Genomic DNA, 125,892 nt, shown 5'->3' with positions numbered 1-125,892 from the left:
AGGAGCCTATGGTTCTTGCCAGCACCAGAGAAGAAATGCTTAGGAGGCTTCATGGCAGAGACAGACAGAAGGTAAGGACAGAGGCTAGGTAAGGCCAAGGGGCTCATTTCGTCTGTTTAAACAGTTTCACCCCAGCAGGCAGACCAGAAAAAGTCTTTTCACTAAGAAGTAGATTGTTTTGGAGAGTAGGAGGAAATTAATGTAAGCTCTACTCATGCCATATATACGGCAGTGATTTTAGTTTTAATTCTCATGTTTATATCTTGTGGAATCCTGGAATACAGTTTATGGAGTAGTTCTTTAAATTCTCAGCTGGAGGCTAACACACCACCAAACTGCAAACCACAAGTTTCCACAGGATGCAGCCACAGCAGTTAACCCAGAATGACAATGCTGGAAGCATAGTATGAAAGGGTCTTATGTTAGGACCATCCCAGTCCCAGAGAATTCAGGGCCAAAACCTGCCACCAAAAGAATAGTATCCATGTGATACTATTAAACATGAAACATTCAGCATCAATTGCAAACTATTTAGAGCCTGACATCAAAATGGGAAGAAATGAGTTTAACAAAGCAGATCAGCACACATACTCTTTTCAAGACAGTCCTCTTACTCTGAGATTGCTCTGCGTAGCTTCTACGATCAGATGGAAGTTGGTGACACCTCCCCAAATTGCCACTTGATAGAAAATTGCCAAAGCAGGAGAGGAACCATAGTGCTATAAATACACAATGCAAAAATTCCCTCAGGCAGCAGATTCCCTAATGTCTGATGGCAGCAGGTAAAAGAGGAGCATGCCCAGGGACACACAGAGGCAATGGTGTTTGTGGGAGAGTGGGATCATGGTGCCTCCCAGCATCTGCTGCCTGAGGCAATTGCCTTTTCTTCCCGAACAGTGGAGCTTGAACTGACTGCAGGAAGGTTTGGAACATACTTTCTCTGAAAATAACTGCCTTAACATTTTTAACAAATCAGAAGATGGAGCTGATCAAATTTGGTAAGACTTCTCAGTTTGAGATATTAGATACCTCCCCACAGCCCAAAAACCCACCCCGCTCAAAATACCTGTTACCACACCAGAGACAAAGTGAACAAAATGGTCAGGAAACATATTGACTGCTATTTCTCCAGCTTGGAAAATTGCCAACTCCAGCCAGGTTCACCCTTCCACACAAGGGCACCGGCTCTGTTTCATGCCCTTCCCAACAAAGACCTCTCGCACAGGTCAGATAGGTGCTGCCAGCTGTCAAAACCATCAAAAGCTCTCTGAAGCAAAGGCATGATCATACTGACAAGTAGGTCACAACAGCCCCCCACCCCCTACTGAGAACCGGGCCATCTCTACATAGCTTTGCCATTTTACTCCCAATTAGCCAGAGCACTCAAGCATCCCCAGCAAATATTCAGACCAGGGAGTTTCCTCTGAAAACACTCGGTTGCAGGCAGCACTCTGCCCCATGGGGATGCCCACCCTCAACAGGCCCGTCAGAAGGGCTGCCTGACAACCCTTTCAAGGGAGTTGCCAGCTTTTAAGAGATGCAGGGAAAACCTTGAAAGGTTGTTCAGTTCCAGTAGAGGAATTTTGGAACAGCACACTTCCCTCTGCTGGTTGATCCTTGCAAAAAAACAAAAAAAAAAAGCACATGATGAATTATTGGTCCTGGAGGATATGCAGGTAAAAACACTGAGCAGGAGCACTGTGAAAATTGACTGCTTAAAACGTTTCCTGCTTCAAAGCTTTGTTGTGCAGAGGGCTGGTGTTTCGGTGGACAATGAATGATGCAATGTTGTTGTTGCTTTGTAATTCATTCACATGCCATTTTTCTCCATTTTTGGGACACAAGGCAGTTAAAAATAGCTCAAACCAGCACAGTTTAAAAATGTACTAAAATGTTAAGCAAGTTGACAATTAACAAACTCATATGAAATATAGATGTATTTCTTCATATCAGAATGGATGGGGAGCCTTCAGGTCTCCAGATGTTTTGAACTTAACCCCCCCCCCCCCCCGAAATCCCAGCCAGCATAGACAAGAGAGTTTATTCCTCTCATGATCCCAGTTTTGCTACTTCTTTATATGTGTGCATTTACATTCATATGTCTGTGGATATGCTCCTGTACGCAAGTGTATGGCCACTGACTATGATTTGCTAATTGTGGTCTGTTGGAAAGAAGATCCTAGATTGTGTGGGCTGATATAGAATGATAGAGTTGGAAGAAACCTCATGGGCCATGCAGTCCAACCCCCTCCAAGAAGCAGGAAAATCGCCTTCAAAGCACCCCGACAGAGGGCCATCTGGACTCTGTTTAAAAACTTACAAAGAGGAAATGTGTTCACACTGCAAGATAGCATCCAATGCTTGATACAGCAGCACATCATAGCTGGCATTTCAAAAGGCAACAAGAAATTCGCCAGTGAAAATAAAATTAATGAACTTACCATAAAGTATAATGGGTTCTGTATAGACAGTGTTGTGTAGTACTTTGAGTGCTGGGCTATGATCTTGAATCTCTGCTCATTCACTAAACTCACTTGTAAAAGGTAATACCAAACCTCTTCTGAACAAATCTTGCCAAGAAAACCCAGTGACAGGGTCACCATAAGTCAGAAACAACTTCAAGGCACACAAGTTCTATTTAAATATTGAAAAATGTAAGGCTGTCGTCCTACTCAGTAATTAAGAGATCATATTTACAGTCTGGCAACTGTTGAAAATTAATATTTATGATTATTAATGAAACATAGTCCTCACACCCACCTTGGCCTGGCAGTACCTAGTTTCTGAGGCATGCAGATGAGGACCTTTGGAAATGCTATTTGCAGTGTCCTCCCAGATGCAGAACACACTGAAGCAAGCTTTTGCGGTAAGGTTTCTCCAGTTGCCTGTTTTTAATGCATCTGTGACCAAGAGAGCACTGCAGTCATCATTTTACAGAATCAGAGTTGGAAGAGACTACAAGGGCCACCCAGTCCAACCTGCTGCCATGCAGGAACACCCAAACAAAACACTCCTGATAGATGGCCATCAAGCCTTTGTTTAAATACTCCAAAGAAGAAGACTTCACTGTTCAGTTGAATTGCTCTTATCATCAAGAAGTTCTTCTCAGCAGCTCAGTCTTCAGTGACTCAAAAACTCTTTTGGCTGAAAAAGTAAATTTGATGTGCACATTATCAGAAATAATAACAAGAGTTCCATCATTCTAGGTAACTCTTGAGTATGCAGAACCCAACATCAAGTGAGGCAATGCAAGCATAATTCTAACGTTTCACTGCACCATGCGACAGGAACTAACTAAACTTAGGACACCAATTTTTTTTGCAAAATATAATATTAAAATATAAAATGAGATAAAAATATTGAAAGTTGTTGTGGTGTTTTTTAAAAGGTTGAATAGTTGTAGAAATATTTGCTTATTTTATGAGCACAAAAGTAACATACACCGAAGAAGGCAGCAGCACAAAAAAACAGACAAAAACATTCAGCAACTATTTTCAACTCTTTAAATGAGTATATTTCTTCACCTGTAGTTCTTTCTTGTAAGTGTTGTATTACACCTCTAGTTCTTAGTCTTGCAAGATTTTAATTGTTCTTGTTGTGTGTCCTCAAGTTGTTTCTCACTTGAAAGTGACCTTAAGGAGAAAAGGACCTTAAATTTGTTCAAAGGGGTTTTGCTTTTTCCTTCCTTCGACTTGGCCAATATCACCCAGTGGGTTTCCATGCTTGAATGGGATTTGAATCCTGGTCTCCAAAGTCCTAGTCCAATGCTCAAACCACTAAATTACGCTGGATCAATATTTTAATTACCATACCATTTATCAAGTGTGTTCTCCTCCTTATATGATATAAATGTAACCATCAGGTTTTCAATTAGAGGCACCACAACATTTCCTATTGCTTTTGTTTAATGGGTAGAGTAAGTCGCACAGCCAATAAAACAAGAACATCTGTGTACATTAGCCTTAGCAGTCAGCATTGGCTAAAGGATGCATTTGGAAGTAATTTAAAACAACTGCTAACTGGAGCCCCTGTTGCATCTGAGGCAGACAGGGCCGCTCCGTTCAGAACAGAAGCACCTTTCAAGCTCCTTTCATTGCCACCCGCGCTCTGTCAGACATGCAGCAGGCACATGCAAAGCTTCTTAAAGACCTTATTGAATATGCCACTGGCTTATCTATCCGAGTGCAATTTACTGTGAGATGCCAGATTTCTCCAAGGGCCTCAAACAGAAATCTCTCTGCCCTGCTTGGACTGATTGATTGATTTAATTTATATCCCAGAATGGGATTGCAATCAGGGGGGCTTTTCTGTTGCTAGTAACTTGACCTGAATTTAAAGCATCATTACTGTTCAATCTAGTAACAAATTCAAGGACTGCATTTTTATTAGACTCCTAAGAAGTCAGAAGCAGGAATACCTTAGAATTGTACCGGAGGGTCTAACAAAAGCCCAGAGACAACATATTTTGGGGCATGGGTAAGGGTAAGTGAAATCACAGACACCAAGTTCCATGGACACAGGGGCCATACTGTATCAGTGTATATTGTAATTAGGCACCAGTGTAGTACAGTGGGCCCTCTAGATCAGTAGTTCTCAACCTGTGAGTCCCCAGGTGTTTTGGCCTACAACTCCCAGAACTCCCACCCAATTGACAAGCTGTTAGGATTTCTTGGAGTTGAAGACCAAAACATCTGGGGACCCACAGGTTGAGAACCTCTGCTCTACATCCACAGGCTCTATTATTTCAGCTGACTGCAGATTGCCATACCTTACATTATTAACAAGGACATACTGATGCATGCACATTCACGCCGATGCTACTCAATAAAATGAAGTATGATTCATTTTTTATATCCATGCAGGGCCTTAGAAGGAACCCCCATGGATAGAATCATAGAATCACAGAGCTGGAAAAGACCTCGCGGGCCATCCAGTCCAACCCCTCTGCCAAGAAGCAGGAAAATCACATACACTGTCAGACAAAGATTCTCAGAGACCAGGATGTAAATCCACTCTGTTTTATAGTAAAGGTGCCCCGGAGGCACAGTGGGTTAAATAGCTGAGCTGCTGAACTTGCTGATTAAACGATCGCAGGTTCGAATCTGGGGAGTGGAATGAGCTCCTGCTTTTAGCCCCAGTTTCTGCCAACCTAGCAGTTCAAAAACATGCAAATGTGAGTAGCTCAATAGGTACTGCTCCAGCGGGAAGATAATGGCACTCCATGCAGTCATGCCGGCCACATGACCTTGGAGGTATCTATGGACAATGCCAGCTCTTCGGCTTAGAAATGGAGATGAGCACCAACCCCCAGTATCGGACACAACTAGACTTAATGTCAAGGGAAAACCTACCCTACCTTTATAGAAAAAGTACTTTTAGCTATGTACTAATTGGATCATTAAGTCAGAAAATATTTCTGTTATCAATCTAGTATGGCATAATGGTTTGGATGTTGGAATAAGACTCAGACCAACCAGTCTAAATCACAGCTCAGCTACAGAAACCCACTGGATGACCTTGGGCCAGTTACATTCTCAGCCTCAGAGAAAGGCAATAGTCATTCCCACTGAACAAATCTTGCCAAGAAAACCCTACAATAGCTTTCCCTTAGTCACAAGGTAGAAATTATTCGAAATAACACAATCACAACAACAAACATATTACATAGATGTGTGTGTGTGTGTATGTATGTATGTGTGTGTGTGTATGTATGTGTGTGTGTGTGTGTGTGTGTGTGTGTGTGTATATCAATGCTCTATCTATCTATCTATATCCCACTCTTCTACGCATTGGGAAGGAAGGGTAAATAGACACCAAAAAAATCCATAACTTGTTATGTATTTTGAGGGGGTTTTTTGTCAGGAGCGACTTGAGATAACTGCAAGTCACTTCTAGTGTGAGAGAATTGGCCGTCTGCAAGGACATTGCCCAGGGGATGGGAGGCTTCTCTCATGTCTCTCATGAGAAGCTGTAGCTGACAGATGGGAGCTCACCCAGCTCCCCAGATTCAAACCGCCGACCCTTCAGTCAGCAGTCCTGCTGGCACAAGGGTTTAACCCATTATGCCACTGGGGGCACCTTCCATAACTTGTTGAAGTTTGAGGTTTTTATTTTTCTGATGTAATAGCAGGTGAGGGCTTAAAAGCATGAAAAGAGGAGAAACATTTTCCCCTTTCCTGAAACATCACACACAAACCTATACAGCATTTACAAGGTTGCTGCTCATCTCCTTGGGAGCCTAAGATAGACTATAAAATTACGTTGCTGATCTCAATTGCATACTCTTTCCCAGAGTTATGGTCAAAACTCAAGGCAGAGCAATGAAACCAAACAGATTTTAACAAGTCTTTAAAAACCCATTTAAAGCTGTTTGTGGAGGAACAGCTCAGTTTCCTCATTCCCCCAGAACACACACACACACACTTACTTCCAAAGACTCATACGATAGCTCATGTTAGTTATAACATGAGCTAGCAGAACATAAAAAGAACATTCCTTCTCTCCCAGGTCTCATAAAAGCTATTTTTCCACAGATGTTAACAATGTTGGAATATCAATACCACCAATGTTTAAATCTTTCTGGACTCCCATTCTATACATAATCAAAGATGTTAGGATCATCCTATATCATCTCAGCATTTGTTCACATCCCTTCACTTATGATCATACCGACCTCTTCCTATCCATTCTTTTTAATCTTGGCTTTCCTACCCTGCCCCAATCCATCTTCTTTATGGAGATATAGTTCTATTTCCTTTTGTAGGGCTGCTGCTCTTTTTTTCCACACTTATGATTTTTCTAATTAATCACACATTTTTCAAGACCCACAGATTTTTTGATTTGTAACAAACCAACAACACTGTGGAAGTCTTCTAGTTTTCTAGCAGGAACACTGGGGGCTACTTTATACTGGATCAGATCATTTATCTATCTAGCTCAGTATTTCACCCCAAAAGCTGGGTTGCTGTGAGTTTTCTGGGTGGCATGGTCATGTTCCAGAAGCATTTTCTCCTGATGTTTCACACACATCTATGGCAGGCATCCTCAGAGGTTGTGAGGTCTGTTGGAAACTAGGCAAGTGAGGTTTATATATCTGTGGAATAATGTCCAGGGTGGGAGAAAGAACTCTTGTCTGCTTGAGGCGAGTCTGAATGTTGCAATTGGTCACCCTGATTAGCATTTAATGGCCTTGTAGCTTCAAAGCCTGGCTGGTTGCTGCCTGGAGAAATGCTTTGTTGGGAGGTATGAGCAGACCTGATTGATTCTTGTCTGGAATTCCCCTGTATTTTGAGTGTTGCTTTCTATTTATTGTTCTGATTTCAGATTTTTTTAATACTGGTAGCCAGATTTTTTTCATTTTCATGTTTTCCTCCTTTAAGTTGTAATTGTCCACATGTTTGTGGACTTCAATGACTTCTCTGTGTAGTCTGACATGGTAGTTGTAAGAGTAGTCCAGTACAGTCTAAAATCTGGACAGTAAGTAAAGAGCAACACTCAAAAAGCAGGGGAATTCTAGGCAAGAATCAATCAGGGCCAGCTAACACCTCCCAACAAAGGATCCCCTGGTAGCAACCAGCCAGGCTTTGTAGCTGCAAGGCCATTAAATGCTAATCAAGGTGTCCAATTGCTCACCCAGCACTCAAAATCACGACACCACACTGGCTTTCTCAAACATGCATAATTTCTGAAATTAGAAGAGACTGATGTGGTTATGGTGAAGCATTTTCCTGTTCTGTAGTCATATTCCCTCTTTAAGAGGTTTCCTTCTGAAATGAATTGGGCTTGAAATAAAATTATCTTTCTGCTCACCTTGTTTGTGTTGCATTGCCCTACTTTACTTATTGGACTAGCTCCTTGTGCCAAGATGGCAATTCTGGAGACATAGCTATTACCACCCTGTGCCAAGACTAGGTATTAAGTAACAGGTCCTGTGGTGTCTGCAGATATTTTAATTCTACATCCACAATACTGGCTTGAGAACATGAAGGTTAAACATTTTTTTCCTTGTACAGAAATTGTGAAGGGAAACCAGCGGGCAGGGAGAAAACCCACAGCCACTCCAAAACTAAGGTCAAAAGCCACAAAACTGAAAGCAACCTTTCAGCAAAAGGATCTCACACTGTAAACTAATTTTATGATTTGGTGGCTTGTGAATTCGGGCACATTTGGTGGTTGCAATTATGCCTAATCCTCAAGAAACCCGTTGTTCACTCTTGGCAGGCCAGACCTTGATCCCACATGGTTCAAGGCCAAGGGAAAGTGGCTCAATCCAAGCTAAAATGAATTGGAAAGTCTGCCTCAGATGTGCAGAGAAGTAAGAGGAATTGCTTCTTCTGTGTCAGCCAACAAAAACACACTCACTTATATGCACACACCAAGCTTAGGATCCTTAAACTGTATTTCTCTTGTCTGCAGCAAGTTGCAAAACTGAGCCAACTTAATTGGTCAGTTAGTTTTTATTCTGCTTCCAATATCGTCATCGTAAAATAAAAAAATCTGTGAAAAATACTTACTGGGGAAATGTCTACAGAGCCAAAGCAGAAAATGGAAATGGCTGAGCAGAAATGGGAGACACGGAAATCCTTGAAGCCACAAGGGACCACTGATGACATCATTTCTTTTCCATGATTCTCCAAATACTGAGATTTTACTAGGCACCACTGAAACATGACTTTGGTCCAGAAGTAATCATACCTCCTTCCTTCAAAAAGGGGACCACCCAGAACCATACACATATGAGGGGTGTTCATTAAAGATTTCCCCTGACCCAGCTTCTGTGGACTGAGAGGAATGAAACTTGCCAAAGTTATTAGGCGCCACCTACAGACACATACTTCTCCCATCAACACCTTGCTTGAAGAAGTCACCAGGTTACTCCAAAAGCCACATTGCTTACCCTTCAAAATAATTGTTGGAAAGAGGTGAAAGTCCAATGGTGCGAATTTGAGTGAATAAGGAGTGTATGGTAGAATTTCAAAGCCACAGGAGCATGTTTCCATTTGGACAATATGGGAATTGTGAATTGGTGCACTCTCTTGCAGAAGGTGGACACCTTTGGTGAGTATGCCACATCTCTTGGTTTTGATGGCCTCCCACAATTTCCGCAGCAGTGAAACATATTATGCCCCAGTGATCATGGTCCCCTTTGCTAGGTAATCCATCAATACTACTCTGTGCTGGTCCCAAAATACTATGAGCATGACCTTGCTCGCTGCTGTTAGATATCAAGGCATCATGCCACTGAAAAACAGAAGGTGGATGGCCATCTGTCAGGGGTACTTTGTGCTTTTTCTGCATGGCAGGGGATTAGACAAGATGGCCCATGTGGTCTCTTCCAGCTCTATTATTTTATGATTCTATGGGACACAAGGTGTGGGAACATTAATTCAATCTCCACCACATCCTCTTTGCACTGTACCCGCAGACATTCTGGGGAGAAAACACTGAGAACATCTAAAACCGACTCCAAAAGTATGAACATTAACAAGGTGAAGACAGTATTTTAAAAATTGCAGATCGGTTCTTTTAGTGCCATAAAAGCATAATAATGTACACCAGACACCTACATTAACTTCATCTTTTTAAAACACCACGGAATGTTTTATACATCGTTGTACTCATACTTCTAAAAATACTCGCTTTCAATTAAAAACAACACTCACAGCACTGAGCCTCAGGCCTCCTTCCAAAATCACCAGCAAGAACAACAAATCGTAAAGTGAAGGGAAAGATGTTTATAGGTCTCTCAGGCACACCAAACAGAGGTCTTGCAGGGCTAAACAGTAAAGCGTCAGGATTCCTGGTAATAATCCAGTTTGCTGCTCTACGGTTCCTTTCAACACAACACAAATGCTGAGCTGGCAGCAATAAACCTATCTTCCAAACGGTATGGCTTCAAGGCTGCCTATATATTTAAAAAGCCCAAATCCTTCAGGCATTTCCACCACAAGGTACCTTCACTTTAATAGCCTAAAGTTGTTTGTTTTGGAAAAGAAACAAGGTTCCCACCAAACGGGATCTCCAAGTCTCTGTGTTGATGCAGGTATCATTTCTTCCACTTCTGCTTTGGGATTTTTTTCTTAAATCTCTTCTCCTGCTTGGGCCCTGTGGTTGTGCCTTCTGATTTTCTCTTCTTGTCACTGAGGAAGAACAAGACAAATTAATAATTGTATCACTTGGAGGTGGAATATTATCAGAAATGGAACACTTTTAAAACAAAATTCTGCAGAAAGTACCTCCAAGATTTTGTAGCCAAAGAAGCTGAAGTGTGTATCATTTACCAAAGATGGTCATGTGCTACATTATTTCAGAGCCATTGTGGGTATGTGTGTGGGGTGAAAGCTTGGCAATTCAGACAAGGTTTCCTTTCACACCATACAGTTATAGTACTATGATTCCAGTTTAACTGTCATGGTTCCATCCTGACATACACAGCATAAGAAAGGGATAGTCAGCACTCCACATTTAAGGGTTTGATTTTTGCGAATTTGATTATTCAAAGATTTAAAACATTGTTTTTAGAAATCTGTAGGTCCTCCAATGCAACTCTATGATCATTAACTTCTGGCAAAAGGTGATTGGAGTCATGCTGGGGGATCAAGGGATTCCTAGAGATAACACTTCTCTAGGAATCGGTAGGCTCTCCAGTGCAATTCTTCCCGCAGAAGTTGACCATAGAGTCATGCTGGACAACAAAGATTCCTAGAAAGATGTTTTCTTAGATTTTTTTTAAAAAGGTATTTTTATTAATGTTTTTCCTTATTTGTGTGGATCTTGTGCCTCTTACCCAAGTGAATGTGGACTGTATTTACAATTCTCAGTCAGAGTAATCTAGTGCCTCGCCAAACATCGAAACCCTGGGTTCCATAGGATGCAGCAATGGTAGTAAAAGCTGAGTCAAAAAAGTATGACTGTGTAATGTGAAAAGGCCCAAAGAGTCCTCAAGATTTCCATCAGAATATGTTTTTGTAGAATCATAAAATTCAAATTTGCCACAAGATCCATCTAGTCCAAACCCTTGACATGCAGGAAAATACAGTGAAAGCACTTTGAAAAGACGGCTATCCGTTTTTGGCTTATGTCAAGTAGTGAGAGGGGCAAGGATTTATTGTAAAACTGTAAAACTTTGTATTAATTGATGGATAGCACAGTCCCCCACTCTTTTCCACATTTTAATATTCACAGAAGATCCTGGAACCTAACCCCAGTGGATACCAAACATCCACAGTTTTTTCAGTTATTTTATTGTTTTATTTGCCATTTGACTTGTTTATTGCTATTTTATATGGCTTTTCTCTGTTGTAAGCTGCTCCGAGTCCCCTTGGGGGAGGGGGTGGGCCATAAGTAAAGTATATTATTATTATTATTATTATTATTATTATTATTATTATTGTCGAAGGCTTTCATGGCCAGAATCACTGGGTTGTTGTAGCTTTTTTCAGGCTATATGGCCATGTTCTAGAGGCATTATCTCCTGACGTTTCGCCTGCATCTATGGCAAGCATCCTCAGATCTCACTACCTCTGACGATGCTTGCCATAGATGCAGGCGAAACGTCAGGAGAGAATGCTCTAGAACATGGCCATATAGCCCGAAAAAACCTACAACAACCTATTATTATTATTATTATTATTATTATTATTATTATTATTAAGAACTTAGCAGCACTTATATCTCTTCCAGTGGCATATTAGTTGGTCTTTAGTTAACTTCAGGGCTGCTTCCAATTTGGATCCTTCAAAATGGGGTGTATTGGGCAGAGTCTAGGCAAGAACCTTTCGCAAAATGTCTGCAACTGCACTCACCTTTTCAAGCTAACAATGGAGGCATTCTGTCCTGCTTTGGTCAACACTTCATTCCATTCTTCATCATCACCTCGGATGACATACCTGAGCTCAAAGAGAAACCAGTGAGAAACTACACTGCAGCAAAGATGTGAACTAAATAACTAGTAGTTGTAGTAAACACAGAAAGGAAAGGAAAATTCAGTCAAAATTTGGGTGAAAATTATTTTTGATATCTAAAGTTGCACATCTGTACAGGAGCGCCATTACTTGAACACCTGGCCATCGCATCTATCCAAGCTACCATTTGGAGTGACGGATCTGTAAGCACTTCCAGGCCACAAACACGGTCATCCTTGCCCTTTATGCAAAAGATCATGGCACTATGCAGACTTTCATACAGAGTGTTGGATTGTTTTCTAAAAGAGCTGGCAAAGATATTGCAGAGAGGAAAAGGGCAGGATGCAGGGTAAGAACTCACTGTGAAAGGTCAAGGTCTTTCAGCTTCCCAATATCTTGCTTGTGTTTTTCCTGAAATTCTTTTGCTGCTTCTTCCTGTCATCAAAAAGGCAATTTTTATAAGTAACATATGCAAACCAAAATTTAAAAACCCACCGCTTTCAAACCAAACAAATAAATCGATGCCAGCCCAACACTAGTTAACTGTACAAATTTGAAAGGAAATTTGGTTCTCGATGTACTGACTGCAAGAGTCACCCTTTCCATGCCTGCTTCTTCAGCTGACCCTCCCTTTTCTCACAGGTGAGCAGGGCGTATCTCTGATCAGCTTCTGATTGAGATAAGCCATATCTCTTCTCTCAACATTGGGAAATTGCTGTAGGTTTGCCTTCACCCAGTGCTGAGAGCTGGGTAATATGTGGAATCAGAGGCATGCAATTACCAAGTCCTCATTTAAGGATTTCAGGGTTGGCTCCATCACAATTTCTTTTGTTGCTGCCATCTGCTCCTCCACAGCCTTTTCCTGGGTAGCATTGAACAACTAAGGAGGGAAAAAACAGGTAATGAACAATAGAACAGACCAATTTCCTCCCCCAACCATACCAATATCCAGTTTTGTTTACCCAAACTAAAAAAATCACTTGAAGTATTTGTGGCCCTCTCTAGGTTCTCCAGTGCGATTCAATGGTATGGTTCTAGCTCAACTATAGTCAAAATATAGGGTTCGCTAGGAGCCCCCAGTGGCTCAGTGGGTTAAGGCAGTGAGCTGCTAAACTTGCTAACCAAAAGGTTGCAGGTTCAAATCTAGGGAGCGGTGTGAGCTCCCGCTGTTAGCCCCAGCTTCTGCCAACCTAGCAGTTCGAAAACATGCAAATGTGAGTAGATCAATAGATACCGCTGCAGTGGGAAGGTAACAGCGCTCCATGCAGTCATGCCGGCCACATGACCTTGGAGGTGTCTACGGACAACGGCAGCTCTTCAGCTTAGAAATGGAGATAAGCACCAACCCCCAGAGTTAGACATGACTAGACTTAATGTCAGGGGAAAACCTTTATCTTTACCTATTATCTCATAGCACCTTGGAGAACTCCTAAGAACCACCCTTCGCTTAGCCAAAATGCAGCATCGAGGTATTCAAAGCAAACTTAAGTTATATCTCTACAATAAACTTCTGAAAAGAGTTCTGCAAATACACGATCTTGATCTCATACTGTCCTAACCTAAGATTCATCTTTCCAAACATAATCTTGAAATAGCATTTACCTGAACAACCTTGCGGATGGTTCTGTTGAAGAGACCCATCAATTGCCCACTAGGCAACTCTATCTCTCTTTCCAGCTGATCCACAGATTTATGCTGGAGACCAATCCCAAGAAGCAGTGCCTGAGGGGGCAGAAGGGGCATTCAGCACTTTTATGAAACAGTAGAGAACTCTACAGGTTAGGCAAAAAGTATTGACATTTATCACTTTGATTTGGTTAGATCAATTTTTATCCACTCTCCTTTAAAAGGTACACATATAGTATAATAAATGCAGGGGTAAATAATACCAAGAGCCAAATCATTTTTGTTTTAAAAACTTTAAAATATATAATGAAAATGCCTGGTACTAAACTAAAGGCAACTAAGATACAAATGTAACAGAGATATATATGTTAATGAAATACACAAGTTAGAATAAATCATGAATGTAAAGAGAATCAGCTAAAGATCCAAAGTCTGCCTTTTATGTTAGATCAGGTATTGGGAAACTTCAGCCTTCCAGGTGTTTTGGACTCTCACACTTCTGGACTTTGGACTTCAACTCTCACAGAATTGTGGGAACTGAAGTCCAAAACACCTGGAGGTCCGAAGTTTGCCCATGCCTGAATTAGATGGATTCAATAAACAGTAGCAAAACATATGGTACCTACAGACTGTGTGGCAGAAAGAGTCATATCCCCAAGTTGGTTGAGAAAGTACATTTTAGCAATAGTTGGGATCATGTCCATAATCAAGTGATAGTCCACCATGTTCCTTGAATACATCTCCAACCTCTTCAGGTCATATGGGGTAAAAACAGCTTCTAATTCATTACGACTTATTGCTGTCCACACCATCAGTTGTTTGAGACGTTGAGAGAAGAGGAAGAGAAAAACAGCAGTCACACTTCCAGAGCTCGATTTGTCATTCTATCTATGTATTCTATTCATCTGGCTTAGGACTATGCAAGAGAAGAAAAGAATCAAGAGAAATGTGCAAAATAGATACCATGAAGGTACTTTTCACTACCAAATGCCAACGATGTTAACTTGAAACAGAGGCCATTGAATATTCACCTAGGAACTAGTGTATGGTTTCTAACAAAACACATACACATACACAACTAAGTGAAAAAGATATGTCTTCAATTCTCAAAAAAGAACATTTAAAGGATATTACTGGTGCCACACTTTGTTCATTTTGCAAGACAGGGGAGAGAACAAAAACATGCAAAGAGGAAATGGGCAAACTTGGTTCAATGCACTAGAAATGGGTTCTAGTTTATCTACAAGGAAAGTTCGAGAAACATTGGCTTTCCAGGTGTTTTTTATTACAGTCACAATCATCCAGCATACTGCAGTCTGGAGCTGAAATCCAGAATGTCTGAAGGGTCAAACATTTCCCAAACCTGATCTAGAAAAACAAGACTACTATGCATTTTGAACCTACAAATACTTTTTTTTGACAAATACACTTTTCTTAAGCTTTCACTGGGGGCTTCTCACTTTCACAAAATAGTCTACAAGAAGTATAGAAACTCAAACTTACATGGTTGAGACTCTGGCTTGATATTCCTGTTTTGCAAGATATTCAGAGCCAACGAAGGCAAGAAAGTGCTGAACTGATATGACAGGAGAGACAGAAACCTCCTCCGGAAATCTAACAGACAAAGGAAAAGACTGGAGTTACTACTTAAAAGATCATTAGCAACATGCATGCTAGTGCTGGATGGAAGACTACAAGAATTTCATATCCATGTTTTAGGTATAAGAAGGAGCCCCCGGTGACGCAATGGGTTAAACCCTTGTGCTGGACTGCTGACTGAAAGGTTGGCAGTCTGAATCCGGGGAGCAGGGCCAGCTCCTATCTGCCAGCTCCAGCTTCTTATGTGGGGACATGAGAGAAGCCTCCCACAGGATGGTAAAACATCCGGGTGTCCTCTGGGCAATGTCCCTGCAGACAGCCAATTGTCTCACACCTGAAGCGACTTCTAGTTTCTTAAGTCACTCCTGACACACACAAAAATGGGCTAAGAAACTTCCATAGATGCCAACACCCAACATTATGTAACCCAGCGATTCCAGTAGTATCTGAAGCGGCTCATGAGTCCCATCCCTGTGGCATAGTCTCCATTACAGACACCAAGAATCCTGTAACACTTTCATAACAAAAGTTATTGAGAGGTTGAGAATTGGCATAAACTATGAAGGCAGAGTCACAAAATACATTTCAAAAATTCAGAAATATCATAATGCCCTAAATACAGTAGGCCTTCCACTTATAAAGTGGTTAGGAGTATAGGACTCCTGCAATAGTGGAAAAACTATTAATTTAAGAAACACAATATTTTTACCTGAAAACAACTCTCTGGACCAGACATGGGCAGACTTTGGCCCTCCAGGTATTCCTACTGGCTGTTAGAAATTGTGAGAGTTGAAGTCCAAAACTCCTGAAGGGTTGAAGTCTGCCCATGCTTACTCTAGACCCTCGAATGCAACTCTGTGATGAACATCCAGCAGACAATGACCACATAATTATGATGGAAGACCTACAAATGCCTAGAGAAGTGCTCTCTCCACGAATGTCAAGCTCCTCCAATCCAAATCTATGTTCAATGTTTGGTGGAAACTGGTGGTAAAGCCACGCTAGAAAATCTAAAGATTCCTAGAGATGCTATATTGATCAAATCTATGAGTAACGAAATGGCAAATATGCAAGGATGATTGTTGCATAAGACTGTCCTTAACTCTGAAATTGGAGTTTGAGGCATTCCTAATTTATATGAATTCATCATGTTTCCAGATACGGTCAACCATCACCTCTTCTTGAAAAAAATTATAATATCACAAAGGATTACCAACTCACCTGCTCACCCAAAATCGACTACAAAACAGGAGCTTTTTTGTTGAGTTCCAGGGCCAAAGAAGCAGATGGCAAAAAACAGAATGATCAGTCACCACCAGAAGGGACAGAGAGTTTCATCTATGCTGACAATCGTGCCATCACCGCTCAAGCAGAGAGCTTTGAAATGGTTGAAGAGAAGCTCTCCAAAGCTTTAGGTGTTCTTACTGCCTATTACAGGGAAACCCAGCTCATTCCTAATCCATCTAAAACATGGACATGTGCTTTTTATCTTAAGAACACACAGGCATCTCAAGCTCTAAGGATTACCTAGGAACCCCACTGGAGCATTGCAGCACACCAAAATACCTGGCAATTACCTGGACCTTGCTCTGACTTATAAGAAGCACTGCTTAAATATTAAATAAAAAGTGGTTGCTAGAAATAACATCACGCGAAAGTTGACTGGCACAACCTGGGGATCACAACCAGACCCAGTGAAGACATCTGCCCTTGCGCTTTGCTACTCTGCTACTGAATACACATGCCCATTGTGGAATACGTCTCACCACGTTAAAACAGTGGATGTGGCTCTTAATGAGACATGCCACATTATCACAGGATATCTACGCCCCACATCACTGGAGAAATTATAAAGTTTAGCTGGTAACTGACATCTGTCGGGAAGTAGCAGCCAGCAATCAAAGGACCAAGGCATCAACATCTCTATTTGGATATCAGCCAGCAAGCCAACACCTTAAATGAAGGAACATCTTCCTAAGATCTACTTGCAGGAACACCACAGCAAGCAAGAGTCCAAAAGTGGCAGGCCAAAATTTGGAACCTCAATCCATGGCTGATACTGGATGAGAGACTCCCCTCTGGGCACACAGAAGACTGGGCGACTTGGAAAGTGCTGAACTGACTGCAGAGCCAATCATAAGAAATGAGGCTACAAAATGGAATCCACAACATGCAAGCGTGGAAAAGAGCAAACCATCAATAGGAGCATAGTGTCTAGATCTAAGGAAGTAATGCTACCCCTCTATTCTGCTTTGGTTAGACCACATCTGGAATACTGTGTCCAATTCTGGGCACCACAATTCAAGAGAGATATTGACAAGCTGGAATGTGTCCAGAGGAGGGCGACTAAAATGATCAAGGGTCTGGAGAACAAGCCCTACGAGGAGCGGCTTAGGGAACTGGGCATGTTTAGCCTGAAGAAGAGAAGGCTGAGAGGAGATATGATAGCCATGTATAAATATGTGAGAGGAAGCCACAGGGAGGAGGGAGCAAGCTTGTTTTCTGCTTCCTTGGAGACTAGGACGCGGAACAATGGCTTCAAACTACAAGAGAGGAGATTCCATCTGAACATTAGGAAGAACTTCCTGACTGTGAGAGCCGTTCAGCAGTGGAACTCTTTGCCCCGGAGTGTGGTGGAGGCTCCTTCTTTGGAAGCTTTTAAGCAGAGGCTGGATGGCCATTTGTCAGGGGTGGTTTGAATGCAATATTCCTGCTTCTTGGCAGGGGGTTGGACTGGATGGCCCATGAGGTCTCTTCCAACTCTTTGATTCTATGATTCTATGATTCTACTATAGTGCAGTTTGAGCCCCGCCACATGTACAATGGAGGACCTTCTCACAGCAACACCAGAGGCACTCCAAGTGGCCAGCTTCTGGTCAAAGGACATTTAGTATAATGCCAAGTTTTTAACTTTGTTTGTGGTTTTTCTATACAACATAACTGTATTCTCAATTTGTTTCTGTCATGATAAATAAATACCTTTCCAGAAGGCTATCAGCCAGTTTTCCTGCTCTTTCTCTTCCTCTTCATTCAGCAACTTTAACATGATACATGAATGTTCCCCTGTCAGATCATTCTAGAAGTAAAGACATTGGTCATGGTTGTCACACAATGCAGTGCTGCTTCTTAAAATCAGAAAATGTATAATACTATATTTTGACATGTTTAAAATACCCCCTCATTGAAAACAGATCTCCTGATTGAAGCAATTTTCCCACTAGCCAAGCCACTGACACTTACTTGGATATACAGACCTGAAATAGGCTCATAGCGCATCCTGACCTTTCTCTATGTGTGCATGTGTCTTCATGCTACCAGTTGACTTATAGTAACATCATGCATTTCATATAATGCTTTAAAGCAAAATATCCACAGAGGTAATTTTGCCAATTCATTCCTCTGAAATTTAGCCTGCAGCACCTCTGGCATTGGTTGGCAGTTTCCCACTGAAATACCAACCAGGGCTGACCCTGCTAAGCTCCTAATGTCAGACACAATCTAGTGTCACTAGGGCATTTAGACCACTTTATCAGCATGTCTAACCTTGAGATTTCGAGCCACAAAACAAAAATAGAAAAGTGTAATATGAGATTTGAATCTAATTATCTGGAGCAATAAAATACACAGCCAACCTGACTACTGCAGCCTCGGAAAAGATGAGGTCCCAAGGACACCTATTATAAAGCTACACAATCAGAGTTCAATGTATTGTCAAAGGCTTTCACTACTACAATCGGAGTTCATTTTTCAGCAATTCCCTCCCATGCTATATCCATGGAGATGGACATGGTCCCAGAGGCCCTGCCACTGATGAACATAATGCACACCAAGTTACTCAAGTAATTAAATGCACAAATATTCAGTTTTTGTGATAAAATACATAAAACATGGATGTAATTATTCTTCCTGTTTTCTACTTTCCACTGTCAAAAACCTGCTACTACTCCTTCTGCCCAGTTCCGATCAAAATAAATGGAAACCCCAACAACTTAAGTTCTTCTAAGGGGATTACATGGTGAGACTTACGGGAGTCTGCCTCAGATATACAGGTACAAATCCTGCTCGCTTCCAAAATCTGGTAGAAAACAAAAGTAATAAACAACTGTCAATACCAAACTGATAATATGTGTATGGTGGTTTTTTTAAAAAAATGCACAAAGAAGGATGCTCCTTTGAATACTATATATGTAGTAAAGGTAAAGGTTTCCCCTGATATTAAGTCTAGTCAAATCCGACTCTGGGGGGGGGGGGGGGGGTGCTCATCTCCATTTCTAAGCTAAAGAGCCGGCATTGTCTGTAGTCGCCTCCAAGGTCATGTGGCCAGCATGACTGCAGGGAGCATTGTTACCTTCCCGCTGGAGCAGTATCTATTGATCTACTCACATTTGCATGTTTTCAAACTGCTAGGTTGGCAAAAGCTGGGGCTAACAGCAGGTGTTCACCCCGCTCCCCAGATACGAACCACGAACCTTTCGGTCAGCAAGTTCAGCAGCTTAGCGGATTTAAGTCAGCTATAGTTGATTTGAGGAAGTTTAAATCAATTGATTTTAGTATTTGTGTAGATTTATAGTTTATTTTATATTCCAGCATTGAATGTTTGCCATATATATACAGTGTTCCCTCACTCATTGCGAGGTTTCCATTCCAGGACACCCCCCCCCCCCCCCGCAATAAGTGAAAATCTGCAAAGTAGACGCCATATTAATTTCAATATTTATACATTATTTTATATATTATTTTCTTACCCACGCTTCCTTATCCTGCTCCTGGGCCATCCCAAGGGCACCTGCCTGCCTCCCTGGCCTATGCAGACCCCTGCAGAGCTTCCAGAGCCATGCAGGCAGCAGCAGACCAGGGAGGCAGGCCTTCCCGCTGCACCTCACACCACCACACTTCCGGGGTCTGTGGAGACCAGGGAGGCAGGCCTTCCCTGCTGCGCCTCAGGCCGCCGCACTTCTGGGGTCCCTGGCCTCCACAGGACATAAGTATTTTATATTAATATTTTCAAAAACCCGTGAAACAGCAAGTCTGCTAAAAGCAAACCGCGAAGTCGTGAGGGAACACTGTATTGTGCTCTGATCTGAGTCTCCTCTGGGCGGAATATAAATGCTTTAAATAATAATATAACTTGCTGCGCCACTGGGGGCCCCTACATGTAGATACTATAAATGTATCTACATATAAATACTGAAAATCAGGATTGAAACAAAGCTATGCATGACTGAGCCTATGCTGTCCTTTTCATATGCATTTGTGGCCACTCGCTTTTGATTACTGTTTTCAGCACCCCTTCTACAAATATCAATTTGTTTTCCTCTTCATATTCTCCATTGTCATCATAAATTCCAACTATGCAGGCACCACTGGGACAGCATTCAACTTCCCAGGAGATTGCTATTTAGGTAACATTCCCAATGCAATAAATTCAGAAAGGAAGCAGCAGCTCTCAGCACACTACATGATACCATGAGGCTGAAAAGATAATGAATCCACATCATGTCTATGAACTTGTTAAGAGATAAATTGAAACCTCTGCACAATGCAGGCAATTTGTCCCCCCCCCCCCCCCCCCCAACCATGACACTTCTACTTTACACAAACTGGTAATTTTGATCTGGAAAAAAGGGAATATATCAAGGTGTTGCTTCTGCTGCTGCTAAGTGCCTTAAAAACGACTCCAACTTAGAGGTATGTTATCCTAAGAGTTCAGATTTTTTTTGTTTATTTATTTATTTATTGAATTGGTCCAAAGACAGTTTGCTATTGCCATTCTCTTGGGTTAAGAGCATGTGATTTGCCCACGGTCACACAAGTTTCCTCAGTTGAGTGGATGTTCAAACCTTGACCTACCAGTCTCAGTGCAAGGCAGTGATAAACAGACTTTTGGTCTGAACCACAATACATCTGACGTTTTCCAAAACACATTGATTTAATATTGAGTATAAGTGAGGCCAAGTGCATTTTCTGCATAGTTAAAGCAATGGTATTCCCCATAGTCACCTATGGATGTGAGAGCTGGACCATAGGGAAGGCTGAGCGAAGGAAGATAGATGCTTTTGAACTGTTGTGTTGGAGGAAAGTTCTGAGAGTGCCTTGGACTGCAAGAAGACCCAACCAGTCCATACTTCAAGAAATAAAGCCCGACTGCTCATTGGAGGGAAGGATAGGAGAGGCCAAGATGAAGTATTTTGGCCGCATCATGAGAAGAAAGAAAAGCTTAGAGAAGACAATGATGCTGGGGAAAATGGAAGGAAAAAGGAAGAGGGGCCAACCAAGGGCAAGATGAATGGATGGCACCCTTGAAGTGACTGGCTTGACCTTGAAGGAGCTGGGGTTGGTGACGGCCGACAGGGAGCTCTGGCATGGGCTGGTCCATGAAGTCACGAAGAGTCGGAAACGACTGAACAAATGAACAACAAATAAGTGAGGCACCTGTTTTTCTTGGCCTCTCCCAGTACAATAACAAAGCATGGAGGAATGCTTACTTGAGCAGTCTTGGTGTCAAGCCATAAGACACACCAAGGTAGTCCAAATTCTCCGCTTGTCTCTCGCTCAGCTTGAGAAGCAGAGGAGGCAAATCTTTCCGAGGCTTCACCGACTCGTCCAGTAAACTGACAGCCTAGAACCACAATAAGAAGTCAACTTAGCAAGAGTCTTAAGCCTTAACTCATCCGCTGGACAATATTATCGATCTGATGTAATCCGCATGGACTGAATGTCACAAAGCAGGAGAATGCCCGCGTTAAAGAAGTCCCCGTACCTCACTGCTCACAGTAGTTATTTCTCTTGTCTTCTGAGTCATTTTTTCCTCTAGACAAGGGAACTTGCCTTCATAATACATCTGGAGCAAACGCAGAGCTCGGCTGCCGTAACCCATCTGTAGGGGAAAAATTAAACACTTCACACACAGAGTAATATGGAGATTATTAAAAATTGGCTGACCTTAAAATTCCGCATTTTCCCATAAAGATTTGTGTTGGCATCTTAACTACTTTACAGGAACACCTCAGTGTCAATCCACAACCACAGCTTCTTAGTTGGAATGAACAAAATATTTATTTTAATAAAAAATATAAATGCAATGTTTCTTTCTCTGTTGTGTGTCCCATTCCTATTGCTGTCAGTAACTGTGCAGAACAGTGGCCTAAACCCAATGCAACATTGATAGCTATGGTGGACTCCTCCCCCCTCTTTTCTCTAGTTTTCTGCATTACTTGAAAAGCTTTTCCAGTCCACCTGAGTATGTTTCTCTGGATTCAAAAGGGGCTGCAGAGAGAAGGAGGAAGCATTGCATTCACTGTATCTTGGGCTGCATTTGGCTGTAACAAGGCAACAGAACAGCAAAAGTACATTACCCCTTGATAATCAGGATGGACTGCAATGCGAACGACTCTTCCACCAGAGAGGCTACCAAAATCAGGATCCTGGAACTATAAGCACAATATATTTTTAAAAAAGAACAGAGGAAGAAAGCCAATATGACTGAACAAACCTTTTTTGCTTTAAAGAATCCCACAAAATAACACAAAAAATACCCAAGGCACAAGTCAGATGTTGATCTCTTACCTGCTCTGAAATGCTCCATGGAATTAGATCGCCTGAAGCTTTCTTTCCTCTAGACAGACTATTCATAATAGACTGACGGGAGATCTCACCCTCCAAACACACCTATCAACAGAGTGAGATAATAGAGGAAAAATGAGAATGCAAACACCTTAGTAGTGGATTTGTAGCAAAGCACCCAACAGATGAGAGTCATTTATCTAACACAGTGGTTCTCAACTTGTGGGTCGCCGGGTGTTTTGGCCTACAACTCCCAGAAATCCCAGCCAGTTGACAAGCTGTTAGGATTTCTCGGAGTTGAAGGCCAAAACATCTGGGGACCCACAGGTTGAGAACCAATGATCTAACACACCCAGCCAAAGGAGTTTGTCATAGTCTGCATTCCTGTCCTAAAACATTAAAAACAGCCCTCTAAAAGCTTAAAATATAGAAAACTCTTTGAAACAAAGGGAATAAAATGGCAAAGGTTTGTTCATGTCATATTTTATGCAAGTCAAAACATAAATGTAAATTTGCATTACAGTCTGCCCTCCACATTTGCTTGGGTTGGTGGTGCATGACTCTCGTGGAAATGAAGAACTGCTAATAAAAAAAAACCCTAGATATTTCACCATATAATCATACAGGAGAACCTAGATTCCTAGATTAATGTTCTCTCTAGGAATCTCTAGGTCAGAGTTTTACAAACATTTAATATTAGTGACAAATGTTTTATGGATGCATTATTTCGCAACACAGTAGTTCGGTTTCACTAGCAAAAAGTTCTCAACCTGAGGGTCCCCAGATGTTCTGGCCTTCAACCCACAGAAATCCTAACAGCTGGTAAACTGCTCGGGATTTCTGGGAGTTGCAGGCCAAAACACCTGGGGACCAATAAGTTGAGAACCCTGACATATAAGATATACAAACACATATATAAATTGTATTAATGAGATGTATATGGATATAACATTAACTTATGAAAGTACTTTATTTACATTTTTAAAAAATATGACTTATTGCTTATTTCACATAAACTCAGAAATTGCTCGTTACGTTTGCACAACACCTCTACACACTGCAGTCTAAACACTAATATGTTGCAACACACACTTTGGAAAGCTCTGCTCTAGGTTCTCCAGTGTGACTCTATGGTCAGTTTCCAAAGATGTTGACCAAAACAGTGGGGGGGGGGGGGTAGAGATTCCTAGAGAAAATGCTATAATCAAATCCATTAATAATCAAATGCACATCGATTCAAATCCACAAATATAGCAGGGTGACTGTCACTGACTCCTCTGTAATCTAGTTGAGCACTACATTCCCAAATAGAGTATCACAAAAGAATCTTTTCAGTCCTTCATTGGGGCAGGAATATCAAGTCAATCTCCTTCTTGAAGTCAATAAAAAATAAGTTTTATAGTGAAGGGTTTGAAGCCTTTATCATATATTCAGTTTACACTTTCTCTTTTTGGACAATTTCATTTTAAACAATCCAGGCTTTACACCACATCTTACCTGAACAACAGCAAGCACCTCTGGCAAGGAATTCTGCGTAGGTGGAACCGGTGGCAAGAGACAAAAGAGGTGATGGGCCGGAGCATCCGAAAGCATCTGGAGGTCATTGGGGGAATTCTGGAAGGCCACAATTATGTTACAGAATTATTTCACAATTATCACACACATTAACATATTTTATGAATTCATAAATAGACAAGTAATCCCAGTAATACTGTTTTTGGCATGTGTGTATCTGACACACACTTTTTGCCACAGAGACTTTGCTCTTTAAAAGCCAGAGAGCCAAGCAGCAAAATGGTGAGCTTAAGTCCAGAGTTTCTGAAAAATGGGTCTCCTTATCTGAAGCTGCCAAAGGGGTTTCTCCAGATCTCACCACCACCAGAGGTTCTTCTAGTGAGGAGAAAGAAGAGAGCTTTCTGAATAGCAACTCTCAGCCTGTGAAATTCCCTTCCACAGGAGACTAGGTTGGGCTTCTTTTTGCTAGCAAATACCTTTTTATTCAAACGGGCATTTCATGATTAATTGGTTACAGGGAGCCATCTTATGGAGATGTTGTAAACTATGTTTTAATTCCATTGTTATATTTTACATGATTATATACTTTTAAAATGTAATGGAATTTTAATATGATGGCTCGGTAAACATTATGATTATGATTATGATTATTATTATTATTATTAGAAACACAACGAGTCCACAGCAGACACTCTGCTGGCTGTTGAATTGGATCACACGTCAGATACGTCCCAAGTGCCTAGGACTATGTGATGTATCGGCGAATAATGCGTGCAGATCCCAGTAAGGTTATATAAGGTAGTATATAAGGTTATACTACTTATTATTATTATTATTATTAGTAGTAGTAGTAGTAGTATCAGGTTTTAGAACTCATGCTGGGAGAAAGGCGGCATGAAAATAAAATGAATGAATAACCAACCTTATAATGAGATGCCACATACAGAGCCATCAGCCTCTGAAGAAAAGTCTCTGATGCTCTGTGGTAACAGAACAGGGTGTCTCTGTTGACATAATATCTGCATGACATTAGTTAAGGGATAAGCTTTATTCAGAAGAATCTCCCAGTATCAATTTTGATTATAACTACTAAATGTATTTATATCACAATCTGATCAGGTTGCATCAGCAGGCTACATGACAGAAGACCATGTCAAGCATCTTTAACTCTACCTACAGAAATATGAGGAGAGGAGGCCTTGGAATCATAGAGCTGGAAGAGACCTCGTGGGCCATCCAGTCCAACCCCCTGCCAAGAAGCAGGAATATCGCATCCACAGCGATTTCCACCTTTCAGATCTGCCCTATTTTGACTCTCGTGCTGACCCTTCTCGCTGTCAAACAGATAGCCATGTTAGTCTTTCAACATAAAATTGACAGAAGGGGGATGAAAGAATCCAGCTGCATCTTTGACCTAACAGGTTTATTCAAGCATCAGCTTTCAGGAAACTAGCATATATCCAGGAATCACATTGAGAATGCTTTTCATCTGAAAAAAAATAGCAAGCACATCAGGAATTTTTTTTTTTTAGTCTGGTACATGTTGACTTATGACCGTAGACACCTCCAAGATCATGTGGACAGAATGACTGAATGGAGCACCGTTACCTTCCTGCAAAAACAGTATTTATTGATCAACTCACATTTGAATGTTTTTGAACAGCTAGCTTGGCAGAAGCTGGGCCTAACAGCAGGAGCTCACCCCATGCCCTGGATTCGAACCAGCAACCTTTCGGTCAGCAAGTTCAGCAGATCAGCAGTTTAACCTACTGCACCACCAGGTCAACTGTATATAAATTTTGTTTCATGCACAAAATTATTTTTAAAATATAGTGTATAAAATTACCACCAAGCTATGTATATAAGGTATATATGAAATCTAAATGAATTCCATGTTTAGATTTGGTACCTATCACCAAGACATCTCATTATGTGTTACAAGTATTCCAAAATCCACCTTCCACTCCAAAATATGGAGTTCTTCTGGCCCCAGCATTTTGGTTAAGGTAAACTCAGCTGTACTGCTTCTGTAGGTCTAGTTTGTTTTCAAAGACATTATACAATCTACACAATGTGAGTAGAACTAGGAACAAATTTGCTAAATAAATCATCTAAAAGCTCCCACTGCAGACTCTTCCAGGTAAGGGTAGCACAGACAGTATATAGCTTGTGTGTAAACTCTGGTAACAAGGATACAAGTCACAAGATTCAGGCAATGGGCAGCCAGATATAATTCTTGTGATGTTGAGACAATCCAAGCACAGCAAGTCATTCAGCCACTTTTCAACAGGATCTCCTGGGGCATATCTAATGGATTCATGGAGCGAAACCTCATGTAATGTACGGGCTAGGAAGACAAAAAGAAAGATCAAACAAAAGGTCACATGTATCTGTAAGAAAAAGCAGATCTGGGAAGAAATAAGCCTTCTAACTGGATATTCACGCAATAGGTTGTTGTTGTTCATTCGTTCAGTCATTTCCGACTCTTCGTGACCTCATGGACCAGCCCATGCCAGAGCTCCCTGTCGGCCGTCACCATCCCCAGGCCCTTCAATGTCAAGCCAGTCACTTCAAGGATGCCATCCATCCATCTTACCCTTGGTCGGCCCCTCTTCCTTTTTCCCCAGCATAATTGTCTTCTCTAAGCTTTCCTGTCTTCTCATTATGTGGCCAAAATACTTCATCTTTGCCTCTAATAGTCTTCCCTCCAATGAGCAGTCAGGCAATAAGTCAAACTGTCTTAAATATCATGTGTTTTTGGACTAAACACCTGTGCATTTGTCAGCAGGATGTGACTAACCATGTTTCTGTATCACGGCTTTTCATACTATAAAACACATCCATGGATCCACATTACATGGCTAACATTTGGAGATTCCTTCTTGGCTTTACTTGATAATAAACAAGTCCACAACTTCATTAGGCAGGCAAATCCACAAAACAAATACGAAAGTGCACATAAAGTCACATAAAGTTCACATAAAGACGAAAGTCGCCTGTCTGGGCTGAAATATGCCGTATAGAAATAAAGCAAATAAATAAATAAATAAAATTTAAAAGGCTCTTCTTTGATTGCCTTAGCTTATAGACTTGCCCTTCAAGTCCAAGATACCCCACAAAATGAGCAATATGAGCACATTCTCTCTTACTAATTTCCTGCAGTTCTTGGGGGTGAGGAAGAAGCTTCTTTTTTATGTCTGGACAAAAATGTACAGAATGGGTTTCAGCAATCCGATGACATTTTATGTAGTTGAGAGTGACTGCTTAGGGAAAGATACCTGAGGAGAGTTTTGCTGTCGTTGTCACTTTGTTCTCCGCTGTCACATTAGCTTGAGCCTGGGCACTCTGTTGTCTCAGCTGCTGGATCAATTTCAATGATAAGGAACGACCAGTGCCTTCATATCTATTTAAAACAAGAGATAAAAATGGGAAAAAATTAAGTAATGGAAGGAGAAAAATAGAGAAAATTTTGCTTGCTTGTGGAGAATGTATGCAAGGCTGTTACGTGAGGTATCAAAAAAGGCACCTGAACATAGATGGTGAAACTAAATAGCATAATCGCATAACTCTTTCTGTTATAATATATCTCCTGATAAGCATATGCTTCTCCTATATCTTTGTGATACTGATACAGAATTTTAGGCTAACATTTCTAGATTCTTGTTCTCCATCAAGCATTTCCAAATCCTCCTGATCCTGTACATGAAGTCAGCGAGGCAGTAGTCAAGGAGGAGGAATCCATGAAACAGTTCAATGCAAAAAGAAACCTGCCCACTCACTGGAAAAGGTAATTACCCGTATATATTTGAGTATAAGCTAACCCGAATAAAAGCCGAGGGGGGCATTTTCAGCCTAAAAATATGCTGAAAAACTCTGCTGATTTTTTTTTACCACAAAACACTGGAAAAACTTATTGACTCGAGTATAAGCCAAGGGTGGGAAATGCAGAAGCTACTGGTAAATTTCAAAATAAAAACAGATACTAATAAACACAACAACTAATAAAATTATATTAATTGAGGCATCAGTTGGTTAAATGTTTTTGAAAATTTACAAAAAACTGTAATTTAAGATAAGACTGTCCAACTCTGATTCAACCATTATTCTAACCTTCTTCAATGTAAATGTGCTTACGTACCCTTCCAATAATAATAATAAAGGGAGTAAAATAACAAATATAATAAAAATAATATAATGTAAATGTAGTAATAACATTAATAATAGAGTAAAACAATAAATATAAAATAGTAATAGAGTAAAATAATAAATGTAATACAAATATTAATAGAGCAAAATAATGTAATAATAATAATAAATACAGGAAAATAATAAACATAATAATAATAGAGTAAAATAGTACATTTAATAATAAGAAGAAGAAGAAGAAGAAGAAATAGAGTAAAATAATAAATGTAATAATAATGTAATAATAATAAAATAAAATAATGTAAATGTAATATAATAATAAAGTAATAAATGTAACAATAACAACAATAACAATAACAACAACAACAACAGAGTAAAATAATAAATAACCTTAACTCGAGTATAAGCCGAAGGGGGCTTTTTCAGCTTAAAAAAAGGGGCTGAAAAACTAGGCTTGTACTTGAGTATATACTGAAAGTCACCGCATTTATTCATTACATATTAATGTGTGGATATTCATTACTTGATGAACTTTGTGATGTCAAGTTCCCTGCTCTGGCAAGACATGGGGCATACTGCTCATCCCTCCAATATTTACTACTTCTATCATATATTTCATTCTGCCTAATGATTGGGCAGGCCCTGATCAGGTTAATTCCTAAAAACAGCAAGGTGGTTCATGATTTAAGAAAATGACTAGATGCTGAGTGGTCACATCATCAATAGTCAAGAGGTGTAAATGCAGGTGGAATCCAATTTTCAACAAACTCAAACCCTGGAGGTTTGCTCCATTTGATCTACCAAGTGTCATAGGAAGTAGATTCAAGACAAGAAATGTCTGCACAGCCAGCTCAAGAGAAACACTCACCCATTGATTGTAGAAGCCATGAAGACCAGATAAGGACCTAACAGGCTTTTCACAAGAGGGAGGGGTATAGCAGCAGCTTCATCAATCACCACCAATTCTGCCTGTCCCAATTTCACAGCATCAGCAGGGTGGATATACTTGTCAAGAAATAAGGAAAATGGTGTTACAAACGTAGTAAATGGATGTGCCCTCTTGAGAGATAGGCTGACTTGAAAGGAACCACTGAATGTATAGTCCTTAAACAAGTATGCATGCAATTAGGCCCAGTCGCTCCCTTCAATTCTCTTCCAGAGACATCACCTTTCACCACTGACTAAGTAGGACTTAACTGAAAGGTGCTCAAGATGGTGTCTGGTGTTATCAATTTCCCAAATAAAAATCACATAGGCATCAGTGGAGGCAGTGGCAAATAACCCATGCACTTTGTATAGGTGCTTTTTGTGTGTTAATATGTTGGGGGGGGGGGATTAAAATATTCATACTTTCCCACTTTCATAGGGGTCCTGCTCCCTTAATCCCTATGAAAGTTGAGGGTTGCTGTAATGCATTTTAAAAACAAAATAATACAAATAACAGCATTGTCTTAGTATCCATGTAAATTGTTGGAGGAAGCAACTTTCTCAAGCATCCTCTATATGATTTTTGTCTGATTTATAGTCATTTTATGACCTGAAATATATGTCTTATTTGATTAGCACTCTCCTTATCTCTATATACCTAAAGCAGTGGGTGGGGCTACAGGACACATTACTGACTCAGTGAGAGTTTGGAATGTGCAGGTTTAACCAGGGTGACAGATAGGGAATGTCAGTTGAGGAATTACCCTTAGAGAGAAGTGTTGAGTGAACCTCGTGTATAGAAGTCTGTCAGAGTGCAGAAGCTAATGTTAGAAACTTAAAAACTATTTGAAAGTAAACTCTTATTAAAGAGAGCTGTATAAAGCAACATAGTTTATGAAGAAACTGTTAAAGATTGTAAGCTCAACATACAAACTCTCTGAAATATTAGTGAAGTTTTTAACCCCTGACAAGAAATGTGCCTGTATCCTTAAATACACAAAGTTATCAATAAACAAAACTTATTATCTTTGAAAGAAGCCTGCTTGCATCATTGTCTGCATGAAACAAAAACAAAATATCTACATGCCCAGCAATCACCCATTACCAAATAAACTCTGTTACCGCAATTAGGTTGTGATCCTAACAGTTCATGATTTATACCCCGATAGTCAGTGATCCTAACAGGTCATGATCCATTATCTCCAATAATTGTCACATGCTTACATTTCAGTCTTAAGATCCATACAGGAGACAGGTCCCTTTTTTGCTGTTATTGTCAGGTTGTTGTTTTTTTTTTAAGTACTATTATTATTTATTTAGTGGAGTGCATGCAACTGTTTTAGCACTGTGAAATTTTGGAGGGAAGAGATGACAGTATTCTTGGGGCCAGAGGCAGCTTGTGCTTTCCTCCCACCTATTTAAGAGCAGGAGAGTGAAAGTTATTGCTGGAGGCATTAATGGAAGACTAGAATCATTGCTGCACCGAAGCCAATGGAAAGGAAGACACCAACTTTGGTGAAACTAATCCAACTGGGCACAGGCAACATTGTCTGGCTTTTCCAAAGAGGTTGTCATACTCAAAGAATCCCAGGAAGCAACCCTTTCTTCATAGCGTAAGACTGCCATAAAGCAGCTGTACCTGGATAGTCTGTCTATGCTCTCTGAACACATTCACTCTGACGACTGCTTTGCTAAATTCAGGGTTGAGGGACTGAATGATCTCATAATCCAAGTGTTCCTGAAAAGAAACGTAAGACACAATATGAAAACCAATCACAACGGACTCTAGTGTACTGATACATTTAGAAAGGAAAACAAATCCTTTTTCTGATATTTCATCGCTACAGCCTTGTGCTGTATTCAAAGTTTAGGCACTGGACTGAAGTAAAAATGTGAATAAGGGTTTATTGATTTATTTAGGATATTCATACCCTGCTCTTCAGTCACAAAGGCTTTCAGAGTAACTTACAAATTTGCCCTCAGGTTTAGAACTATAAATATTATACAAGTCTACATCTATTTATTTATTTATTTGCTACATTTATATACCACCCCACTCAGCCCGCAGGTGACTCAAGGCATGCACCAGCCTTAACACACAAGGCAGTTTGATCCAAGTCCTTGGATAATTTCTTAAAAGATTGGAAGCCTTTTATGACTTTTATAAAAAAATCAGAAAAACATTAAGACATTCGTGGGATTTGAAAATTAATACAGTAGCAATGATATTATAGTTACATGGTAGAAAGCAAGACTTTAAATACTGTATAATAGTATTATATAATAGACTGTATAATAGACTATGATTTCATTAAGATGTCTTCTGATGAGAAAGTGGATACTCAATTTTAATCGTCATCTCCCCACTCCTCCCTGATTTTTATGTGGAGGAAGGGAAACTAGACGGGGATTTTATATAAGTCATATAAGATGTTTACAATGCATTAAGAGTGCCTATATCTGGATGGAACATTACAGTTGTATTGCAACAAGAACAAGATTTTTAAAAATACGCTTTTCAAGTCCAAAAACCCACTCAAGCAAGGGTGGAATCCAGAGAAATATGATCTGAAGTCTACTCACAAAACAAAGTTTCTTATTTTTTAACTGATGCAGCTATTGACCCGCCCTCTGCCTTCTCGGCTCACAGCTGCTTCTGAGGAGGAGTATGGGACCCATCAGAAAAGTGTGGGATTTGCCCATGCAGGGAAACTGGTGGTGAGGAACCTTGCACAAGCATCACGTGTTCGAACGTATCCCCCTTTACGAGCTAGCTAAAGCTTTAAGATTGCTGGGGAGGCTCTGCTCTTGGTCCTTCCCTCTTCGCAAGTGCGACTAGTGGCAACGAGAGACAAGGCCTTGTGAGTGGTGGACCCTCAGCTGTGGAACTTCCTCCCCAGTAATATTAGACTGGCTCCATCCCTTCTGGTCTTCAGTAAAAAGCTAAAGACCTGGCTCTGTACACAGGCATTCAGGGAGTAGGGTAATACAGAATTCAACCTCAACCTAACAGTCTGAATAATGGCTTTAGGAAAACCAGGAAGTATGGAAACCATGACTCGACACGTTATATGTTTTGAATCTGTTTATTGTAGTTATATGTTTTAACTGTTTTATAATTTAATATGGTTGATGATTGCTATGTGTGTGATGCGGCATTTAATTTTTGACATAGTTTGTAAGCTGCTCTGAGTCTCCTTCAGGGTGAGAAGGGCGGGATATAAATAAAGTAAATAATAAAATAATCTTTTGTAAAAGAAAATCTTGTGTAAAATAATCTAAGAACCTTCTGGATTCAAACCATATTCTGATGGTATTACCTGATATTGGAGAGCATCAAAGCCTTTAAAGACAAATTCAAATAGGGTGTGGAGATTATCCGGACTGGGAGATGTGACAAAAATATTGGAGTAACTGCAAAAAAGGAAGGGAGGGAAGGAGGAAAAAAAATAAACTTTACACTCTTTATATGTACTGAATATTTGTCCATCTTCAAATAGGCCTCAAATTGGTTTCCTAATCTGTAAGACAAACTGGATCTTAAATGTTTAGAACATATGTGTTGTCTTCTGATTTATGGCAACCATAAGGTGAAGCTCTCACAGAGTTTTCTTGGCAATATGTGTTCAAAAGGAATTTGCTTTTGCCTTCTTCTGAGAATATGACTTGCCCAAGATCAGTCAGTCAGTGGGTTTCCATGGCCAAGTAGGGATCCAAATCCTGGTCTACAAAGTCCAACCCTCAAACCACTATCAGATTATTAAAAAATCTGTCAGTTATTAAAATACTATTTTCATTATTTCACATATGTAAACCACAGCAGTCACTTATAGATTTTGGCCAGTTTTTTTTCCATAGAAGCAGAGAAGCTGACATAAGTGAGCATTTAGCCATGGAAAAGACAAGTTTTGGTTTGATATGATACAGTAAGGTTTATGGTGGAACCTTTCCACCGAAAGCACAGTTTCAGGTGTTTAACAAGGATATATATTTTAAAGGTTCAAAATAAAACAATGAATGAGCTTCTTTGTAAACAACTGAACTGTAGCATTCTCGGATGAAAGCTCTTCTCTAGACTCTAAAGCAGGAATGGGTAAGCCCTCCCTCCAGGTGTTTTGGACTTTAACTCTCACAATTCCTAACAGCAGCTGAGGGGGAAAAAAGAAGTGGCCTGAGGCTGTTAGGAATTGTGGAAGCTGAAGTCCAAAACACCTGGAGGAAGGGCCAAAGTTTGACCATGCCTTCTCTAAAAGGATGTGTGCAAAGTATCAAACTTGAAGATAAAAGTCCAGAAAAAAGATCATGTATTTGCATTTTTATAAAATTACCTGGGCAAACCATGATTATTTTTTAAAATCCTGCATCCGCATTCTGCACCATGAAGTTTTAAATCTTGGCCTTAGAGAATGAACAATGGGCCCTTGGTATCTGTTGGGATTTAGTACCATGACCCCCCGTGGATACCAAAATCCCATTATATTCAATGGTGTAGTAAGTAGTGTCTCTTATATAAAACAGAAAAATCATTTGGGATTTTGTAAAAGATTTTCAAACCATGGATGACTGAATCTGTGGATGCAGAATCCATGGATAAAAGGGGCTGACTGTAAATTAATCTCAGTTTTCCACATTTGCTTACTGACTTCTTTTCAGACTCACTTAGAAATTTGAATTCTCCTAAATTTCTTTAGATCTCAATTTTGACACAAATCTATGACTAAAACACCCAGTAGTCACTTACCCAAAGGCCACTGCTCCAGCTATAGCCAATCCCAAGGCAGCTGATTTCCCTCTTCCTCTGGCAGCCGTTAAAGCCACAGTGCTTCTCAGTGTCTTCTCAGAAATGGCTTCAATGAATTTTAGGACAGCTTTTGCCTATTGTGAGAAAGCAGGTAATCAAGATTGGTTATATTTCTTGCACAAGAGTATTAAAAGAGAAAGACTACATGGATATATGGGAGGTGGTGCATCCAGAGCTACACAAATTCAGAAATATGTCTTTGTTTTCCAACAGAACATTATAAAGAGAGAAAGAAATGGGTCAGAAATGGAAGAGAAAGAAATAGGTCAATAGGTCAACTTCTTATTGTCTCTATCTTGTATGGTGTTCAACTGTCTCTAAGATGGTCTCAACAGTTAATTCTGACTGGACTTGAATACAGCTCAGACTGGACGTGCTATTTGTAGACTTTTTGAGCTTCCCTCTCTTTCCTTCCAGTCACGAAAGGCTGACTTCCAAAAACCAGAAGTGCCTGGCCTGAAGGGATTCTTAAAGGGGCAGGGCAACAAAGCTTCAACTGCAAAGAGGCTGTCTAGACTGACCCCCCCCCCCCCCCCCCCCAGAAACTGTACATAAAAAATTAATCCCTCTAACTAAAAAGGGCTTAACTAGGGGAAAACAGCGAGGGTCTTCATGGGCATGTCAGTTCTCATACTATAGATCTAACCCTTCAGGGAGAGCACAATACCTTGCAAAATTAGCCAAATCACAAATCTCATGTTAGGCTTTCTTCTGACAACAAATGCTTGACCAAATGTAACCTCAGTTTATTCATCCTAAACTATTACCAAACCTAGTTCAAGGATTTTCACTCACCCCTTGGTCCTAAGTGGTACACAAATCTCCTCAGGATATTTAAAAATTTATTTATTTGGGGTTCTTTTACCCCGCCCTTCTCACCCCGTAGGGGACCCAGGGCGGCTTACAACAGCAAAGGCACGCTTAGATGCCTGCCACACAAAACAATAATCACAAAACTACAACAAATCACAGTTACCACAATTCATGGATTATCCCAATAAAATCAGTAAAATCAATAAAATCAATAAAAAAAGAAAAGGTTTGAGGTAGAAACAACAGAACCTTGAACAATAACTGATTCAAACCACCATGGATGTTGGAAGAAAGGAAAGATACAAAATAAATGAATAAATTTTGCATGGATTTTCATGGTTTTCAGTCCACTTCATTGCACTCATGGAATTCGTATCCCTGCGCCAATCTTTACTTCAGAAAGGAATACTACCAAATGGGTATCTCATCCCAGGTCAAAAGGAGCACATACCTGATCCAGGGTTTTACAGCTATCAACTAATACTCCGACTGGCTGCGTATCTTGGAGGTTCTCCTTTAGTTCCTTCAATTCCATATCTTGAGGACTCAGATTATCCTCCTATCAGTAAGAAAATGGACTTTACTAAAGATAGCTGCTACCATTAATGCCAAGAGTGAGCATATTTCATTTCAGGTTAATATTAAGGAAAACATAGAAGCAAACATTTGATTGCAGCCTATACTGTTCAGACTTAAAAACAATGCATCATAAGAACCATGCTGTGGATGTATTTTCTCTCACATTGATACAATTCAAAATATCTGTAAGCATATCACATCCATAATGATTCAAACTCTAGGTTATCCAAAATGCATCACCATTTTATGAGTGCAAACAGGACTTTGAACATTTATCAAAAGGGGGAGGATTTCTTTGCTTGTTGCACTTTTGTAGGACCTATAGTATCTCTCTCACACACTGGACTTTTCTCAGATCTGTGCTTACCTTAGACCGAGCTGGAACAGCTGTTATGTTGGCAACATGGCTAGAGATTGGGAGAATATTAAGCTGATCATCAACCACCATGCAGGTCTTGCAAGATGCCAGGGAAAGAATAAACCTGTATGAGGAGAAAGTTGTCATTGTGTTGTTGAAGGCTTTCATGGCCAGAATCATTGGGTTGCTGTGAGATTTCTGGGCTGTATGGCCATGTTCCAGAAGCATGCTCTCCTGATGTTTTTCCCACATCTATGGTATGTATCCTCAGAGGTTGTGAGGTCTCTTAGAAATTAGGCCAGTGAGGTGTGTGTGTGTGTGTGTGTGTGTGTGTGTGTGTGTGTATATATATATATATATATATATATATATATATATGAAGACAAACACTAAAAAAACAAGGGAATTCCAGACAAAAACAATCAGGGCCAGCTAACACCTCCCAACGAAGGATTCCCCCAGGCAGGCAGTAGCCAGGTTTTGAAACTGCAAGGCTATTAAATGCTATTCAATGTGGCCAATTGCAACATTCAAACAGAAAAGAGTTATTTCTCCCACCCTGGACATTATTCTACAGATATAAACCTCACTGCCTAGTTTCCAACAGACCTCACAACCTCTGAGGATGTCTGCCATAGATATGGGTGAAACATCAGGAGAGAATGCTTCTGGAACATGGCCATACAGCCCAGAAAACTCACAGCAACCAATGTTAACATTGTTAAAAGCTGAAAAGTTTTCATCTCACAAATTATTCCTCATCACATAGCTATTCTCTATGCAACACCTTTTAGATCAAGCACCCCAAAAGGAATGTTTTGGTGGGGCATATTGTGGCATTCTCCATAGACAGCCTCTATGTAACCATTCCTTCATGTAGTGCCTTCCAGATGCTTGGAACCAGAGCTCCAATCAACTCCAGGCCTGTTTTGGGACCAGTGGTTTTTAATTTGTTCATTAACAACTGAAGTAAGTGAATGACCAGTTAAAGCCATCAACATACTATATACGCCTCTATCTGTTGTCTTTCACTTTTGAGTTGCATTCCAAAGTAGTAACTTTGACAAGCTCTTTCCAAAATATTATTATGAACATTTGGCAGAGCTTTAATCCACAAAGAAGACACTACTTAAAGTTGTGGGGTTGTAAATTAGCTTTAAAAGCTTTAAGTATAGCCATACTATGCAACTATCTTCTCCAGCCTGCTGCCCGCCAGATGTTTGGGGCTCCAACTGCTGTAAACTCTCACCATTGGCCATGTTAATAAGGGCTGATATATTTGATCCAAACATCCGAACCATCTAACAAGTATAGGTTATAGCCACAATCCCATATTGATAACCATGCTGTGTAGGCTAACTGAACTGGAAGCTTCTCCAATCTTGTTCTAAGCTTTTAGCTTTACAAATATTACTATGATTGCATTTTCAACCTTACAAATACTGTTATACTTGCACGTAAAGGCTAGCTCCTCAATATGACCACCAAAGAGCAACAATTATTCCGCATCCTTTCTAGGCAAGGCTCATTAAACAAACTCCTTATACAGGCATGCTCAAAAAATCCTACAACCCACCTTTCATTAAATCTTCCTACTACATCTTGATGTGCCTCTGTCCGGTATCGAGAGTGTACGTCCTGAGGGGGAAAAGAAGATTTCTTTGTATGAAATTGAATAATTGTCTCTTTTTGTCTCTTGAGAGCATGATTTAAAAACCAAATATATTTTAAGGGACAGTAGATGTCTTGGGGCAAGTAAAATAACACTTCTGAAGATATGCTATATATTTTGTGCATTGGCATGATCTTCGTTCCTAGAAGTTCAAAGAAATAACCAGATATATCAGTCTAACAACTGAGAAAATTAATTTGTCTTTCATGAATACTAGTGGATACATACACTAAAGAGAAGATTCACACAAATGTAGTTTTTAGCTCTTCTCAGGAAGATCATACTTTACAAAAAGGTTATGATTTTCCAAATTGTGTGAATGGCAAAACGTCACGCTTCCAAAAGGCTTTGGAGATTCTGGTTTTCCAAAAGGTTATAATCTCTAAAAAGTCCTGCCTTTTCCAAAAGTTTGTACATACAATATGGAACAGAGAGAAATGCCTTGCACCAGCCCATGTAGTACGACTTATTCTAAATAAAGGTAGATCCTCAGGATCTAAAGACTTTTCACATTGGGAATTTATCATTTTCTAAACAGGAGCACCATTTAGGTTACACTAGCAGATTTATGTTGGAAGTTCTGCATGCTAAAGTGAGTATACATATCAAAGAGCGCATGCATACACTCCCCTTTAGTAATGGAAGCAGAGATCTGTGTCTCCTAGTCATTTTACCATGGTCATGGTGTAGAGCTGCTTCAGGGAATTCATCGTTCTCAGGAGGATCGCAACTATGCCCCCGCCTTCCACAGTTTCCACAGTTCTAGCCAGCAGGTTTGGGGTCAAAGCTTCGAAATCCTAGAAGATTATGAAGGAAGTTATCACTTGCAAATTAGCCACACATTTAATGTACTATTCGCATCAACAAAAATAGAGAGAATATGACCATTTTCTCTGAGCTCTAGCTAACTGACAAGTACTGTATATAATTGAGTATAAGCCGAGTTTTTCAGCACATTTTTAGGCTGAAAAAGCTCCTTGCAGCTTATATTTGGGTCAGTTTATGCTCGAGTATATACTTTTCTTCGTGTCAGGAGCAACTTGAGAAACTGAACATATTATACACACAAACACATACAAATATATATGCATACACACACATTTTATTTATAGCTATTTTTTATTTTAAGATTTACCAATAGCTGCTGCATATCCCACTTGAGGCAATAACTTTTCCCAGTTTTTTTAGGTAAAATTAGGTGTCTCGGCCTATATTCGGGTCAGCTTATATTCGAGTATATACTTTTATTATTCTTAGAATTGGCCAAAGTACAGTTGAATTCACAGCAATCAGGTGTAACAATCTATCTGGTTCAAATAATTATCTCTCTGCTTAATAATCCAGACTACAACACTTTTACCCACACATGCAGCCCTCTTGCTCCAATGCAGGTTTCTACAAGTAAACATTTCATTTTTTGCCTGTCCCTGAAAACTATTACTCCCAGCTTTAACGCAAACTCAAGTGATGATTTAAGACTCTGGCATGTTCCAAAGCTAGGAACCAGAGTTTCCTCGCTCAGATAAATAGAAGTTATTAAGCCAAATTAGGATTACCCAAATATTTCACATACATTTGATAATTATTTCTTCAAATATTTTGAGGGGGAGTAGCAGGATGAAGCACAGAAATGATTTATCATGTGAAATGCTGAATTTATGTGCACAACAACTTTTGCAAGAATACTACAGACTCCGAACATGGAGTTCCTACCTGGAGTACACACATGCCAAATGTATTCCCAAGAATCTTGTGGGTCTCATTGTAGTAACAGTACCGAATGTTTGTGGCTGCAATGAACAGCTCAAAGGGGTCGTCTTGCTTCAGATCCAACATTCCAGTTTTAATCTTCTTCTGCAACTGTCTCATCCTTTTTTTACGATGGCTGGTGGGCAAAGCAGAGGAAATTAGAAGTCTTTGGGAAATGAATGGTCAGGTTTCAAAGGAAATCCTGTGCATTACTTTCTATAGTATTTCCCCAAAACCTACCATAGAGTCACACTGGAGGGCCTAGCAAATTCCTAGAGAATATTTATATAGGAATTTCTAGCTCCTCCAGTGCGATTCTATGATATGCTAGTAATTTTGGTGTTCGGTTGTATCCACTGTTTCAGCAACTGCAGTGCAGCAAGGAACATATCCCATATAGGGTCGTAATGTACTAATAAGCCTTGGAAAATTAGATAGGCATTGGGAGACATATGTCTAGCTCAAGATGGAGAGAGATAAGGGTCAGAACTGTGGTGCTCCAAGACCTGATTTCTATTCATATCAATAATATTGATAATACATTTTCCCTGGCCACTGGAAAAGTTGTGGTAGTATTCCCGACCACACACAGATGATAAATCAATCAAAAGTGGAGCCTCGCAGCATAATTATGATATATATATATATTTAAAAGAGAAAAGAAAGAAAAGAGGAAATAACAAATATTTTTACCTGCTGAAGCCCAATTCCTTCTTGTAACACCATAATACTGATGGTCTAGCCTTCACTGCTGCTTTAGACAACATATGATGGAGTATGACCACCTGTCAAGTGATGAGAAAATAATTCCTGGTTAGTTCTGAACAAAGCTAACTAATGTATTTCTTAATTTAATGTATACCCCACTTTTTCCCAACACAGAACCCCAGCTTGCTTATCCCCAATTAAAAGTAAGTACAGGGAAAGATCTATGAAGTGAAGTGGTTAAAAACAACCAAATAAACAATTATATTACAAACACAGCATTTTATGAATCATGTATTAAAACATAATACAAAAGATAAAAGCAAATCACAGCCCATTAAAAGCCTGTTCTACCATCTGAATTTAAATCTAAAATATTGACTAAATGAAAAACTTTTTGACTGCCAGTAAAAAGAGACGAGAGAGGATGCCAAACACATCTCCTGGCTGTTGTTACTGTTAATACTAATATCATTATCACCTTTATTTATATTTTGACTTTTCCCCAGTTTGGGATTCTGAACAATTGACAACCATTAAAACAAACAGCCAAAAATCCACACCATATCAAACTTTTTAAATTATTATATCACACTAAAATTACAATTAATTTAAAATACAAATCAATAAAAGAAGAATAAGAAATTAAACCGCCCTGAGTCCCTTTTGGGAGAGAGGTGCGGTTAGAAATAAAGTTATTATTATTATTATTATTATTATTATTATTAATAATAATAATAATAATAATAAATTAATTAATTAAAAGTCCAGCACATTATACAAGGCCTGTTTCTCATTAAACAAGCTATTTTCATAGTTGTGCTGGAATAAAAAGAAGCACCTACTGAAAGACTCTCTCTGTCTAATAAAACATTTAGGAATCTGGATTTCGAAACCACAAGAGGGAACGTGGGACAGCCACCTCAAAGCAGTTTTGCTAAGAAAAGCCATTCAATCGCCAGGAAGACATAATTGTTAATCCTACTCTACTTCTAGATCAAACTAGAAGCTGTTGTTGAAGGCTTTCATGGCTGGAAGCACTGGGTTGCTGTGAGTTTTCTGGGCTGTATGGCCATGTTCCAGAAGCGTTCTCTCCTGACATTTCACCCACATCTATGGCAGGCATCTTTAGAGGTTGGGAGGTCTGTTAGAATCCAGGCAAGTGAGGTTTATATATCTGTGGAATGTCCAGGGTGGGAGAAAGAACGTTTGTCTGTTTGAGGCAAGTGTGAGTGTTGCAATTGGCGACCTTGATTAGCATTGAACAAATTTGCAGCTTCAAAGCCTGGCTGCTTCCTGCCTGGGGGAATTCTTTGCTAGGAGGTGTTAGCTGGCCCCAGGCCCGTAGCCAGGATTTCGATTCGGGGGGGAGGGTAAGTTTGTTTCGGGGGGGGGGGGGGCTGAGTCTGAGTGAAAAGGGGTCTACCCTAGCAAATCTTTTGTATTGTTACCCCAATACCCCCACGCATATGGGATATATTGAGTATGGTGATCAGATCATGATATGAATAAACATAAATAATGCACCAGTAAGGCCTTTTCGCGAACCACCATGAGAATTTCGGGGGGGGAGGGGGGCTGAATCCCCTCAAGCCTCCCCCACCCCTGGCTACATGCCTGGCTGGCCCTGATTGTATCTTGTCTGTTTTTTGAGTGTTGCTCTTTGTTTACTGTCATGATTTTAGTTTTTTAATACTTTTAACCAGCTTTTGTTCATTTTATGGTTTCCTCCTTTCTGTTGAAATTGTCCACAAACTAGAAGCTACTCGCAAATCTGGCACTCTCCAGATATGATGATGATGATTATTATTATTATCGTCTTTATTTGTATTCCACCCTATCTCCCCAATGGGGACTCAGGGCCGTTAACAACATAGAATGGCAATATTCAATGCCCTATAGTACAACCAGTCAATAAACAAGACATATCATAAATTAAAAATGATACAGCAAGCCTTAACATAAGCAACAGCAAGACATTATCACTGAATTAAATGAACACTGAAATTACAGTTTAACTAAATTAACATAACAAGACTAAAAACTGGTTAAAAAAATTAAAAGGATATATTGGACTACACCTCCCCAAATGGCTCACTATAACCTGAGTTTACACATCCAGAGGCTACATCTCACCTGATCTTTGCCATGGTCCCCTACGACAATGAAGAGTGTCCTATGCCGCTCAGCCACTCCATTCTCAATCAGTACCCGGATACGATTATCAACTTTCTTGCGCTGCATTTTCACTGAGAGATCCTGTAGAGATTATAGAAGAATTAATTTCAAATATTACTCCAGTTAAAATGACATTGACAGTCAGTGGCCAAACGTCAAATATTTTTAATCCTTACAAGAAAAATATAGCACGCAATGTTTCCTTGTCCTTACTATGGAATATTTTAACCACCATCAAAGTCAAATCTTGTATCGTCATATGTGTGTTTCCTCACAAAAAAAAGTTTCCCTATTACTTACTCCTGCGAACTTTGCTTGGCATTGTCGCCTGAAACATACCAGAATTTAAACCCCGTTCTAGAACAGGCCATGCAGCAGTCTCACAAACTGCACATCATAGTTTCTCAACTGTTTGGATAGCTTTAGACCATGTTGTTGTCCAGTGAACCCAAAGTGAGAAAATATAATATATAATCCAAAAAGTGTCCAAAATCCTCCATCTTTTATGAATAAAACAATTCTGAGGATGCAAGATTCAGTTAGCAATATAATCATTGTGTTGTCAAAGGCTTTCATGGCCGTAATCACTGGGTTGCTGTGAGTTTTCCAGGCTGCATAGACATGTTCCAGAAGCATTCTCTCCTGACGTTTTGCCTGCATCTATGGCAGGCATCTTCAGAGGTTGTGAATTTTCTGTACAGCCTGGAAAGCTCACAGCAACCCAATATGATCACCATTAGCGGAATTCATATTCTGCCTTTCTTCCAATGATTTCAAAGGATATACAGTACAAGTAACTGGGAAATAAATAAATACACAGAAGCAAAACAATCCTAAGCACACCTGGATCACAGTGACTACAAATGCTGTCCCAGAAACCTGGTTTTTTGTTTATTTTTATTATTATTTTCAAAATACAGAGGGCTAATATTCTTTATTAGGATCTGGAGGTTTACTTCTGTGCAAGCATATTTGTATTCATGGATTTAACAACTATGATTTGAGAATAATTTTTTAAAAAAACTAAACTCTCCAAAGGAGTTTCACTATGCCATAATGTATAATGGGACTGCGGTAGTCATAGATTTCGGTATCAATGGGGAGTCCTGGAGCCAAATGCCAGCGGATACTAAAGGCCCACTTTATAAGGCTATACTGTATAACAGAGCAAAGAGGCAGGGGATGGGTAAGCAACACTAGAGTACTGGAACATGTTTACAAGAGGGAAAAGGGGACAATTAAGCAATCAGATCATAGTATTTGTATCTATTAACTTAACTCTGGGAGTATCTATACAAGGCGTGGGCAAACTTGGGCCCTCCAGGTGTTTTGGACTTCAACTCCCAACAGCCTGTTATGAATTGTGGGAGTCAAAGTCCAAAACACCTGGAGGGCCCAAGTTTGTCCATGCCCGATCTATACTGTACATTCAATCCAGTTTGACACCACATGAACCACCATGTCTCAAAGCCACAGAATCATGGGAGCTGTACTTTTGCAAGGTCTTTAGCCTTCTCGGAGCCCCCAGTTGCACAGTGGGTTTTGTCTATATGTGAGTTATATTCATTGTATTGTTTATTTGCTTATTGCTTGTTGTTTTTATTGATGTGTTGTTGGGCTTGGCCTCATGTAAGCCGTTCCGAGTCCCTTGGGGAGATGGTGGCGGGGTACAAATAAAGTTTTATTATTATTATTAACTGCTGAACTTGCTGATCGAAAGGTCGCAGGTTTGAATCCGAGGAGCAGCATGAGCTCTCATTGTTAGCCCCAGCTTCTGCCAACCTAGCAGTTCAAAAACATGCAAATGTGAGCAGATCAATAGGTACTGCTCCGGTGGGAAGGTAATGGCACTCCATGCAGTCATGCTGGCCACATGACCTCGGAGGTGTCTACGGACAACGCCACCTCTTTGGCTTAGAAATGGAGATGAGCACCAATCCCCAGAGTCCGACATGACTGGACTTAATGTCAGGCGAAAACCTTTACCTTCTCTGTTCCTCACCTGACTACAAACCCTAGGATGCCACCGCCTTGAGCTGTGGAAGTTAAAATGGTGGCAAACTACATTAAATCTAGTGTCCAGGTACTCTAACAGGAGGGTAACACTGTGCAGCTATGCTGCAGAATGAATGCAGTTTGAGACCACTTTGACTGATGTAGCTCAATACTATGGAATCATGGGAGTTGTAGTTGTACAAAGCCTTTAGATATCTTGACTCGAGAGTGCTGGTGCCTCAGCAAACTACTGATCCCAGGTTTTCACAGCATTGGGACATTGGGAGTGAAAGTGGTGACAAACTTGGGCCCTCCAGGTGTTTTGGACTTCAACTCCCACAATTCCTAACAGCCTACCGGCTGTTAGGAATTGTGGGAGTTGAAGTCCAAAACACCCGGAGGGCCCAAGTTTGCCCATGCCTGCTCAACAGGGTAGATGACTTCTAAGCTAGAAAACTTACCTCGGGGGGCCGTCCAATTTCCCCTCCTCGCTTCTTTCCTGGCGCCGCTGCCCAGGAGTCAGCTTCCACGTGGAAAACCACGTGGAAAGACAGGAAGGGCCCGGATGCCTCGCAGGATACCTTCCTGGAAAGCAAAGCCCACGGGGGAAATGGTCCACGCGAGGCGGGGAGAAGGAGATGTGGCCTCGGCCCGCGTCACTCGCCAAGAACCAGGAGAAAAATCAAACCACAGGCTTTGCTTGCTTGCTTTTTTGCAGGCTGTCTTTCTGCGAGTTCTTCCTCCGGGCCACAGGAAGGGGAGGAGCTGCAGGAGGAGCTTCCTAGGTCCAGATCTCGCTTTGCTTCTCCCTCCTTTTGCCTCAAACCCTTTCCACGCAGCTATGTAAAATCCACATTGAAATGGATTATACGGCAGTGTGGATTCAGGGCCCTTCCAGCCAGGCCCTATACATTGTCTTGGAGGTGTCTACGGACAACGCCGGCTATTCGTCTTCGAAATCTTCAAACTACAAGAAAGGAGATTCCATCTGAACATGAGGAAGAACTTCCTGACTGTGAGAGCCGTTCAGCAGTGGAACTCTCTGCCCTGGAGTGTGGTGGAGGCTCCTTCTTTGGAAGCTTTTAAACAAAGGCTGGATGGTCATCTGTCGGGGGTGCTTTGAATGCAATATTTCTTGGCATGGAGTTGGACTGGATGGCCCATGAGGTCTCTTCCAACTCTTTGATTCTATAATTCTACTAGCTGTCCCCTGCCATGCGTTGCTGTGGCCCAGTCTGTGTATATGTGTTTTGTGTGTTTATGTATGTGTATATATGTAGTTTTGCACATGCGTTGTAATGTTTTTTTTATTTCTTGACCTTTAAAGTCTCGTCCGCTGTGTTTTTCAGTGTTTTTATGAGTGATGGTCACTTGTTGGCCTGATAGGTGTATTGTGTCCAAATTTAGTGTCAATTTGTCCAGTGGTTTTTGAGTTATGTTAATCCCACTAACATTACATTTTTATTTATATAGATTAAATGGAGATGAGCACCAACCCTCAGAGTCGGACTCGACTAGACTTTATGTCAAGGGGAAACCTTTACCTTATAGGAGTCCCCACTGCCAGATAATCTGAGCTAAACAGAAATCTTGGGATCAGATCCTGGGATATATATATATAGAGAGAGAGAGAGAGAGATCAGGCATGGGCAAACATATACATACACACATATGTGTGTGTGTGTGTGTCTATATCACAGGCCATTTGAAAAATTTGATTAAAATCCATTCAAAACAACCCAGATCTTTAGCTTGTGCATAGATTTCCAACACATACATACAACTTATCACATAGCAACCATTGTTACAATATTTCTAAGAGCAGTGAAAACAACTGTAGTATTCTTTCAGGGTGGGTTTAAATGGATAGCAAAATGTTACCTGTATTGACAATTCCACATATTAAGCATCATAGTTCCAACAGGATTGTGTGCTGATACATAAACTCAGATAATTTATAACCTGGTTTAAATATGCTAGGCACACACCAGTAGTACACAAAATAGGGCACAACATTGCCTGTCATGGAGACATTTCTTCGCATAATGTGGGTATGTGCTTTCAAGTCACATATGCACTTATAGCAAGCCATTTTTTTATTTATCATGCAGGAAGCAAATTGAGAACAGTTATATTGTATTTCAAAAAAACCCACAAAACTTGGCATTATACTAAATGTCCTTTGATCAGAAGTTGGCCACTTGGGAGTGCCTCTGGTATCACTATAAGGAGGTCATCTGTTCTGCATGTTGCAGGGCTCAGACTGCATTGTAGTAAGTGGTCTGTGGTTTGCTTTTCCCCACACTCACATGTCGCAAACTCCACTTGTAGCCCCATTTCTTTAGGTTGGATCTGCATCTTGTGGTGTCAGAGCGCTGTCTGTTCAGCATCTTCCGAGTTGCTCAGTCTTCTGTGTGCCCAGGTGGGAGTTTCTCAGGGCCCTTCCACACAGCCCTATATCCCAGAATATCAAGACAGAAAATCCCACAATATCTGCTTTGAACTGGGTTATTTGAGTCCACACTCAGATAATGTGGGATTTTCTGCCTTGATACTCTGGGATATAGGACTGTGTAGAAGGGCCCTCAACCAACGAAACAAGCAAGCCCATGAATTTCATAGATAAGGAATACTCAAGAGGTTGTTTTGCCAGTTCCTTCTGCTGAAACATATCTCACTTCCAATCCAAACACTATCCAGGACTGACTCTGTGCTTAGCTTCCAAGATGAGATCTGGTGCTTTTAGGTCCTCTGGCAATAGCCTTAGTAAAACATCAGTGCCAGCAATGCCATATAAAAAACATCATTTGGCTTATTTTAAGATATATATATAAATCCTACATCTGAATGTTTTGGCAGACACTAACTGAGTTTATATGGTAGAAACATAACAATAAAAACTGGATATGCATATGAAATAACCTAGAAATATATTGAAACCATGTTATATGCACATAAAAGCTGAGGTTGGCTGACCCAAACAATGAGTAGTTTTGGTATATACAGTATATGGTTATGTCACTAGGGTGGATTTCTGTTTTGTATGAAGATAGGATACTTGACAATTCTAGAAAGATAGCAAGACATGGCATGGGATCTGCACAGGGTGGCAAGTTATGGCTTCCAAGTTAAAACTGTGAGCAATCTGCCTAACTGCTTGAAGGTTTCAGTACATCTAAGTGAGGTTGTTTCAATACATTGGACAAAACAAAGTACCGTACTGAAAAATGCCATACTACACTGGAGCAATGAAAGGCAATGTTACCTCACCCTGATCTATAGCCAAGAGGTCCAGAAATACCCAAATTAGTCAAGAGCTCCAAGTTTCCAAGTTTTAATATTTACAATGATTACAGCAAGAGTTCGTTATATCCTCTACAGCTAAGAGAGGAGTGATATCAGTTAGGATTAGATGTAGTGGCTATGTCGTCTTGTATATTTTTGTCTTCTTATATTCTCATAACATTCTTTCTTCTTTTCCAGCTTTCTTTTGAAATGTTCATCTCAGTTGTTCTTATCAGATTGTTTCTTTAAAGTCTTTATCTAAATATAGTTATTACTTAAATAATCTAAGAATTCAAGATAATCTGTTAATAAGTTAGTAATGTATAAACCAAGTTTGTTTTGTATCACTAGGACTATCATTCTTGTCCCCTTAACTTTACACAAAGCTTATATATTTCTATTTTTAAAAGTGTAGGGTCGTCATTTTTCAAGATTTCTAAACATGGGGTAGATATATTACACAAATTTTGGATATAAACATTCCAAATCTAATTTAAAAGTATATTTTCAGCATTTCTCCCAAAGTCTTTAATGTGGGGATAATAGATAATCCAAAATGTATATATAAAGCAGTGTTCACATATTGTTGAATAACGAGTCCTGTTGTGGCTTCTTCTAATTCTTTCAAATTTTTTGTGTAGGATTCCCATTCTTCTTGGAGTTTTTTGTTTCTGTTTTAATCAAGGTGTTGAGGTCTATCCATAGTCTTTCAAGATTATATTTTTTTTGTCATCTATTTTTACAGCAGACTCTCCCAATTGGCTTTTGGCAACTAAATCTCTCAAACTTTTCATGTCTGGAAGTATAAGTACTTCTATTGGAATTTTGTTCCCTCCAACACTTTCCAAGTGTTGTCTCCGTCATCCGGATCTTCTCTTCTCCTCTGGTTCCTGCATTTCAAGTCCTGCTTCAGCAAATTGAGTCCACATCTTTCTCAAATTTTAAGCTTTTTCATGGGCACTTCCCATCTGGGTAAACTGATTAGATGTTGTTCTGGCTGTGTATTTCTTTGCAGATCTTTTGATGTTCTAATTGCTATTTTAGCTGTGTTTCACTGTAGTTCTTTTAGGTGGCGTTTTCAATTCTCATGTGTTGTCAATGTCATCTGTATTTTCTCTTCGTTCCATTCCTTTTCCATATCTCCCTGTGTTGGTTTGTGCTGATCATCTCTCCGTATTAAAATCTCAATTTTATTATCCACAATTTGACTCATATTTGATATTTCTTGTAATTTGTCCATCTTACTATTGGCTTTGCATTAAGGATAATTTCATTCTTGTCTTCGATTTCATTTTCCTCTTCTGAATTCTTGTAAACCGTCATCCTTTTGATTTGTTTAATCCTTCTACTTACTAATCAAACTTTTCATCTGTTTGAGATGCAAAACATTTGCACAATTGGTCATTTAAGCCACTTAATATCTTCTTTTGTTGTATTTCTATTAAATGGCTATTGAAAAACAGAGTCTCTCATATTCTGTTTGGGGGATGAAATGTTGTTTAGTCTCACTACAGCGTTGTCCAGGTTTTCCTACTAGATGTCTCACTTGAACTCACTTTCAATTATTCTTCTGTGAAATAGTGGTATTGACAGTCCATCCATTAGATGGTGCTATCATCAATTATTTAAGGAACAGAAACAGATTATAGAGACATGGTCATCAAAGCACAGGATTGTTATTATCAAGCCATTTTTTGTTTAAGGTGACCCAGCCGCACAGAATTTGTAACGCAAGATTAGAACAGACCGAACAAGTTAAACAATCAAAGCAGTCCACTTTAGTAATATTCCAAAAGGAGGGAGAGGTGTCAAACAGCATTGGATTTTGAAGTTTTTGCAAAACGTCACCCCCTCTCCCTCACAGTTCTTTAATATTATTTTAAATGAAATGGTATCCAAAGTCCCTTTTTCTATTCTGTCCAATATTCTTAAAAAACCCTTACTTTAACCATATTTTACTAACAGATTGTCCCCCCTTTTTTCTTATTTTAGATTCAGTAAAAACTTTTCATAATTTGAACTAGAATTTTCTGTTTAAAGTTCTAGAAAAGATTGATTTTGTGGATAATTCTACTTGGATAAAGCAATTTATGACAGACAGGCAACAGATAGATATTGCTCGAGTTCACCAAACCATGCAACATACACAAAAACGTAAGATAGAAGTATCCACTTTTCCCCCTACTGTTATTCTGGAAGTTCTATAGACCAACAAAACAGGATCAATTGCATAAAAAAGAAAGCATATAAGAACTTTTGCTTAGTGATTGTCTTAGACAATGCTTTAGAAACTACAGAATCTCTGTTGGAGACAATGAATGTGGTGAGTTGGCATTGGTTAAGATTTTTAAAAGGCAAAATAGTTTTTTTTTATTAAATGAGAAAATAAGCAAATACAGTTGGTGGACAAACTGGATTAACATTAAGACAAAGATGAAATATTGAAATATGAAATGTGTTATTAAAGAGTTATGTTATGGCACTTCAAAGGTGGGGGGGAGCTTAAAATATTACTACTGTGGAGAATATTTGTGATAAAATGAATGTCTTGCTGAGTATGCTATTTTAGACAATATTGATTTTGTTTAATGGCATCTTATTTAAATGATAAAGACTTAAGTTTTATGGCAAGGCCATTAAATATAAAATCTTACAAGATGCAAAACAGAGTCCTGGACTAGAAATTGTACTTATCTCCTTGTTGTCCAGCCTGGTTGAAGAATTGTTTTGATTCGTTGGATTTGTAAGGGCATTATCTATAATGTGGATGGCGTCAATAATGTTGAGTTTTAACAATGATTTTTTAAAAATATATTCCTTGTTAAGAATTTGGAATAAATACAAACCAAGTGCCCTATGATGCCATTATGGGTTTTACCATAGGAAACAAATGATTCTAGATGAAAGATGGCTGACTTACCAAGACCTCTTAGAATTAGCTCAAGATCAATAATGAATTACATCAAATAAATAATTGTTGGGGAAAGGCATAATCTGCAGTAGTACAGCACAACCACCACATTCACTTAAGATACGTTCCACGACTTTGTGTGGAATAACAAACTGTATTAAAATGAAGAATAATATAGAGATGACATATTTTGTTGAACATAGATAAATGTAATCATGGATACAAGTCCCATGAATACGTGCGTCTTCTAGAAGAATAAATGAAAGATTTAAGGAGCATAGTGTCTAAATCAATAAGAGCATAGTGTCTAGATCTAGGGAAGTAATGCTACCCCTCTATTCCGCCTTGGTTAGACCACACCTGGAATACTGTGTCCAATTCCGGGCACCACAATTGAAGACAGATATTGACAAGCTGGAATGTGTCCAGAGGGTGATTCAAATGATTGTCTGGAGAACAAGCCCTATGAGGAGCGGCTTAAGGAGCTGGGCATGTTTAGCCTAAAGAAGAGAAGGCTGAGCGGAGATGATAGCCAAGTATAAATATGTGAGAGGAAGTCAAAGGGAGGAGGGAGCAAGCTTGTTTTCTGCTTCCCTGGAGACTAGGACATGGAACAATGGCTTCAAACTACAAGAAAGGAGATTCCATCTGAACATGAGGAAGAACTTCCTGTGAGAGCCGTTCAGCAGTGGAACTTTGACCCGGAGTGTGGTGGAGGCTCCTTCATTGGAAGCTTTTAAACAGAGGCTGGATGGCCATCTGTCAGGGGTGCTTTGAATGCAATATTCCTGCTTCTTGGCAGGTGGTTGGACTGGATGGTCCATGAGGTCTCCTCCAACTCTATGATTCTATGGATAAAAAAATATTTTCTCCATTAAGCAAATTAGAGTTAAACAAATTAGATTTTGAGATATAATTATGCACAGATGAGCATTTGCTTAGCAAAATTATACACTTTTGTTAAAATTGAGATGAAAAAAGAACAAGTTAAAGATTTCATAATAAAATGGGCGTAAAACTTGGGACATAACAAACAGAACACTGGGATAAATTACAGCCAAAGGGAATGAAATTTACACTGATATGATGATGATGGTGATGGCCAAAGCATACAAAGGTGTTTCCAACACATGTTGGAAATCTTAGCAACAGGTGGATTCATTTTACCATATTTACTGGACTTGTGGGTTAGCAATAATAATAATAATAATAATAATAATAATAATAATAATAATAATAAATAAAATCTGGAATCAAATACATGATTGTACTGCAAAACATTCTGAAAATGTATTTCTAATCAAAACTGGAATTGTATTTGTTGGGATTACTGAAGGACCAGATGGAGAAAAAATATGGGAAACTATTATGATACATGACTACAGCAAGACTATATGCTCAGAAGTGGCAAAATTCAACTATAGACATGTGTTGCATGGCTATTGAACGGACCTATTAACTTGAGTGGGTATGGGAAACTGACAGACATTTTAACAACTTCAATCAGAGAGAAATGTATATAATATCTTTTGCTCAATGTTATGCTGTTTGTTCTTGTGTTCCCTTTTTCTGTACTGATTCTTTAATTTTGTTTCATTATTTTGATTATTTATTGTACTTGAGAACCCTCAGTAAAAAGGATGGGCATTTAAAAGCTATTTCAGTTTAAGCATCAAAGAAAGAAGCACTTAAATTTAAAATATGACATCAATTACACATTACAGCATCCGAAGGATGACATCCTTGATTTTATAATGTAGATGGTGGATTAAGAACGGTAGCACAATTTAAACATCCATGTATATAGAAAAGGTAACCAGCTGAAATCCTCTCCTCTCCATCCACCCTTTCCAAAAACAAGTACAATTATACACCAAGGCAGTCAGGCAATTCTCTGCAGTTTGTTATTTGTAGAAGCTATTTTTCCATAAATCTCCACTGACATGTAAAATATAACATCCGCATTTGTTTCAGTAGCTATTTTCAATTGTATTGCTCCTTTTAGAACACTACTCAGATGCAAAACAACAGGAAGGACACAAAGAAGCTTTTCAGCTTTACTTATGAAATTATAAAAGGATGAAGGATTTACACAGATAAAAGGTGAACTGGGAAATTGTTTATAACATAATCCAGCTACAAAATGGGCAACACAAAAACTTTCTTGCACAATACACAAAAAATAGTATAATTTCATTACTCCAGATCAGGGATGAGACTAGTCCTCCAGATATTGGGCCGTAACTCCCATCCTTCACTACTGTCTACACCAATTGATAATTTGCAGCTTAACATCTAAAAGACCGTTCTTCTCAACTCACTGCTGTAGATTTTTGAAATGCCAATTGAATTAGCTTCAAAGCAGTTGTTTGACCAATTTCAGTTTTTAATAAACTTGAGTTTGGAGATCAAACTTGTAGACTGGAAAACTTCACACTTCTCAACATAAGTATGAATAACTGAACCATACTTTCTATAACTGTTGGTTACTTCTTTTTCAGTGCAAGTTGCTTGAACGGTAACTTTTCCATCACAAACCATCACTCATTATGTACTGGTAAACATTTCCCCAAACTATTAAGAAGGGGTAAGAATTTCCAGTTTTGAATCCTCATTTAAATCTAACTTTTTTTTCTTGTTGCTTTGTCTCTTGCTTACTCTTTTGGGCAAGATCCAATAGCATAATTCCATTGGATCCTGCTGCTACTTTATCCAGATTCACCAATTCCCTTATTCTCCTGACAATAATGCAATAGAAAGGCATTCCATAACCCTGAAAACCTCATCTGAGTGGCTGGAAAACATTTGGAGCAGATTTTTTGACACCATTAAGTCTATTGCAGGAAGGGGAAAAATTGCCACTCGCCTTTGATGCTCAGGAAATCACATGGGGAGAACAACATCTGTTTCATATTTAAGAAAACAGAGCTTTATTTTAATCATTTATTTTGGCTTGATTGAATTAAGACAAAAAAAATTAACACTGCCAAATTGGACAGACACAAAGTAAGTTTTAAATGGATTTCCTCAAACTTCTTCTGTTAATTATTCCATGATAATGCCATAGGCTTTTCTGCCACAGAAAAAAAATCACAGCTTAATAATCTCAGTGTTTTTCACTGCTTCAAAGGAAATAAGGGTTTCAATTCTTCAGTGCTGCAAATGAAGACCTTGAAAGCTAAATAATAAAATTAGAAGAAATCTCAGCAGCTCAAGTAGAAGCCTAAAAGTATTTCTAACCATTCAAAGGATAGGCTACATGTTGATGTGCTGCCTTCAGACAGGAAGAGCAACCTTGTAAAGTAAGCAAAATGATAAGCTACTTGCATAATTTTAAACACTGTAGATTCTCCAATCACAAATTAAATTAGCCTGGCATATATATATTTAAACACACATACAAATATCTACTCCTGCCTGCTTCATTTCTTATTATCTTCAAAAAGTATTTGAAGCTAAAACTGTACAGTTGTAATTAGCAACTACATCATAGGACGCACTCAAAAATTGCTTAATTCTCAGGATGATTTTCTCATTTGTGGCTGGATTGTGCAGATTTTCGGGATAACCTAACTTGCTAAATTGAGATTAAAAATAATCAGTTCCTTGTTCCGTTCTTTCAAACATATCCACTAAGCAGAAACAATATTGCTTTGTGTTAAGAAAACCACCATTCTGATACAGGAAAGGGAATGTGCATACAAAAGCAAGATTCCCTAAATATGTCCCCAGCCACTTCAAAAACTCTGTCTAGAAGGTTCCAGTGGTCAAATTGTTTCATCCAGTACTTGTGACACAGGTCCCATTACTGCCTCAAAAACCTTTATGTATAGCTTCAAGAAGACAGCTGGAACTGCCACCATGTACCATGTCCAGAAGCCAGAGAAAGGACGAGAAACAGCAACGTTACCCTTTTCAATAACTATGATCTTTCTAACACAGAGTTAGAATTCCCATGATGATCTTGTACATGTGAAATCCAGGGAACAGACATACAAACTTTTTATCTATATTAGTCAGTGAAGATGTGTTAAAGAATACAGCATTTTGTTTTTGTAATAAACATGTTTTATTTATCTTGCTTAGATCTGTAACTGCTGGCTGCAATTTCCCTTAAAAGGGGAAACCAATTCAAACATTGCCGGTGCTTTTCAAAAGAGAGCAATTTAAAAGGGCAGCAGCAGCAACAGCTGGGCTTTGAAAATGCTTATAACCTTTAGACTGCAGGAAAAAAAATAACCAAAAGTAATATGAATATTAATTTCCATCAGTACCAGCATCAATTATTTAGGTGATAATATAACAAGATCAAGTATTAGTGAAAGGCAATGTGCAATTAGTAAGGATAGATACAGAACACCAGTCCTTACAAATGTCATTGCTATCCAGGAAATGTGTTTGGGAGAGAATTCTTTTAACACTTCACATTGAAAACACAAGTGGCCATCAAGATTGCATCCTCCATTTCTTTACAGAAAAATTTAAAGTGCCAATCAGAGCCTAATTTTGGATTTACACAATTATACTAACAGTTACATTAAACCATCAGCGCACCCTTTTGCAACAGAAAGTCAGGCCTAACAGGAATACTTTGGAATCAGAGGTGCACCGAAGCTGTTCATCAGCTTCTTATTCAGTTAGAAGATTATAGACATCGGTTATGCATTATAAATGTTCAGTGCTTCAGTCTAACAGAAAAAGGTGAAATGTAGTTGCCCTGTTAAACCACACTTCGCTCTTTCCGTTTTCCTTTCTGTAGAAGCGTGACTATACCAATTGTCTGAGTAAAACATTTAGGGATTTACAGGTTTTTTAAAAATCCAAATTTGCTGCAGTGCTATATAATGTCAATGGAGTCAGTCAGATTACTTCTGCCTGTTCAATGAGCTATGCAGTATGACGTCATCCTGAAACTGCAATTTTTGCATTTAATCAGAGCTAGGGTAAAAAAAATCTGAGTCGCATGTGCAAGGCTCAAGATGACGCTTAGGAGAGAACATGCAGAGTAAACGCCGTTTCTTTCCACATCCCGGAAATATAAAGCTGACAACTGTAGTCTTGTCTTTTATGGGCAATGAAAATAATCCCTTTACTATGAATTTCCTATAAAGGGGAAGAAAGAGATAACTCTTCTGGTAACATGTATAGTACACTGGCCAGTGTGTTTTTGGCGTTAAAATGTAATCCTGTGAATTAGATTAATTCACTTGCTGAGCATTCATTTGAGGCATCCCTCTGTTGGGTCTTGGGGGCCCTCCACGACCTAGAAAATAAAAATAGCATTTTATTTTTGGATCAAATGAGATCCTTTGATATTCAGAATGGCTCTCTTTCTTTCTGTAGTGATTGTCTAAGGCCTAGATACAATCAGTGATTTAATACCTGTTTCACTCAGAAAGGAAATGCATAGTTTGAACGGATACAAATATATGAGTTCTGCCTTTCTATCAAAGGTGAATCAATTTGTTGCCATAAACTATGCTTTCAGATGATAAATGTGTATAATCTGAAGTATGGTTCTTGGTACAAGTTCTAGAATACAAATCTAGTATATACAATTGTGGCTGCTCAAGTTTCAAAGAAAAAGCAGTATCTTATCAGAAAATCATGCTGCCGTGTGTCCGTGTCCAAGTTATAGAATTACTGCAAAGGCTTATCTTGTTTTGTGTATTTTTATTGGGAGCCTGCACTAGATTACTCAGAATGTAGGGATTTTTTTTCTGCCTCATTAAGATGTTTGTATCCCTTTTAGTTAATCTACAAAAAATGTTAATAGCATTTTTAGCTCAAGGGCAGGCACAAGGTGTTGCACAGGCTCATCCCCATTAGAGCAAACAGAGCTGTTCCCTATGCACCATGCACAAACTGTTTGCAGAGACAGCATAAGAAGGTAGCATTGGGAAAAAGCCTCAATGTGCTGCTTCCAGTGTCTTCAATTCAACCCCTCCTGTGTTTCTTGTGCTTATCCTAGCAAAGGAAATGGCGAAGGGGGGTTGGCTTTAGTCTGACATTCTGTGGAATGATTTCTTGCACAAATGCTGTATCTGTACTTCACTGGACCAGACTGTTTTGTACACTTTGTCATTAGTATATTTTCTGAACACAGCTACAATGCAATGGGACAGAATAAAATCATAAATGTGTAAATAATTTAACCAAAATTATGATCTCTTAACAGGTTTCTATTTGCCCTGTTTATAAAAAATATAGTCAATTCCAACCATACACAGAGTTGAAGACAGAAGAGCGGGCTACAAATAATGCAAGATCTTTATTGAAATTCAAGTAGCAATAGCAAAAAAAGCCCAAAATGCAGACACTACTGTAGGTATAAAAGGATAAAGGCCAAGCAAAACACTTTTCACAGTTCTCACAACTTGGTAAGCTTATATTTCCAAGGAATAAAAAGCAATTTCGTAGCTTTAAAAGTAGAATTTAGAAGTGAAATATTACAGAAAACAATTCAAAAGCAAAACTGATTAACAACTTTCAACAGACCGCTACAACAATTAACACATTTGAATCGAAGTATCTTTAAGTCTGCATCCCACAGGTTCAAATCAGAAATGAATTGCTTGAATATTACCTCGAGGGGCTCCTCGAGGACCACTTTGTCCGGAGCCACGCTTGAAATTCTGTTGATATCCATCCTGAAAATTTAAAGAGCCAAATACTGTTAGTTGATATTTTTGGAAGTTCCTGGAAAGAACTTCAAAGGGTAACGTGTCATTTTTCAATCTAACTCAGCCTCCATTGCCTTCAGCCATATTAATAACTGAAAGGCTTTTAAAGATGAAATTATTTTGATTTCTTTGGTTCAAGAGGAAACAACATGTGCACTTCAGGCTGCATGCAGCACTTCCCATTCATTTTTACAGCCTCAAATAGCCCTAACTGTTGGTGTTGCATGTTTGTTTCAAAAAGGAATTGCACTCCCAGAAGCTTTTAAGGGTGCCGATTATTCTTTAAAACAAACATGGAAAAAAAATTAGTATCAAGATAATTTGTAGATTTTTCAACAATCTGAAGCAAATTTCAACTCATTCATAGAGGGTTTTATATATATATATATATATATATATATATATATATATATATCTTGTGAGGATGTGGGCTGCACTGGGTCGAAATCACCTCTCTGAAGCACTAACATTACCCCATCTGCTTTAAAATCATTCAACTGACAGCAGCTTCCTGTTAACTCATATATTCTTGGCAATTTGTTTCACGGAAGTAAACAACCCCGCTTAGATCTTTTGTGCTAATGTGAGTCACAAATATGTAAAATGTACTGCCTTGATTTTTTTGGCAATCCAGTTTTGCTTCTGGGCAGAGGCATTTAACCATGCATTTTTTGTTAAAAGGAAAAACAGCAATATATGGACAGAGGACCAGAAAATATTTAGCCTATCTACATAAAATGGGAGTATTGTTAATCAGATATGTGTGCAAATGAAGTTTTATCTTTACTCTAAATATAGGGCAATAATTCTTAAATTTCATCACATTTTAGGAACAAGAAACACTCAAAACCAGTTTGCATTTGATTACTCTAGAGAAGGCCTTTCAAAGTTTAATCAACTTACCCGCTGGTAATTGGAATAATCCCGAGGAGCATTAAATTGTGCCTGTGCGTAACCACTGTTTGGAGTGTTGGAAAATGAAGGGCGGTAGCCATCATATCCTCCTAAAAAATCAGGAGAAACATTTTTATGAAAGATATTTGTATTCATTTAAAATTTGATATCAGTCAAGGGATAATGGTTTGTATTTGAGAAAGAAGGTCATATGTCGTAACAACACAAGGAGGAAGGAACATGTTGACTCCAGCTAATAAACCGTCCTTCCTACATGGCAACAATTCTCACAAATGGATCATAATAATGCAATACCATATAAAAACACAGAGCCCTGTCTTTTTCATACATAGCCCTTTTAGATACAAAACTAGTGACTGTTTAAACTGCATTTTGCCTCCTGTGTGCCATTCACTGTCGTCAGTATGGTTCAAGATTTTAAGCTGCATATATCAGACATTTATAAATCATAATTTAAAGTGATTCAATTAATGCAGACATCAAAAATAAAAATCCCACTAAATGTCATAATCTGAATAAGAGAAGTAACTTGCTTTTGTTAGCCAAGGAAGCAACAAGCCCTGAAAAAAGATGCAACCATTTAGCAGGATAAAAAAAGGAAAATCATTTCATATCAGTTTGTTACATTTCTGTTGAAAACAGCTCCCATGCTAGTTCCGTCTCAAAGCTTGCTGCATTGCACTTTTATTTTATAGTGCATTCCACTCACAATTACGACTACAGAGCAAATGCAGCAAACTTAAAGACAACTCAGCACGATATTTCAAAAAATTAAAGTATGCCACAATAATGCATAAGCATCTGGACATTTTGCATTTCTGAAAAAACATTCAGAATTAGTCTCAAAAGGTTCTTAAGTTTTTACCTCTAAACCCATTGGCTGGTCCCCTGTATCCATTCATTAAGCCTCGAGTGCCGCGTGATCCACCACGAGACACTCCTCGGCTGTTATAATAAGGCTGACTGTTACGTGGGAACCCAGTATTCTGTTGTGGAGGCTGTTGGTGGTTACCTGCCACTTGGTGGGACTGGTCCGGGGAACCATGGTAGGTGCCAACCACTACAGTGGGGAAAAAAGAAAACCAAGAAAGTGCAGAAAGTTTGAACTTACACTCCAGTCTCCAAAAGTCTCAAATAATATCAAACTAACTCACCAATGCCCTGTGCTTAAGAGCCACCAAGTAGGACAGTAATGTTAACCTACTCAAAAAGAGATTGTTTGCAGAATTAAATCCAACATGGCAGTCTGCATTCCCAACGGAACATGGCCTAAATGTCTTCATGATCTACATAGGGTTCACCTTCAGTGTGACTAAATTAATTTGCTACTACTGCTATCAACACTTTCTTTTACTGATTGAGAAGCAGATTGTATTTCAATGGTATACAAATATTATGGTATTTAAAGGCAGCAAAATGAAAGAATCAACTGTGTAACAACACTGTCTCCTTTGTAGGTCTCTACAAATAGCATGAAGCAACCTCTCTTCACCAAACAGAGACAAAATATTACTTCAACAATGTGTGCTGGGAGTTGTTTATTTGGGCTAGATATGCTGGAAGCTTGTTTTTAGAATGACCTACTGGCATCCCGCCCCGTGCATGTTTACCTGTCTGTAGCTGCTGTTCTTGCTGAAGGTCTGATTGCTCTACTTGGTGGGGCTGATTGGAGAAAGTCTGACTGTAACTGGTCTGGTACTGATTTTGTTGCTTGAGGGTTTCTGGTTCATTGACAGGGGGGACAGGCGCATTCATGTTAAATACCTATAAGAAGAGTAAATAAAACCCAAGCATTTTCTAAAAATAAGATCCAAATATCTTCATAACAGACAGCCCTTGGGTTACAGACAAAATAGACTCTATAGCAGTGTTTCTCAACCTGGGGGTCAGGACCCCTGAGGGGGTCACGAGGGGGTGTCAGAGGGGTCGCCAGAGACTATCAGAAAACACAGTATTTTCTTTTGGTCATGGGGTCATATGTGGGAAGTTTGGCCCAATTCTATCATTGGTGGGGTTCAGAATGCCCTTTGATTGTAAGTGAACTATAAATCCCAGCAATTTCAACTCCCAAATGTCAAGATCTATTTTCCCCAAACTCCACCAGTGTTCACATTTGGGCATATTGATCATTTGTGCCAAATTTGGTCCAGATCCACCATTGTTTGAGTCCACAGTGCTTCTAGATGTAGGTAAACTACAAATCCCAGCAGCTACAACTCCCAAGTGACAAAATCAATCCCGCCTCCAACCCCACCAGTATTCAAATTTGGGCCTATCGAGTATTTGTGCCAAATTTAATCCAGTGAATGAAAATCCATCCTGCATATCAGATATTTACATGACGATTCATAATAGTAGCAAAATGAGTTATGAAGTAGCAAGGAAAATAATGTTATGGTTGGGGGTCACCACCACATGAGGAAGTGTATGAAGGGGTCGCAGCATTCAAAAGGTTGAGATACACTGCTCTATAGGTTTGTTCTTAAAACTGGTACATTTCTAAAGCAACTCCAGCCATATCCATATCCATACCAACTTACCCATCTATCTATAAAAGTCTTGGATAGGGAAGGGTTAACAGCCCCTGTGGTGTTAGTTTTGCTGTCTGTACCCATTTAGAAGATTTCACCTCATTTCCTGTCCCTGTGACAACTAGATTTTGAACATTTTGGGTTGTCATGGGTACAACAACTGGTGATAAAGCTTCAGTGGTGACATCTTTTTCCAGTTTTGAATTTCCCTTCTTAGGGATAGGTTTTCTCTCACTTTCTATTGTCTCATCTCTGTTCTTAACTAGGAGTCATGTGTAAGTCGTGCGTCTGTAACGCTATGACTGCCTGTACATTGTTACTAAATACTCTTGTTAAACTCACACACATTCACAACATGCAAATTACAAACAGAACTTGTGGCACAATTGCCTATTACGTTAGACACACGCTGGCGTTCTAGACTTTGTGAGCTATAATAAGCATTCAATATTTATTTAGTACTCACTGTCTGCATGGACTGGAATGGAGCTGCATTAACATTGATTCCGCTGCTATGCAAAGGTTTGCTAGAGGCAGCCTGAAAGACCTGAGGCTGAGATGCAGCTGGTAACGGTGATGATGTTGGGGTCTGATCTGCATTTAGAGTTATTGAAGCCTGATCAAAAAGAAAAATTCCACCTGTTGTTAGCAAGCCATAAATCATTGCCACATAATATTCTACTATGAAAAAGATGTAACTGCTGACCAAGTGTACCTAATGGAAAGATACACTGTATGTACCCCATTTACCTAACACTGAGTATCCTGTTCTAAATCAGGCATCCTCAAACTAAGGCCCTCCAGCTGTTTGGGCCTCCTTTAAGCTTTAGCCAGTTTATTCAATAGTCAGGAATTCTGGGAGTTGGAAGCCCAAACAGCTGCAAGGCCGCAGTCTAGGGACACCTGATTTAAACCATCATGGAAAAGAACTCCAGCACTTTTCTGTATTACCATTGTGCCTGAAATGAATGCTGGAAATGCTTACAACGATCACACTACGTCTGTAATGTGCCTCCTCCCAATCAATCAATTGTACCTGGAAAGCTACCCTCAGATTAGATGTACAGACACAAGAGTTTAAACTACCAAAGAAACTGCCTCTATTTTAGAATGCACAAACATTAGGCACACATATCAACTAGAAAAATGGCCAAAGATGTGATACCTACAAATGATTGCCATGTTTTTAGAGGGATGCTCTAGTTATATATGCAGGAATGTAGCACATTTTCCCTTCCCAAGCAAAATGAAGTCTCATAACTTGCCTGAATCTGGTCTGATTCTTTCTGAGGCCGCTGCTCTGTTGAATGAGAAGGCTGATACAGGGGCTGGGATGCTGTATATCCCTCACTTGTGGAAGAAACCAAGGGGACCTGTCAAAGTTTTAAAGTTTAGCAGAAACTCCTGCCAGGGCCTTTGGGCAACTCCTTCCCATCAGTCTCTTTGATATTTTACTTACAACTATACTAGAAACATTATTCTGCATTATTTCATTATGTTAAGAAATATTAAGATGTATTCATTTGTCCCAATAAATCATAGAATCATAGAGTTGGAAGAGGGCAATCCAGTCAAACCCCCTGCCACACAGGAAAAGCACAATCAAAGCACCCCCAATAGATGGCCAGCTGACCAGTTTAAAGGCCTCCAAATACGGAGCCTCCAGCACACTATTCTAGTCAAAAGTTGCATTTCATATCATTTTTATCAAAGCCAGATGAAATTACATTCTCCCATCTTCTAGTAATAGCAGATTTGCACCGTGTAGAGTTTTCTATTATACTACAGGTCTTTAAGTTCCTTAAAGTAACTTCTGACATTTTGGATAATACTAAGATATTTTGTAGGGCCAGAAGAATGGCAATGCCCAAAAAAACAAGAATAATACTGTAAAAACTGGACAAACTGCCTTTATAACTTATGCACAATTTGTCAGGCATGTGAGTTTTTTTTTATTTACCAAAGGACTGAGAGGAATATGTAGACTTGAAAAGGTATCTGCATTGGCAGATTAGGCCAAACCTGAAAACGTGAGACTTCACAGAGTACTGAAACAAAGGCTGATTTAAGGGACACGTTGATATATAAATGAGCAAACGATGAGATCCCATAGTCAGGACATTTAGTCTACTGATTAAGTTTGTTTAAGAAGCTGGGATTTTTGAAGATTTGGGAAGAGTAAATAAAGGTAATGTCTCCAATGCCACACAGGCAGGTATGGTTTTATAAGGTCATATATGTTACAGAAAATTACCTATCATTCATCATAGAAGTTGGGTGAGTGAAAGAATGGACTGCTGTACTCAGCAGACAGGCAAGAGGAGATCTAATACTTGCATTATTATGGAATGGGGCCATTACCCCTGCCTGTCACATCACACTCCATTCACTGTTGTAGTAGTTATTTATATCCCACTTTCCTCTCTTAAAAGAGACTCAGTTATGTTCCAAATGGCTCTCCAATGGAAATGATTTCTTTAACTTCTATGAATATGTAAACATTAATTTCCATCCAAACATTAATCAATGCAAGAGGAAATGTCATAAGGGAGCCTTTTAAAAACCTTGCCTTTTTTTCTCCAAATGGCACACAGTGAAAGGAATACTTCAGTTAAAGATGCATTTGGTAGAGAAGCTCCTTTTTACAAAAGTTTTTGGGCACACACAACTAGAAGCAGGGTCCTTCCCACTTTATGGTAGAGAAAAGCCATACAACTCAAGTGATCCCACCCGCCAGGCTCTCCACTAGTACCAGATCACGCAGAAGAGATTTAATCTTTCAGGTTGCTAAACAAGGTTCCCTGAAAGACCCTGATAGTTTGTGTCCAGCAGATATTTAGTGAATTGCAGTCTTTTGCCTCCAATAAAAGCCTTGGAGAATTGTGCTCAAAGACTTAAGGTTGCTAAGAGATTCTGCATGAGTTTTCAAATTAAAATAAAATAAAATAATGAACAACTCGTATTTTTGTTGTGTAGGAACCAAACCCTATTACTTCCATGTTATTTCTCCCTCTTTTTATTGAAGATGTAACATATACAGGGTTAGTCAAAATGAATAGGCCAATAATGGTTACAGTAAACATACATTCGGCCTATTCATTTTGACTAACCCTGTATAACTGTATCTATTTCATTTACTGAAGGATACCTGTGTTTATAAAGAAGTAACTATTCCACATATGTAGTAAAAAATGAACAAGATTCTCAACTGAAATATAGAAAGCCTTTCCCATAATTATCTCAATAAGTTGTTTAGTCTAAGCCCTTGAATACCATTAGATTTTACATGATCTACTCTTAGGGGGTCCTTTAATGTTAAATTCTAGCTGGACTTCAAGACTGATTTGAAATGACACTAATTAGGTATTACTGTAATAGTGATTATGTTCCTAAAATGTAGTCTAATCCAAAAAAAACCTATGCATTTAAACCTCACAATGCATTTTAAACAAAATAAATCATCAGGGTTTATTGTGATATGTGCCTAAGGAAATGGTCCAGCTTACTAGGTAAGTGATCTCACTGGAAGCCATGGAATTAAAAAATGAAATAGAAATCTAAGGATCCCTACATGGAATAGTTTTACTCTCCCACTTGCTATAGTAGTGATAAACTGAGCAGTGACAGCTTATGCTTAGCAAATTAAATGGATTTTCAAAAATGAAAATAAAGAGAAGCATTAAAAACCAGTGAACAGCTGAATCCATAACATTAAAATTATTAAACAATGTATGGCATGTGACGTAACTCAGGTTTCTAGGAGAAGGTTCACAAACATTTCAAGCTCCAAAGCAACTTTTTTTGAGCAACAGTGTTGGATACTTGTCTGAAAAGGCAACTAAGATCACATGGAGATTTGCTTAGCAAGATGAAGAGGGTAAGTAGAAATTTTCTCCAGCGTGATCTTTTATTTACAATTCTCAGTAGTTACCTTTGCTCTCTCAATTGGCCCCTCACCCATTCAAAATAGCACAGAAGAGACTAGTTATTATGTCCTTTCAAGTCATCCTCTAAACCTATCATGTTTTGTTTCTTGAAAGATTTGGTAAGAAGAGGCTTGCTACTGCCTTCCTTTGAGGCTGAGTGTGACTTGCTCAAGACCATTCAGGAGGTTTCTGAGGCTGAGTGGAGATTTGAACCCTTGTCTACAGAGTCGTAGTCCAACGCTCAAACCACTGTACCGATGCTTGAGGTTCATAGTAAGAGTTAATTGGAGAAAATTGCTGAAGAGCAAAATTATGCTATGGGAAATCTGTTGAATGTGAAGGTTGAATTCATATCTTCAGCAGTCAAATTTATTTCTATTATTCTTTTTTTATTTGTTCATTTCATTTGTACCAGAAAATTGCAATTTAAACATTCAATAGTAATTATATTGACTGCTAATCACAACAGACAAGACATTATCAAAGTACTGTATTTTCCATGAGTGTGTAAAGGGGGGGGGGGGCTTCAGCCAATTATTTTCAAGGTATAGTTCTTACCTGCGCAGCTTCAGTTTGTACAGGAACCTGGGTGGGTTGTGCAAGTCTGGATTCAGTATGAACTGAAAATACATTATTACACAGATTATCAGAATTGTTAGTCTTCTGTTTCGTTAATATTTCATTAATCAATTACATGCTCGTTCACATAATTAAAGACCTCTGAAATCAAATTATAGAGCACAGATGTTTAACATTAATTTTCACAGAAAGAAATCTAAATTATTACTAGCTCATTGTGATAACCATTTCAGATAAAAATCTTTCACAAAAGAACTGACTTAGATACTGTCATTGGAGCAGAAGCCAACAATGAGGTGTCCAGCAATTCTGTGAGTGGGATTACACTGAATCAGTTTCAATTGGTAAGTACTGTTAATATGGACAAGTAAGGAGGACAATCTACTTTCTTGATCATTGTTTGTCTTGACTGGGAGGAGGTGCAATTAGATTTCAAGTACATTATCAATGCACCTCTTAGAGAAGGGAATTTTCCACTCTGTTCAAAAGAAGAGTAGTTAGACCACTGCTGAAAAAGCTCTTCCTGGATCACCTGGACCTTAATAACTACAGGCCAGTGTCTAATCTTTCATTTTTGGGTAAGGTGATTGAGAAGAAAGTTGCTCTCCAGCTCCAGAAAGTCTTGGATGACACACACTTCCCTGGCCCATTTCAAATTGGCTTCAGAGCAGGATAAGGAGTTGAGACTGCTATGGCCATCTTAGTGGATGGTCTCCATCTTAAAACTGACATGGGGTGTGTGTCCCTGTTGGTGCTTTCAGATCTCTCAGTACCTTTCAATATCATCGACCATGATAACCTTCTGGAACTTGGGGGGAGGGGGGTTGGGAGTCAGAGGGACTGTGCTGCAGTGGTACCAGTCATACCTCTCAGACAGGTTCCAGATGGTGGTGCTTGGGGATATCTGCTTCGCAAAAAAGGAGCTTAAATATGGCATTCTATAGGGTGCCATTATCCTCAATGCTTTTAATATTTACATGAGAGATCATCCAGAGGCATGTAGCAGAGTATTATCAGTATGCTGATGATACTCGAATATATTTCTTCATATCTTCCAAAACAGCTCTAGTTAAGGATAACATGTCTCCTCTGAATGAATGTCCAGACTAGATAAGGAAAACAAATTGAAACTGAATTCAGTCAAAAAAAGAGGTGCTTGCCATCAAGGGTCCTAGTCTGGGGATGGAGGTATGTCAACCAGTCCTGGATGGGGGTCACGTTCCCCCTGAAAGACTGTGTTTGCAGCTTGGGAGTGCTCCTGGACCCATCTTTCCAAATAGCCCAAGGAGATGGTACAGTCAGGAGTGCTTATTACCAGCTTCAGCTGATACGCCAGCCATGCCCTTTCCTACATTTGGAGGACCTGAAGATCAGTGTACACACTGATAACCTCAAGGTTGGACTTCTGCAGTGCGCTTTACATTGGGCTACCTTTGTACCAAGTTTGGAAACTTCAAATAGTTCAAAACACAGCAGTCAAATTGGTCACAGGAACATCCAGAAGTGAGCATATTACACCTATACAAAAGTCACTCCACTGTCTGGCAATTCTTTTCTAGGCAAAGTATAAAGTGTTGGTTTTGATATTGAAAGCCCTACATGATTTGGGTCCAGGTTACCTACAGAATTGCCTTCTCCTGTCCAATCCACCATGCTCACTTAGGTCCTCTGGGGGGGGGGGGGGGGTGGCTACTCCAACCAGCCAGAACTCAACAGCCAACCGTCACCCAGACAACCTTTTCATCGGCTGCCCCAAGACTGTGAAATGCTCTGTCAGAAGAGTTCTGACAGCTAGATCAGCTATCAAAGTTTTAGGACACAACTGAAGATCCATCTCTTCCAACATGCCTACCCAGTCAATTTTAAGTTGTGAATTTTAATCTGGATTTTATCAGTAGATTTTAACTTGCATTTTAATTCTGTGTATCTTATTGTATGTCTTTTAATAAATGTTTTATCTCTTGTTTTAATGACACTGTATCCCACCTTGAGCCCCAGAGAGAGACGGGTAATAAATTATTATCACACATAATACAGTAAATAATACCAACCTGGAGAACAAACCATTTGTGGCATGTCCAAATTCTGTGCTGGATTCATAGGCTGGGCTGAAACAATGGCAGGATCAATTGCCTGGTTCTCAAATTCCAGCATAGAATCCTAAGTAATAAAAACAAGATGCATGCAGGTCTTGTTTTTTGTAAAGTTTCTTACATAAAACCAATTAGCTTTGGTTTAAAGTGAGCTAAAACTTAAAATGGACTACAATCATTTTAAAAATGGGGAACTCATTCTAATTCAGCAATTGCCTTAAAACGGCGAAAACTATGCACCTGCATGAAGTTGTAGGGTCCTTGCATTTGTGCCATAAGGTCTTGTACTCGTTGTCTCCTAACGAGAGGATCTGCTTGAGTCACAGCAGGAAGCGTATGGGCATCTGGAACTGGAGGCGATGTAGCTTGTGGTTGCTGCTGCAAGGAATTTACCACCTATATTAGGAAACATCCAATACTGAAAGTCAGGCCACATTGCTTTCCAATAGTGGCCCCTTAGTATGACCAAAGCGGATAATGTATTTCTGGGCTGCTACACTTTTCTTCCAGGGATAAGGATGATTAGAGTAGGCATATTATGCCATTCTAGAACCTCTCTGTAATAAGATTTTCATTTCTAATCTGGAACCTTATTTTTCCTATCTGAACCAAATTATGCTTTGGGCATCTGGCCGAAGCATACCATAGATTCACTCAGCAGGATCCAGCAATGCCTCCAGAGGTATTCTTTCTAGGAGTCTAGGACCATTCTATGGTCAACTTCAGGCAGAACATCCAGCAGAACCTCCAGCAGAAGATGAGCACAGAATTGCACTTGAGGCCTAGAGAGACCACTTCTCTAAGCATCACCACGAGCTCCTGCACAATTTGATGGTAGTCAAAGCTCTTCACAGATAAATGAAATCACTTTCAATAAATTTGCATATTAAGCAGACCTACTGTAGCTTGAACACTTCGCAATTTTAGTAAACGGACCATTCTTTCTTTAAAAAAAATACCCATCCGAGTTTAAAAGAACGAAGGTATTAGTATTTTTGCATTTTACAGGTGAAGAAAAAGAAACGAAAGCTGGCTGCAATAAGTGCACCAAAACCATAATAATCCAATGACATCATTTCATTTCAAGAATCTGCTTTGTTCAAATGCTTGGAGGTTTAATCAAAACAAGTGCCAAAATTGAATTAAACCATAGTGTACTGTTTGTGATTTTCAGTATCTCAGTAACCTAAATAATTCTGGGTTGCTGTGAGTTTTCCAGGATATATGGCCATGTTCCAGAAGCATGCTTCTGGAACATGGCCATACAGCCTAGAAAACTCACAGCAACCCAATGATTCCGGCCATGAAAACCTCCGACAGCACACTAAATAATTCTTTCTAATGAACCTTAATACCTAGCTTTTGGGAATTTGGAAAAGATCTTCCAGAAGCAAGATTACATTGTTTGCTGTCATTAATATTCTCAGAATTTTTCTACCACAAAATGGGATCACCCCTTTCTCCTGTGAGCCCTTAAAACCTGTTCCATAAGGAAGGAACACTATATGAAGAAAGTTTTCAACATTGCAGAGAAACAAGTCTTGAGGCTATCATAAGTGCATCATTGAGTGGCCTACATTCATCTGAACAATGTGGTGAAAAAAAACAGACTCATGAACTTTGAGCTAGTTGAGTTTGAGACAATGGGGGAGGGGGGGGGCTCCTGGAATCATATCTAATTAAGAATCCTATAACAGAAAGGAACGCTGATTGTACACCATAATTAGCATGTTTGGGTCATTAAACTATGTGGGAAAGCTGTGATTAAAAAGTAATACCTACATAATTCTATTCTTCAAGACTGAACTTTTTTATTATCCCATTCAAAACAACAACAAAATTCAGGACACGCTACCATAAAAGGAGAAGGCTATTGAGAATTTCATTCACATGGCATTTTTTTTTAAACCTAGCTTTATAGTTCTAAATGGTGCCCTGCCCAGAATTGTGGAAACCATAAAGAAAAATGGAATCACTCCACTGCATTTTCAGAAACCAAAGCATCAGATTTCACTTTCAGAATTTGCACATTGGAAAACTTAATTTTAAGTCTCAAATGAAACTATCAGAAAATACTAACGTATCATGTATAACCAGCCTTTAATTACTGATGTCAATTGTTTGTATGATTTGAAAGTAAAACACATATTACACAGAACAATTAGTAGTAGTATACCACAGTTAGTGGTATACTACTGCTTATATACCCAAAAGATGGAAAGGTTATATCTATCCCAAGCATAGATGCATTATATTGTCAAAGGCAGAAGACAGTGCCAATTAGTGTCTTACAGAGAATGAAGTTTAAACTCTGAACATCCTGAAAACACCTAATGCATATATTTATTTCAGTTTTTCAGTCTGAACACATCTGAAAGCTGAAGATGCTACTAGTGAATGAAAGACTAGAGTGCCTTCACTACCATCACCACCCAAAAAATCCTGAAATGCAAGTAAATAAATCTTTATTATTTAAATCCCAAATACATTATTTTACATATGCAAAATATAGTGAATGACAAAAAAATTCCAACCAGAATATTTTATCATGGCAGATACATAGTTGGATCCAAGCTTGTAGAAGCAGGTTTGCGCATGGCAACAGGACTTTCATTATGCTACTTTCCAACACAGTCACAGTCACAAGTTGCTAATACATGAAAAGGTTTTCCAAAACAGTGTTCTATGGGTTATAAAGAAACAGAGGCAGGCCAGCAAAAATATGGAGGAAAGAACCTGCATGAGCAGAAATCCTTTTTGATTACCTAAAAATGTTTTTGGGATCCAAGAAATTTTCTTCTGATATTCTAGTACTTTTAAAAACATTTAATTTTAAAATGCCTCCTAAACCTTCATATTAAGAACTGCCTATAACACTGCATAACTGTCAGCAAAAAATAAGACTTTTTAAAAATTAAATGCTTAAGTTCTCAACCTCCAGGCCTGTACGTTTTTCACTACAAAAGATTTTCTCATCTGAACCTACAAAGCTTACAAAGTGGAATACTTTGAAAGAAGTATTTGCGCTCATCAGGACATCCTATGAAATTCAATTCTATCCTGCTAAAGAAGCACCGTTCTATGTAGATTACAGTTGCGTGTGAGTTACAAGGGGATAAAAAGAGATTGCAAGTTTACCTAAGCATACAAAACACCTTACCTCAACAGTTTCAACTGTCCACTCATCTACCTGTTCCTTCTCACTACTGCTGAACTGAGTCTCTGCCATGAACTGTCTGTTAACATACTAAAATAAAAGTGAGAGAGTACAACTGTAAGACAGCAGCATTCATTTTTAAAAGATGACTACAATTCTTCCACTGAATAGTACCTCTGTTGATTCGACTTCACTGAGTTCAGTGTATTCTTCTGTTGTCTCTGGCTCTGTAAGAAAAATGGACTATTTTAGATAAAACTGTATTATTATTATTTTTTCCTACACATGGTTCTATGAAAAAAAAAACTCAAGCAATAGGGCCCTGAACATTTCTGCAAATTAGTCTGGAGTTGTATAAACATTTTAGTATTTGGATATAAAAGAAATAATGAATGGAAATCACAAGCAAATACAGTATTTTTACATCCACGGAACCAAGTGTTCATGGATTAGCTTTAAAGTATTTTGAGTTGTGTTGTTAAGCTTTAATCTATGAATTAAAGACAATAATTTAGTGTTTATCTGTTCATGAAGGCAAGTTATACTAATGCAACTATACATTTCTACTCTACAACCTTTAATAGGGTTCATAGGTCCAGACATGAACTGAGAAATTGGATAGTTTAAGGTTTAATTTCATATTTGCAGTACACATATAAGTTGCTTAGTCCAATTCACTGGAAATATCAAAGAAATAGAGCTAAGCCTTCAAAAAGCCTACAAAGCCACTGGCGAAATTAGATTTTATGACTGAATTAGCTTTCTTATGATCAGACTAAGAGGGGTTTTTTTTTCCTTACCAGCTTCTGCAACAGGATCTTCAACTGCAGGTGTAGGTGCTATCTCTTCCTCTTCACACAATCCATTCTGATGGTTGTGAGTACTGTCAAAGTAACTTGTTTGAAGAATGCGTTCAATAAGTTCTCTTAGGGCTTTATCTGTAATCAGAAATGAAAGAGGTTTACAAATTGTTTCACCTACCAAAAGGTTTAAAGCATCTACCTGACTTCTCCTTAATTCTATTTTTCCCTAATTACTCTATATTTTAATTGCTACACTGTATTTCATACATTGTCAGTTGGACTAGTAACTTTTTGAGAAGTATACTTCTAAGAAATAAACCACATTCTATATATATGGTGTTTTAACTTTTGTCTCAAGTATTTTAATCTGAGAAGTATATCTCTCAGAAAGCTGGTAGCGCAACTGATGGAAAGTGTGATTGAAAGGATACTTCATCCAGAACAATTTATCTGAAGTATTTAATAAAGCAACATAGATGCAACTTTATTGCAATAGGAAAGACAACAAGTAGGACCAATTTGGAGCTCTTACAGACAAGCTTAAATAAACTAAGCAGCTAGATGGGGAGCAAATCAAAGCCCAGGGCACTAGACTCCAAATATTTGAAATGCTGCAAGAACATATACAAGTGAAACATTAATGAATCAGGCTACTTTTGCCATAAAATAAACTGATTTAAATAATAAATTAATAAGCATATGGTGAAAGTACCTATTCTCACTGCTAAAGATGCTGTAACAGACATGTGCTACAAATTCTATGCTGTACACTTAGCAACTAATCATCATGTAGTAAGACAAAGAAATTTAGCCAACCTCTTTCAACTATCTGGGAGGATGCTGTAAGTCAGGCCAAACTGACCAGCCTATTTTAAGCAAAATAGTCTCCAGAAGCCACTTAAAACTCAGTGATTGTTCCCTGTAAATAACAAATCTCAACAAAGCTGCTAAGAACTACTGAACTATTTTTAAATGCTACTCTAGGGAAAATCCAAACAATAAGCAGAAAGAAATGTCACCATAATATCTAACCAATAAAATGTTGCCAATGATGCAATGAAGAATGTTTATAAACAATTGATTTTAACCTATTACAGCGAATTAGGTAAAAAGAAAGCCACAAAACCCAGAACAGAAGAATTAAATGAATATACAACTGAGATACTGGCACTGAAAAATCAAAACATCTGCATCATTACTTTATACTTGGGAAGTTCAATGATCCTACATGACAATGCTAGAACTTATGACACTGGAAAATTCAGAAGTTTCCTCCTCTAAGACAGAGGTGGTAATATGCAGCCTTCCAAATAAGTTAATAAGTAACTAAAGTATCAAAAGCCCTTCAAATCAAAGTCAGTTGACAACATGTAGATACTGATATCCAATTGTTAATTTCAACAAAACTGACCCAATGAATTAAAAGACAAGATTTAAGTATTAGTTCACTTTTAGACAATTAATTCTATGCCTCACATTTAGTTGAGAGTAGAAATGTAAAATAAAAAGATTTAAAAACATAAACTCAATAGTGTTAAGAAGGCATTAAATATGTGACATACATAAATATATGAATATTTAAATACTTATTCATGTTACCCCCCCCCCCCCAAAAAAAATCTAAGTTTTTTTGTAGGTTTTTCATATCTAGAGTTGAAACTAACAACGGAATTTAGACCAAAAGTTTCACCATTTCAGTAGGAAAAAAACCCCTGGTATTTAATAAATATAATTTCAAAAATCAATTACCAATACTTTGCTTTCAGTTTGCTACTTATGTTACTGCCATTTGAATTCCATTGCCACAATTTTGTTCTCCAGCTATTAAAGAACAACAAATTCACCTTCTAGATTGCAAGCATTCCTCAAAAAGATCTAAATTTATATTAACAACAAATATGGATGAATGCAGCAATTACATGTAATCCAAATAGTTCAATATAACTGCACATTTATTTTAAAATTATTTTTCCCAAACTGTATTGTAAGATCTTTGGATAGCTTAAAATACAATCAGTTTAACCAATGTTGTTCCATCTATTTATCCATCATCTAAGGATACATAGTATTCAGTGCTTGTTACAATATTCCGTTCACCTTTCTTTAACTTTACTTAAAAGCACATGAAAATTATATGTGGTTTCTACATGAATTACTTTGTTTGAAAAGCTCTTTTACTAACCTAGTTTTTAGAAAGCAGTGTTCCTAAGCATCATCCATACACATACTGATGAACAAGCAGAAACTAGCTGCTATTAAATGCTGAGCAAAGGCATATAAGTAGAGAAACACTCTGCTCTAAATTAGCATTTTGTGTGCTCTTCACCTACTGCATACACAATGTATAGGAAATAGTTCATAAGCCTGGATATTCAGAAAATTTAGTATCACAGCTTTTAGTTTATTAAGAAAAGTTAGTATACTTACAGGTGGTTCCACATACAGTTTTTTCCTTCCCTTCCAATAAGTCCCACAAATGGATTGATGCTTGTTCATATTGTTCACTCAACCTTCAACAAAAATATAACAGATATATAATACACCTCAAAACTTTTACACTGCAAAGAAACGAATTGCATTGCTTTAGTAAGCTCATCAGAATTATTTTGGCAGTGTAATCTATGGCAATACCTCACATTCATGTCCCGTTCGGGGTCAACCAGCTTGTAAAATTCATCTAGTGTTGAAAGTTCTCCTTCCGTTAATACTGGTACTCCATTTGTTCCTTGTTTTAGATCACTCCGTACTTCGTCATCACCCAACTTGTCCAAAATAAACTGCAATTCAAGTACTGTTTTTAAACGTTTTTGTTCAGCTTCTTCTCTCATTAGTTGTTCCCGTCGAGCTGTCTTCTTTATGGTTTTTTGTATCTAATAAAAAGCAGGCTTTATTATCTTAACTGTCATCATTGTTTGTATGTATTAAACAATCCCAAAACACAAAAACATAAATGCAGAAGCAAATTTCTCACACCTATCATCGCCATTCTATCACTTCATAAGCACTTCTAAAACTTGTAATGTTATCTGAGAAAATTTACAACAGGTAACATGAGAACAATTACAGGTTTCAAAAAGTTTACACAAATATTTCACAAAGTGCCAACATATTACTGGAGAAACAGCAGCTGCATTTCTAATGTTGTATTTGTGTTGACTCCAAAGCAATGGAAATTAAACATGAAAACTGAGCAAATCTCAGTAACATCTTTATTTTATTTTAAATCTCGTTTTTTTCTTTAGAGCTCATAGTCCTAAAGTTAAAAAAAATTAAAAAATTGTGCAGCTATGCAAATTAAAGGAAGTTAGCTGGATGTTTTTGTTATATAGCAAACAATGCTCATTATTTTCAGGCTGTTGTTCAATGGTAATGAACAATAATTTCATTCACTGATTCAAAATGCCCAATTCTAGCAGAATTGTGGAAATAATATTAGGTAATTTTGAAAATGTAAAAATGGGGAGGCATTGATTGCACACATAATGAATGCAATGAATGAAAACTACAATACTTTATTATTCCAATAATCTCAGACCTCGGTAAAATCTGAAATGAAAATTATTTGAGAAAGAATATTGCTTGATTCTAGCACAATGAAAAAAGTGCAAGTAGGAAACTTCCACATTATTCCCAAAATTAACTATTAAATGATTTAAAGTAACAAATTTGTAATGAACCCTCACAAATCTTGACTAACAATATAAATAAAAACGCAACAGAGAAATAGTTGTTGCACAGATAATCAGTGCCATGCCATAGGACATGACAAGAACTATCCATGTCCTCTCCTTACAATTTCTTTTTCAACATATTAGTTCACTTTGATCAACAGATACATATTGTCTGTGGAGCCAATGCCTGAAGCTTTCTAAGAAAAAGCACCAACATCTAATTTTAGTTAATGAAACAATACTCATGCATAGGAAAACACTTTTATTGTGAGAAAGAAGCTTTAATTGTGTTCGCGGTTCATTTACATAGAATTCTTTTTTAAAAACTTACATCCTGACTCAAAGCCATGAAACTCCTCTGTAATTCCTTTGCAAACTCAAGGTTATTGCTGACTTCTTGGTGCTTGGACACTGCATCCTTGGGGAATAAAAGAAAATTAATAGAATTATTTAAATGTGTGAAGACTTGTTAAATGTGTGAAGACTACACGTTTTCCATCACTGTAACCTGTTAAAAATATATCTACTGGATGCTTGGTTGTAGTTAGGGTTGAGAATATATTTTCGTTTTCTACCAGTTTTGTAAAACAATGGTGCCTTCTATACCAAACTGTGAATAAATGCAGTCTTCAAAAGACATCAGTTCTCAAACCAAAACACAGCTGTATCTTTAAATAAATTTGTTATCCACCTCTCCTTGTGGTTCAAGGTGGGGTATAACACAAGTAAAACCGACAGGTAAGACAGACTTCTGGGAATGCTCCAATAGAACAGCCACGTTCCTCAGGCCATGCTGGGCTCTCGGGAATGACAGGTTGCATTGCAGGAACAGTTTTAAAAACGTTTAACTGATGTGTGTCCCAGGAAAGAGACACTGGAGGGGAAATTAGCAAGCCATAAAACACTGCCTGGGATCAGAAGAGACCTCAGAAAGAGACCTGATGATCGGGTCAATGCTTCGCAATCCTCATCATCAGGAAAAACACTGGGCAAATGTTCATATGGAGAATTCTTCTGAGCAATAAGCTTATACTGAGACAGTTGTCTGTGGACAAGCAGAATTGGGATCATTTGAGCACTCTTCATTTGTCTAACTTCAAATAATCGAGGCATTTTTCTTTTTGTGTGTGTAAAAACCCTGCTTAGAATCTACATAAAAGATAAAAGGCAAATTTTGAAGCAGATGTCTCAGCCATCAAAAGGGAAAACAAGAGAGGTTTGCAAAGAGACATTTGTTACTAGCCTGATTATTTAGAGATCATCATTTTTACTCCGAATAACACTTTGTTTGATCATAAACCTTTCACAGGACTACGAGTTCACTTCTCTGTGTCCAATGTAAATTTTAGCTGGATCAGAGTTTTGATTCACTACCTTTTCTATGATGCAGATTACAGTTTCATCCTACATTTGTGAATACAAGCTGCTATTTAAAAAAAAAGCCCAGAGCATTCTTGGGGATCCATCTCACCCAACATATTCTTTTTTTAAAAAAAATTATTGGCATCTGGCAGCAGGTACAGGGTGACAAAGACAAGGACAAAAAGACCATGAGATAGCTTTTATCCTAGAGCTGTGGCTATGTTGAATTCCATGGTTTTGTAATGATGTCACACTGGGGGCTGTGAGGTGGGGTGTGGCAGTATGAGTGTGTTGTTTTGTGGTGTGTGCTGGAAAAGGCATTTATTTTCGTTGTGCAATAATACAATGACAATAGAGCTATTCTATTCTATAGTTTTTATTAGAGAATTATTTTTGAGCAATTCTTAATCTGTTCCCTCCTTTCATTGTTTTTCTCTTTCTCTTGTTTGGCTAGAAGATTTTTTCTTCTTTCAGTTCAAAATAGCAAGGAACTAGACAGAGTACTTTTCCAGACTGTAAGAATCAATGCCCAATTTTGCAAAAACTTTTAGAAAACTGTGAAGAACCTTGCTAAAACTGTAAATAAAAGACAGCTGTGGAAATAATGAGGACAACTACAGTGAAAGATTCAGCAGAACTGCAACTTCTGGATGAATTGCAAGAGATTTGTAAAATGATGAGACAAGATCTAGACTTTTTGAAGTTGGAATTTCAACAAGACTGGGCCGAAGTTTTGAAGCATGTGACAACAGATTCAAAACTAGCTATTGACTATGGATAAACTATAAAAAATACAATTTTCTGGAAGAACAAAGGATAGTGGGTAACAGAAAAAGCAATGAAAGAAAGAAGAAACCAGATTCACTGACACTCCATAAATTGAAAGAAAGGAAATACTGCATAAATATTCTTTAGAGAGGAAAAGAAGGAAGCCTTCTATTTTTATACAAGAAGCAATACTGGATTCCCACACCTCAGCAGGCAAAAGACTACTACAAGTTCAAAAGAGAACTGGAAGAGCCAGAAGGAGATCATGCTGGAGAACTAGTGGAATTACCATGCTTTCTGGCATATAGGACGACATTTTAACCCTGGAAAATGCTGTCAGAAGTTGGGGGTCGTCTTATACCCCAGGTATAAAAATGGAGGCTCTGAAATACCAAACAAGGAGGCAGGCAGCTGCTGCACCCCTTTGGCACTACTTGGCTCAAGTCTTCCAGACGGCTTCTCTTCCTCCTCCATGGCCGCACAAGTCTTCTAGGCAGGTTCTCCTCCTCCTACATGCTAACCAAGGCAGGCATGTAGTGGAGAAGCCCCTCAGAGAGACTGAGGCCTGGCAGCAGGAGCCAAGCGGCACGAGAGGGCTGCTGCTGTGCCCATTGGGCACTGCTTGGTTGCTGCTGTGCCCTTTGGGCACTGCTTGGCTGCTGCTGCAGGCTTCAGCCTTCCCAAGGGCTACTCCACTCCATGCCCACCTTGGCTGACATGGAGAAGCTGCCTGGAAGATGAGTGTGGTGGTAGTGGTGGAGAAGCTGCCTGGAAGACTTGACCCAAGCAGCACCGGAAGGGCCCAGAAGCAGCTGCTGCTTCAGGCATCCTGCTTCAGTGGGAGGGCAATTGCCCACCTCCCTTGCCTGGTATTTGGGAACCTCCATCTTGTTTTGGACCCAAAAGAGGAAGTGATGAATGTGGCAGTTGGCTGGGATGCGGCCGAGGGGAGGCTGCCTCTGTGGAGCCAAGAAGCTGCCTCAAGGCCCTGGAAAGGAGGCTTCGGGGCCTGGAGAGGCTGGCAAGAAGGGTAGTCTTATATGGCAAGTATATCCCAAACTCTGTATTTTAAATTCAAAAGTTGGGGGTCGTTTTATAAGCCCAGTTGTTTTATATGCTGGAATATAAGGCAAGAGGAATTACACAAGACCTGTGTAGTAGGAAAGAAGCCCGGGATCATTCAAGCAGTTATAAGGAAGAACTTGAGCAAAGACCAAACTGGAGAAAAAGAGGTTGACAGATAGATACAGGGTGAATTAAAGAAAGCCTGGAAAGATTGGACACTATTAACTTTTACTATGAAAGACTAGGAGCGGTGAAAAGAAGAACAATGATTAGACCAACAGCATTGGGTAGATGTAAGAAATTGATACATGTTCTTTTTTCTTTTGTATGATAGACTAGGACATTTGATGGTACCTCAACTTCTAATTGGATTACCTGGGGCACAGTCTGGAAGTTAAACAAATTTTATGGAATATATAATTTGGTTATTGCATAATTAATAAAAATGATCTATTAAATTAAAACAGATAAAACACAACACTATTAAAATGCATATAACAAAATACACACAAGAGAAACACCAATAAAATGCAGGTAAAATTCAGTTTAAAATTGATTGGGTAGAGGTGGATCTTCAGTTGCGACTTAAATTTTAATAGCTGATGTAGCTGTCAAGAGATTTTCCAGCAGGTCATTGCAGTCTTTGGCTGGTCAATGAAGAGGTCCTCTGAATGACAATTGTCAGTTGGGTTCCGGCTAGCTGCAGCAGCTGCCCCCAGAGAACCTCTGTGTCCAGGGTGGAATGTATGAGAAGGAGGCAATCCTTCAGGTAACTTGAACCCAAACCATGTAGAACTTAAAAGGTCAAAACCAACACTTTGTACTTTGCCCAGAAATGAATTGTGGGGACCAGTAAAGTGACTTACTTTGTGTGGAATATGTTCACTCCTGGATATTCCTGTAACTAGCCTGGCTGTCATATTTTGAACTAACTGGAGTTTCCTAACTTGGTACAGAGGTTGCCCAATATAAAGTGCATTACAGAAATTCAACCTTGAGGGTACCAGTGTGTGCACTGCCATCTTTAGGTCCTCCAATTCTAAGAAGGGGCACAGCTGACATATCAACTGAAACTGGTAATAAACACTCTTGATCGCCGCATCAACTTGGCCTGACATTTGGAGAAATGGATTCAGGAGCACTCTCATGCTACAAACAGTCTTTCAGGGGGAGTGTAAACCCAATCCAGAACTGGTTGACACACCTCCACCCCCAGGTTAGTGCCTTAATAGCAAGCATCTCTGTCTTGCCAGGATTCAGTTTCAATTTATTTTCTACATGCAGTCCATTACCTGGATAAAACTTTGTTTGCAATGCGTACCTCACTTGATAATAATAGAGAAGTGTGTTATCAATGTCTCTGTTACTGATGCAACTAGGCAGAATGAGAGAACAAGATCTAAAACAAATCTTTGTTCAAATAAACAAGTGTCAAAAGGAATATTTACCAATTGATCTTGATTAAGGCGTTCTCCCTTATTCATTCGATCTTGATAATCATCAAGTTTGCCCTGTAAATGGAAAAAAAGCTCTTTCAGGATACATATATATTTCACACAAATTTAATAGAACCAGGAAGTGATTTTACAGTGGCCCCCCAGTATTTCTTAATGTTTCACTCCAGGATCTTTGATCTGTGGATTCTGAAATCCTATTACATACAATGGCGTAGTAAAATGGTGCCCCTTATATAAAATGGCAAAATAAAGATTTGTCATTAGATATATATATAGCCCATATGTGTGTGCTTGTACACCTAGATAAATAGAGATAGATGACAGCTTAATTAGTTCCCAAGCCATGGATGTCTGAATATGTGGGATTCAGAATCCATGGATATGGAGGGTCAACTGTACATACTTCACAGCACATACAAAGCCCATTTCAGTTTGAACACAAACTGACATTATATAGATTATATAATGAACTTGATTGTGTTTTTCCTGCATGGCAGGAGGTTGGACTAGCTGGCATATGTAGTCTCCTCTAACTCTATTATTCTATGAAATTAAATAGTTCAGGACTTAGTAGAAAAGTGGCACTTACTAGCTATCAGAATACTTGATACAATTGGAGAATAATGTTTGCATTATCTTAATAGACTATATCCAGAAACAAACAAAAAAACTTGCGAACAAATGTGTTCTTATATGTTGTGAAGCAGTCCTGTAGAGGTACCATTAAAAACAGCATACTAATAACTGTTTAAAAAACCCATCACTGTAAGCATACAACTCAAATACATTGTTAAACTGTTCTTTCATGAAATCAGTAAGTGTTTAAATTGTATTGTTTCTTCTGTTTTGAAAAACTATACCAATCTGAAAACTCCAAACAATGACAAATTATAGACAATTTTTGTACTGCATTTTAAAGCTATAGTTTCTTCTTGCAAAAACCAAAAAGGTCTTTGTATCAAACTGAATAATGAGTCTAAATTCCTATTGTACAAAAATATATTAACTTTTTATTAATACAGTTGTGCACAAAAAGTATAATTTCTAAACAAATCAATTTTATTGAAAGCATAATACTGTGGAAGGACTGGACTTTATACCTTTGTGTCTCAATCAGGAGATAAAACAGGGATATAAATATAGTAACAGCTTGTTACATGGAATAATGACTGGCTACTAAAGTCCAACTACAATTTGCACATTTCCAAATGAAGTAACAACTAATGCTAATATTAATAATGTAAAGCTGGTTCCAGTTTGTTCAAACTCAGAAGTTAACCAGTTTAAAGAAGCGAAGGTCCCAGGTAGGCTCCCCCCTCCTCAGTGATACCTGGAAATGTTGGGGACTGCATTACATAGTCTGACTGCCAACACATGTTTTACTATTAACTGTTACTGATTTATTTATTTCACATGTTTATATACTATCATACAGCAAATACATGGGGATTATGATTGAGAAGGCTCTTGCTCCAATATACAATTGTGGCAATGACACTCAAGAAAGACTCTCCAAATTTATCCTAATAATCAAACAGGTGCCCCATTGGACATCAAAATAGAATCTCCATGGGTCTTCAAGATCACCTTCTGAAAATAGCTGTGTAGTTAAAAGCTAAAGTTTTAAATCTAAATCCAGACATCCTTCCAAGAAGGACAGCATGGCCTATTGACATCACGAATTGCTGAAAGGTGGAGGAGAATCAAGAGAAAGCATTCCTTCTGTCATTACCTGGAAAAAAATCATCCCACAAGGCAGCCAAAACAATTTCTATTCTAAAGCCTCACCCACCTATGCTACCAGCCCAAGTACTCAGCATACTATTGGCTTATGGGGGGAGAAAACTAATTTCCCATTGTTCTTTCTTTCCTCCTCAAATATCCACGAATAGGGCAAGGATTTAATTTCTCATTAACCTTACTTCTACTCCATCCTTCTTTTCAAGATTATATCCTAGAAGTCCCCAGGTCTTCAGAAGTTTTATCTTTCTCCTGGCAAGTCTGCATTAAAAGATCCATTCAGCACCATGTGTTGAAGGAAACAGTAGATTCCATTTTTCCTGAATAGCTCTTTTTCCACACATACCTCTGAACATGCCATAAAGCAAATGTTAGTATCTTCTTAGTAAAATCAGCCCTCTGTATCAATGGATTCAACCATCCACAGGTTTGAACCCCCCCCCTCCCAAAAAAAAACCCAACTGCAAACTAGGATCTTGCCATTTTATATAAGGGATGCTATTTTCCTACATCATTGTATATAATGGGACAGAGATTTCTGTGTCCACAAGAGGTCCTGAAATCAAGCCCCAATGACTATTGCAAGGGAAAACTGTATTATGATTTTAAAACAGCAGTCTGTGATATGGTAACACTTAAAGCAGACAATACTCAATGGGTCAGGTGAGGGAACTCTTTGCATTCTAGCCTGCATAATTTTATCTGAAAAATGTTATGTCCACAATAAGATTGTGTGGGCAATCGTGGATAGTACCATTAACCACAGGTGATCTTTATCTAGTCTTAATGCTGTTAATTAAAACTTTTTACAGTCTATACTTCAGGTGTACAAGATATCAGCATAAAACAAAGGAAAATGTGGAAAAATATAACTATGTAATATTGTGCCATACATTACATGGCTGAAAATTTCTTCACATACATACATTACTCTGTAACAATAAGTCAGTGGTAATTCTGGCTTAATGCAAGTTTGTTTGTACAATGTGGTAGCAACAGCACATTTGGGCATAGAGACATTTAGGAACATAGTAAAAATGTAGTATTTCAACTGACATAAAGCTTGGGATTGGCAACTGTGAAATAGGCAGCAATCATACCAATACACACTCAGAAGTGACATCACATATAACAACAACAACTTTATTATTGTATCCCACCACCATCTCCCTGACGAGACCTAGGGCAGGTTACACATGGCACAAGGTGCCTAAAAACAGAACATAAAATGAAAACAATTTAAAATACAATTAAATAGAACATATAAACAACAATGCCACATCACCTCCAGTTCTAATATTCAACCCAAACCAGTTGATTTTGCTACTTTCCCATGACTGAAGTGAGCAATAGGACATGAACAGACATATTTTATAGCACTTACAGAATGATACTTGGACAAAAAATGGGTATTTTTGAAAATAGGGTCAGGTATTCTCAGGGGACTACCAAACAGGGTTTTACAGTTCAAAACAGGTTGTGTGCCATACATTTTCCACTCCACTTTTATTAATAACTGCAAACTAATGTTTAAAACATTAAACAAGAGGAGATGGAACGGTATACAAATAAAGTTGACTTGACTAAAACAGGAAGGAGTTATTTTCAGTTTCTATTCCTGCATAACTTACCTCCAAACTATTTTATGTTGAATTGATTGAATAAAGCCAAGATCTTTGAAAACTAGAACACTGCAACCATTATCTCTAAACTGTATTTGTATCAACACATTTCAATGAAGTTACCAATTTAAAAATGGAACTTCAAAATTAAAAGAACTTCTGTCAAACTTAGCTTTAACCAGTTGTTAACAAAATCTATATGCTAACAGACCATTATTAACAAGGTATTACTATCTCACCAATCTGACTTTGGGGCAGATTTAGGTGTAATTAATCCAATCCAATCAGAAGGATTTTATAGAGAAAAGAACTATATATACTCATGTATAAGCTGGACCCATGTCAACAGCAGGTGTTGAGGCCAAAATAATGAATTTTGTTAAAACTCGTGGATAAGTTGAGGGTAAAACTTAGGTACATGTAACAAACCAATGTTTCCTCGACATAGAAAATGCCAAGAAGGAAAATAATTAGGAAGAACTAAGGAGAAGAAGAGAATCTGCTTATTTGAAAGCTTGCAAGAGTGGAGCATAAATGGTGTTACTGATCTTAATATGTCTAAAAGGTAAAGGTAGTCCCCTGATATTAAGTCCAGTCATGTCTGACTCGGGTGTGGTGCTCATCTCCATTTCTAAGCCGAAGAGCCAGCGTTGTCCGTAGACACCTCCAAGGTCATGTGGCCGGCATGACTGCATGGAGCGCCGTTACATTCCCGCCGGAGCGGTACCTATTGATCTACTCACATTTGCATGTTTTCGAACTGCTACGTTGGCAGAAGCTAGGGCTGACAGCGGAAGCTCACGCCGCTCCCCGGAATCAAACCTGTGACCTTTCGATCAACAAGCTCAGCAGCTCAGTGCTTTAACCCACTGCGCCACCGGGGGTCTACATCTATGCAAATACAGATCTAGAAAGGTATACAGATGAGGCAAAATAATGTGAATACAACCTGGGGAAAAAGAAGGGAGAGGGGAGCAAGGAACACAACGTGCCTCTATTAGGAAGCCAGTGCAAGAGATGCAGGTGAGAATTCCCTCTTAAGAGTTGTAGGACATTCTACTTATTTCTTCCCTGGACAAACCAGAGGAAGACGCCCCTACCTTTTTCTCATTCTAAGCAACATTAAGTAGCAATGTGGGGGATCCCAAAGAAGGCAGTATATCTGCCATTTTGCGTGCCAGAAGAGAACCATACCAATGACTTAAAGGAAAACCCATCAAAATAACCATAACCAAGATTTATACTACAACTAAGGGGGCAGAGGAAAAGAAATATTCTATGATGGAGTCCAGGAGGAAATTGATCACACATCAAAACAGGCTTCTTGTTAATCACAGGAAACTGGAATGCAAAAATAGGAAACAGAACAGAATTAAAAATTGCAGGAAAAATTGGCCAAGCACCAAGTAACAAAGCAGGACAGTGACTGACTGAATTTTGCAAGGTCAACAGTTGTTCAACCAAAAAGTGAGTATACCTCTGGATATCACCATAAAAGAAATTAAATTGATGACATAACCAGATGTTGAAAATGGAGAAGTTCCGTTCTCTCTGCAAATATACAAATCTGTGTAAAGCTAAAGAAGACTGCCCACTATAATGCCAAAACACAACCTGAAGAACATCCCCATAGATTCTAAAAGATAATGTAAAAATGGATTTGCACTATTAATCCTAATTGATGAGGAACAAGAAAAATGCTGGACTGAAGCCAAACACAATGTCAGGGAGGAATAAAAAAAAAGCCAAAGCAAAACAAAAAACCCTGCCCACAGCTGAAAAGGAAGAGAAGCCTCAATGGATGACAGATGAAACGTTCAAGCAGTCTAGAAGAAATAGTAAAAGGAAAGAGAAACAACTTGTGCACAGGAACAAAGAGAACTGTAATAGTCAATGCTGAGAAGTAGAAGATGATAAGGAAAAAGAAGGGACCTCTTTCACAAGATCTACTAAATGAAAAGCAAACTGAATCTAAGAGAGAGGGTGCTCTCTACCACACAATACATGAAATGACCAAGTATATTTTTTTAAGAAATGGAAACAGCACACAGAAGTACTATATAAAAAAGATAAAAGGATGACAAATTCATTCAAGGAAGAATCTTTGGAAGATAAATCTGCAATTTCACAATCTAAAGTGGAAGCTGTATTCAGTGCACTTCAGAGAAATGAATAATTAAGAAAATATGGCACAGCAATAGAGCTGAGACAGATTTTAGTTAACATTAGAATAGATTTTATTAACAAAGACTATAAATGTAACTATGCTGCCCTGGCATTCAAAGCCTCTCAGGCCATATAAAATGATGTGACAGGCCTTGTGTTTTAACATTTGTGATGAAGATAATGAAAAATATTGGATGATCTTTAAAGAAATGGGTATGACACAATATTCAATTTTCCTGATGTGTAATCTGTACTCAAAACAAGAGGCTACCTTCAAAACCACAATACAGGCAAAAAATAGACTTGAAACAAAAGTCAAGGAAGAATGTGCAAAGACAGGTTTCAGTTCAACATTGAACATTAAGAAAACAAAAATATTGACCACAGAAGACTTGCATAACTTTAAAACAGACAATGAAGACATCAAATTACTTAAAGGATCTCCATACAGACAACCCCCAGTTACGAACAAGATAAGTTCTGTAGGTTTGTTCGTAAGCTGAATTTTGTTTGTAAGTCAGAACAGGTACATTTTAAAGTGTAACTCCAGCCTTTTTTAAAAAGTTTTGGATACCCTAGCGAAGGGCAAACACTCATGTGGTGTTTGTTTTGCTGTTGTACCACTGTTCAGAAGATTTCACCTCACTTTCTGTCCTTGTGATAATTGGATTTGGGAAAATGTGGCTTGTTGTAGAAACAAGAATTGGTGAGAAAGCTTCATTTGAGACACCTTTTTCCCATGATAACTTTTTCAAGAGGTAATTTTCCTTCCAAGGGGTAGATTTCTCTCACTTCCTGCTGTCTCACCCCGCTCTTAACTATGAGTCATTTGTAAGTTGAATGTTTGTAACTTGGGGACTGCCAGTACATTGTTTCAGCCATTAATTAGAATAGAGACAGCAGTCAAGAAATCAGACGACTAGAACTTGAAAGGGAAATTCTGAAGGAAGTAGATAAGATCCTGAAGTGTAAAGATAGTATAGCTGAGTACTAAGGTTAGGATTGCTTCTGCAATTGTATTTCCATTTTCTATGTACGATTTTGACAGCCAGATAGAAAAGAAAGCTGACAGAAAATCAACTCATGCAATGGTGTTGCATTTCTTCAGATACCATGGACTGCTTAAAAAAGACCAATAAATGGGCCAGAGTAAATCAAGCTTGAACTATTCTAGAAGCCGAAAAGCCTAAACTGAGACTGTCATATTTTGGACAGCTATGATTCAGTAGAAAAGATAATGCTTGGAAAGAAAGACAACAGTACAAAGAGAGGGAGACCACATTGCAAATAGATTCAATCAAGAAAGCCATTCTTAGAGGTCTCTTATTTATACAGTTACTATGATTTGAAGCTGACATCTATGCTACCTTTCCATTTAAAATAATTTGTATTCTAAGCCATTTAAATGAACCTCTACCTCTACTTCACTGCATTAAATAGGGACAGGCAGTCTAGAAAAGAAATGTAGGAGAGGGACATGGTCCCACTTAGCCACCACCAGCCCATGCTTGAAGCTTCTGGAGCATGCCATTTGTTATTTAAATGTAATTTCAACTTCCCTTAGGGTAGTGGTTCTCAACCTGTGAGTCCCCAGGTGTTTTGGCCCACAACTCCCAGAAATCCCAGCCAGTTTACTAGCTGTTAAGATTTCTGGGAGTTGAAAGCCAAAGCATCTGGGGACCCACAGGTTGAGAACCATTGCCTTAGGGCTTATTTTGAGTTCAAGAAATCATAGTAGACACACTTCCTGTTTCAAAACAATCATGGTGTAGATTAGGTCAGGGCAGGGGTTCTCAAACTAAGACCCAAGGGCCTGATGCAGCCCTCCTAGGTCATTTACCTGGCCCTCGCTCAGGGTCAACTAAGTCTGAAATTACTTGAAAGCACACAACAACAACAATCCTATCTCATCAGCCAAAAGCTGGCCCACACTTCCCATTAAAACACTAATAAGTTTATATTTGTTAAAATTGTTCTTCATTTTCATTATTATATTGTTTTTACATTTTTTTTGCACTACAAATAAGATATGTGCAGTGTGTGATTCATTCATGTATTTTTCCCAAATTATAATCTGGCCCTCTGAGATTTACTTTTGACAGTTTGAGGGACTGTGACATGGCCCTCTGTTTAAAAAGCTTGAGGGCCCCTGGGTCAGGGGGTCAACATTACAAACATTGCAAATGGAAACTTCTAGAGCCTTTTTCAAGAATAATTTTGGGCAAGGGAGAGAAGAAGGGACCAGGGCAAAATAAAACTTGACGGCATACCCAAACAATCTGTTATTTGATAAGTGCAACATTTAAGAAATTTCCTATCTCATATCCCAGTTTCCAACCACATTAGCATTTTGTTCCAACACAATTAAGCCATGATTTCAAACAGCATGGTCTTCTTTGAGTTCACATTCTTACTGATTCAGCACTAAAGAAATTAAAACTAATCACTTTGTAAAATATGGTTTCAAATTCACTTGTTTCCAGTGGCAGAATTACAACCAATTTACCAAAATTAGTCTGGGTTCAAACCCAGCAAAATATGGTTTATCAAACAATGAAACAAAAGCTTCTAAAAGCCTCAGAGCTGTGAAGAACACATGTGGGAGCATGGACAGAGGGTAGGCTTCTTCTTTTAATGTTGAGCTGTTTCTCATTCCACTACTGGGATTCTTTTGCTGAATCAGAACTGTCCTAAAAGTAAAAGTAAGGAATTTTACATCCAATTCATTTTTCTTCCAATCATATACCTCTTATACTAGGCTTGCGACAAGAGAACAAGTGCAGGGCTTTCAAGCAACGAAAGCTTACTTTGATAGCTATAATAGCCAAAACTATAATGAAAACTCAAACTGCTTTAATCGTGAAATTTGATCCTATAGATGCCAACTAGAATGCAAGTGTCAGAGGTTTCCAGATATATCTATAGAACCTTAAGGCTAGAATTCTAGTAATGGGAACAAAAGTCAACACAATACTTAACAGCAACTTTCTTTGGGGGGGGGGGAGGCTAAGCAGAGACTGGATGGCCATCTATTGGGGAGATTTTCACTGTGCATGGAAGAGGGTTGGACTGGATGGCCTCATGGTCTCTTCTAACTCTATGGTTCTATGAAATGACAACTGCAATGCTCTCCTGGTCACAAGAGCATTAAAAACAAGCTGCTGGAGAAAGTAACCTAAGGTGGATTTGGGGACAATGTTCAAATGTATATTATCATAAACATGAATTCTCAGCAGATTGTAAGTTTAGTGTATGATCTTCTAATTGCTGACAGGATTGCTGCCCTTTTTCTTTTTCAATATTTGAACAGAACTCACTATTCTTGCTATTGTGTGTCTAGAAAGTGCCTTTGGCCTATGATTCTAAACACTTAAGATTTTAAATAACTGAAATACTACTGCAAAACATATACAGGCCCTCCCCAAGTTACAAACATGATCTATTCTGTAGGATTGTTCCTAAGTTTAATTTGTGTGTAAGTCAAAACAATCACGATTTTTATGTTTACTTCCAGCCAAATGTATTTTTTAGCTTTTGATGGCATAGCAAAGGGTTAACACCCATGTGGAGTTTGCTTTGCTGTCTATGCCCCTGTTCTGAAGATTTCACCTCACTTCCTGTCCCTGTGATAATTGGGTTTTGAAAAATGTGGCTTGTTGTGGAAACAAGGATAGGTGATAAAGCTTCAATGGAGACACCTTTTCCCCATGATAACGCTTCCAGGAGTGAATTTCCCTTCTGAATTTCCCTGTTGTCTTGGCCCTAACTGTGAGTTGTATACAGTATAAGTTGGATATTTCTAACTCGGGGACTGCCTGTATAATCAAACATGGTGACTTGTGTTGTTGTGAGTTTTCTGAGCTGTGTGGCCATGTTCCAGAAGCATTCTCTACACTGTTTTCCTCATATTGCACTTTTTCCCATCTTATTGAAAGTCTAATTCCACTGTTCAGTCCCCTACAAACTCCCACAAATGTACCTTCTTCATTGCTTTCTCATCTAGAGTTTTATCATTTTATGTTGTGCATTTGGCCCACCCACTGTTAGATTTTCCATGTTATTTTGTACTGTTTATTTTACTTGGTTTATTTATTTTATTGTGATGTTATTTTTTTTTTATATTTTATGCTGCTGTAATGTATCACTGGGCTTGGCCTCATCCAAGTCCCCTTTGGGGAGATGGTGGCGGGTATGAAGTTTATTATTATTATTATTCTTTCCTGACATTTCGCCTACATCTATGGCAGGCATCCTCAGAGGTTGTGAGGTCTGTTGGAAACTATTCAAGTGGGATTGATATATCAGTGGAGTGTCCAGGGTGGGAGAGAGAACTCTTGTCTGTTTGGGGCAAGTGTGAATGCTGCAAATGGCCACCCTTATTAGCATTGAATGCCCTTGCAGCTTCAAAGCCTGGCTGGTTGCTGCCTGGAGGAATCCTTTGTTGGGAGGTGCTAGCTGGCCCTGACTGATTCTTGTCTGGAATTCCTCTGGTTTTTGAGTGTTGCTCTTTATTTACAGTCCTGATTTTAGAGTTTTTAAAATACTGGTTGCCAGATTTTGTTCATCTTCATGCAGGTAAGGACTTGTACTTGTAAGAATCTCCCTTCAGAAATCTTATTTGTGATGTGGACACTTCCTTTGGCCACTCACCGCAGAAACCTGAGCTCCCAACCTGGAGCTGCAATAAAAACTGGGGAGGCCTTTCACTTGCGCACGAAGGGACTGGGTAATATGTTGCTATTTTGATATTAAACAGGGGCCTCCAAGGTCACGCTCGTTCCGTCTTTTGCCTGCTCCTCCGGAACTGTGGCAAGAGTGAAGTCAAGGGGCGGAAAAGGGAGAGAAAGAGAGGAGAAAAAGGCAGGCTGCAGGGCCTTTGTGCGGAAGGAACCAGCAGCCGCTCTCACACAATGAGAGGCTCGACTCCCTCCCTGGGAAGCCTCGCTGCCTCTCACCGCCGCCGCCGCCATGTTGAGTCCCGGCCGGGTCCATGTGCGGAAGGAGCGGGGCTGCCGAGGGAGGGAGGCAAGGAGAATGGCCGGGGCGGCTGAAGCCGAGGCCTCTGTGGGAAGGGAGGGGGAGCGGGGAATGGGGCGGGAGGGGAGCGGGGGAGGCTCCGGGCCGAGGGAGCCCCGAGAACAAAGGAGGCCTCCCCTTCCCCCCTCCCTCCTGGTCTGGGAAACAAAAGGCGCGCCGAGGGACCCGCTCCCCGCCCAGGCCCTCACCTTCTTCTTCTCCAGGTTCCGTAGCTTCTTATCGATGACGCCCAGGATTTGCTTCATGGCCTCGGTCTGCACAGAATTCGTTCCGCCCGAAGTGGCCGCCGCCGCCGTTGCTGCCGCCGCCGCCGCGACGTCGCTCACCGCTTTGCTCGCCATCGCGCTGCTGCTGGTGGTCGCCGAGGGCATCGCTTCCTGTGACTACGAGGAGGAGGAGGAGGAGGAGAAGGAGCGCGTTACGGGCCGGAGGAGGAGGAGGAAGAAGGGGCGGGAGGCAGGCAGATGGCGGACCGCGGCCGGCGGGCGGGGATGGGGGTGGGGAGAGGAGAGAGAGAGCGCGAGGCACAGAAAGGACGGGCCGCCAGAAGGGACACAAAGCAAGGAGGAATCGACAAACGCTCTCCCACTCGCCCGAGACTGCTTTTTTATTCCAACTGGTTGGTATTTAAAGGGACATGCACACAAAAGACAGAACGCCCATTGACTCCTAAGCAGGCCTTTTCTATTCTCCCTCCTCCCGTCCTTTTTCTCCTCGAACGCGTGAGGTAGGCCGCACCTGCCGAGGCGCGCCCCCAACGATATTTAGGCAACCCGGGATTAATTACTTCGTTAGGATCCGCCGGCGAAGGAAGGAAGGATCAAACCAACCCTCTTTCTATCTATGGCGCGCGCACAGTGAGGGGAGGGGGGAGGAGAGAGTGAGCTCGCGCCAACCAACCCTTTCTCTTTCTATCTCGCGCGCGCGCGCGCACGGTGTAGGGAGAGGGGGAGAAGAGAGTTAGCTCGCGCTCGGAACTCCCCGCGTGATTGGCAGGCTCCCCGCCGGGCTCTTCCTTCTCCTCCTCACTCCCCCCGCCGCTGCTGCCCAACGCTTCCTCTCTCTCTCTCTCTCCTTTGCCCGCCTCCTGCTCACCGTATGAGGTGCCGGCGCCTGTGTGACTGAATGGGAATGGAGGGGGAGAGAGATACAGGCAAGGGAATGGCTGCTTTCACAGTCGCGGAGGGCGAATGGCCGCCTCTGCCCACTCCGGCCCGGCGCTTGCACACCGCTCCTCCTGCTAGAGACGGTGAGGCGAGAGAGAGAGAGAGAGAGAGAGAGAGCGAGAAGCGGGCGGGGCAGGGAGCGAGCCGAGAGGGGTCCTCAGCCGCTGGGGCTGCCCTCGCCAAGTGCCTGACTGAAAGCACAGCGGGGCGGGGCAAGGTGCTTCAGGCGCGGCGGGCGCCTAAGCGCGGACACAATAGTCAGGCGGAGGAGCTTCTGTGCTGAAAGGACCCCTTCCTGTGGGCTGGGCCTCGTTTCGAGGGATGGCTTTTCCTTGGCTTGCCCGCTTCCTTGTCTCGTCTTTTCTCGGAGCCCCTTTGTATCGCTTTGTGAACGCACTGCGGCTGCGCTCTCGCTGTACGTGGAAAGAACTCCCAGGGGACTCGGCAGGACTTGTTAGAGAGGCCTTTGGAAGCCCGCGAGTTCCAAGTGCCCTGGACTTCATATCCCAGAATCCTCAGCTGCCCTGGCCAATGGTTAATGGATTCTGGGAGTTGAAGTCCAAAACACCTGGCCAGCCAAGGGTTGAGAAACACCGTAGGCCCCAGCTTCAGTTTTCAGCCTTCGGGAATTCGAACATGTGTTGCAGGCACATGGCAAAGAATTAGGAGACAAAGACATAACGGTAATAAATCCAGAAACTTAATAAGTTTTTAAAATCTAGTTCAGTTACATTTGTGTTAGGAAACAAAACAAATAGTCACTACATTAGGTTCTTGTGGGTTTTTTTCGGGCAATAGGGCCATGTTCTAGAGGCATTTCTCCTGACGTTTCGCCTGCATCTATGGCAAGCATCCTCAGAGGTAGTGAGTCATTTATTAATGACTCGCTACCTCTGAGGATGCTTGCCATAGATGCAAGATGCAATATTAGATAGATGCATAGATGCAATAATAGAGTCATTTATTAATGACTCGCTACCTCTGAGGATGTTTGCCATAGATGCAGGCGAAACTTCAGGAGAAATGCCTCTAGAACATGGCCTTATAGCCCGAAAAAAACCCACAAGAACCTAGTGATTCCAGCCATGAAAGCCTTCAACAATACATAGTCACTACAGTCGTGTTCAGCTGGTGCTTAGATTTCAGTTCATTCACAACATAACAGGTCTGGGCCAACTTTGGACCTCCAGATGTTTTGGACTTCAACTCCGACAATTCCTAACAGCCAGTAGGAATTGTGAGAGTTGAAGTCCAAAACACCTGGAGGGTCCAAGTTGGCCCAGGCCTGTACTAGAATGATGCAGAAAAATCCCAGTTTGAGGTTTTGGAGAAGCAGAAATTATTTTTGTAACCCTTACTTGCCATGCCATAAAATCACCAAATGCCATCTGATATTGGAAGCTAAGGAGGGTCAGTCCTAGTTACTAACGGTTGGAAACTCAGCAATGAATATCACACACTGCAGACTGTATTTCAGAGAAAGGAATTAGAAAAACCATGTCTAAATATTCCTTCTCTTTTTAAAGAAAAAAACCCTCTGAAATGTATGGGGTCGTCACAAATTAACAATCAACTTGAAAGACACAAGCAAAGCAGTTTGAAGGCACATGTTGAGATGACAATGGGGGACTTCGCTGTTTCTATATTTATAAACTTTCTGAAGGGCAAGGCAAGTTAGGCAATATATAAACATTTTAAATACAGTATAACCCCCATATCTGGGGATACATTCCTGAACTTACTGTGGAAACTGGATAATAGCGAACCTCACTAAAATGAACAACCAGGAAGTACCATAGAATTCCTCTAGAGAACTTCCTAGAGAGGTATTTTAAGAATTTACCAACAAGATTCTATAATAACTTCCTGTGTTCTAGAAAATTTCAAGAGGACAGGGATTGTGTTGTAAATAAACCATGGGAATACCTCCTAAAATGTTGCCATATATTCTGTTTTGAGTGACATGACACATAAAATGCTATTTTGGTCATTACCCCCAAATTATTAAATGTGGTTAGTAAAAGTGAGCCAATATCTTGAATGCCAGGGAAAAAAATGAATTCACAACCCCGGAACACCATCACCAGTGATGCTGTGCTAATCTCGTTGTTATACCTTTATTGTTTATTTCAAACTGTACTCAATCTAAGAATAAATGCTTAAGTCTTCATAATTCTAAGCATTTTCACATCTCTGTGTGTAAATGTGATCTCAAGAACCCAGAAATACTGATTTATTAATGAGTTTTTAATATTTCCAGTATAAAGTGCTTTTAAGAAGGGCTTAACCTTTCCCTTTATACCTGTTATCCTGTGTGTTTTGCTTTACTCCATTATAGATAAGTATTTGTAAAATTCATCCCGCACAATACACACCAATTTAATACATTACTGAAACCCCACTCCAGTACAAAGTTAGACAACCCTAGCATGATTTGCATCATTGGACACTGATATAGTTCCCACAATGGAGCACATTGGAAAGGAAAGACTATGACTGCTAAACACATTGAGAGCATCCTTGTGAAACTAGCATGGAATCAAACAGACATTTCTTGTGGACTTATCTCATAGTTGTGCAGGCATATGACTCTTCTCCATTTTCTTTCCTGTATTGCATGAGTTTATTTATTTATTTAAAATATTTCTATCCTGCCTTTTTCGAACCCAAAGGTGACTCAAGGCAGCTTACAACCATGCAGCAATTTGATGCCTAACAGTATACAATTAACAGAATTAAAACATACATTCAGTAAAACCTTTAAAAACATATAAAACCAATGCCTTCATTGTTAGTCTCATTGTCCATAAATGGTCGTCTGAGCCGTTCCAATGTTCGCTTTTGTCTAATACCATGCTTGACTGTTGCATGAGATTCCGAAGGCTTGTTCAAATAGCCATGCTTTCACTTTTTCCTGGAAGGTCAACAGGGAAGGGGCTGATATAATATCCCTGGGGAGGGCATTCCACAACCGAAGGGCCACCACTGAGAAGGCCCTGTCTCTCAACCCCACCAGTCGAACCTGCAAAGAAGGCGGGACTGAGAGCAGGGCCTTCCTGGATGATCTTAAACTCTTAGGTGGTTCATAGGGAGTTGGAACCATGTTGACCTTCAGTCTGACAACATCTATGCTGACTAGGGGTGATAAAGAGCCGCACATGTAGAGAGTTGCACATGTACAGCATGTAGACAGCCACACATTCCCTATCTTGGGAAAGAAGATTATATATTACCAACTAAAGAAAACTATCAAACATTATTGATTTAGGTAAATGTCATTATTTTTAAATTTTATTTAGAGGGTTTTTATTTAGATGACTTCCACAATGCCTTTCATATGAGGCAGTTTTCTAACCACTGGTATAGAACATTGATCTGTCCTAATGTGGTTACTTCATTGTGAAGGACCACTCCTCCTGTAGGAACTGTATATTGAAATACACAGTATGAAAACAGTTATTTGACCTGACATAATGCTGGATATCTTGAGGCAGGCAGGAATGTGTGGTTTCGAATGAGCAAAAGCTTATTCTAATGTGCTGTGTTGTGTTGGTTTCATTGCCTTTCCCGGGCTGATGATGGTGCTTTGAGTTGAATAAGAAATTGGAAACTCAGAACCAACTGTGGCTTTGTATTGCATTAGGCTGTGAGATTCAAATAACTGATTCCTTTACTACTGTGCCAAGTGTGCCTTTATCTTTCTCAGTTGTAGCCTTTTGAATATTTTATTGATCTTGTTCCCTGAGGCATTAAGGTTTAACTTTCAGACTCACATCAGAACAATTATAATTCTATCTAATTTACAAAACTCAATCCTTTCTGAAAACATGAGTCTTATTTTACTAGAGAATATTATTATTGGGAGTTGGGATAGCCATTGTGGTATTTTGGACACAACAAAATTTAGCTTTTTGTGGGCAAATATCTTTGGTTGTCAAATGACAACCACACTTCTACATGGTGGAGCAGTTTTGAAAAGGTTCAGTGTTTAAGGCCATTTTATTCAAGATAGCTTAGTAGAAATACTTAATTTGCATTTCTTCTTACACATATTCACAAGAGCTTTCCCTTTGTGTATCATTTGATGGAAAGAAGTTACTCTGGTAAAATACGTATCTGACACTTAAAAAAATAATTTAACCACTGTATCAAGTCAAATTTATTTGTATCCTGTCCCATCTCCCCTTGGGGATTCAGGGTGGCTAACAACATAGATGGCATGTTGTAAAAAGTGCTACATATAATTTGAGCACAATATGGTACCAGAAAACCCATTGTTGGTTAAAAAAAAGTGAACCACATTGAAAGCGGATTGTGAGCCCTCTTGTTGCTTTGAAGGAGAAGAGAGTTTGCAGGCATCAGTAGTGGTGGGAAAAGAAACACAAGTAGCTGAAGGAGAAGATGTGGAGCTGCGTCTGTTTTACTAATTCACAAGTTTGCGGTAGGTATGAGCAAAAGTTGGCTGTTCAAGATGATTGCAACATATATTTGGTGATATAATGCATATATACTCTTGTAAATGAAGTTTTATGCCACTGATTCTTGTATTCTTTAATGTGTTCTAGTTCCTCCATCTTGGTGCTAAATGTGTAGAAAAGGTTATAGGTTTGTGAAAAGTGGCACTTAATTTAACTAATTTTTAATTTCTTTATCCAACAATCTTAAATCTGTAAAAAGTACGGGAAAATCAGGATGATCCACTACAACATCTAAGACAAAATGTACACTAAATGTGTATTTATTAAACTACAGCAATAGTATATTAAATACTTTAGCATTTCACATAGTAGCAAAATTACTGGTTAATAAAAAACTGAGAGTTAGGAGCATCCATCAAATGTTAGAAGAGAAAGGATCACAACAGAGTGACCTAGCAAAGCGATTCCATGTATTGTCGAAGGGTTTCATGGCTGGAATCAGTGGTTTGTTGTAGGTTTTTTCGGTCTATATTGCCATGTTCTAGAGGCATTCTCTCCTGACATTTTGCCTGCATCTATGGCAAGCATCCTCAGAGGTAGAGGTATGGCAAGCATCCTCCCATTCCATAATTTTATGCCATCATCAGGCCCTTCTTTTCACCAAATTTCTAATGATGACAATCTACAGAGCAGACCCTTAAGGCAAAGAAAATGAGACAATGGTATCCAAAGTTTCTTAATTGTATGTTGGAGATACTACACTGAATTGTTTTGGGAAATGAATGGGTAACTAATAGAAATTATGTATACTCATAGAGATAGGGAGTCGGTCTACACCTGCAAAAAACACCAAAACAAAATCATTGACTAGAATGGCAGGTAAAAAGCAATTCTGTTATTAGTTTTATTTTATTTTATCAAATGTTATTTATGCTAAATATTTTAATTGTTCTTTGTTATTGTAGGCATCGAATTGTGCTGTTTGTAAATCTCTCTGAGTTGCCTTCAGGCTGAGAAAGGCGGTATATAAATATGGTTAATAAATAATAATAAATTCTCTTTCAAGTGTGGCATGTGTCAGGTTAGGAGCCAATACAAAGTGAACAGGGTTTTTTTTTCTTTTTGCCTGTGTAAAGAGAGCCATGTTTGGCTGCCAGCGAATGGATTACAATATCAAAACTGGCTTCTTATATACGGTCTCAATAGTCAATCCTTTACAGTTGTATGAATTATGAAGTCATGATCAACTTCTCTAGTGTTAAAATTTTAGATTTCTTGTCAATTCCATATTAATGATGCAAACAAAAAAACCCTATTCTGATGGCTATCACTGTGAAGATAAAACTATAATAAATGAAAAGACATATAGCTGGAAGGACTGACCAGTACGTTCCTTGCAGAATCAACATGAAAGGCCACCCGCTTTCCCAATGCAGAAGAAAATAATTACTGCTGACATCTGTAAAGCCTTGTGCAATCAGATGAGAGCATAACAGTAAAGTCTCACTCTTACGTGTTTGTTTATACTGATTTGCTTATCTTGGGCTTGGTTACATATTTGCGTTTCCCTTCCACATGATGAAACATTTTGGAAACAAAAAAGAGCAGTACTTTCAGAAAATTGTGAAATAGTAAGCATTTTACTGAAATTGCTGGAACAGATATGATCCTGTTCAGTATGTGTAAAAAGCTATGTGGCATTTTGGCTCACATTTCTGAACCATCACACAATAGAATCTTGTTTCATTCGCCTTTGTGCAAAATTGAACAGGTTTCCTTGTATGTTGTATAATGCGACAAGTGGGAAACCCTTGCCTAAGAACAATCTCCTGGCGTTGTTGAAGACTGCTTTAATTTGTATAATCACTCCAATAGCAATGACTGAATAAATTTTATGCTATCGCCTTGCATTTGGTATTTTTTATTTCAACAAGAAAATGGGACAGTGGTGTATTTACTATGTTTCCTTTGATTTTGTGTTGACCACAGTATGAAAAGTATTGACAGAATTTACAATACTATTGTTAGAGGGTGATACATGTGTGGTTGGGAGACTTCTAACAGATGTTTGATGCTTTAGGTTGCACTTCAGAAGACAGAATTGGCAGAACAATCTCTGAATATTCCTTTCCTATGAAATCCATGGGGTTGCCATACATCAACAGTGACAAAGGTGAAGCTGCACACACACCTGCCCCAGTATTCTTTGACAGCATCCCACCCAAGTACTAACAGGACTGACCCTGCTTACCTTCCAAGATTACACAGAGTCTGGTGCCTTTCGGGTATTTAGGCATAGGCTAAATTTCTTACAACTTCCCAGTGCCCTAGACCAGAGTTTTCCAACTTGATCCTCTCTAGATATTGAAGACTTTCTCCCGATCAGGATGGCCAATGATAAGGAATGCTGAGATCCCATCTGGAATGCACACACAGCTGTTCTTTTTAATTTCTAAAGGCAAGCAATTTAGAAACAGTCCACACTTTCCCTTGAAGCAGATTGGAAATTAACTATTTATGAAGTATTTCAATACATATAATCTTATGGAGCAAGAAACTTAAAAAGTCATAATTCAAAAGCTAGTTTGTGACTTCTGATCTATTCCATCTTGCACACCAAGTAGCTGTTGAGTTGAGACACTGTTTTTTTTTTTAAATGAGCCCTCTCAAAAGTGTTTGTATTTGAACATTGATACAGTTTATATACAAGTTTATAACAGTAAAATGCTTTTAAAATTCTTTCTCCCAGTTTCTAGCCTGATCTTAACACTCTGGTTCCAATGATGCCAAAGGCATCTGACATGCATAATTCACCCTGTGAGCACATTAGCAGTGTAATGCAGAGGCCAAACAAAGACAAAACCTAGCCTCTCAAAAAAAAAATAAATCTAAAAGCCATTAACAAAATTTTCAGAGAAAAATTCAACATCTGATGTTTGTGGTTTTCAAATAATAATTATTATATATAAAACTATCAGGTTTTGTGGATGAAGTTCCACAAAAATACTCTCACAGACAAACTTTGAGATGTGCCAGCCATTAATCGCCTCTAAAACAATAAGGGCATTTGTTATTACTGTCCACTGCCTGCACTCAGCTTTAATTTATCTTCGGGGTTTGGAGCTGCCAGATTTTTGGAAGTGGGTCACCTAATTCTCTGGACTCTATTTTTCTACTGAAAAGCTAAACTTAGTATTTAATGTTATATTGATGGAGATTTTGGAGAGAGTGGGTTTAGTCATACTTTCTTTAAAAATCTCTCTCCACAACTCCAGTAACCACACTAAAATATTTTCAATTTATAAATTGAAAGACTGGGACACCAGAAATAGTGAAACCTTTTGAGTTATTAGTTGGCCTAAATAAAAGTAGGTGTGCACACACACACATACACACACCCCTCCATGTTTTCATTTTAAAATCATCCATATACACAATCTGCAGGTTTGTAAAACACAAGGCTCTGTTGAGATAGCTGGTAAATTGATTCAATTTCTTGTTTCTAAAATGACTCTCATCCCAGCATACAATACATTTTAGTATTCAAAAGGCATGTTTTTGTGCTGAGTTCCCAGAGCATTGAAGTAGGCATTTTGTAGCATTATCATCTCAAGTTTATTAAACAACACCCCTGAGCATCTTTTAATAGAGAAACCAGCTGAGACAAAAATTATCCCAAATGTTTTGCCATTGAAATCCACTGTTGTGTTGTGCAGTGTAATGCATTGCTTGTTCCATGTTGTTACTGAAGGAACACAATTGGAAAGTAGGATCTCATCTAGCTCGAAGCCGGCAGGGCGGCAAGTATATGCTGACTTGCTGTGCAGGATGGATCAAGCAAAGATAATTATGTCATGAGAGGGAATGCCCAGGGCAGAAGGAAGATAGAAATAATAGCGTTAAAATCCTTTGCTCATCGCAAAAAGCATATGTGAAAGGAGGATCTGGGAAAGCCTGGTTGGTGCCAGCCAGTCACAATTTGGGGGATGCTATGAAACAAGGGAGGGAAAACAGTGTGAAATTAAGATTTGTCTCAGACAGAAGAGAGATAGAAGAAAAGTGGCCTGGAGATAGTAAAATGACCTAGAGAGATAGGGGAAAGATGGCATAGAGACAGGGACAAGTTGAAAGAGAAACAAGATGGGTGGAAGAACTGAGTAGAGTTTTGGTGAATGATTAAATAGCTCAGGGGTTAATGTGTTTTCTAAATGTGTCTTAATAAACATCTTCATTCTTTTTTTTTCTAAATGTGTCTTGCCATTCTCATTCAGTTTGAGGAGGGATCTTGAGGGGCAAGGTGAGTGATAGGATCCCAAAGGTTGGAATTGTGACTGCTTGGAAACATCCATCAAGGGTGCTTAATCATATGATCTGTGAAATGAATAGACAATTTAAAATGGGAAGATTTAAGTCTCAAGATTTCAGTTAAAATGCCATGTTTTTATTTGGTTTGGTGCTGGTGCCTGTTGGGCCACTATGAGAAGAACATTCTATGAGTGGGCCACCCCACTGGTGGGACACAGAGAAGGGCACCTCCAGCAGATTTCATAGAATCATAGACTCAAAGAGTTGGAAGAGACCTCATGGGCCATCCAGTCCAACCCCCTGCCAAGAAGCAGGAATATTGCATTCAAAGCACCCCTGACAGATGGCCATCCAGCCTCTGTTTAAAAGCTTCCAAAGAAGAAGCCTCCACCACATTCCGGGGTAGAGAGTTCCACTGCTGAACGGCTCTCACAGTCAGGAAGTTCTTCCTCATGTTCAGATGGAATCTCTTTTCTTGTAGTTTGAAGCCATTGTTTCGCGTCCTAGTCTCCAGGGAAGCAGAAAACAAGCTTGCTCCCTCCTCCCTGTGGCTTCCTCTCACATATTTATACATGGCTATCATATCTCCTCACAGCCTTCTCTTCTTCAGGCTAAACATGCCTAGCTCCTCATAGGGCCGCTCCTCATAGGGCTTGTTCCCCAGACCCTTGATCATTTTAGTCGCCATCCTCTGGACGCATTCCAGCTTGTCAATATCTCTCTTCAATTGTGGTGCTCAATATTGGACACAATATTCCAGGTGTGGTCTAACCAAAGCAGAATAGAGGGGTAGCATTACTTCCCTAGATCTAGACACTATGCTCCCATTGATGCAGGCCAAAATCCCATTGGCTTTTTTTGCCGCCACATCACATTGTTGGCTCATGTTTAACTTGTTGTCCACAAGGACTCCAAGATCTTTTTCACACGTACTGCTCTCGAGCCAGGCCTCCCCCATTTTGTATCTTTGAATTCCGTTTTTCCTGCCAAAGTGGAGTATCTTACATTTGTCACTGTTAAACTTCATTTTGTTAGTTTCGGCCCATCTAATCTGTCAAGATCATTTTCAATCCTGCTCCTGTCCTCTGGAGTATTGGCTATCCCTCCCAATTTGGTGTCGTCTGCAGACGTGATGATCATGCCTTCTAGCCCTTCATCTAAGTCATTAATAAAGATGTTGAACAGGACCGGGCCCAGGACAGAACGCTGTGGCACTCCACTTGTCACTTCTTTCCAAGATGAAGAGGAAGCATTGGTGAGCACCCTCTGGGTTCGTCCATTTAACCAATTACTGATCCACCTCCCTGTAGTTTTGCCTAGCCCACATTGGACTAGTTTGTTTGCCAGAAGGTCATGGGGGACCTTCTGGCAAACTGAAATCCAGGTACGCTACATCCACGGCATTCCCTGCATCTATCCAGCTTGTAACTCTATCAAAAAAAGAGATCAGATTTGTCTGGCATGACTTGTTTTTGATAAATCCATGTTGACTATTAGCGATGACCGCATTTGTTTCTAAGTGTTTGCAGACCACTTCCTTAACAATCTTTTCCAGAATCTTACCTGGTATTGACGTGAGGCTGACCGGACTGTAATTGTTTGGGTCATCCTTTTTTCCCTTCTTGAAGATTGGGACCACATTGGCTCTCCTCCAGTCTGCTGGAACTTCTCCCATTCTCCAAGAACTCTCAAAGATGATTGCCAATGGTTCCAAAATGATTTCTGCTAGTTCCTTCAGTACTCTTTGGTGTAGTTGATCTGGCCCTGGGGACTTGAATTCATTTAGAGCGGCCAGGTATTCCTGGACGACTTGCTTCCCGATTTGGGGTTGGATGTCCTCTAATCCCTCATCCACTCCATCTTGCTGAGGTTGAAGATTACTTTCTTTTTGTGAGAAGACCGAGGCAAAGAAGGCATTCATTTCAGTCTTCAAGCAGGCATATGTTGAAAAAGATGCCAATGGGACCATTCCCATATAGGACCTTCACTGAATTTTTCATCAGATTGAAACATTGTAGAAATCATTTACTTAAAAAATGTTTATTTGTATCCACCTGGATGAGAATTTAAATAAGAACCTCATCACATTAAGACCAGAATTCACCATGTATAGTGGTGAATCTGGCGGAGCCTGGCGTGGGGCATGGGGAACGTGGCATCCCGCACCTCACATGGCCCAGTTTTCCCCTCACCTCATCCCACGGGAGTAGGGGAGTGGGAGAGTGCCCCCCCTCCCATGTTGCCTATGTAATATTTATTTATTTACCATATTTATATACCGCCCCTCTCAGCCCGAAGGTGACTCGAGGCAGTTTACAGTTGGCAGTCAATGCCCCCACACAACATAGAATACAGTTAAAAACATTACATATAATATAAACCATATAAAAGCAATAAAACAATGTAACACAGAAAACCTCCTGTGTTGTCATCATACCAGTTTACAACACACCCACTTCACTTGTAGCATGGAGCCCTGGTGAAAGTAGATCTACATTGTGAAATAGAAACCAGTGGGTCCTGTGCCACAAGTGAAGAGGAAGCGTTATACAATGGGCAATTTTGCTCATCTGATGAGTTTGTAAGAGGAAAGGTGTACAAAATACAAGTCTGCTTTCTTGCCACTAGAGGGCACGATACCTCTGAGAAAAATAATTTTCTGATTTATTCAAACAGACTAACTTTGATTTCTGTGGGACTATTGGGCCTTGTGCAAGGGTCTGCTAGCAGAGCTGACAATGACTATGCTCCAGAATAGTCATTGGCAACTAACAGAAACGACTGTATATCATCTGTTTGGCGTCTGAATTGTTATCTTTCAAGGGTGTAAAATAGAAGATTGGGGATATCCCTCATCTAACCAAGTATGAGACACTTCAAAGTCTTGGAATTAGTAGTGATAATAATTTGTGTTTTGTTCAGTAAAGAGTGCTGGAATATCATAGAGTTTGTTTTAAACATAGTTTTGAATCCTATCTCCAGCATGCTAAAAGTTATAATCATGTTACATTTTGCAATTAAAATTTGCTTCTATCAAAATCTACCAGCATTCCTGGACCTTATTTTAATTTTAGAAAAATTAATTATTTTGAAATATTATAATAAAGAGATGCAGTTCAGTGATCAACATTTAACAAAATTTAACAAAAATGATAACAATTCCACAACAAACTGTTCAATCATAATTTCAGGTAATATAGGTCTGATGGAGGTGCATCTTAATACTTATTTCATTTATCATTAATACCAAGGGCATAGTTGGGTGGCACATCCAGATTATATAAAGTGCATGTACAGATATATCATACCTTTTTATTTTTACAAGCATTATAACAGATGTTCCAATTAGTTAATGGTGAATCAAACCTGAATTCATCTGGGCATGTGGATTCTTCCAGAATTTAGGTTACTACCCAAAACTGCTCACTTGGCATGTACTTAACTATTAGCAGATCAAGACTGACAAAGACAAAGAATCCAAGTTACTAGCAGGTGCAAAGCGCTTCCCCAAAAAATAGCTGGTGACCCACCAATGGCCTGCAATTTGCGTTTTTTAGATTGCCCTACATCTGTACCATACCATTGCATGAAAATACAATGAAATTATTTTTAATGGGGATTTTGATGGAAATGGATCTTGATAGTTGCCTATGCTAAATAACAAGGAACCAAGCCTATAGATATATGTGATTTGGAGGTTTATGAAATTAGTGAATACATTTGGAAAGGACATTTCTTTTTAAAAATGCAGCTAGGTTATATTGTTTTTCTCCACTGAAATACTGTGATCAGATTGACTGCAACTACTGAGGGCTCAGCATGGGGAGATGTAATGCTTTTAGGTGTCTGTATTAATTTTAACTTAAGTTTTAATATTTAATTTTAATTTTGGAATTGTATGTGTCTATGGCATTGAATAATTGCCTCTGCTGCAATCCACCTTGAGTTCCCTTTGGGGTAGAAAAAGGCGGAGTAAAATAGGATAATTAAATAAATAAATGACACTGACAATTTTTTGGGGTCATGAGGACCCTGATTCAAGTAGTAGTCCTTATGGGTATAAAGAAAAACTGAGGATAAACTGTAGATCCAGTCTGAGAATATTTATAGAAATGCTATTACCTTGTATAGGTACCACTCCGGTGGGAAGGTAACGGTGCTCCATGCAGTCATACTGGCGACATGACCTTGGAGGCGTCTACAGACAATGCCGGCTCTTCAGCTTAGAAATGGAGATGAGCACCAACCCCCAGAGTCAAACACAACTGGACTTAATACCAGGGGAAAACCTTTACCTTTAACTATTACCTTGTATCTGTGTATCTTTTTCCCAGATCATTTTAGATCATACTGGTCAGATATTCTAAAGCAGTGTTTCTCAACCTGGGGGTCGGGACCCCTGGGAGAGTCATGAGGGGGTGTCAGAGGGGTTGCCAAAGACCATCGGAAAACACAGTATTATCTGTTGGCCATGAAGGTTCTGTGTGGGAAGTTTGGCCCAATTATATTGTTGGTGGGGTTCAGAATACTATTTCACTGTAGGTAAACTACAACTCAGCAACTACAACTCCCAAATGTCAAGGTCTATTTTGCCCAAACTCCACCAGTGTTCTCATTTGGGGTATTGAGTATTTGTGCCAAGTTTGGTCTAGATCTGACATTGTTTAACTCTACAGTGCTCTCTGGATGTAGGTGAACTACAATTCCAAAACTCAAGGTCAATGCCAACTAAACCCTTCCAGTATTTTCTGTGGGTCATGGGAGTTTGGTTCAATTCCATCGTTGGTGGAGTTCAGAATGCTCTTTGATTGTAGGTGAACTATAAATCCCAGCAACTACAACTCCCAAATGGCAAAATCAATCCCCCCCCCAACCCCACCAGTATTCAAATTTGGGCATATTGTGTATTTGTGCCAAATTTTGTCCAATGAATGAAAATACATCCTGTATATCAGATATTTACATGATAATTCATAACAGTAGCAAAAATTACAGTTATGAAGTAGCAATGAAATTAATTTTATGGTCAGGGGTCACCACAATATGAGGAACTGTATTAAGGGGCCGCGGCATTATGAAGATTGAGAACCACTGTTCTAAAGCTTCCCTGATTTGTCAGGGACTATCCTAATAGTCCTATTTTTTCAGCTGCTTGTACAATGTCCCAGTCTCCTCTCATTTTTCCCCTTTGTCGGCAGATTACCTCATTTGCTGTAAACTGTGTTCAAAATTCAAGAATAGTTTCACTTAAATAAATCCGCAGTGGGGGGAGAGAAGTGTAATTTTTCCCTTCCTGATAGACTTAGGCAAATATAAAATGCAGCCGGCTTTCTGTGCTTGTGTGTTTTTTTCCCCGAGTCCCAACTTTTGATATCTTAATCACACTCAGATGTTCCTTGGCCACATGTCTCCTGTTTTCAACTGTGAAATGTGGCAGCTTATGCAGCTGGGAATAGTGTTAGAGCAATCTTAAGTGACTGTTGGGTGTAAAGATCCTTCTCAAGAATGCATGTAAGTACAGTTAAAACCAGGATTGTTGGGGCTGGGAGATACAATTGCTTTCCTCTATTTCCTGTGCATAGGTAGAAAGTGAAAAGGGCAATTTTGATAGGAAGGGCAAAATAAAGCTTTGTACAAAGATCTCAGCAAATGCTACTGGTTCCTGTTAGTATGTGCAGTTTCCAGAATATGTTTGTACAACATGGTGTGTGCATTCAAGTACAGACTCAAAGCAACCAGTACCTATTCCCAAGCTAATTGGGAAAAGATCTCAAACCCCATTATTAAATAACTAGGACAAGAAACAGGTGTAACTGATGTTCAGTTATTTATCGTATAAGAAGCAGACCGTGGGTACAGTTTTAATGTTGTTGTTTTTTTTAAAAAAAAAACACACACACACACACACACACAATTTAGGAACTTGGCATTATACTAAATGTCCTTTGACCAGTAGCTGGCCACATGGAGTGCCTCTGGTATTGATATAAGAAGGTCCTCCATAGTGCATAGTGCTCAGATTGCATTGTAATAGGTGGTCTGTGGTTTGCTCTTCCCCACACTCGCATGTCATGGACTCCACTTTGTGGCCCCATTTCTTAAGGCTGGCTCTGCATCTCATGGTGCCAGAGCACAGTCTGTTCAGCACCTTCCAAGTTGCCCAGTCTTCAGTGTGCCCAGCGGGGAGTCTCTTACTTGGTATCAGCCATGGATTGGAGTTCCAGGTTTTAGCCTGCCACTTTTGGATTCTCACTTGCTGAGGTATTCCTATGAGTATCTCTGTAGATCTTGGAAAACTATTTCTTGATTTGGCATGCTGGCTAAAAAAAAACCATAGGTCTATAGGCATTTCACTAAACATCAGTTTTCTGGACTGATGTTCAGTGAAATGCCTATAGACCCATGGTTTTTTTTTCATACTGCCAATGTGTAGCCAAACGTGAAGGAAATTTTAACAAGCTAGCAGTAATGAAAAACTGCATGCATTCTGGAGCTGGGGAAGAAGAATTGACTCAGCTGGTCATCTTGTCTTTTGAGTGCATGTTTGCAATGAAAATTGGTTCTGGTGGGGCTAAATCATGTTCTTGCATTAAAAAAAATAAAGCTTTAAAGTTATGTAGTCTAAAGTTTGTAACTACTTCACCTGATGTTTTTAAAAACATAAGCATTGACAGGATAATGCTGTATTAATGATTTTAAAGATACAAAATAGCAAACATGAATTTTTAGGATGTAACAGAAAGCAAAAGTAGCAAAGGCGGGTGACTTTCAGGAATGTAGACTATGAACAAACTTCTTTGTGGATCATGGGATTGTTATGTATGGAATGAGGCAATGTCACAGCAACGTGGGAAGGATGCCTAAATGACAAATTTGAATTGGACTGCCACAATTCATGCTTAGGTCGTGTCACAAGGTACTGCATTCTTTTATTAATGAAACAGAAAAATTAAAATCTCCATCCATCCAAATCTTTATATTTTTGTGGCCTCCAGGTGGCGCCAGTGTTTAAATGATAAAACTATGAAATAGTAAAAATCATTAGTGGTTCCTATGTTGCAGTTCAATGTGGCTAAAGATGAACTTTTGGAGAGACAGCCTTGTGTAGTGGTTTCTGTGTTGTACTACACTTCTGGAGACCAGGGTTTGAATTTTTGCTTGGCCACAGGAACCCACTGGGTGACCTCTGGCAGGTCACACTCTCTCTGCCTCAGAGGCAAAGGCAAACATCCTTTGAACAAATTCTACAAAGAAAAGTCCATAGTAGGTTTGCAGTAAGATTGAAAGAATGACTTGAAAGCATACAGGTACAAGAAAGACTAATTGCCAGTTTTGTGCAATGTGATTGTTGTCACAGTGCTCGTGTTTTAAAACCTGCTTTGCTGGGTTGTTGTAAAGAAGGAGTAAACAGAGTAATCTTTTTCCATTTGCTGCTTCCGTCTTCCAAAATGTTCTCCTCTTTCCTTGGTGGCAAGAAGACATTCTGTTTTATTTCCAATATATTAGAGTATCTCCAACAAACTGAAAGGGTGTCTCTATTATTTGTCTGATAGGAAGAAGTTGGATGAAAGAGTTATCAGAAAAACCCTGGCCAACTCCCCTAACCATGCAAACTTGCCATAGTTTCCTCATAGATCACTTTCTAAAAATACTAGTTGGTTTTACTTTGATGTGCTAGGAATTTGGCCTTTATACTGTGCAATGAACATTTAACTTGTAAAGCAAAATTGCCGTTAGGTTTCACATCAGTCATTCCGTATGTGCTACCCCATTATATTGTGATATTACAGAGCTTGTAAATTAGCTTCTTCTTTTTGTTTCAGTATACCAAGAGATGATTCTAAACTGGAGTTGGCTTCATGTTTAAGTTATGTGCCAAAGCACTGCTTCTTAAACTGTGAATCCTGACCCCAAATAGAGTCCCATTAGCTCATTGTTGGAGTTCCGAAAAATTTGGCAAAGTAAGTGTTTTTGGAGCATCTCCTAATGCAGTGGTTCTCAACCTTCCTAATGCTGTGACCCCTTAATACAGTTCCTCATGTTGTGGTGACCCCCAACCATAAAATTATTTTCATTGCTACTTCATAACTGTAAATTTGCTACTGTTATGAAGTGTAATGTAAATAGCTGATGCGCAATTGTATTTTCATTCACTGGACCAAATTTTACACAAATACATGATATGCCTAAATTTGAATACTGGTGGGGTTGGTGGGGGATTGATTTTGTCATTTGGGAGTTGTAGTTGCTGAGATTTATAGTTCACCTACAATCAAAGAGCATTCTGAACTCCACCAACAATGGAATAGAACCAAACTGGGCACACAGAACTCCCATGACCAACAGAAAATACTAGAAGGGTTTGGCGGGCATTGACCTTGAATTTTGGAGTTGTAGTTCACCTACATCCAGAGAGCACTGTGAACTCAAACAATGATGGATCTGGACTAAACTTAGCATGAATACCCAATATGTCCAAATGTAAACACTGGAGGAGTTTGAGGAAAATAGATCGTGACATTTGGGAATTGGAGTTGCTGGGATTTATAGTTCACCTACAATCAAAGAGCATTCTGAACACCACCAATGATAGAATTAGGCCAGATTTAAGCTGATTTACCATGTCTGCTGAGATCTGGGATACTACTGAGGATAGAGGCATAAAATTAAAGCCTCTTCCATCTCCAAGGGCCAAGGTATGTGGTTCCAGGTGTAAGGGGATAATAATATTCCTGTTGACCACTAGAGGCAGCTGTGGACCTAAATGCACCAGAAAACAACTGGAATTTGTTTTGCAAAAGTCATATTTTTCTTGAGTGTTATCATCTGAGCTATATATCATCTTGATAACAGAGCTTGTTAAATTCCTGTTTTCTGCACAGCTACTTTTCTCCCCTTCATTTTTATGTTAACGGCAAGGAACTCGTATCTTGCATCTGTTGTAAGACAGATGTGTGGCTTTATATCTGCATGATGATCAAGAATAGAATATGGAGTTCACATAAAATACATGGCTGTTATTGTTCCTATTATGTTACCATCTCACTGCTTTGTACTTGTTTTTCATCTGAAAATTTTCACAGTCCTCTGAAACTGATACGAATAGAAATGTTATTATTCATATTTTGAAAGGCACAGCATCTTTTCCACCAGAGAGAGCCTTGCCTGTTTTAAAGATGCTGATACTGCTCTTTTAAATATCAAAGACAGACAGTTTTTTTCTTGCTGAATGTGACTAATCAAATTAGTATGAACTCTTCTCCCTTTCTCTTTTTCAACCTGCCTGGTTTAGAAGTGGTTCACTCCTAAACCAGGTCTTCTGGATTTTTTTTTAATCAAACATTTTCTGTCAACACACTTTCTCTCCCCCCCCCCCCCACCCCGAGTTTGAAGTAGGTAATATTCATTCACTGCCAAACTGTATAAGTAGTAAAAAGGTTTGAAAATGATCAACAAAATAAAAATTGTGGACATTTGGTTACAGTTTTATATTAACTGCCATGGCTCAATGCTATAGAATTCCGGGTTGTGTAGTTTTGTGATATAACTTGCCTTTTTGTAAGAAAGAGCTCTGGTGCCACAACAAATGATCGATCCCAGGATTCAATAGGATGGAGTCATAGCAGTTAGTGTAATGCTGAACTATAATTCTGCAGTGTCTTAGGGCCCATCCAGACAGGCCCAAAAACCAGGACCTGTCTTGGTTTTACCAGAGGTATCCAAATGATGCCTCGGGTAAAACCGAATTAATTTGGAACAAACCAGGGTTTGTTCCGAATCAGTTAGATACCCCATTAGATCTCTGCCATCCTGAAAGGCCAGAGCTTAATGGGGTATTGGGCCTGTGGGCACTCACTTCCAGGTAGTCCTAGGACTACCCAGGGTCGAGTCCCCATTTGCTATCCTGAAACTTTTGGGCTCCTGGAACCCAAAGGTCCAGAATGGTGCCCACCCTCCACTCCCCCCGCCCCCATTTCCCTCTAAAAAATAAAGAAAATTTACTTGACCGCCATAACGTTTCTCCTCATTCCCTCCTGGTGTGAGAAAATGATGTGACAGGAAGGGGGGGGGTCAAGGAGGGATTTTTGGGGAGAGAAGGGGGGGATGTCTGGAAGTGCCCCAAGTTACATAAATGGAGGCTAGGGGGTGAAAGTTAGGTACAGAACAAATCATTTGAAATAGTTTGTTTCTCTTCCTTCCTGGTTATGTCCACTCAACTCTTTTCAAGAATGACAGCACCATGACGGTGTTATTTTATATTCCATTGCAGTTATAATCACTCTAGAAACTCCTCTTCTTATGGTAAGTGTTCTCTGTATGGTACAATTGATAACACCATGTTGGTTGATAGAATTACAACTCCCAGTTTCACCACGTAGCCTTTCCCCTTCCTTTGCTCTTTTCTTATCCTGGGATGACAGGATGTATGGGAGGAGGGACAACAGTTGTGTCATTATCATTCTGCTGCAGATGATACACTAACTCATATAATTACAAGTATGGCTATCTTCCAATTCAGTTGTCCTTTAGTATTTCTTGTGCCACCTTTGCAATTCTAAACAGTGGTTTTTGTTTTTGGCAGGGGGGGTGGTTACTGTTGTTTATACTTGTGTGATAAAATGTGAGAGATCACACACAGTATGGCACAAAGTTCTGCAAAAGTCTCCTAGCTTTTTTTAATAAATATGTAAGCAACGAGGAAAATGGAGATGGTTTTAAAAATGTGTATTATTCAGTATATGCTAATAAGTAGAGTACTTGAAGAGACCCTATTGCATGTCCTGCAGAGACATCTCTTGTGGTCTACAATCCATACAGTAGAAAACGTGAGCTCTCTGATACGTTACATTCATGCCAGTTAATGTTTTTATTATTATTATTTTAGCGGTCTTGGAAAATGGCAGACATTGTATTAAATTATTGTTTTACTGATTTTCTCCCTATGTGCTGGAAATTTTTAACAACACCTTATTGTGGAATGAAGATTAGAAAATAATTCCTTTGGTATCTGAAATACATAAATATTTGACTAACACATTGTCTATACTTTCTTTAGTCCCAAAGTTATAATGTGTGCAGATCCGGTATTCTGTGCTGGGAGTCACTTATAATAAATTATAATGTGGGCTTCCCTTCAAGTCACCTATTGATTTATATCATTTCATATGGGGTTTTTTTTTGGCAAAGAATATTCAGAGGTGGTTTTGCCAGTTCCTTCCTTTGAAGAAATAGCCTACAGCACGCACCTGGTATTCATTGGTGGCCTCCCATTCAAGGACTAACCAAGGCTGACCCTTCTTAGCGTCCAAGATTAGACAGGAATGAGTACATTTAGGGTATTTAACTGTAATACTAAACTTCTAAAACTGTGTACTTTGTTGTTGTTCATTCGTTCAGTCGTCTCCGACTCTTCGTGACCTCATGGACCAGCCCACGCCAGAGCTCCCTGTCGGCCGTCACCACCCCCAGCTCCTTCAAGGTCAATCCAGTCACTTCAAGGATGCCATCCATCCATCTTGCCCTTGGTCGGCCCCTCTTCCTTTTGCCTTCCACTTTCCCCAGCATAATTGTCTTCTCCAGGCTTTGCTGTCTCCTCATGATGTGGCCAAAGTACTTCAACTTTGTCTCTAGTATCCTTCCTTCCAGTGAGCAGCCGGGCTTTATTTCCTGGAGGATGGACTGGTTGGATCTTCTCGCAGTCCAAGGCACTCTCAGAACTTTCCTCCAACACCACAGCTCAAAAGCATCGATCTTCCTTCGCTCAGCCTTCCCTAAGGTCCAGCTCTCACATCCATAGGTTACTACAGGGAATACCATGGCTTTGACTAGGCGGATCTTTGTTGCCAGTCTGATGTCTCTACTCTTTACTATTTTATCGAGACTGGACATTGCTCTCCTCCCAAGAAGTAAGCGTCTTCTGATTTCCTGGCCACAGTCTGCATCTGCAGTAATCTTTGCACCTAGAAATACAAAGTCTGTCACGGCCTCCACATTTTCTCCCTCTATTTTCCAGTTGTCAATCATTCTTGTTGCCATAATCTTGGTTTTTTTGACATTTAGCTGCAACCCAGCTTTTGCGCTTTCTTCTTTCACCTTGATTAGGAGGCTCCTCAGCTCCTCCTCGCTTTCGGCCATCAGAGTGGTGTCATCTGCATATCTGAGGTTGTTAATGTTTCTTCCAGCAATTTTCACCCCAGCCTTGCATTCATCAAGCCCCGCACATCGCATGATGTGTTCTGCATACAAGTTAAAAAGTTAAACAAGTTAAAACTGTGTACTAAAAGTGTTTTATTAATTTTTGTCAGCTTTTAAAAGCATGTTAAAAGCTGTTTGTACTGTTTATTTATACTGCTTAATTTATTGATGTATTTTTATGGCATTGTTTGCCTTTTTATCTTGTGATCCACTCTGAAACCCCATGGGGAGATGGGGCAAGATATAAATCAAGTTTTACTTACTTACTTACTTACTTACTTACTTACTTACTGTTTTTCAGCCCACAAGGCTTCCAGCCTGGCTTATAAGGGCAATAATATGCAATTAAAGCAGAAGGCTATTTAAATAGGCATCAATGATGACAGCTAACAGCTGCCTCCTCTCCTACTCACAAGCAGTTCTAAGAGACAGGAGCGGAGACTATTACCCAGCTTAGTGAAACAACAGCAAGTAAAGAAAGTGATGATAGCTGTTTCCATCTGCTGACTTCTGTCTAGATTACTGCAATGCACTCTATGTGGAGTTGCCTTTGAAGACTGTTTGGAAGCTCCAAATGGTCCAAGCAGCAGCCAGATTTCTAACTGGGGTGGCATAAAGGGATCACACACCTCCCCTGTTACATCAGCTCCACTGGCTACCAGTCTGCTACTGAGCACAATTCAAAGTGCTGGCTTTAGTCTATGCAGCCCTAAACCAGTGGTTCTCAACCTGTGGGTCCCTAGATGTTTTGGCCTTCAACTCCTAGAAATCCTAGCAGCTGGTCAACTGGCTGGTATTTCTGGGAGTTGTAGGCCAAAACACTTGAGGACCCACAGGTTGAGAACCTTTGACTTAACTGGTTCTGGCCCAGCTTACCTGTTGGAACGTATCAACCTCTCTAGACCATCACAGAGGTTAAGCTCTTCTGGGGGGGGGGGGGGGGTGCTCTCAGTCTTGTTGCCATCACAAGTACGGTTGGTGGAGATGAGGAACTGGGCCTTCTCAGTGGTGGCTCCTCTGCTCTGGAACTCTCTCCTCAGTGAGACTAAATCAGCACCCTCCCTCCTGGCCTTTACCTTTAACCAGTAAAAAAAATGCAGTGTAAAGAACAATTAGAAAATATGTGTGATGACAATCAGAATGGTTATGGTGTATGATTTTTGGATCATGTGATTTTAATATTTATATTAAGATGTTTTAAATGCTTTGTTTTAATGTTTAAATGTTATTTATGTCTCATGTTTTAATGGTTTAATGATTTTAATTTATGTTAGTGTTTAGTTATTATGATTTTTCTTTTTACATGTATGTTGTCATTTAATTTTTGCCAGTGGTATGTTGTAAACCGCCTTGAGTGCCCCTCAGGAGTGAGAAAGGTGGTATATAAATATAGCAAATAAATAAACAAATCTGTTGATAACCAGTGATCTTTGGCAAATAAAATTTGACTTGGTAAAAAAAAATAATGCAAAGTCAAAGTGGTGCTGAATTATGGGCCCTACTTTAATGCTTTTGGCTGCATTTGTCCCATTTTTGTGTGGTTTGGTCTGCCTGTGAGCATGTTGTGTTAAGATCATCCCTTTGGGCACTTTCTAGTTTGTCAGCAGTTTTTAAAACAAGAGATCATGAAGATAACCAGCAATCAGCTTAGTAATCTAGTCCTGGGCGGGTGCGGGATCGTATGGTCATCATTTACCCCAAAGAAATAAGTCCATGAAGTGACATTTAATTTTATATACCCCAGCAAATGGCAGCCGTGGTGATGGACAGGTTTGATTAGGTGAAGCAAAAGAAGCAATCTTTGCCTTTGCTTTCAGTTTTATTGTGGTATCTTTTTAACATCTTTATGTAATCAATAAACCATCATTCAGTTATTACTTTGGTTCAGTTTGACAGATCCTTGAGTCTGATTAGTCTAGGACCTGTGTGGATCCGGGCCCAAAAATTGCTACTGGCAGTGGATCTTGATTTGCTTCTACCTCATTGTACATGTATATTTGTAGAACAAACCACATGTGCAAGTGCCAAATGTCTCTAGTGAAGTCTGCTCTAGAAGCAAGGCTAGCCATGGGAGCACTTCATCATTGAGAAAGTGGGGTATGCTATGAAAAAATAATGTATTTTAAAACTTTATATTGAGCAGTGGTTCACTGCTTTGTGCTTTCAGCTGTTATAAGTTGTGAAAAGGTTAGTGTGACATAAGAAGTTTCATCTTTGTCAGAAGCAGCCATTGTTGATTTGGGGAAGAAGAAGAAAAAGGTGAAAATAAAATCAAGGAGCAGACAGTAGCTGAGGTTTCTTTCTACCATGCTAAAGAAGAATAAACAGCTCATTTGTTCAGGAGGCACTGCACATCTGTTTCTATGTCTAATCATTGTTAATTATAAAGGCCTTAGCAATATTCCCAGTCCCAGAGCTGTGGTGTGCGTGTTGGCTTATTCTGCAGTGTTTATTTCTAACTTCTGGCACTGCCCCATTTCATTATCAAACACAAAAAGGTAGAGCTTTTTCTAGATCCTTGGCATGCACTACAAACTATCCAAGCTTAATACCAAAACAGTGACTAATCAGGAAAATCCCACGAGGAAGCTTTGTAATAGCTCTTGCAAGGGTAACAAGGACAATATCCATAGCCATGACGTTTGAAGGCAAACAAAATGCAAGCAACTCTATTTTTATTCTTGCATGGCCAAAAGGCAAGACAAAAAAGAAACACATAGGCAGAGAAGGTAACCACATCTTCTGCAAACAGAACAACTGTACGATTAGCATGCAAAGCTTGTGCTTCTTTATCATAGTAGGGCTAATAGTGAATTACTATTAATTGCTGAATGTTGTTTTGTTTGGCAAATCCAGGAAGCAGTTTACATGGCTACAGAGTGCTCTGGTTCACTGTGCTTCTGAAATAGTATTATTGTAAGGGGCTAATACTGATTAGGGATGGTTCCCTGAGGAAGGAGGGCCTTTTGATGACTGAGTCATTTCCTTTCTCTGTTGTGCTTCAGTGATACAGTGCCTCTCTCTTTGCAGATACACGCCCCTCAGGCCCAAAGAATGGTCCATCAGGGCATTCAGAACTTCACGCCGTGGCCTGAAGCAGAGACGGATGAGTTTATCGCTCCTGAAGCAAGTGACAAAACAGATGCCACCTGAAATACATTACCAGATCTCTCACACAATATGGATTTTGGCATCAACTGGAAACAACACCTCCAGATTCTTTCACACGTAATTAATCTGAAAAATAGCCTTCTTATCACACGACTCAGTTCCTTCATAGGAAAAAAAAGCCTAAATCCAGCTATTTGTCTCCGAAAAGACCAGCATCCTAGAAAATCAGGAATAAACAAGTGAAGCTAGTGTATATTTTGGGAATATACGAGGGTTATCCGGAAAGTAAGGTTGCAAGATTTTTTTTAAATAGAAAAAATGAATATGCTTTAATAAAACTTACATGGATCGTAGCATAGATATTACATTATTTTTCCCTATAATCACCATTCAGTTCAATACATTTTGTCATCAGTGGGATGACCTTTTGATGCCTGTGTCATAGAAGTTTCCCTCCGCCTTTTTCAGCCCGTTCGTCACTTCGATTCTCACCTCGTTGTCATCGTAAAAGTGTTTTCCACCAGGTGTTCCTTCAATTTAGTGAACAAATGATAGTCACTGGGTATGAGATCAGGTCTATGAGAGGCTTAAAACATCCCAACTAAATAAAGACAACAACTCTTGTTTTGCGTGAGCAGTGTGTGGACGTGCATTGTCATGAAGAAGACAAACTCTTACTGTCAGTATCCCACATTGTTTGTTTTGGATAGCTCTGCGACATTTCTTCATGGTCTCACAATATATTCCATACCCATTTTGTCACATGCTATCTTATTTATTTATTTATTTATTTTGAACATTTCTACCCCACCCTTCTCAACCCCTAGGGGGACTCAGGGCTGCTTACAATTGGCAATAATTCAATGCAGCATTATAAAATACAGAATAACAAATATAACAATTAACATGAACATTAATAAATTAATCTTGACATTATGTCCTCTCCATAAACGGAAACAATTTTGTGATAAATCGCCCTTAGCATTTAGGTAGCGTATTACAGCATGAACTTCGCACTTGGAGGGAAATGGAATGAGGACGCTCATCTCTAACCTTCACCACAATGCCAGTTGATGAGCTACTGATGACTGGCACTGCTCGTTTGCTTCCACAGTGATACCAACTTCCCCCGTGAACATTCCCCACGAGAACTATGTGCCTTGTAACCTTACTTTCCAGATAACCCTCATAATAAAGGCAAACATAAAATAAACCAATATAGATGGAGCCAAATAAGTTAGTGCAATTTATTATAAATATATAATGCACATCATGTGTTATGGATAAATAAAATATGCTTATATGCCTGAAGAACAGATCTGCTTTTAAAAGCTTGTAGAACTGATTCCAAAACTGATTCCAAAAATGATTTTTTGATCTTGCAGGATTATACTGGAATGAGAAGAACAGGTGAAACAAAGCAATCTACTGAAATTCATATTTCAATTTTGCAGCAAGGCTGTAGGTGCATTCCACCTCTCTTATATTCCATTTTCTGCTCCAACAGTTTATAGTGCTTTTCCAAGTAATAGAACAGTTCTACTGAGGCGTATTATCCACACCTTGGCATACTGCTTTTAGGTATTTAAAATTTAGAGAAATAAACTGCTGGAACGAAACTAAAGCTGTTACTATCCGAGCAAGGGAACATTATATTTTTGGACAGCAACCCCTAGAATCCATAAGGCAGAATAATAACAGTCAGGCTGTCTGAGGAATCCGGCAATTAACTCAAAAAGCAATTTTTCCAAGCTCTGTTGAGAATTATACAGATATTTCAAACACTAGCTGAAGGAAATCAGCAAAGCCTGAGCCTATGAGAATCCCTCTCAGCCCATGTAATAGAAAGTGGTCTACAATATCCAAAGGTTTCAGCCTTAACATATTCTCCTCAGAACCATAGGGTCAACATAGTAACATGAAAAATTCCTTTATTCCAAGTCAAACTATTGGTTCATCTAGTCCACTACTGTCATAGAATCATAGAGTTGGAAGAGACCTCATGGACCATCCAGTCCAACCACCTGCCAAGAAAAAGGAAAATTGCATTCAAAGCACCCCCGACATGGCCATCCAGCCTCTTTAAACGCCTCCAAAGAAGGAGCCTCCATCACACTCCAGGGCAGAGAGTTCCAGTGCCGAATGGCTCTCACAGTCAGGAAGTTCTTCCTGATGTTCAGATGGAATCTCCTTTCTACTATAACTATATAGTAGAAAGTTTTTTTTCAACTATAGCTCTTTTCATAATACCAGGCAGGATTCCTAGGCCTACATGGAGATCCTTAGTATATCCTAGTCTTTCATCCATCTTTAAACCAGTCTTCAGTCTGTTTTCTTTTTCCAATGAATATATGATGGTTTGGATTCAATAGGGTGCTAAGAGGAAGGAAAGAACCCTCGATAGTATGGAGGTATAGATAAATCGCTTCCTTCTGGATCTGCTGAGAGAGCTTCAACAAGGTTTTCATTCTACATATATCAAAACCAAACACAGAACTCTACAGAGGAAATCCCAGACATAAATTGGTTACCATATGTGTATTAATAGCAAGCTAACCATGCCTTGCAAATGCATTCATATTGTTACTGAGTGTTATGTCAGGCTACTTTTCATTCATCAACTGAAAGTTATAGTGAATTCCAGCAATGCCACAGAACAGAAGGACTTGTTTTATCAAGATATTGCAGATAGGATGCCCATTATCCATTGTTTTGTGGTAGCTGCATTATTTTCAAATGGGCCTATTTGCAATGACATTTAAGACCAGAAATGGAAAGCTATCACATCTAAGCCTAGACATGTCAAAGTGCTTTCCCCCTGGAGGTGCAGTAATTGCTTTGCGATTAGACAGGAAGCTGTATCAGCATTATTGCTCCAAAGGAGCCAGTGTTATCAAAAAACAACACACCGGGGCCTGTCCTCACAGGAAGGGCATCGTGGGTAATCAACAGAGCTTTTATCCAATTGGTTGTTGGTCCCTTTGTGTGGATGGTAGAGAATTTGGGGGAAATAGCTGTCTACCACCACCATGGATGTAAAAGTTCAGAAATTCTATGCACATTGCCATTTGTATACAAATGCAAGCAATTGCCCTTTGGCCTCAAAGCAGAAGCTTTTCTGAATGATAAAACTGGTTTTATCTTATTCAGAATTCCTGGGACTAGAAGTATTTTAGATTTTTAAAAAGTAATCTTAAAATAGCTGTATTTGCATATGCATACGTAATGAGATACCTTGCAGATGGGACACAAGTCTAATCCTAAAATTCATTGATGTTTTATTTATGCATTATTCGCATACACTGGAGATAATTATGTTTTTATTGGTTTGTATGGTTGTATATTTTATATGCTAATATTTTAAATTGTATTTCATATTTTGGGGGGCATCGAATTGTGCCGACTGTAAACCACCTTGAGTCACATTCGGGCTGAGAAAGGCGGTATATAAATATGGTAAATAAATAAATAAACAAACAAATAATTTTATACAACATTTGTACTCATTTTGTGCATGAAACAAAGTGTTTGTTTCACTGAACCAGCAGAAAGTGAAGGTGGCCCTATCTCAACCATGCATGTGAACAATTTAAGATTTTGGAATATTTCTGATTTTGGAATTCCAGATAAGGGATGTTCAACCTGTATCCTTGGCTGATGTTAAAGAATAACAAATCTGGATGTTAATGGGATATTTATTACATCTCTTTTCACATGATCTGTCCCAGTGGCTTCAAACAAGTGATTTAAATGAAATGGATACAATAGACTAGAGTTGTGTGGAACAAACACCTCAGGAGACCAATGATCACATTCTAATCATTTCTCTTCTGAGACCACTGAGGACAGAGTGAACCTAGTTCTCACTTCACCCAGCAGAATATGGTGGCCAGCCATGCTTAAAGCTACTAATACATTTAGTAGGATCAGCAGGATGGTATGTCCCCTGTTGATAGAGAAGATGAGGCCAATCTCTTCTTCCATGTGGTGCATACAGTATGTATATGAGTGAAGGAGGCAAGATTCAAGAGATTGGCTCTGTAGTGGATGTTTTAAAGCTTACTGAAATTGAAAGTTTCCCCCCTTTCTGCGTAATGAAATAAGATACAAGTCATTTAGTGTATATGTTGGGGTTTTTAAAAAAAATCTTAATGTAAATTAATTCAGCATGACAAATTGAGAAGGATTATGCCAATCTTCTTTTAGTAGGGTGGAAACTAGAGGTCTATATCTGTTTGAAAGAAATCCTATCCCAAGCAGTTATAAAAGGGAACAGTGACTTCAGTGTTTGAACTCATTTCTGTATTGTAAACTTAAAATGTGCATGTCCTTTATTAATCATTCTGGAGTATATCAAAAGAATATAAGTTTGACATCAAATAATCTTCAAAGAAAAACTAAAAAGTCAACTGGAAATCTGCAATCATTTTATCTCCCACTGATATTATTAATAACACCACATTGCATCATTTAAAGCAATTAAAAAAAACTGTGATTGATCAGTGCAATTAGTCAACTGACATTTTAATAGCAGATTACACTTCTCTACAATCAAGAAATTAATGATGTGAGCAACAACAAGCAAAAACTTGGATACTCGGGAGTCTCAAAGAACTATGCATTCATTTCTTTTCTCATCTTGTGTGGAAATATGAGAAAATAGAAATAGCTATTTTACAATTTCTTTGCATTCAAAACCAACAAATACAATGGGATTTCAGATTAAATTATTTTAGTTTCTGTTCTAACAATAACAATTCCAGAAAACAAATAAAGGGCTGAAAACTATCGGTGCATACTGGTTGAGTATCCCTCATCTGAAATGCTTGGGACCAGAAGTGTTCCATAATTTGAGATTTTTTAAATAGATATTAGAATACTTGCATATACATAATGGACATCTTAGAGATGGGACCAATGTCTAAACATAAACTTCACTGATGTTTTATATATACCTTGTACATCTTGACTGACAGTAATTTTATAAACATTATTTAAATAATTGTGTACATAAAACAAAAGTTTGTGTACATCAAACCATCAGGGAGCAAAGTTGTCACTATTTTATCCTCCCACATGTACAATTTCAGATTTTTGAGCATTTTGGATTTCAGAATTCTAAGGCAGTGATTCCCAACCAGTGGGTTGCGGACCACCAGTGGTCCACAATAACTGAAATATGATCCACAAAAAATTAAAATTTCAAACCTGTATTCATTTTAATGAATCCGTTGCTATACAGATGGCGCCAGCAAGTAGGATGTTGGGTGAGCGCAGAATACCAGGAGGCCGGGCTGTAGCACAATTGGTTAATCACCAGCAGCAATAGATCACTGCAAGTTCGACATCCGAATCAGATTGAGCACCCGACTGTTAAATCTAACTTACTATCCACCTAAGCAGTTCTATTTAAATGTTCTTTTTATATTATAATAGTGCTATTAATTCATTCAAGTTTATTTTAGATTAACACAGTTTATTATTCTTGAACCTTGTGGTCCCTGCTGTCAAGAAAAAGTTTGGGAACCACTGATATAAGGGATACTCATCTTTTTTTCCCCAGTTGGATGTTTTTCAGTGCCGGTGGCCACTGAACATATTCTAAGTCTTTTTGGCGGGTTGTTACATCATTATAAAAGGACTATTCCAATATTCAAATGCAATAAAATAGTGAAGGTTAGTTTTTCCTCTAGCTTGCCACAAATAGTGATAATGAAGAATATTTACTAGCTATATTATAAATCTTACATTTGGTATATTTTGTAATAAGTAATAAACCATATTACTTATGATATGGTAAATTCCTGAAGAGCAGGAATTTTCAAGTTTCAGCAAGGGCATTTGCCTGATAGTATCTTCTGAGTTTGGCTTGCAATAGGTTTGGTATATGAATATACTTTTCCAAAAGGAGCAGAAAGAGCAACTGTTTGGAAATACCTTCATTAGAAAATGAGTATATTATATGAAAGCTATTATGAAACCTCTGGTTCTCTTTTTTTACCATTGGACTTTTTACTAACTTTCTATTAACTCTTAAAGCGTCCAGGCAAATAACAAGTCAAAATAAAGAGCCACCTGGTGTTTTTGTATTCATCAAATATTCCTAGCATCAGAATCACACTCATCTTTTTACAAGTGTAACACAATCACACAAGCCACTGATTGAGATCTGAACAAATCAAAAAAAATTCCAGAATTATTTTTAAAGCACAAAATCAGTTCTAATAACCATGTACTTCAGGAATTCAAATAAAGGAATTTTGAAAATATGTTTTTAAAAACATCACTCTTTAAATCAGCAAGTGTAATTTGGAGATTACTAATTACTACAGATTGAATACAGAACATACCTGTGCAGTGCCAGAGTGTTATAATGGGAGGCCAACATTCAAATCTCTGCTTGACCCTGGAAACCCAGTGGGTTACCTTGAACATGTCACCTCAGAGGAAGAAATGGCAAATCTCCCTTGAAAGAATTTTGCCATAAAAACCACCTTAGATTGACTGGGTTAGATAAGAGTCTGTCTGCAAGCATCTGGATGACAATAGTGATTAGTAGGATCTAACATGGGTTTGTCAAGAACAAATCCTTCCAAAATAATCTTATTTCCTTTTTAAAAGCAGCTCACAAGTCTAGTAGGTGACAGGAGTGCTGTAGACGTCATGCATCTGAATTTCAGAATAGCATTTTATGTTCCCCTATAATGTTTTGATTAAAAAACTCATTGAACATGGACTAGATGGGAATACTGCCAAATGGATACATAAGTGGTGGTTCAGAAGTTAACTAACCACAATGTATTTGGGACAGCAAAAAAACCAGTATAGTGTATGATTTGAGTGATTCTTGGAAATTACAATTTGAATCCCTACCTGCATGCCTGCCCACTCCTATCTTGAGAGCAGCATAGCAGATCAAGTAATAGAAACCTTGGATAATATTTATTGTCAAAGGATTTCATGGCTGGAATCACTGGGTTGTTGTACATTTTCCGGGCTGTATGGCCATGTTCTGGAACATGGCCATACAGCCCGAAAAACCTGCAAAAACTCAACCCCTGGATAAATAGCCAACATACACTACACAGTAGAATCCCTCAGTTATCTCATTTTCCTGACAAGCAAAACCTTTTTTTAATTGAACTAGCCCTTTGGTTTTTAACTTGGTGCAGCAGATGCATCTCATAATGGCGTGCATTATATGTACTTGAAACTGTCATACGTTTTTAATAAGATTTTTTTAAATGTTAGTAATTTTTTAAAAAACTTTTCTATCATATATTGATTCAACTATGTTTTGCTTTAGAACTTCATCATTTGCAGGGTCTACACACTTTTGAAACAGTTTACAGACAGGGTTCCACGGAGCCCATCATATGATGCAAAACTACTTCCACTGTTCACCCGTGGAACTCTATCTGTAAACTGTTTCAAAAGTGTGCAGAAATGGAGGATTATGGAGTTTAGGAGCAATTGTCTTGAGACAGGTGAAGGTGTTTAATGTAACGTGTGATGGGATCTGTCAGATTCACCTATATTCGATCGCTTTAGTGATGTTGAAGACTGGACATTCATATGGGTGGGCTCCAAATGAGCATCAATACTTCTTTTCTTGCCAGTAATCCTCTTGCATGATTATTTTATAATAATTTTTGATTAATTTATTCATCAGGATTTGTGCAATTTTGATATATCACCACTTAGATGTTCCTATATTTCCCCCCTTTTTAGACCTAGATTTTGGACTTCCGCAATTCTGAGGTACCCACTTTCTTTAATTTAAAAAGTAAGACTACACAAAAAAGCGGAGACTACACTCACCCATGTGATAGGTCAGAACACAGAGGATATTATAGAAATTGACAAAAAGTACATCACATATGATGGGGGCGAATATATTATCCGTTTTCATTATAAGCACAACAGAATACAACGCTCTAGTAAGAAAACAATCACCCCTGCTTCCCCCACCCCTCATGGGATGAGGTCCTTAATCTTACTCTGTAAGATGCCTTGGGTCTTCATATTATAAAAAAGACAAGATATAAAATAAGAAAAATGAATCCATTGAGGGAAATTTTAGCATCCCATCTCATTTTCTTTGATTTTTAGGGTGCCTTGAGTTTCTATGAATGTGGCCCAAACTTTGGGCCAAAAACGAATTAGTCTCTAAAGCACCCTGTGTTGTTATGAAGACTAATCTGCATTCTAATTGTTTGGTGAAAAATATTGCTCAGCTACTACATAAACAATTTTAATTGGCCCCAAAGCCCAAAATGTGCTTTTTTTGTTTGGCTGCCAAGGCTGCTTTCCCGCTCACTAATTATGCTGAGTTCTAGCTTTTAGCAAAACAGGAAATAAAGCATCCATTACTCAAATGACAACTTCACACCCAGCCTGCTTTTCAACATCCATTGTGTAATTTCCTACTCCCAGGCCCAGTTAAGAGCTTAACATGTTTTAAAAACAAGCCACCACTCTTTGCAAGGGCCACTCTACGGTTTACGCGACCCATTAGTAGACTGCAGTGCTTGCAATTTTAGAAATGCTCCAAAGAAGTTTGCTGTGCACCCAGAATGCCTCCTTGATACAGAAGTCATTATCTCCCAGTATGGATCCTGCCGCCTACCTATTTTCAATAAATAAGCCCACCATGGGACTATATCAGCCTTCAGGGAACTGCCCCATGGGATTTCGAGTCATGGTCCTTCAGGAATAATCTTTCTCCATTTTCTCTTGACAAAGGATCACCACCAAGCATCAGCCACTTTGCGTTCAGACCCTTTCCTCAGCTTTAGCTACCAAAGAAAAAATAAATTATTGACTCTTTTACAGAGCTATAATGGGACAATTGTTCTCAAGGGAAGTCTCTGCATTTGAAGTGCGAGCTCAGAACAGGAAGGAAGCAAACGAGCAAGCAAGCATCCGTGACCTCTTGGAGGTGGAGAGAGGCTTGAGGACATTAGGCAGAGCTTGTCCTTCTCTAGCATATTATGGCTATTTGCAGGAAAGCCAGAACGGTGTAGCAAAACAAAACAAAAAACAAAGAAAAAACAGAATACTGTTCTGAACTTGAAGGATAGGACTGTAGTATGGTAGTATTTGGATGCTGGACTTGGCAAATCGTTTGCAGTTTCTTTTCTGACTGCATCATTATTATTATTATTATTTAAAGTTGGTTGATGAAGCATACATAATGAAATTCAATGAGCTTTCAGGTGCTTAGATTAAAGGCAGATGAAGTATTCGTAACAAAGGTCACAGGTGAACCTGTGTGTAAGGATTTCATTTCTCTTTTGTTTACTCTAATAATTATACATGAAATTTTCTTCTCATCCTGAATTCCATGAAAAGGTTGGGCCAAAAATGAATTAGTCTCTAAAGCACCCTGTGTTGTTTTTGCTGGTGCAGATTGGCACAGCTGTCATCTTCTCCTGGGAATTTAACACAATATAGGCTCTAGCATAGTAGTGACTCCCCATTAACCTTTGCTGCAGGTAAATCCATGGCATTTCAGCAGTTGAAAGAATTCTCATCTTTCTAGATGAGCAGATTTTTTAAAAGTTCATTGCATGCCATCAAGATGATGCATCTCTCCTAGGAATATTGCCTTTTCTTTGTGAAAAACCCACAAGATTCCTTAAGATAACCTACTTTGTCATGTTCCAATTACATTGTGCCTTATGTGCATGGAAATAGCTCCTACCGATCCCTGTGTGAAAGTTGGGGGATTCTGACAGGGAAACAGTATGTTTTCAGTGACTTATTATATATTGCTGTTCATACTTTCTCATATTTGATATAAGCAGTGTATGTGTTGCAGCAGCTATTCCCAGAATGACCAGTATGTTATTCTTTTTGTGATGAAAATGTTAAACTTGTATCAACTATAATCACTTTTTGTGTTTGACCATACTACAAATGTGGCTCTAATTTTGATATACTCACCATTGTGGTGTGGGTATCATTTCATTTGCAAAACATCTCCTTCCCCACTTTTCTGCCATCTACCTCCTGGCATTATTTAGGGATTGCAGCCTTCATTACAACAGAAGTTTATAAGCACACTAAGCTATCATCTGAACCTGTTGTAATTGACAGAGAAGTATGTACAGCAGATTATTACATATTAAATAGCAGATCACTTTTCAAACAAAAAACACAACATGCTTTCATTTCCTTAAGAATGGTGATGTAATTCAATCGTGCACTATATCATTCTATTCAAAGATACAGCTGTGTTAGTCTGTAGCACTTTAGAAACTGAGGAATCTTGTAGCACTTTAGAAACTGAGAATAGAGTTTGCAGCTTAAGCTTTTGCAGACAAAATTTACTTCATCAGATTGATGAAGTGAAGAGTTCAGGAACGCACCTTTAAGGAAGACCGTGTATGTGAATAATCATAGAAATGCAAAACATATATATATGGTGATGACGTGATCATCTTCCAAAAATTGGATGCCCTGACAAATTTGTGAACATTCTGTGGCTCCTCCATGATGGCATGATGGTAGCAGTCTTTGACAGCAATGGCTGCCAAAGTGACCCATTTAAGGTGGAATCAGAAGTCAAACAGGGGCGTGTTATTGCCCCAACCGTATTTTCCATCTCTATAATACTTCATCTTGTTGATTGGAAGCTTCATACCAGAGTGGAAATCATATATCGGACAGATGGCAAGCTATTTAACCTCAGCAGACTGAAAGCCAAAACCAAGGTCATAACAACATCTGTTACAGAACTCCAATATGCTGATGATAACGTAGTCTGTGTACATTTAGAAGAATGCCTACAAG

The 125,892-nt window shown here is 39.1% G+C and overlaps 2 protein-coding genes across 9 annotated transcripts; both read right to left on the bottom strand.

Annotated features, from left to right (window-relative positions):
* Positions 1-9,714: 9,714 nt before the first annotated feature.
* NAT10 (N-acetyltransferase 10) lies at positions 9,715-44,899 on the bottom strand. The gene is made up of 29 exons (XM_060764984.2): positions 44,591-44,899; positions 42,093-42,215; positions 39,945-40,036; positions 39,216-39,387; positions 38,177-38,299; positions 37,407-37,468; positions 35,840-35,954; positions 35,345-35,452; positions 34,021-34,154; positions 32,600-32,693; positions 30,919-31,017; positions 29,221-29,357; positions 27,485-27,609; positions 26,403-26,553; positions 25,129-25,225; positions 24,189-24,305; positions 22,695-22,796; positions 22,484-22,558; positions 21,889-22,005; positions 21,614-21,747; positions 19,155-19,203; positions 18,108-18,204; positions 15,033-15,143; positions 14,156-14,328; positions 13,506-13,625; positions 12,685-12,783; positions 12,265-12,338; positions 11,805-11,888; positions 9,715-10,139 (listed from the first exon to the last, which is right to left on the bottom strand). The coding sequence occupies exons 2-29, from the start codon at positions 42,198-42,200 to the stop codon at positions 10,046-10,048; spliced, it is 3,063 nt and encodes a 1,020-aa protein (XP_060620967.2). The 5' UTR covers positions 42,201-42,215; positions 44,591-44,899; the 3' UTR covers positions 9,715-10,045.
* A 9,471-nt stretch (positions 44,900-54,370) lies between these two features.
* Positions 54,371-91,157, bottom strand: CAPRIN1 (cell cycle associated protein 1). Of its 8 annotated transcripts, none has more exons than XM_060765035.2 (19): positions 90,996-91,157; positions 90,089-90,283; positions 79,327-79,389; positions 75,015-75,101; positions 73,644-73,882; positions 73,440-73,522; positions 71,010-71,147; positions 70,384-70,436; positions 70,213-70,299; positions 67,293-67,448; positions 67,011-67,119; positions 64,939-65,000; positions 61,720-61,827; positions 60,921-61,070; positions 59,534-59,687; positions 58,936-58,983; positions 57,912-58,012; positions 56,912-56,975; positions 54,371-55,588 (listed from the first exon to the last, which is right to left on the bottom strand). In XM_060765035.2, the coding sequence occupies exons 2-19, from the start codon at positions 90,269-90,271 to the stop codon at positions 55,524-55,526; spliced, it is 1,950 nt and encodes a 649-aa protein (XP_060621018.2). In that variant the 5' UTR covers positions 90,272-90,283; positions 90,996-91,157; the 3' UTR covers positions 54,371-55,523. The 8 variants fall into 8 exon arrangements, with proteins under 8 accessions (XP_060621018.2, XP_067318818.1, XP_067318819.1 ...); XM_067462717.1 differs by having other exon boundaries at positions 58,789-58,983; positions 67,293-67,430; XM_067462718.1 differs by having other exon boundaries at positions 58,789-58,983; positions 67,293-67,427.
* Between the last annotated feature and the right edge of the window lie 34,735 nt (positions 91,158-125,892).

The sequence above is a fragment of the Anolis sagrei genome, chromosome 1, assembly GCF_037176765.1.
Source record: "Anolis sagrei isolate rAnoSag1 chromosome 1, rAnoSag1.mat, whole genome shotgun sequence".
Taxonomy (NCBI): domain Eukaryota; kingdom Metazoa; phylum Chordata; class Lepidosauria; order Squamata; family Dactyloidae; genus Anolis; species Anolis sagrei.
This window is presented reverse-complemented; position numbering and strand designations above follow the sequence as displayed.

What these genes read in the sequence shown, in the direction of transcription:
- CAPRIN1 (XM_060764997.2), bottom strand. Translation starts at nt 90,271, where the DNA reads ATGCCCTCGGCGACCACCAGCAGCAGCGCGATGGCGAGCAAAGCGGTG. An exon ending in GCCTTAATCAAGATCAATTG is followed by an intron (nt 75,102 to 79,326) that starts GTAAATATTCCT and finishes TTATTCCCCAAG; the next exon opens with GATGCAGTGTCCAAGCACCA. An exon ending in GTGAAGTCGAATCAACAGAG is followed by an intron (nt 70,300 to 70,383) that starts GTACTATTCAGT and finishes CTTTTATTTTAG; the next exon opens with TATGTTAACAGACAGTTCAT.
- NAT10 (XM_060764984.2), bottom strand. Translation starts at nt 42,200, where the DNA reads ATGCAGCGCAAGAAAGTTGATAATCGTATCCGGGTACTGATTGAGAAT. An exon ending in AAGGAATTGGGCTTCAGCAG is followed by an intron (nt 39,388 to 39,944) that starts GTAAAAATATTT and finishes TTTGCCCACCAG; the next exon opens with CCATCGTAAAAAAAGGATGA. An exon ending in AGGTGCTTGCTGTTGTTCAG is followed by an intron (nt 22,797 to 24,188) that starts GTAAGATGTGGT and finishes CTCTGTTGATAG; the next exon opens with GTGTGTTTGGAGGGTGAGAT.